Source organism: Lampetra fluviatilis, chromosome 79 (assembly GCF_964198595.1).
Source record: "Lampetra fluviatilis chromosome 79, kcLamFluv1.1, whole genome shotgun sequence".
Classification (NCBI taxonomy): Eukaryota; Metazoa; Chordata; class Hyperoartia; order Petromyzontiformes; family Petromyzontidae; genus Lampetra; species Lampetra fluviatilis.
The window spans coordinates 1,426,386-1,570,564 of record NC_136353.1 but is presented as its reverse complement, the minus strand read 5'-3'; the positions used below and the strand labels follow the sequence as shown (position 1 = coordinate 1,570,564).

At 49.1% G+C, this 144,179-nt stretch overlaps 3 protein-coding genes and 1 long non-coding RNA gene across 5 annotated transcripts; 2 read left to right on the top strand and 2 right to left on the bottom strand.

Moving 5' to 3' along the window:
* Positions 1–25,400: 25,400 nt before the first annotated feature.
* LOC144953599 (uncharacterized) lies at positions 25,401–44,130 on the top strand. Its single transcript, XR_013640846.1, has 4 exons — positions 25,401–25,468; positions 25,864–25,953; positions 27,300–27,383; positions 42,667–44,130. It is a non-coding gene; the product is annotated as an uncharacterized LOC144953599 (long non-coding RNA).
* A 684-nt stretch (positions 44,131–44,814) lies between these two features.
* Positions 44,815–92,809, bottom strand: LOC144953629 (sialate O-acetylesterase-like). The gene is made up of 14 exons (XM_078884217.1): positions 92,761–92,809; positions 92,270–92,398; positions 89,840–89,946; positions 89,328–89,519; positions 87,749–87,945; positions 67,814–67,952; positions 66,830–67,016; positions 65,816–65,901; positions 62,751–62,884; positions 62,172–62,326; positions 61,359–61,554; positions 60,667–60,968; positions 60,339–60,396; positions 44,815–44,916 (listed from the first exon to the last, which is right to left on the bottom strand). The coding sequence occupies exons 1-14, from the start codon at positions 92,766–92,768 to the stop codon at positions 44,815–44,817; spliced, it is 1,992 nt and encodes a 663-aa protein (XP_078740343.1). The 5' UTR covers positions 92,769–92,809.
* Positions 92,810–104,648: 11,839 nt separating this feature from the next.
* On the bottom strand, positions 104,649–114,698 carry LOC144953601 (cytochrome b-c1 complex subunit 6, mitochondrial-like). The gene is made up of 4 exons (XM_078884166.1): positions 114,599–114,698; positions 112,675–112,713; positions 106,569–106,724; positions 104,649–104,796 (listed from the first exon to the last, which is right to left on the bottom strand). The coding sequence occupies exons 1-4, from the start codon at positions 114,629–114,631 to the stop codon at positions 104,764–104,766; spliced, it is 261 nt and encodes an 86-aa protein (XP_078740292.1). The 5' UTR covers positions 114,632–114,698; the 3' UTR covers positions 104,649–104,763.
* A 515-nt stretch (positions 114,699–115,213) lies between these two features.
* Positions 115,214–142,567, top strand: LOC144953637 (ras-related protein Rab-3D-like). 2 transcript variants are annotated; one of them, XM_078884226.1, is made up of 6 exons: positions 115,214–115,564; positions 118,173–118,644; positions 137,104–137,412; positions 137,975–138,093; positions 140,569–140,693; positions 142,052–142,567. In XM_078884226.1, exons 3-6 carry the CDS (start codon positions 137,104–137,106, stop codon positions 142,228–142,230), a joined length of 732 nt encoding a protein of 243 aa, XP_078740352.1. In that variant the 5' UTR covers positions 115,214–115,564; positions 118,173–118,644; the 3' UTR covers positions 142,231–142,567. The 2 variants fall into 2 exon arrangements, 1 of the variants encoding a protein (XP_078740352.1); XR_013640864.1 differs by lacking the exons at positions 115,214–115,564; positions 137,104–137,412; positions 137,975–138,093; positions 140,569–140,693; positions 142,052–142,567 and adding an exon at positions 121,150–122,255 and having other exon boundaries at positions 117,904–118,644.
* Positions 142,568–144,179: the final 1,612 nt, after the last annotated feature.

Genomic DNA, 144,179 nt, shown 5'->3' with positions numbered 1-144,179 from the left:
CTTCCCCCACCTCTGGGAAGGTCCGGGTCCCTCCACCACGTGACCCCCCAGGCACCCCCTTGGGGCCCCCAGCCCTCGTACGGGCCGACACAGTAGTGACCGTTGTATGTCACTACACTTGCGTGCTTGCTTGCTTGCTTACGACCATGCAAATCTTTCGGTCGTTTTTTAACCCACTTCCCGTGATCCAATCGAGCTGACATTTTGCACAGACTCGTTGTGCGTGACAATTAATTTTCGTGAAAAAAAATTCCTAAATTTTACACTGTTTAGGGAATTTTTTTAAATATTTCATTACCAATTGCTTAATGGTGGCAGACAATCATCTGGCAGCCATCTCAAGCCAGAGGACGAGAGGACTCTAGTCGCCCGTTTCATGATGACGCAAATGTTGACTAACCACATGGCATAAAATCCCTGCCCCCACGCTGTACAATGGAGACTATATAGAGCAGTTAAATTGAAGCCGCCAGGTTCTTGAAAGTGGTAAAACGGGTCAACGCTAGTGCCCTCGGGAATATACGGGGCATGTCAAGAGGTGATCTTTCATTTTTAAATCATTTATATTAACTTCACTTGCTTGCTTGCTTACTCAAGAAAAACAGAAATGAATAATAAAATGAAACCGATGCCACGCATATAAAGGATTTATAGTGAAAAACTTTGTTTTTACGGGTTAATTTTTTTCCGAGTTAATTTCCCCCTGCATCTCCAGCTTTCTCGGCCTCCCACTTCCAGCCCCGCCCACTCCCCCCCGCCCAGCCTCACGTCCCCTCTCCTAGCGCTCACGCAGCTCTCTCCTCCCCCTCCTCTCTCTCTCTCTCCCCCCATTGCTCCTCCCCTCTTCTTACCTATATAACCTCTTGCCACAGCAGCTCTCTCTCCTGCTTAAGCAAAACATTGTTTTCTTGCTGTGGTTTTCACACCTGATGATAATTGCTTGTGTTTCAATGGAAACGTCGTGATTTGATTTATTTTAGTTTATTTCTAACTACGTGACTTTAACGAAAGAACCAAAGAGTATGGGTTCCTGCAGTCACGAAAGCTTCAAATCAAGACTGGGGTCTCAAGTTTATAGAATTTATGGTCTCACCATGCTCACAAAAATACTGCCACGTGATGAATATTTCTCAATAGCAGCTCCTGTTGTGTGGTAAGAGGTAATTACAGGGATCTCAGAATTAGTTGTGTGAAACTCCATGTGCTTCGTTCTTTAATTTATTACTCGCCCTTTGAATACATTTTCTGTTTTCTGTAGCCCGGGAGTTGTGGCGCCAGTCGACCACGTGGGGAGACATTATGGATAAAGTGGACTCTTTCCCAGGACAAAGTTACGAGAATTGCTCCCCAGGGGTCTATGGGGGTCAAACACACCACATTATCTCCATACCATCACACCAAACTATCACTACACCTCACATCACCACACTATCTCTCCACATCACCTTTCCCATCACACCACACTACCACCAACTCAAAACACCATCATAGAGCCTCATCATGCCTCCACATCAGGGGTCCTCAAACTTTTTAAACAGGGGGCCAGTTCACTGTCCCTCAGACCGTTGGAGGGCCGGACTATAGTTTAAAAAAACTATGAACAAATTCCTATGCACACTGCATATATCTTATTTTGAAGTGAAGAAACAAAACGGGAACAAATACAATATTTAAAATGAAGAACAAGTAAAGTTAAATCAACAAACTTGCCAGCATTTCAATGGGAACTATGGGCCTGCTTTTGGCTAATGAGATGGTCAATGTCCGGTTCCATATTTGTCACTGCTAGTCGTAACAAGTGATGCAAGTGTGCATCCGTTAGTCTAGATCTGGTTGGAGATTTCAAATCTTCTTGGTTCTTTCGGTAAAGTCACGTAGAAGGGAAGTAATAAAATAATAAAAATAAACAATAAAATAATTCTCACGACGTTTCGGCCACAACGCAAGCAGCCGTCCTCAGGTGAAGAACATGTCTGTCGATAAGACAGAGTCTAAATGACACGTCTTAGGCTTGGAGTGTCTATTTAAGCTGTGAGGGAGGAGGAAGAGAGCCTTGACAAAAGAATTTGCATTTGAAGAGGAATTTAGCATATTTATGGGAAATGCAGGAATGCGACTAGTGCTAGTTGTGAAATGTGTAGGAGGTGGGCGGGGGGTTTTCAAAGTCATATTATGCCCATGCATTATGCAGGATTAGCAGCATCAAAGGGAGGGGGCAGGGGCAGCACCAACAAAGGGAAGGAATGTGAATAGTATGCAGCTGCAGCAACTAAACAACCACGTAAAAAACTAAAGTATAAACTTCATAGTATCATCAGTATACTAAATCTTTCTGACAGAGCGTCTTTCTGACAGACCTGTTCTTCACCTGAAGACGGCTGCTTGTGGCCGAAATGTCGTGAGAATTATTTTATGTTTTATTTTTATTATTTTTTATTTTTTTATTTCCCTTCTACGTGACTTTACCGAAAGAACCAAGAAGAGTAAATGTAGATGTTTGCATCCGTACGTAGATTTGTGAGTATGCATTTGTGTTTGGGTTTATGAGCACGTCTATGTTTACATGCCTGTGGGTATGAATTTTTGCTTGCATGTGCATGTCTGAATGTTTATTTGCTTATCTTTGCTCGAACAGAGGAGCATTGGGGAGTTGAAGCACTTAAGCGGGATGAAGCGTCTCCAGGAGAAACACCTTGTGAAGGAGAAATGCACCATGGAAAAGGAGCGCCTCATTGAGGTGCAGCGCCTTGCCAGGGTGAAGTACCACACAGAGGAGAAGTGCCTCAGAGACAATCTACTCAAGAACTACCTCATTGAAAAGCACCTCATTGAAGTGAAGTGCTTCAGGGATGAGAAGCGTCTTTGCAAGGTGAAGTGTCTCGAGGAGAAGCATCAGGAGAAGCGTCTTGCCAGGGTGAAGTACCTTGGAGAGGTGAAGCGTCTCCAGGAGGAGAAGTGTCTCAAGGAGGTGGAGCGCATCACTGAAGAGAAGTGCCTCGTTGAAGTGAAGCACCTCGCCAGGGTGAAACACCTCACACAGCAGAAGTGCCTCAGAGACAATCTCCTCAATAATGTGAAACGCCTCATGGAAAAGCGCCTCATTGAGGAGACCAGCTTCATGGAGGAGAAACGCCTTCGTGAGGTGAAGCGTCTCAAGGAGAAGCGTCTGGAGGAGAAGCGTTTCACCAGGGTAAATTACCTCACCGAGGTGAAGCGCTTTGCCAACATGAAGTGGGTCAAGGAGGAGAAGCGCCTCATGGAGAAGACGTGCCTTGTTGAGGTGAAACTTCAAGAGGAGGAGCCCTTCATGGAAGAAAAGCACATTGTAGAGGAAAAGCATCTTGTGGATGAGCAGTGCCTCGCCAAGATGAAGCAACAGTGGCTCCGGACAGCTACCACCAACAGCAGCACCGCCAGCAGCCCCACCACCACCGCCGCCACCGTCGCCTCTGCCACTCTTGTGCAGGGCCCGATTGCTCCGAGCTTTGGAGAAGAGGACTTCCAAGAAGAGAATGCAAACTCTGGGGCCGCTGAGCCACGGTAAACCACTCTGCATGTGTCCTATGTGTGTTTATTTCTGTATTATTATGCTTCATAATCAAAGTTTTTGGGTTTAGATCGCGTTATTTATAAATGTGTCGTAACCCTCCACCACCCGACACGGCCAATCAGTAAAAACGTGTCGCGAAAGCCTACGTGTTAAACATTATTATGCTTGTTTTACTCAGGACGAGCCTTACGAAGTCTCAAGACTTTTTTTCAGGAGGGTCCTGCCAAGTTTGCTCGCAGTAGGGAATGAAGTTGCTATTGTTTTTGATCCAAATTAGGCAATTTGCATTGCTTGTGTGGATCAGTTACAGGGAGAAAGCTGCAGCACCCTTCCAGAATAGGGGGCAACACACTCCAGAGAGAGAATATGGCCAAACATGGAAATCAAACCCAGGTCTCTCTTGCTGTGAGGCACAGATGCTCCAGCCCTGCCACATTTACAAATACACAGACACAGCAAGCCCAACGCGTACATTCGGCTAAACTACGGACAGATATATTTTCCATAATTAGTGTCTGGGTTAGACCACATAATGATGCGGCCATATCTTCACCATGTAACCCTCCATCCATCGTGATATTTTGGCAGTCTAAGGCCTGTCTCCAGGCCAGCTTCCAAGTTGCCTTGTAATGTACAGAGACAGCTACCACTGGGAGGGGTGTCCAATTTCAAATGTATTGAAACGAGAGATGCAAGATGTGAGTGGCTCATCGCGTGTAATGCACTCTGAGATGCCTTCGATGTTAAGGGAGGCGGCTCTTTCGACCACAAATCACTGTCAGATATCTTTCCGAAATCGTGGATGGGTTGACGCGGCCAAAACGTAGCGCACTCAACGTTCACCACTTACAGTTCAGATATTGCTTCTCGCCCTTGCTATTACTGCCACCGCATTAACCACAAAGATACACATCCAATCCATCACAGCGGACTTTCAAAAACTCCACCGATATCATTTTAAATGTGTAGGCCATTATGTTCAAGGGAATAATTAGAATATTCATATAAACAATAATTTCACGACAAATTATTCAGCTAAATTTACACAGCAACGCCACCCAGTACTTTGAAACTACAGCAGTCTGTGTGAGACAGCTGCACCTACCTCAAGGATAGCCTTGAGCTATGAGAATGACAGCGCCAATACCAAGCACTCACTGGTCATGTCGTTATTGCTGTTTATATTAAGCTCAGATTAATCCGCCACACATTCCACACACGGACGATGGAGAGATGGCGATGTCTGCCATAGCAGGAAGTTGGAACGGTGCCGTGTTTTGTCTCTTCACAGATTTGAACCAGCGCAGCCCTCCTCCTCACTCATCCAGGCCTTTGAAGCAAAGACAGAGGTTATGGTGGAGACAAAGAAGGAGGTGAAGGAGGTGGTGAAGGAAGAGATGATGGAGGATGAGGTAGAGGCAGAGAAATCGGAGGAAGAGAAGACAAAGGAGGACGAGATTGTGATGGAGACAATGGAGAACACGGAGGGAGAGGATAAAGACAATATGGAGGTGGAGGACCAGGACAAAACAAAAGATGAACAGATGGTCGTGGTGGGGGACATGGGGGAGATGGACAAAGGGGAAACAATGGTGGTGGAGGAGGAAGAGAAGATGGTGGTGGAGATGGTGCTGCAGGAAGGTGAGGAGATTATGAAGGAAGAGATGGTGGTCGGGAAGGGGGAGAAGATGGAAACGAAGACAAATGTGGAGCAGGAAGAGAAGGTAGAGGAGGAGATGGTGGTGGAGGATGAAGAGAAGGAGATGGAGGATGAGACAGAGGAGGAGAAGATGGAGGAGGTGCAGGAGGTGGTGATGCACGAAAAGAAGAGGAAGCGAGGAGGCTTTGTTCACATGGCGAGAGCAATCACCTCACTCCTCCGCCACGTGCTGCTTTGTGGCGGCAGGTTCACCGCCCAGTAGGGGTGGTCGTGGATTGGTGCCAACCATGACCGCTATCACCACACTACCCACCCACCCCATGATACACGCCACACACACACCACACAGTTCCCCAGATAGACGGTGCCACTGCGACCACAGCTGGGGAATGAAGCTGAGCAGCAGATGCCAGGACTACAGGGGAGAATGACTGCTACCAGGACACCTCACACACACACACACACGGGACTATCCCAATAGCATAGCCAACCCCACACTGGGCCCCTTCCATGCTGGTTTTCATCCAGGCAGTCCTCATGGGATGACCTTGCCATGGTTTCCAGGACATGGAAGGGGCAGCTGACCCAGGGTGAGAGAGCGGGAGCGGTCAGGTGCAGACAATGAACAAAACCTGCACGTGCCAAGTTTCAAGGCTACCCTGTTAATAATGAATATAAATACTATTGTTGTTACCATAAACTTTGTGAAATCAACCTTTGAGGACACAGCATAACGTTGCATTGCTTGTGCTTCCTGGGTTGGTTAAATGTGCTTTCGCTTGTGCGTGCGGTGTCCCGGCTGTGTGTGCGGCGGTACAAGGACACAATGAGACGTTTTGGGAAATGGTCCTTCTTCAGAGCACATACAAACGGTGGTGGGAAAACATTCAGGCGATTTGCCTTCTTAACGACAAATCCGCCCCTCCTCTCCCCCATGAATCCCCTGTTCCACTGTGCCACTGCTCCACTGCCCCATTGCTCCACTGTCCCATTGCCCCACGGCCCCTGTGCTCCACTGCCCCACTGCTCCACCATCTGGCACAGCAGTTGAAACTAATTATTGAGTATCTTAAATCCTCCTGCCTCTGTCCACCAAGCAGTGAAATCGGGTGCGCCACAATCGTGCGATAAGATGTGTGGTGGATTAAAGATAAAACAATTGCAGGACTGTGCCACTGCTCCACAATCCCATTTCCTTTGGCAAAATATTCAAAGAATGCGGCTGCTCACTAAACAGGTTGCTGCTAATGTATATAACGTGGGGGGGGGGCATGTTTAGACGCGGCCCAGTGACCTCGTGGTAATAGCACTAAACTGGCACCACGGAGTACCTCGGTTTAAATCCAGGCAGCCGCCTGTAATCAAAGCGGATTCTCAAGTCTAGCGAGTTAATGGTCTCAGCCTGGTCGTCATGGACTGCACAAAATAAACCATCACTTGGCTGTAATGTGGTTCTCCATGTAATTGATCAATTCCAGCTGTAAGATGTAACAACATTATTATAGATCATTGTCTCTGACATACACTCATCCCAGAAGCATGTCTGTACACATACAAAAAAACCCTTATATAGCCTTCACGAGACTTTTAGGGAAAGTGTTGTTAGCAAGCACGCTACGAAGCGGGTGGCAAGCACAACGTTCGACCACCTTTCAATCCCTAGTGGCGATGTTTACACAGCACGCAGCACGGCATGTACTCCTTTAAGGTTGAGTCGACCTAGGGGAGGCCCAAGACCAAATCAAATAATCGTCACTGCGATTAGCCATAGGTGGGATCCAAAATCGAGTTAACGGGTTCATAGCCCAGAGCAGTAACCGCTATGCCACCACTCCCCACATACAGACACCTACAAAAACAAAGATCCCCTTTACAGCTTTAATAAACTGTTGAGGCAAGTGCCTTTAGTGAGCAACACCTATGAAGGCTGAGACGGCGCACGAAGGGGTGGGTGGACAGCACCACGCCCCACCGCCGTTGTTGCCGGAGAGCTGATTGTTACACACCACACGTAGGAGAGGCCTAAGCCCAGTTCATATCAATCACCACCAAAATTTAACGTTAGCCGTGGCCAGCAATCAAACTTGGGCTCCCAGTTTGTAGCTCAGCGCCCTAATCACTGCACTACCGCTCTTCACGCAGACAACCAGGTTGGTGGGTCCAACCCGACTCGGAGTAAAACAAGTACCTGATGCTGTGTGTAAACATACGCACCTTCAAGACAAAGGAAATCTGGCGTGGTGCTGGCCACAGCCCTGATGCACCGTGCCGGCCTTCATGGTGCTCGCTAACAGCACTTGCCAACACAGGACTGCTGCTTGCATGTTCACCATGCAAGCGGCTCTTCCGCCCGGCCTATCCAGCGCCCTGTGGGGCCGAGACTCGCGGCGCCGGCGTCACGCGATGCTCCGCCACCACCACCACCACCAGCTTTGCCAATGTGCGATTTGCGATGGAGTGGCAGAGGACCTAGGGCTTTGTTACAAACACACAGGGGGTTAATGTTCAGTAGCTTGTAAAATAAGTCAACTTTGCCATCATCATCTTCATCGACAATCATCTGCTGAATAAAGGCATCTGAGTCATCGCCATCTCTCATTGGTCCTGTGATGCAACACAGGACCATTGAGCTCATGTACAGCGGTTAGCACGCCATCTTGATAACCCAGCAAATCGACGTTGGATTCTTGGCCAAGGTCAACATCAGAGATGAGCGATGTCTAAACTGGTCCCGAGGCTGCAGCTTCCCTCCCCATCCCGCACGGAGCGACATGGCAACATTCAGTCAACTAACCTCCTCGACCTGCACGGCGTGGGGAGGTCCACGTCAAACCATGAGTTTACCAGGAGGTCTGCAATGTGTACGCGAGCATTGGGGGGGCCTGCACTTCGATGTCATGGAGTCAGATGTAATACTTCCAGTTGAGTTTGAAGGCATCGGGGGGGGCCGCACTGTGATTTGCCCCCGGCCTCACACCCTGTATTTTTTACAGTTTGCCACAAGCCTTTGCCACACATAATATGGATAATGAAAATAAGACGCATCACAGGACTGTGTAGGGCCTGGGGTTTGAGCCGTGTAGCTTACTGAAGTGCTTTCGGGTTGAACCGCGTGTTGTTCGGCAATACTTCAGTGTTGATGATGGGAGGATGAGCAGCAACAGTGAGACAGACCCGGATGAGTGTGGGTAGAGAGGAGAGTGTGACAGTAAGACAGACCAAGGTGAGCGTGGGAAGAGGTGAGTGTGACAGAGACAGATCCAGATGAGTGTGGGTAGAGACAAGAGTGTAAGTAGAGGTGAGTGTGACAAGGAGACAAGCCCAGGTGAGTGTGACAGATAGAGCCAAGTGAGTGAGTGTGGGTAGAGGTGAGGGTGACAAGGAGACAGACCCATCACAACAGCAACATTAATCAGTCACCACCAACCACCACCGCCATTGCATCATCACTATTATACATCATCACCATCATGCTCATCATCATTATAAAAAAAAAATCCCCCGTATATACTTAACTAACAGACTGTTGAGGAAAGTGCTGTTAGTGATCACTTATTAATGCCGGCACGGTACACGACGTTGGATGGCCAGCAACACGCCTGGCCACATTTTCTCCCCAGTGGAAATGTTTACACACCACACCACGTACTCATTGGAGGCTGAGTCGACATCCGGGAGGCCCAGGAACAGTTCAGATAATTGGCACTGTTGTTGGGCCTCCCGGATCGAAACATTTGTAGCACAGCGTGTTAACCTCTATACTACCGCTAGCACCACCATCAGCCAACACCATCAATAGTAACCATCAGTCACCACGAAGTCACTATCACCACCAGTCACCCTCACTACTAATCACCCCCATCAGTCACCACCAATAAGAGTAACCAGCACCACCAGTCATCACCATCACCACCAGTCAGCGGCACCACCGGATGGCAACCAGGCTGATATGCATTAGCACTGAACTACTCGGAGAAGCACGTCTTCCTGCGCCGCCTGTGGGGGAGGTGGGCATCCTGCACTCGATCTTGCGGGGGATCGGTGGAGGAGGTGCAATGGGTTGGACCCCCCGCCCCACGAGTCACCACTGTCGGACCTCGCGCCCGCATGGCACAGCCTGTCGCACCACTGCAACGACATCCTGGCGGGGAGGGCGGCGAGTCGGGACCCGTGGCAGCTGCGTGCCCCCTGGGAGAGACTCAAGCTCGGGACCAGGATGAGGAGCTGGGAGAGAGCAAGCGAGGGAGTACCAAAATATAATAATAGGGTTGTTCTCCCTTTTTTTTCTGGCAACAAATCTGAAACCTTTTTACAAGGATTCATGTCTGCATTAACCACAATACTTGCAGTCAAAATGCAAACAAAAACACGCTGATAATATATGCATTGTCCTTGAAACTGATTGGCAAAGGAGGTCTAATGATGTAGATGCTTACCACGAGCCCTCATTACTATGATAGTGCATTGTCTTTGAGCTGTACGCCTTTTGGCGTCATCTGGTCTAGCACCAATTGAGACGAGGCTCAAAAGAAAGCTGTCTCTGGTGTGGAACAATCAATTTCAAGGACAATGCATATAGTATCAGTGTTTTTGGTTTGCATTTTGACTGCAAGCACTGTGGTTAATGCAGACATGAATCCTTGTAAAAAGGTTTTAGTTTTGTTGCCAGAAAAAAGGGGAACAACCCTATTATTATATCAGCAAAATTATATCACTTGAGAGAGAAGGCTGCAGATTTGTGTGTCGTTGAGTGAACACTTGGGTATGACGTGGTGCATTTTATTATTCTCGTGACAGACTGCAAAGACTGAAGTGGAATTTCCTCACACATCCACAGGTTCCTGCTGATTAAAATTTGGAGCGACGCAATATACGCACAGATACACGTAAACATTACCTCCTATATTTCCAATATTCCTATAACCGTGCTCGATTCAAGACACGTATTAACTCTTATCAGTGACACATTCAATAGTCATGTTTTTTTGCTGGCTGTTTTGTATGTTTGGGTCTTTGGGACTGTGTGATAAAAAACAATTAGTTTCTTGAGTGTTATCCCCTCCATATGCGTAGGCTTTGTTCGGGCACTCCAGTTTATTGCCACACACGACGACCAATTCAGCTCCTGCCCTCAGGACCCTCTTGGAAATGCAGCTCGAGACCACCAATCACTGCACCGCCTCCCCAGGTATCGGGTAAAGGGACCAATATACCCTTTGTGTTAGGGACCTTGTAAAAAAAACAATAAATATTGTGTTGCCTCATAAGACGTTTATTCGTCAATTTCTACCCACTACACATTCACAAAAATAAAAAGGATTAAAAACTTAACGTTTACATTTGAAGATATTAACATCATTTGAGCATTTCGATTTACAGCTTTCGTGTGTTGTATGTGTTGGAGTTATGAAATTTTGATGAAAATAATAAAAATTAATAATTTTCCGAAAAATGCGCAAATCGCATTAATTATGTTAATGTGTGTATTAATATGCATAAATTATGATGATGCGTGTAATTATATGCATAAATTATGGTAATCGCTGAGATAATCGTAGTAATTTATGCGGATGCTTGCGATGATGTCAATGTGTGCAGTTGTGATAATTAGGCTCAGCTTCGTTTATCCAGAGTTGTCAATCAGGATAACACGATTATCATCGATTAAACGTTTACCGATTATCCTAGTGTGTGTTATGATATTTAAGGTCACCAGTTCAGATCTCATCACAGGATACAGCTCTTATGAATAAGACAGTTTTGCATGGACTTGGAAAGAAGCACTCGAACAGTTGGTGTTAAGCAATTTTATTCTAACAAGCATGTGACATTCTATCATGCAGGTCAAACATGCGTCAATAATTCATGAATAACCAAACTCTTATGCATTTGCGATACTGTGCATTCGATTAATATGAATAACTAAAATTCTTATGCAATTACGAGGTTATGCAATTACCTAATATGAATGACTAAACATTTTTTTTATTCATGTAACTCGACGGCAGCACTGCTTTGCACGATCAGTTGATATTGAACGCACCACCTCGAAATGGCAACCCTTTTTGAAACACAAAGATAACTTTTGAAAGTCTTATTCGTGTGCGTGTTGTGTGTGCGTTGTCCCCTCGTAATATTAATTGTGTCGTTAGCTTGTGTGGTGTGGGAGGATACAGACAGCGGCCAGAAGTTTTCTCTTGTGTTGGCCGTGGCCGCCGCGAGCGCCTGCTGCTCCCTCGCTCGGCGTGTCGCTCGGCTTGTGCGCTCTCTCTCTCTCTCTCCACCGCTGGATGACGAGTTGGCACGATGCTGTCCTTGAAGATGCTCGGTCGCTCGTGTCGCTCGGTGGCGCTGGGTGTCGCTCGTTGGCGCACAGTGGCGCACGGTGGCGCACAGTGGCGTACAGTGGCGCACGGTGGCCCACGGCGGCGCACGGTGGCGCTCGGTGGCGCAGCTCTTTTGGCGCTGGGTGGCGCTCGGTGTCGCTTGCTTGGCGATCTCCGCCTTTCCTGCGGGTTGTTCGCTGGTCGTCACTCTGACGAGGAGCGATGCTTCGTTCGTGGCAGGGTGGACGTTGGCGTCTTTGTTGGCTTCACTCGCAGCTCGGCGACTCAGGGTAGCGATTCTTCTCAGGTGGTGCAGACCTCGGCTTGTAGCGGCACGTCGCTATCCCGCGAACCTCGTCATTCTGGATGACGAAAACTTCTTGACGATCTGTGGTGGAGTCGAAGCCCTGGCGACCTGTGGTGGGGCCAGGGCCCCTGACGATCTGTGGTGGGGGCCAGGGCCCCTGACGATCTGTGGTGGGGCCAGAGGCCCTGACGATCTGTGTTGGAATGAATTTTTCCCCGGCTTATATTGAGAAAATCCACTCAATCTTCCCGAGTTGTTTGAAGGCCGTCATATATCTTTCTGTGGGTTGAACACATCTCGTCCGTGTGTTTCGTGTGTTTATTAGTGAAGACAAAGCTGTGTAACCCTTCTGGGAGGAGGGGTGTGGAATATTATTTGCTTGCGTGTGCAAATCTTGCTGTTTGTGCTCAAAACGTGATCACCCTCTTCTCTCTTTTGCGAGAGAAAACAAACTAAAACAGAGCGAGAATAAGCAGACACCCTCGCAATCCCTCCTCGCGACCTTCCTAACCCTCCAAGCATTCATGGGCCATCTGTTTGTGCTGCGGGGAGACAAAGGCGGCCGTGCTTAACTCAAACACGCGAGCACCCTCTCCTCTCTCCGCGTCTCTTGCGAGAGAAAACAAACCATGTCAGCACAAACCCCCCCCCCCCCGCCCCTTGTGACCTTTTTACTCCCTCTTTGCTTGTCAGGCCCTGCTGGAAGACAAGGGTGGCTGAGGAGATGTTTGCAATACATTTATGTGGTCCTGTGTGTTACATTTATTCTTGAATTATATTTTATGAGTTCCTTCGGTCTTGGTATCGGGGTTATCATTCGTCTATGTTTAATGAATATTCGTCATGATCCTCGTCACATTATTATTTTGGGCTTTGCCAAGTTTAGTTCTCCAGAGATTGGTGTTTTATTCTGAGTTAGTTTTTTTTATGTCCTGAGGTTAAGTGTACTATGCACTTAAGCTTTCTGGAATTCGTACTCTTTAGTTTTTCGGAAGGTCGTGTAGATAGGAAACATATACTTCTAAATAATATGTATGCGGTGAATATAAGGGAATTACTAATAATACAATTATTGTTTGTTGGTTAATTATCTATGTTAAGTTTCTACTTTTCGGTAAGGAAAACGTTAAGAAAACGCGAGTTTCAACCGTTGTTTGCTCTGCACCTTATCTGTACATCTCCAGATGTCTTTGGGAGGTTAGTCCATACATCTTTTGTCCATCTGGATGTCTATGACCTCTCTGTCACCGACTTCTTACCAGTTTAATGGTCGTTTCACAGATTCCTGGTGTGTTTGTAGTGGGTTGTTTTCATTATTTAATTGAAAGGTATATATAGATATAATAAAAAGAGCAATAGTTTTTTTTTCTTAATTATTCTTAATATTAATAACGGAAAACAGGGCATAGATCCAACAATCCGACCTTTTAAACATTTTCAGTGGTCGATTCGGCCACTGGCGAATTTTTAAACAAAGTAAATGCCCTGTTTTTTCGTTATAAATCCATCAGCCGCCCTCACTCTCGGCGGTTATTTCTTACGACGTGCGTGCACGTATTACAGTCTTGATATGGTTACATTTGAATTGAGCAAAGAAAATTAAACAAACGTTAATCATCGATATTGCGTTACATCGGTTCTCATACATCATAACTCCGACGAATATTCATTTTTGTTTTTGCTTAACATGGTTACATTTGAATTGAGCAAAGAAAATTAAACAAACGTTAAACATCGATATTGTGTTACATCGGTTCTCATACATCATAACTCCGACGAATATTCATTTTTGTTTTTGCTTAACATGGTTACATTTGAATTGAGCAAAGAAAATTAAACAAACGTTAAACATCGATATTGCGTTACATCGGTTCTCATACGTCATAACTCCGACGAATATTCATTTTTGTTTTTGCTCAACATGGTTACATTTGAAATAAGCAAAGAAAATAACAACACGTTAAACATCGATATTGCGTTACATCGGTTCTCATACATCATAACTCCGGCGGATATTAATTTTTTTGTTTTTGTTAAATCCTGGGAAACGCTAGGTAGCGGTTTCGAACGCATTTTTGCGTTATTTTCCTCCTGTTACATCCTTGCAATCTTTTTACCAAGTTCTGAGTGTCTGGTTTACCACTTATCACTTTGATCATTCGATCACGGTTTTCCGGTTCGTTTTTGTAATTTCCCCTCTCACTCTCTCGCGTTGTGGGAATGTGTGGTGTAAAATTGTGCTGCACATAATCAGAATTCGCGCACACAACCAACTTCTGTACTCCGTCATCAATGGCATTCGCTCCCTCTGCGATTACATGCACATTTGCCGAGTCAGTGTGTCGATTTAATTCTGTCCCTCGTAATGTTGCCCTCTTTGTTTTTACGAGTGTGTTGGATTTCAACACCATTCCCGATACGTCATGGACATTCGTCTCCATTTTAGCACTCCGATCCACGTACATTTTGGTTTCCCTTGGATATTTTCCATTCAAAGGCTCACGCCTGCGCTCCTCAGGGCGTGTCCCTGCTGTCTGTTTTTGTACTGTCCGATCACGTTTCAATGCAACCCTGTCCTTGTATTCGATCCGCGCGTCATTTACGGGAGCACTGTCCACGTTTTTGCCCACCCTGTCACTTGCAGCCTGCCTGTATTTCCCATTGAGCTCCGGGTTTAACACCTCGGCGGGTGGGGCGCGTGTTGGTCGCTCGCTCGCGGTCACTGTGGATAGTTCATCATGTATTTGGACCGCATTCTGTGTTATTCCTCTATTCCCTCCTGGTATAGCCGGTGGAGGAATTGGTCGGAATTGGATCGATTGTGTTTGACCTCCCATCCTGCGATTCTCCTGAATGTTCGCATCCATACCTCCGCGGTCTGTGTAACACCTTCCCGCTAGGTGGTTATCTTGCCATCTCTGTGCGTAATTTGAACCTTGCGTGTGTCGTGGGATGGGGTGTTGATATGGTTCTGCTCTGAACCTCTCCCTCCTGCGATTCTCGTACATTTTTGGCCCAGTGTTTCTCCCATTTGGGTGCCAAATTTTTCCTGGATTGTTACCTTGCCATTTTTGTGGGTAATTTTGACCTTGCGTGTGTCGTGGCATGGGGTGTTGATATGGTTCTGTTCTGAACCTCCCCCTCCTGCGATTCCTCTGAATGTTCGGCTTTGTGCCGCTCTCATTCTCGTGCCAACCTCTCTCTGGGTTATTTTGCCATGTGTGCGTGCGTTTTTGCTCCGTCCTGCATTGTGGGACTGCTCGGTGATTTGTATTCCTCTCTGAGAGGCTGGGTTCTTTATCCCTCTCCCTGTGTTCTGGATCCGAATTATGATTCTTAGCTCTGTATAACCATGCCATGTACGCCTTGCTCTCTATGCGGCGTAAGGATGCGGTTTCTGGATTCAAAACCATTCTCACCCTTTCTGTAATCTCTGGGCTCAAGGATTCAAAAAACATAATTTTGAACATTTGATCTCCTTCGTGGTATTGATTCACATCGCCTGCGTAATACGCTCTTTTAAATTGTACGAGGTAATCACGTGGATCTTGGTCCATGCCCTGGGTCATCGATTTTACAGCATAAAACCCTTCAGTGAGTGTCGAATATTCTCCAAACTTCCGAATCACTGCCAGGCTCAGTTGTTTAAAATCATTTCTAACCTTGTGTGGTAGTGACTTTACCCATGGGATAGAATCTTTATGTAAGCTTCGTTTCAACAAACTCGCTTTTTCATCCCGTCTCATCAGCCCTCTAATTATTGCCTCCTCTTCCACTGTCGCGATATGTGTATGTATATCCATGGACTTATTGTGGGGGTCAAAATCGGGAATTCTGACTAGAGCCTTGTCCATCAATTTAAGGGTTTTACTGGTGAATAGGTATTCCGAAAGTTGATTGCCGTCAGCGTCATCATAAAACAAGTTATCATCAGGCAATCTGTCACTTTGGTCTGTGCTGTGTCGCTTGTGTTTAAGTGGCGTGCATTTTTTGTGTGATCGCTCAGTGCTGTGTCGCTCGTGTTGCCATTTCCCTTCAGTTTTTGCCTCTGCCCTTAGGGAAGGATGTCCTGTCGACTTTACTTTAACATTTTGCCTCGCTCTATCTGTGAAGTTGTCAATCTCACATGTTTTTGTTTGCATATGTATCTCTCCATCCCTTCTCTCGAATTGTGAGGGTTTCCCTTTGTCAAGGATTTTTTGTTCGATATTCATAATTTTTTTTCGATCAGTCCCTTGACTCTGTCCCCGTACCCAAGAGTGTGATTTACTGTTACTTTCATATTTATTCTGTGGATCAACGTCTGTGAGTTTCGCTGGTGTCGCGAGCACTGATTTCTCCTCCCTCTCGAGGGTGTGAGGACATTTCTCCTCGTTTATTAGAGACGATTTCTCTCCCGTTTCCTTTCCAAATTTTTCCTCATTCCACAATCCCTGTCTGTATGCTTGTGTGAGAAGGCATGAGTCCTGTCCTGCCTTCTCTGCAGTTTTTGCATCGTGTTCGCCTTTGTTACATTTTATCCAGTCACTTAGTTTCCCTCGAGATGTGTTCGTGTTATCGATACAGCTCCCTTCCCATATGTCTCTCTGACTGTACTGCTTTATAACAGATTGGTCGGTACGTTTTAATACGAGCTCGCAGTATCCCGTAACCCATTCAAAAATTGTTCTTAATCCTAGCATCTTAGGTATGGCAAGAGTTACTTTGACATTTCCTTTTTAGAGTGCATATAAAACAATTATCTCACAGAGGGTAGTCAGTTTGACTCGAGTTATTCTGTTATTTTCCGATTCAGTGTGCGTACCTCTAACACCATTTATCACAGGATGTAATTGGTTCGATACGATATTATCTTAATTCCACTCTTTGTTTCAACCTGCTATTCTGGGTTTTAACCTCAGAGGGCGTTTTTTTTTTCGCCCGTTTACAATCACAATGCAATGTTTAGTCACGATATTCTGGTTAACAGTAGTGATTCATTCCATCATCCATGCAAAACACTGTCTGTGAGAGATCCCGGGCGAGCCACCCATTATGTTGTATGTGTCGGAGTTATGAAATTTTGATGAAAATAATAAAAATTAATAATTTTCCGAAAAATGCGCAAATCGCATTAATTATGTTAATGTGTGTATTAATATGCATAAATTATGATGATGCGTGTAATTATATGCATAAATTATGGTAATCGCTGAGATAATCGTAGTAATTTATGCGGATGCTTGCGATGATGTCAATGTGTGCAGTTGTGATAATTAGGCTCAGCTTCGTTTATCCAGAGTTGTCAATCAGGATAACACGATTATCATCGATTAAACGTTTACCGATTATCCTAGTGTGTGTTATGATATTTAAGGTCACCAGTTCAGATCTCATTACAGGATACAGCTCTTATGAATAAGACAGTTTTGCATGGACTTGGAAAGAAGCACTCGAACAGTTGGTGTTAAGCAATTTTATTCTAACAAGCATGTGACATTCTATCATGCAGGTCAAACATGCGTCAATAATTCATGAATAACCAAACTCTTATGCATTTGCGATACTGTGCATTCGATTAATATGAATAACTAAAATTCTTATGCAATTACGAGGTTATGCAATTACCTAATATGAATGACTAAACATTTATTTTATTCATGTAACTCGACGGCAGCACTGCTTTGCACGATCAGTTGATATTGAACGCACCACCTCGAAATGGCAACCCTTTTTGAAACACAAAGATAACTTTTGAAAGTCTTATTCGTGTGCGTGTTGTGTGTGCGTTGTCCCCTCGTAATATTAATTGTGTCGTTAGCTTGTGTGGTGTGAGAGGATACAGACAGCGGCCAGAAGTTTTCTCTTGTGTTGGCCGTGGCCGCCGCGAGCGCCTGCTGCTCCCTCGCTCGGCGTGTCGCTCGGCTTGTGCGCTCTCTCTCTCTCGGCTTGTGCGCTCTCTCTCTCTCTCTCCACCGCTGGATGACGAGTTGGCACGATGCTGTCCTTGAAGATGCTCGGTCGCTCGTGTCGCTCGGTGGCGCTGGGTGTCGCTCGTTGGCGCACAGTGGCGCACGGTGGCGCACAGTGGCGCACGGTGGCGCACGGTGGCGCACGGCGGCGCACGGTGGCGCTCGGTGGCGCAGCTCTGCTGGCGCTGGGTGGCGCTCGGTGGCGCTCGCTTGGCGATCTCCGCCTTTCCTGCGGGTTGTTCGCTGGTCGTCACTCTGACGAGGAGCGATGCTTCGTTCGTGGCAGGGTGGACGTTGGCGTCTTTGTTGGCTTCACTCGCAGCTCGGCGACTCAGGGTAGCGATTCTTCTCAGGTGGTGCAGACCTCGGCTTGTAGCGGCACGTCGCTATCCCGCGAACCTCGTCATTCTGGATGACGAAAACTTCTTGACGATCTGTGGTGGAGTCGAAGCCCTGGCGACCTGTGGTGGGGTCAGGGCCCCTGACGATCTGTGGTGGGGGCCAGGGCCCCTGACGATCTGTGGTGGGGCCAGAGGCCCTGACGATCTGTGTTGGAATGAATTTTTCCCCGGCTTATATTGAGAAAATCCACTCAATCTTCCCGAGTTGTTTGAAGGCCGTCATATATCTTTCTGTGGGTTGAACACATCTCGTCCGTGTGTTTCATGTGTTTATTAGTGAAGACACAGCTGTGTAACCCTTCTGGGAGGAGGGGTGTGGAATATTATTTGCTTGCGTGTGCAAATCTTGCTGTTTGTGCTCAAAACGTGATCACCCTCTTCTCTTTTTTGCGAGAGAAAACAAACTAAAACAGAGCGAGAATAAGCAGACACCCTCGCAATCCCTCCTCGCGACCTTCCTAACCCTCCAAGCATTCATGGGCCATCTGTTTGTGCTGCGGGGAGACAAAGGCGGCCGTGCTTAACTCAAACACGCGAGCACCCTCTACTCTCTCCGCGTCTCTTGCGAAAGAAAACAAACCATATCAGCACAAACCCCCCCCCCCCCGCCCCTTGTGACCTTTTTACTCCCTCTTTGCTTGTCAGGCCCTGCTGGAAGACAAAGGTGGCTGAGGAGATGTTTGCAATACATTTATGTGGTCCTGTGTGTTACATTTATTCTTGAATTATATTTTATGAGTTCCTTCGGTCTTGGTATCGGGGTTATCATTCGTCTATGTTTAATGAATATTCGTCATGATCCTCGTCACATTATTATTTTGGGCTTTGCCAAGTTTAGTTCTCCAGAGATTGGTGTTTTATTCTGAGTTAGTTTTTTTATGTCCTGAGGTTAAGTGTACTATGCACTTAAGCTTTCTGGAATTCGTACTCTTTAGTTTTTCGGAAGGTCGTGTAGATAGGAAACATATACTTCTAAATAATATGTATGCGGTGAATATAAGGGAATTACTAATAATAAAATTATTGTTTGTTGGTTAATTATCTATGTTAAGTTTCTACTTTTCGGTAAGGAAAAAGTTAAGAAAACGCGAGTTTCAACCGTTGTTTGCTCTGCACCTTATCTGTACATCTCCAGATGTCTTTGGGAGGTGAGTCCATACATCTTTTGTCCATCTGGATGTCTATGACCTCTCTGTCACCGACTTCTTACCAGTTTAATGGTCGTTTCACAGATTCCTGGTGTGTTTGTAGTGGGTTGTTTTCATTATTTAATTAAAAGGTATATATAGATATAATAAAAAGAGAAATAGTTTTTTTTTCTTAATTATTCTTAATATTAATAACGGAAAACAGGGCATAGATCCAACACGTGACTGCAGGGATTCATCTTCTTGGTTCTTTCGGTAAAGTCACGTAGAAGGGAAGTAATAAAATAATAAAAATAAAACATAATAAAATCAAATAATTCTCACGACGTTTCGGCTACAACGCAAGCAGCCGTCTTCAGGTGAAGAATGAGACACTGCCAAGCTAGGAGCTTATATATAAGCTGAGTTGGAGGTGGAAGAAGAAGAGAGCCTTAAGAAAAGAATGTGCATATCAAGAGGAATTTAGCATATTCATGGGAATGCGTAGGAGGTGGGCGGGGGGGTTTCAAAGTCATATTATGCCCATGCATTATGCAGGATCAGCAGCACCAAAGGGAGGGGGGTAGCATTAACAAAGGGAGGGCATGTTAATAGTATGTAGAAGCAATGAAACATGTGAATGGGAAAACGGTGGCAGGAGATCCACAGCGGAGCAAATAATGCATTCCCTGTGGAGAACACAAGATACACAGTTAATGCCAGTGAGTGGACTGCGGTCTGAAAGTCAACATAAACGTGAACAACAATCAGTTAAGATCCGAAGTGGTTTATTACGTCCTTCCAATGATTACTGAGCCAGAATCCATCTTCTCGGTTGAAATTGTCTCTGTGTTTGTATATGTGGATCGCCTCATGAACGAATCTCTCATGGTAGCCAGATGGCTTGCAGAGAACCTCTGTCTTGGAGAAGTCAATGTCATGTGAGCCCACTGAATTGTAACAGTGATCTGCCACGGCTGAGGTGTTTGTCCTACCGTGTTTCAGGTCTGCTTTATGTTCACGGATGCGGTCCGAGACATGTCGTTTGGTTTCTCCAATGTAACTGCTACCACAGAGGCAACTTAGTTTGTAGACGCCAGGGTACTGTATGTCTGGAACCACGTCTTTTACAGACGGAACCAGATCACGGATTTTATGTACTGTGTTGAATCGTACCTGGATCTTGTGTTTAATCAGGATTTTGGAGATCTTTTTTGTGACCCCAGCAATGTAGGGTAAGGTGATGGTTTTGAAAGGCTCCTCAGCAGGATCCTTCTTGACGGTTGGAGTGATGGCCTTGCGGATTGTGTAGTCGGAGTAACCATTAGCCTTAAGAGCTTGGCGTACGTGTTTGAGTTCACTGGCAATGTGTTCCTGGTCGGAGATGCATTGGGCTCTATGGTATAGAGTCTTGATGAGCGAGTTCTTCTGGGATGGATGGTGGTGGGAATCCGGTTTTAGGTAGGCATCCGTATGGGTGGCTTTCCTGTAGACAGAATGGCTCATTGAACCATCAGGTCTCCTTTTAATTAGGACATCCAAAAAGGGTAGCTTGCCATCTTTTTCGACTTCCATGGTGAATCTGATGGCTGGGTGTATGGAATTGATGTGGTCGAGAAATTGGTCTAGAGCAGGCCGGCCATGTGGCCAGATGACAAAAGTGTCATCTACGTACCTCTTCCATAAGGTCGGGTGTAGAGTGGCAGTCTGGATGGCGTCAGTCTCAAATTTCTCCATGAAAATGTTGGCTACAACCGGAGATAGGGGGGAGCCCATTGGGGTGCCCTCAGTTTGCTTGTAGAAGGTTCCATTCCAGGTGAAGTATGTATTGGTTAAGCAGTGTCTCACCAGGGGGGGTACCCCAGTATTCAGTCCTTGATGAACCAAGTCTTCAATGATTGCGATGGTGTCAGGCACAGGAACCTTGGTGAACAAGGAAACCGCATCAAAACTGACAAGCAGGTCGTCTGGGGACAGGGAAATCCCCTTGATTGTCTACTGACCTGGTATCGACAATCAAGGGGATTTCCCTGTCCCCAGACGACCTGCTTGTCAGTTCTGATGTGGTTTCCTTGTTCACCAAGGTTCCTGTGCCTGACACCATCGCAATCATTGAAGACTTGGTTCATCAAGGACTGAATACTGGGGTACCCCCCCTGGTGAGACACTGCTTAACCAATACATACTTCACCTGGAATGGAACCTTCTACAAGCAAACTGAGGGCACCCCAATGGGCTCCCCCCTATCTCCGGTTGTAGCCAACATTTTCATGGAGAAATTTGAGACTGACGCCATCCAGACTGCCACTCTACACCCGACCTTATGGAAGAGGTACGTAGATGACACTTTTGTCATCTGGCCACATGGCCGGCCTGCTCTAGACCAATTTCTCGACCACATCAATTCCATACACCCAGCCATCAGATTCACCATGGAAGTCGAAAAAGATGGCAAGCTACCCTTTTTGGATGTCCTAATTAAAAGGAGACCTGATGGTTCAATGAGCCATTCTGTCTACAGGAAAGCCACCCATACGGATGCCTACCTAAAACCGGATTCCCACCACCATCCATCCCAGAAGAACTCGCTCATCAAGACTCTATACCATAGAGCCCAATGCATCTCCGACCAGGAACACATTGCCAGTGAACTCAAACACGTACGCCAAGCTCTTAAGGCTAATGGTTACTCCGACTACACAATCCGCAAGGCCATCACTCCAACCATCAAGAAGGATCCTGCTGAGGAGCCTTTCAAAACCATCACCTTACCCTACATTGCTGGGGTCACAAAAAAGATCTCCAAAATCCTGATTAAACACAAGATTCAGGTACGATTCAACACAGTACATAAAATCCGTGATCTGGTTCCGTCTGTAAAAGACGTGGTTCCAGATATACAGTACCCTGGCGTCTACAAACTAAGTTGCCTCTGTGGTAGCAGTTACATTGGAGAAACCAAACGACATGTCTCGGACCGCATCCGTGAACATAAAGCAGACCTGAAACACGGTAGGACAAACACCTCAGCCGTGGCAGATCACTGTTACAATTCAGTGGGCTCACATGACATTGACTTCTCCAAGACAGAGGTTCTCTGCAAGCCATCTGGCTACCATGAGAGATTCGTTCATGAGGCGATCCACATATACAAACACAGAGACAATTTCAACCGAGAAGATGGATTCTGGCTCAGTAATCATTGGAAGGACGTAATAAACCACTTCGGATCTTAACTGATTGTTGTTCACGTTTATGTTGACTTTCAGACCGCAGTCCACTCACTGGCATTAACTGTGTATCTTGTGTTCTCCACAGGGAATGCATTATTTGCTCCGCTGTGGATCTCCTGCCACCGTTTTCCCATTCACATGTTTCATTGCTTCTACATACTATTAACATGCCCTCCCTTTGTTAATGCTACCCCCCTCCCTTTGGTGCTGCTGATCCTGCATAATGCATGGGCATAATATGACTTTGAAACCCCCCCGCCCACCTCCTACGCATTTCCCATGAATATGCTAAATTCCTCTTGATATGCACATTCTTTTCTTAAGGCTCTCTTCTTCTTCCACCTCCAACTCAGCTTATATATAAGCTCCTAGCTTGGCAGTGTGTCATTCTTCACCTGAAGACGGCTGCTTGCGTTGTAGCCGAAACGTCGTGAGAATTATTTGATTTTATTATGTTTTATTTTTATTATTTTATTACTTCCCTTCTACGTGACTTTACCGAAAGAACCAAGAAGATCATTTGAGCACTTACTTTCATTGTCAATGCAGACATATTTTACACAAATAAACGGCATCAAAACCTTACTTTTCAATGACAACATATTAAGAACATATGAGCAGTTACTTTCCATTGTCAATGCACACATATTGACAAACATAAACGGCTTAAAAACGTACACGTTTACATTACAACATATGACCAACATATCACCAGTTACTTGCCATTTTCAATCGAGACATATTCACAAACATCAACACATGAAAACTGTACGTTACAATAATAAGATATGCACTACATATGAACACTTACTTCCCATTGTGAATACAGACATATTTGCTCAAAAATAGTACGCGCGTTCGACGCTTTTATTTAGAGTCGGTTACAGCAAGAGTATATGAAACAAAATAATGCAAAGTACTTGAACAGAAAATATTTATTTTAAACTTTTTAGTACATTTCATAAAAGCGTGTTTAAAAAAAAAGTTTTGAAAATATTTTTTATTTCACTCATAACCACGATGGAAGCACCCAAATACAGCTAGTCCCTGCTTAACAAGGGGACTGTGTTCACGAAAATTGTCACGTAAAGTGAATTCCCGTTAAGCGGGGGGAGTAATTTTCCCCAAATAACGGTAAAGGTGGGTGTGGCGTTTCAAACCGGGATTTTATTATTGGTTTTATTTGACATGTTTCTTTTCAAATGTGTTGTGTTTATGTAGTATTTATATAAATGTGCTATGTGTTATTTATTTCAATATAAAGTATGTGAGAGAGATATGGCGAGTGAAAATGTTAGGGAGTGAGAGGACACTACGCACACAGAGATGTCGGAACAAAGAGTGAGGAGGAAGGCACGCCATGTACCACAGTACTACAGTACCAGCACTACATTACCATTACTGCAGTACTACAGTACCAGTGTCGTGGGTTCAATTGAGGCGCACACTCAACTTGGAGGCAACAATATTAACGCATAACAACCAACGTGGACATTATATACAGGGTGGTGACCACCGTTCCTAATCTCAATAACACTCGGGGAATACTACACTATTTTCATTGTATGTGTGGTCATTCATGCTAATTACATCCCATAGTTCTTTATATGTTTATACCTGAGGACCAAATCCTATACAGTACATGGCTATTCCCAATCAAATAATAACCCTTCTTCCAAGCTAAATAAAAAATGAATGCGCAAATAAAGACATGGAGCAAAAACAAAAGGCACATCATAACAGAGAAATTAGGCCGGTCTCGCATCGCAGACCACAATTCCAACTCGAAACTGTCGGTCAGTGGGCTGGAAGGGAGGAAGGAGCGGGTGGCTGGGAGGGGTGGCTGGGAGGGGAGGGGTGGTGGGAGGGGAGGGGTGGCATGGAGGGGAGGGGTGGCTGGGAGGGGAGGGGTGGTGGGAGGGGAGAGGTGGCTGGGAGGGGTGGCTGGGAGGGGAGGGGTGGTGGGAGGGGTGGCTGGGAGGGGAGGGGTGGTGGGAGGGGAGAGGTGGCTGGGAGGGGTGGCTGGGAGGGGAGGGGTGGTGGGAGGGGTGGCTGGGAGGGGAGGGGTGGTGGGAGGGGAGAGGTGGCTGGGAGGGGTGGCTGGGAGGGGAGGGGTGGTGGGAGGGGTGGCTGGGAGGGGAGGGGTGGTGGGAGGGGAAGGGTGGCTGGGAGGGGAGGGGTGGCTGGTAGGGGAGGGTGGTGGGAGGGGAGGGGTGGCTGGGAGGGGAGGGGTGGTGGGAGGGGAGGGGTGGTGGGAGGGGAGGGGTGGCTGGGAGGGGAGGGGGTGGCTGGGAGGGGAGGGGTGGCTGGGAGGGGAGGGGTGGCTGGGAGGGGAGGGGTGGTGGGAGGGGAGGGGTGGCTGGGAGGGGAGGGGTGGTGGGAGGGGAGGGGTGGCTGGGAGGGGAGGGGGTGGCTGGGAGGGGTGGCTGGGAGGGGAGGGGTGGTGGGAGAGCAGGGGGCGGGGAAAAGGTGGGATAGGTGGGGAGGGGTAGGAGAGGGGGGGATCAGTTGGGAGAGGAGTGTGGTTGGACAGAAAGGGGCAGAAATCTTGACTTAAAGCTTTCGTGACTGCAGGAATTCTTCTTTGGTTCTTTCGGTAAAGTCACGAAGATAGAAAAAGAATCATGAAAAAATTAAGTGAATAAAAATAAAACCACTAAAGTAGACTGTAGCCTGGTTCTATTTTTATTCACTTAGTTTTTTAAATAATAATTTTTCTATCTACGTGATTTAACCGAAAGACCCAAGAGAATAGGAAGGGGGAGAGAAGAGATGGGTGAGAGGTGGGGGTAGGAGATAAGAGGAGAGGGCGGGGGGCAGGTTAGAGAGGAGTGGGGGGTGTGGGAGACAACGGCGGTCGTCCGTGCGTGGTGCCCATCCACCTTTTTGTGTGCCGTGTTGTGACCGTCATAGGTGCATACTCACTCACAACTACCACTGCCTCACTCATCATACGCCTTTGTCTTCCCAGTGGCGATGTTCACACCACACAAGTTACTCGTTTGAGGCTGATTCGACCTAGGGGAGGCCCAGGACAGGTTCAAATAATCGTGACCGGTGGTGGCCGTGAGCGGGAATCGAAGTAGGGTCGCCGGGTTCGTAGCGCAGCACGCAAACCACTACACTACAAGTAACTGGTGTGGTGTGAACATCGCCACTGGGGGAGACAAAGGCGGCCGGGTGTGGTGGATCCAAGTCCCGGGCGAAGCCAAGTCCCGGGCGAAGCCGGGGACTTACCGCGAGTATCTAGTACATGACATTTGAAATGAAACTTGTCTTTGTCCCCCCCCCGCTCCCGACGTCACCAGGGACCCCCTGCGTCACCGCGTGACGTCACGAGAAGACCCCGGAAGTGAAGTCGTCAACGCCGCGGCTCTGCTCGCCACATGCGATCCCAGGTGCGATGTTTACACGGCGCCGCTTGTGATTATTATTGTTGTTATTATTAAGTTTGTTTATTGGGAAAAGCCTCGCTTCTGGCTTCTTTCGTAGGCATATCAATTTAGAAGCAACAGTCTGGGTTAGCGTGAACACGCTACAACGCTGGGCCTAGTCGTGTAGGGCTGGCCTGCTGCTCTTCACTGATTTAAAAAAATCTAGATCTTAATCTTAAGTTTTCGTAACTGCAATGATCCATACTCTCTGATTTTTTTTCCGTCTAATTTATCCACAGCCTGACTGATAGCTTTAAGTCGCCGAGGAGAGCCTTGATACGTCTCTTTTTCATCAGGGCATTGCCTGGTTTTTTGCAAGAGGGGGGGTTGATCTTGCAGCTGTGTTCTTAAGTTAGAAAGTGTGTTTCCCGAGTGAAGTTGATTCAGCTAAGAATCTAATTTAAAATTTCGATTTAAAGCTTTCGTGAATGCAGGGATTCATCTTCTTGGTTCTTTCGGTAAAGTCACGTAGAAGGGAAATAATAAAATAATAAAAATAAAACATTAAATAATTCTCACGACGTTTCGGCCACAACGCACGCAGCCGTCCTCAGGTGAAGAACATGTCTGTCGGAAAGACAGCATCTGTTTCAGACGAAATAAATAACACATAGCACATTTATATAAATACTACATAAACACAATACATTTGAAAAGAAACATGTCAAATAAAACCAATAATAAAATCCCGGGTTGAAACGCCACACCCACCTTTACCGTTATTTGGGGAAAATTACTCCCCCCGCTTAACATGAATTCACTTTACGTGGCAATTTTCATGAACACGGTCCCCTTGTTAAGCAGGGGCTTGCTGTGTTTGGGTGCTTCCATCGTGGTTATGAGTGAAATAAAATATATTTTAAAGTGGCTCTATTGGGCACTTGTCCTCCAACAACAGCGGAGCAGAGAAAGTGACGCTCACAACAATGAGCGGAGCGCCGAGTGGATGAAATGCAGAAAGTTGACAGAGTAGGGGAAACAGTAGGTGCATTTGCCAGTCATCTCACTCATCAATCAACCCATGTGGCCTCAAGGTGCACCTAGCCTGCCATAGGCTCTGTGGTGACTTCATCGCCGCCTGGTGGCGAGCAGTTCTTATCTTTTACGTTTGTTGTATGTATGTTGAACTTCTTTCGCACCGTACGTAGCCAAGCGTGCTAATCGGAGGTGTATAAATAATATCTTATCCCTAGGTACTTGACAGAGGAGATGTCAAAGGTGAAACCTTTTGAGTTTAGAAATTTCGTTTTCTTTAAAAGTAAAACTTTTACGTTATTTTCCTGAGTTATTTATTTGTGTGTTGCGTGCAGAGTTTTCCAGCTGCGTTTTCACAGGAACAGCAGCAACAGCACATCCCGCTATATCAGAGGCCATCGTCACAAAATCCCCGCGAGGTGAGTGATCGCCGACTCTTAACTCATATTTCAAATGCTAGCACACAACAGTTATTTCATGTGTAACACATTCAATCACGATCTCTATTTAGCAACTGAAGGAGAAGGAATCCAATGAGCTATGGAGTTCTTCACAGATGTCCAGTAAGGGACTGAGGGGTCAGCAAGTTACATGAACAACAAACAATACAAGCAACACAAGGAGGGCAAAGTATAGAAAAGGAGTTAAGTCACTAAAATAAATAAAAGTAAATCAAGTATACAAGTACAAATTGCATAATTACTTAAATTCCTGCCGATTTTCAACACCAAATGCAAGATTATGTTTAACAGATGAATTTGAAAAGCTAAACTATTATGGTTGTATAAAAAAACGAGAATAATTAAGAAATATATGCAGAATAGAAGCTATAGAGGTTCAGAATAATTAATCCAAGTAAAGCTCATTGAGCGTCTTCGTATGGCTGGGGAAGCAGTTTTATTTTGTTGAGGTTTTCAATACATTCAGCAGCTTCTGGTGAGGCAGAGTGAATTCTTCTGATGCCACCGGGAATGAATCTTTCAGGGCTGGAGTTAAAGGAGTTGAATACGTGGGCAATTATCTGACTTGGGTGGCCAGCCACAATTTGGGATGCTCCTCGTGTTCCACTTGTGGAGCAAGTGGCCACATCTCCCCTGGCCTGTCTTCAAGTGGTTGAGGGTTGTCCAAATTTTCTGTGGTAGGTTGAACCCTGAGACTTCACTAATTGGGTCAGTTACCAGGTTGCAATTGGTCACATTTTCAGTCACCCAGGATGTGCCCTATTGAGAGGAAGGGCTGTCATCAGTTTGTAGGGGTTGGAGTGTATTCCAATAGGGGCTGCGAGATTTCACACGTGCGTAGGTGGGTTTTCAGCTCTTTCGTCAGTGGACTTAGTTGGCTGACAGCCGGTATTCTTTTCGGAATGCACCAATACATTGTTGCTGCATTGGCATTGTTGCTTCATTGGCATTGTTGCTGCATTGGCATTGTTGCCGCATTGGCACTCATGCACCGCCCGTGCTTCTGGTGCTGTTGGTACACTTGGGCTACGCCGATCCCCAAACCCTTATAAACAGTTTGCCTTTAGAGGCTGACTCCTTTGCCTGATGACGACCGCTTCTGTTGCGATTGAAACATTGTGTTTTATTTAATTTCTAACTACGTGACTTTACCGAAAGAACCAAAGAGTATGGATTCCTGCAGTCACGAAAGCTTCAAATTAAGATTTGTTTTATCCTACTAGGACAGGCCTACTGAGCGATTAGCTTTTTCAGAAGTAATCTGGCCATAAATGATAACTAAATGAAGTGGCTTATCATGTGGAAATCCACAGCAGCAAAATATAACAAATGATCTACCGTATTTCCCGCATATAGCCCGCATACGCATATAACCCGCAGACGCATATACCCCGCAAAAATAGCGTTTTGTGTAAAAAAAATTCAGCTCGCACCTCCATATGCATTCATATATTTAACGTCGTTACCGCAGCTTAATTCCATCTCTCTCTCCCCCACCTCTCTCTCCCGCAGCTGCCCCACCCCTCAACCCCCACCTCTCCGTCCCCCCAGCTACCCCACCCCTCAACCCCCACCTCTATCTCCCCCAGCTGCCCCACCCCTCAACCCCCACCTCTCTCTCCCCCAGCTACCCCACCCCTCAACCCCCACCTCTATCTCCCCCCAGCTGCCCCACCCCTCAACCCCCACCTCTCTCTCCCCCAGCTACCCCACCCCTCAACCCCCACCTCTATCTCCCCCCAGCTGCCCCACCCCTCAACCCCCCACCTCTCTCTCCCCCAGCTACCCCACCCCCCAACCCCCACCTCTCTCTCCCCCAGCTACCCCACCCCCCAACCCCCCACCTCTCAACCCCCCACCTCTCTCTCCCCCAGCTGCCCCACCCCTCAACCCCCCACCTCTCTCTCCCCCAGCTGCCCCACCCCCCAACCCCCCACCTCTATCTCCCCCCAGCTGCCCCACCCCTCAACCCCCCACCTCTCTCTCCCCCAGCTGCCCCACCCCCCAACCCCCCACCTCTCTCTCCCCCAGCTGCCCCACCCCCCAACCCCCCACCTCTATCTCCCCCCAGCTGCCCCACCCCTCAACCCCCCACCTCTCTCTCCCCCAGCTACCCCACCCCCCAACCCCCACCTCTCTCTCCCCCAGCTACCCCAACCCCCCACCTCTCAACCCCCCACCTCTCTCTCCCCCAGCTACCCCACCCCCCAACCCCCCACCTCTATCTCCCCCCAGCTGCCCCACCCCTCAACCCCCCACCTCTCTCTCCCCCAGCTGCCCCACCCCTCAACCCCCCACCTCTCTCTCCCCCAGCTGCCCCACCCCCCAACCCCCCACCTCTATCTCCCCCCAGCTGCCCCACCCCTCAACCCCCCACCTCTCTCTCCCCCAGCTGCCCCACCCCCCAACCCCCCACCTCTCTCTCCCCCAGCTGCCCCACCCCCCAACCCCCCACCTCTATCTCCCCCCAGCTGCCCCACCCCCCAACCCCCATCTCTCTCTCCCCCAGCTGCCCCACCCCCCAACCCCCACCTCTCTCTCCCCCAGCTGCCCCACCCCCCAACCCCCACCTCTCTCTCCCCCAGCTGCCCCACCCCCCAACCCCCACCTCTCTCTCCCCCAGCTGCCCCACCCCCCAACCCCCACCTCTCTCTCCCCCAGCTACCCCACCCCTCAACCCCCACCTCTCTCTCCCCCAGCTGCCCCACCCCCCAACCCCCACCTCTCTCTCCCCCAGCTGCCCCACCCCCCAACCCCCCAACCCCCCACCTCTCTCCCCCCAGCTGCCCCAACCCCCACCTCTATCTCCCCCCAGCTGCCCCACCCCCCAACCCCCACCTCTCTCTCCCCCAGCTGCCCCACCCCCCAACCCCCACCTCTCTCTCCCCCAGCTGCCCCACCCCCCAACCCCCACCTCTCTCTCCCCCAGCTACCCCACCCCTCAACCCCCACCTCTCTCTCCCCCAGCTGCCCCACCCCCCAACCCCCACCTCTCTCTCCCCCAGCTGCCCCACCCCCCAACCCCCCAACCCCCCACCTCTCTCCCCCCAGCTGCCCCAACCCCCACCTCTATCTCCCCCCAGCTGCCCCACCCCCCAACCCCCACCTCTCTCTCCCTCCAACTCTCCCGTCGCCGGTAAATAGTGCCGCGCACTTCAAACAGTGTCGTTTAATTGTATAAACAATTAATTAAAAACGCCATAACATGTGCAATTTTAGCGTGAGTAGTTTATTCAGCAGTGCTTTAGTCAAAGGTAAGTGTTGCATAGTGGATAGTCCTACCATGAAAAAATTAACCGAGTCATGACATGTCACACGTGCAAAATATTTGTGGGATAGCCCGCACCTCCATATACCCCGCAGGGTCTTGTTTTGTTTGTAAAAGTGGTATACCCCGTGGGTTATATGCGGGAAAATACGCTAGGGAAAAATAGATGAACCCGGAGAAAAACTACACGCCTCCACGGGGGGGAATAGGCAAACTCCAAATATACAGGTGGCAGGGTCGGGATCGAACCCCGAACGTCCTGCATACCAGGAGAGGAAGTTAACATCCACAGTTCTTGCGTGCTTTTTGCACGAGGTGGCGTCGCCAACTATAAGCATGGCAGTTACATGGTGAATGAGTGGAAGAGTCAGTGTTCATCTTCTGTCTTCTCTCTGTTCACGGTTTGTCTGCGCTTCGGCTTGATCTGCAGCTTGAGCCACAATCCAAGCCTCTTCACACCTCATACAATGTCAGTCAGGTTGACTGGACAACAAGCGAACTCTTCCAGCCTATAGCTTGTACAATGTTTCCATGCCCACTCAATATTGGTGTGTACCTCAAATATATGCTCAGGGAAGTTGCTTCATACCACAACAGTCGTTTTTCCAACAATTTTCTTTCACTTGTTACCTGAGTACAGTATTATATAGAACACTAGCGGTTAGTTCCCGGCATTGCCCGGGCGAAAAAGGCAGACACATGTAGTTGCACACACAAATCGTCTGACACACACACATAGAGTTACACACACATATCGACTCACACATACATACATAGACTGAACAACAACAACCGCCATTCGCCAGTAAGTGGCGGTGACGTCACCACAACGCTTGTGCCAGGCTATGTGCACCTTGAGGCCATGTAAAGTGTCGAATGCTCGCTGGCAGGAGGTCACGGGGCAGACCCAGATGGCACATGTCGACTGACTGAGACAACTGGCTGATGCACCACCTGTGCCCCCTACTGTGGCAACTTGCTGTGCTTTAGCCACCCGGCGCTCCGCTCGTTGTTGTGAGCGTCGCTCCTCCGCCCTCCGTTTTTGTTGGAGGGCGACTGCCTCCAACTGCCCAATAGCGTCCTTCAGGAGGCTCCTCCACAGAGGCCGATCTTGACACCGCTGGTACCCGTCATCGGCAAGTCGACTCAGCTCCACGTCCTCCTGTACCACATCACTCCATCTCTTCTCTAGCCTGTGCCAGGCCGTTTAGCCCTCTAGATCCGGCTGAACAAAAGATGTTTAGGCATGCGGTGTCTGGCCATGCGGGCTACATGACTCAGGCAACGCAGCCTTACCTGGCGGAGGAGCTTACCGATGGGACTTTGTCCACATCTTTCAAGGATTTGTGAGCTCCTCACACAATGCAGCCTGGTTAAATCCAGGATGGATCGTAGGCAGGCCATCCTAGATGTTTCTAACCGGCGAAGATGTTCCATTAGGGGGGCGCAAGCGTAGAGAAGGGAGGGCATGACCGTGGCTGAGAAGACCTGAAGCTTCGTGCGGAGTGATAGACCAGGTAGCTTCCACACAGTTTTACGCAACCAATAAAAAGATAATGTGGCTCGACTGATTCGGAGTGAGACCTCTGCTGTTAAACCGGAGCCGGTCATTAGCACACTGGCAAGGTATGGAAAACTCTCCACTATCTCCACAACTGCCCCATCACCAATTGGGAGTTGTGGGGGTGGAGTGTTCGATGGTAGAAAATACCCAGGCAGGTGCTTAGTTTTGGTGGGGCTGATGGTAAGGCCCCACCTCTTGGTGGCAAGCTCCAGGTTCAGCAGCAGCACCTCGAACTCCTCCTCCGAGTGAGCAGCAATTAGCAGATCATCGGCATACATAACGTGTTTAAGCAATAGGGAGCCATCCCTTGAGCGCACCCGTGCATCGATCAGCCTCCCATTGTATCTGTACCAGATGGAAATTCTAGCGGTACAGCCATTGAAGGCTTCACGAACTATGTGGTCCAAATATATGTAAAATAATGTGGGATCCAGAGGACATCCCTGTTGCACCCCAAGGTGTACAGGGAATGGCTCTGGCTCACGGCCACGTAGTTTGACGCGAGGCCGCTCACCATCATGAAGGTCCTTAAGGATGGTGAGCAGTGGGTGAGGGACTCGGAAAGCACGAAGAACATCCCAGAGGCCAAAGCTACTGATGGTATCATAGGCCTTGAGCAGGTCAATAAAGCACACACATGGACTAAGACGTACACATGGGCCTACAGACACGCAAAGAAATGGACTTACACTGACTAACATGGAGGCATGCACACACAGCAACTAACACACACGCACATGGACTCAGACACACACACATATGGAGTCACACACACATAGACATCCACTTGAGATACACACACATGGAGTTACACACACATATGGACGTACACACATACAGCGACTCACACACATACATACATAGAGTGACACACACATTGCCGTACACACACATACAGACTGTCACACATAGACATCCACTTGAGATATACACACATGGAGTTACACACATATATCGACGTACACACATACAGCGACTCACACACAGATATATGTGGACTCACACACACATTGACGTAAACACACATATGTACTTACTCACAGACATATGGACTAAGACACACACACATGGACTTAGACACATATAGATAGACTGACACACACACAGCCCTACACACATACACATGTGACACACAGACATCTACTTGAGATACACAGACATGGATGAACACACACATATGGACTCACACAAACGCATTGACTTACACACATCGAGTGACACACACGTGTATAGACTTACATACACATGTGGACTAACACATACACATGGACGTACATGGCCAGATGACAGACTGGCAGACCGTCGCAGCGTGATAAAAGCGCAGCAAAAAAAGGGAACATTTAGCAACCTAAAAATAAAGAGTTTTGTGCACACAAACATTATTATTGTAATGTTTGTCAACTAATGTGTTTAATAATAGGAAACATTGGACTTGATTTGTTAGTGTAAGAAGCTTGGAAATGTGTACTTACCATAGGCGTGTTGAGGCCTTGTGCCATGCGTAGCCCCCCTCCTGGCCTACATTGGCGAGGCGGCGGAGTTGGCACGTTGCCAGGCTAGGGGCTGGGCCGCTACCCCCCCCCCCAGCATCCCACGCCCATGCAAGAATAATGGTATGTAAGCAGTAGCATATTATAATCTAGGGAGTCTGTAGTATAAACTGGACACATCGTGTTGGGGGGGGGGGGCGAAGAGGACATGACACTGTGAAGAAATATCCGCAGCATCATGTGTGTACGTGTTGGCTGTAAAACGCGTAAAAGGAAATGTCCCCCGTGAGCTTGAGCGAACGCGCATGACTTGGCAGGGTCCGCCCCCCCCCGCCACGCAATTGGCGTCAGTTGGTACGGTCGATGTCGAGCAATAAGTAAATAATTAATAATAGAAACGGCACAAATGTGTTCATTAAACTACTTTAAAGTTTAGGGATGGAAAATGAAATAGGCTATTCCCACCGTGGGGCTTAGGGCGTGCCGCCCGGCAATTTTTTCTACATATAGCCCACCGTCCGAGAGCCAAATCACCCGCAAGCGCGCGGAGACTTTTATATATAAGATTCCTTTTCTCAGCGAATAGTTTTCTACTCAGAATTTCTGAATGAGGCAAAACTGTATAAGGCCACTAGGAGTGCATATCAAGAATTTTCCTTGAATACACGTAACTTATATCGCAAAACAACTCTGCAAGAAACTAAAAATGTAAAGAAATTATTTTTAAATGTTGCCTACTTCCAGGAACACTTTGGAGTATTCTTTAGCTAGTTTGAAGGGTTACCCGGAGCTATTGCTATTGCAAGACTGATTTTTTTGTCGTCAAGAAGCATAAACCATCAAGTGGACTCCGGTGATCCTCACAGCGGCTTTTGGCTTACCATCGAACAAAGACGGTTACCACATCGCGCGCTTTCAGATGCGCTTCTTTGGCCGTCTGGAGCGATCTTCCTTCCGATATTTTTTTTCGAACTAGATTGAAAACTTACTTCTTTATAACTGCTTTCTGTGTTTAGTTTGTTGCCCTTTCACCGCACCTCCGATTAGCATGGTTGTCTACATACAGTGCGAAATAAGTTCAACATTAATATATATATGTAAGATTCTGTATGTTGTTTTTATTGGAATTTTTACCTTATTTCATCAATTCATAGGCCACATCAAAACCCGAAATTCCTCCCACTTTCACACCTGTGGTGCATCCATCGGGTCAGCTTCAGTTCATCTCTGGTTCTTGCTCTCCAGACATCCTGGTGCCTGATGTAAATTCTGCCATACTTCCTCTTTTTGGAGGGAATCTCAAAATTATTTTTGTGAACATAGCCTTGGTGGTGAGATGTTAACTACCTCACCTGGTATACAGGAGGTCGGGGGTTCGATCCCGACCCTGACACCTGTATATTTGGAGTTTGCATGGTCTCCCTGTGGTCATTTGGATTTTCTCCAGGTCCTCCGTTTTTTTCCTCCACATTTAGAAACATGCATTTTCAGTATTTGGCTGCTATACATTATCACATGATGAGCCACTTTGTTAAACTATCAATTGTAGCTAGGTCACTTCTGAAAAGAGCTATATAGCTCAGTGGGCCTTGTCTGGTAAAATAAAAATAGTTATGGTTAGTTGATTACCCTTGTGAAGTCTATAAACTCATAAAAGCTAGCTTATCCCACTGTTTGTTTTTATTGTATATGTGTTTAGGTGTGAAAACAGCCTCCCTTCCTCTATGGGTGTTCATGTTTTATCCTCTCTCCTCGTTTGCCTGCTTTTCTGAGTTCGATTCCCACTCATGATCAATACAGTGGTGGTTATCTAAACTCATTCTGGTTCTCCCCCAGGTTGATCCAGCCTTAAAATTATTACCTGGTGTGTCATGTAAAGATCGCCACTTGGGAGACAAAGGTTGTTGGGCGTGGTTCTGGTTATACACCCTTGAAGGCATTGTTTTTGGTCGTGGAGAATTAGCATAATTAAAATATATACAGCAATCTCTTGCCAAGCGAGGACTTGCCAACCACAGAGTCAAGCATACATGGTTAATTATTTTTGTACTAATTTACCAACTGCGGCTTGGAAATGTGAGTATCCGCAGGTAGACATGGGTCTGCAACACCCATTTACAAATGTTGCATGGCCACAGTTTTCCTCCATTCACCAGTGCTATCCGTGGCCATCCATGGCGCTGCGTAGCTTATCAGCTGTCCGTACTGTAATTCTGGCAGCACATACATAGCCCGCGTCGCATCGCAACTGCACTCCCTTAACCCATTCCAAGTTGCAGAGTAGGTCCCGTTCACCGCTGAATCTCGTAACGCGCAAGCGGTTAGCGTTATATATTTTTATTGGCATAGCACCGTTGTTTGTAAATACATTGTACTCACCGCACAGAACTGTAGCAACACGACCGCACTCTATGATAGCTGCTGCCAAACTCTGACACGCCTTGTGGGAGTCTCTTCAGGTCGGAAGACGTACAGATAATTATTTTATTTCAGTTTTTCTTCTGATTCCGTTCAGGTGATGTACACGTACCCCTGTCCACTGATCTGTCATTGATGAACCGGAAGAAGATAGTGGGCTGAACCCCTCCTAACCACTCCTTCCCCCATCATCTCATTGTCATAATCGTTAATATTAAAGGTATGTAAATTTAATGTAATGTTTATATTTTATTATGTTATTGTGTAATGTGCTGTATTTTATTTGGTGTTTAGTTAATAAACAGACAAGTTAGTTGAGATATGACGAGTCTGACCGCGGTCGTGGTTCCCTTACCCCCTATTTCCCATAGGCCCTGTACTTTACCAACCGCGGATTTGCCTACTGCGGCATTTTCTTTGAACCTAACCCCCGCGGTTGGCGAGGGCTTGCTGTTTATATTTTGTTCTGAAAGATTCTTATGCACTTCAACATGAGCTGTCATAATTCCATTATCATCAAGGTTCACATGCTTAACCCAGATCTTGACATATTTTGTGATGATAGTGATTGTTAATAGATCATGAAAAATAATAATATTAAAACCTTTTGACCCTGGGCTGCATTGTCATGTAGTGGTATATCCTGTCATCAAATTTATAATTTAATACAATTATGTTTACAATATTAATATACAGTGGTCATTCTGAACGTTTCAACTCAGCTAATCGTTGAAATGTCAAGGAATATTATTGTCCCTTTGCCTTGTATCTGCTTGGTGGGGCAGCGGGTTTATTGTATGTTGCTATGTGTCATCCCTGAGTTCACATAGGTGATTGTCAGGTGTTCCCACGTATGTGTGACAACTTAATAATTATGAACTAGGTTTTCTAGAATCGGAGGTGAGTTTTAAAATTTGATCAAAAAAGTGTAAAATTCTCAGATGCTACTATTCTTGGACAATCCACTGACAGGAATGCTACCACTCAGCCACGCAGCCCAAGAAAGTAGTTTGTTGGGAACTGCTCAAAGACCGCATTATAACGGTGTGTGTTATATTTCGATTTAAAGCTTTCGTGACTGCAGGGATTCATCTTCTTGGTTCTTTCGGTAAAGTCACGTAGGAGGGAAGTAATAAAATAATAAAAATAAAACATAATAAAACAATTCTCACGACGTTTCGGCCACAACGCAAGCAGCCGTCCTCAGGCGAAGAATGAAGCACCTCCAAGCTTGGAGCGTATATTTAAGCTGGGTTAGAGGGGGGGAGGTGGGAAGAAGAGCGCCTAAACAAAATAATTTGCATATCAAGAGGAATTCAGCATATGGAAAATGCGTAGGAGGTGGGCGGGGGGGGTTCCAAATCAATACTATGCCCGTGCATTATGCAGGATTAGCAACATCAAAGGGGGGGGGGGAGGGGGGTAGCATTAACAAAGGAAAGGAATGTTAATAGTATGTAGCTGCAGTTACTAAACAACCAAGTAAAAAACTAAAGTAAAAGCTGCATAACAAACTAAAGTATAAACTACATAGCATCATCAGTATATTTACTATACTCTACAATAAGCTGAGTTACTAACAGTAAGTAATACATAAAAAATTCTACGTTGTAAAAAATTATATAATATGCTTCCATCTAAACTTTATTCTCTTACATCACACGCGTCTATACTGTACTATATACTGCCATAGGCAAATCCAACATTAAATTACATACTGTATTGCTATAAACCACCCGATACACATTAGGGTGGGTAGAATAATACATAGTGTTATATTAAAATGTATAAGGTATAGGGTGGTTTATAGCAATACAGTATGTAATTTAATGTTGGATTTGCCTATGGCAGTATATAGTACGGTATAGACGCGTGTGATGTAAGAGAATAAAGTTTAGATGGAAGCATATTATATAATTTTTTACAACGTAGAATTTTTTATGTATTACTTACTGTTAGTAACTCAGCTTATTGTAGAGTATAGTAAGTATACTGATGATGCTATGTAGTTTATACTTTAGTTTGTTATGCAGTTTTTACTTTAGTTTTTTTACTTGGTTGTTTAGTAACTGCAGCTACATACTATTAACATTCCTTTCCTTTGTTAATGCTACCCCCCTCCCCCCCCCCTTTGATGCTGCTAATCCTGCATAATGCACGGGCATAGTATTGATTTGGAACCCCCCCCCCGCCCACCTCCTACGCATTTTCCATATGCTGAATTCCTCTTGATATGCAAATTATTTTGTTTAGGCGCTCTTCTTCCCACCTCCCCCCCTCTAACCCAGCTTAAATATACGCTCCAAGCTTGGAGGTGCTTCATTCTTCGCCTGAGGACGGCTGCTTGCGTTGTGGCCGAAACGTCGTGAGAATTGTTTTATTATGTTTTATTTTTATTATTTTATTACTTCCCTTCTACGTGACTTTACCGAAAGAACCAAGAAGGTGTGTGTTATATTTCGATTTAAAGCTTTCGTGACTGCAGGGATTCATCTTCTTGGTTCTTTTGGTAAAGTCACGTAGAAGGGAAATAATAAATAATAAAAATAAAACATAATAAAATACAAATTCTCACGACGTTTCGGCCACAACACAAGCAGCCGTCCTCAGGCGAAGAAACAGAGCTGTCGGAAAGGCAGCATCCCAATGAACACCGTCAAGCTTTGCAGCGTATATTTAAGCTGGGTCGGGGGCAGGAGAGCGCCTTGACAAAGGAGTTTACATATCAACACCGGAATTAAGCAAATTGATGGAAAATGCAGATATGGGATTAGCCACTCCTTGTGGAATGTGTAGGTGGTGGGGGGGGGTCTCAAAGTCATATTATGCTCGTGTATTATGTAAGATTGACAGTGATAAAGGGAGGAAGTAGGATTAGCAGTAATAAAAGGGAGGGACATTTTAATTGTAAGGAGCTGCAGCAGCCAAACCACCGCGTATCAAGCCCGTGCCTTGTGTGGGCATAAAAGGAGGAGTTTCTAAAGAACTGCAAATGCCCTACTACCATCTAATACACCTATGTGAAAACACTATATATAAACTATATCAATATAATCAATGTGCTCAATATACTCTCCAATAAGCTGAGCTATTAACATTAAGTAATTGGGTATACGCTACACTATGACTACCATATAGTGAACCGATAAAAAAATAAAATATAACATACATCAATGTAATCAATATACTCAATATACTCTCCAATAAGCTGAGCTACTAACAGTAAGTCATACATTACACTTCTATGTTCGAAAAAATAATAATAATATGCCTCCAGCCAAACTTTGTTCTTACATCACACGGATATACCCCGTATTATACACTGCCATAGACAAACCCAACATTGAAATATACACTGAGTTACTATACCTTAGACTATACATTGTAATATTGCACTATGTATTATTCTATACACCCTACTGTATACCACACTGCTGTATATTCACTGTACAATTACGATACTATATATTACCTTATACATTATATTAGACATTACACTGTTATTCATAATCAACGTTTTTGGGTTTAGATCGCGTTATTTATAAATGTGTCGTAACCCTCCACCACCCGACACGGCCAATCAGTAAAAAAGTGTCACGTTGACAAAAGACAAATAGTTCACTGCTTTAGCCCACCGGTGTGTTGAAGTGTGAAACCACAACATTTACAATTTGAGTACGACGTATCGCTGGTAATTGCATCCAGCATCATCGGGCAATTCGCCAGAATGGTGAGGCTCTGCTGTGTCTCCCGTTCTTATATAGAGCAGCAGCAGGGTGACGTCATCATTAACTCATCAGGTGCAAAGATTCGAGGGGGGAGTTATTGTAATCATATACTAGATTAGTAATCAGGCTATTGTTACGATGCGAGTTGTAGATTAGTAATCATTTGGAATGTGTTTTATTATGATTATGCTACATTAGTAATCAGTTAGTATTTGTTTCCCTTATAAGGAATTGTAATGTATCTTATTTAATAATACGCTTCCAGGCCGCACTAAGCCTGTAGCTGTCTGAGCGATTAAAGTTATTTCTGTTTCTCTCAATTTCAATCGATTCTCTAATTAGTCTTTGCCAGTAGTAACTAGTTTTACACAACACTTCAACGTTGTCAAAATCAATTGAGTGTCCCTGTTGGCATGCATGTTCTGCCACTGCCGACAGTTGTGTTTGTGATAGTTTAATATTTCTCTGGTGTTCTTTTAGTCTTACACTAACGTTACACCCTGTCTGTCCAATATAGCATCTGCCACATACACAATTAATCCGATATACACCTTCTGTTGATAATTTAGGTAATTCGTCTTTAGTGCACGTTACTAGTTGTTGAATTTTGTGTACTGTACCAAATCTTACTGTAATGTTTTGCTTTTGCAAAACACGGGCTAATTTGTCAGTTACTCCTGAGATAAATGGTATTTTTATTGTTTTAATAATCTGATCGCTTTCAGCAGTGTTGCTTCGCGATCGTGATTTGGCATTTAGTGCTCTGTTAATTTGAGCATTATTGTAGCCATTCTGTCTTAGTGTTTCTTTAACATGTTTAATCTCTCTCACTAGACTTTCACCATCTGACACTGTTTTAGCCCGATGTATGAGCGTCTTGATAAGAGAGGATTTCTGAGCTGGGTGATGATGCGAATCTGCATTCAGATAGGCATCAGTGTGCGTTTGCTTTCTGTAAACGCTGTGTGTTATTTTACCATTTAGGCCATGCCCAAGTAAAATATCCAGGAACGGGAGTGTGTTATTCACCTCCATTTCCATGGTGAACTGAATGGCCGGGTTTTGTACATTGAGATGATTTAGAAAATCGTTAAGTGTATCTTTACCATGTGGCCAGACAACCAAAGTGTCATCCACATATCTAAACCAAAAGGATGGTTTTAATGTGCTCGAGGCAAGTGCTCTGGTTTCAAAGTTTTCCATGTACAAATTTGCTGAGCAATTCCTAATTAAGCCAAGGGCTTCAAACACACCTGTGGGCTAAAGCAGTGAACTATTTGTCTTTTGTCAACGTGACACTTTTTTACTGATTGGCCGTGTCGGGTGGTCGAGGGTTACGACACATTTATAAATAACGCGATCTAAACCCAAAAACGTTGGTTATTAATAATATTGGTCGCGAAAGCCTACGTGTTAAATTACACTGTTATACTATTTATTATTATACAATCTGCGAAACACCATCTCATTGACCTTCGCGTGACAGGTACTAAGAGGAAGCAACGAAATATGTCAATGGGAGAGTGGTAGCAGGAGACTTGCAGCCGAGCATAGAATCCATTTCGTGAGGAGAAAACGTGAACAAAATCAGTCAAGACCCGAAATGGTTTATCACGTCCTTCCAATGATTGCTGAGCCAGAGTCCATCTTCTCGGTTGAAATTGTCTCTGTGTTTGTATATGTGGATGGCCTCATGAACGAATCTCTCATGGTAGCCAGATGGCTTGCAGAGAACCTCCGTCTTGGAGAAGTCAATGTCATGTGAGCCCACTGAATTATAACAATGGTCTGCCACGGCTGAGGTGTTCGTTCTACCGTATTTCAAGTCTGCTTTATGTTCACGGATGCAGTCCGAGACATGTCGTTTCGTTGCCAAGCTTGGCGGTGTTCATTAGGACGCTGTCTTTCCGACAGCTCTGTTTCTTCATCTGAGGACGGCTGCTTGTGTTGTGGCCAAAACGTTGTGAGAATTTTTATTTTATTATGTTTTATTTTTATTATTTTATTATTTCCCTTCTACGTGACTTTACCGAAAGAACCAAGAAGGTGTGTGTTATTACGGTGCACGATCCACGTTAAAATGGTGAGCGTTATAACGGTGCACATTCCTCGTTGTGAAAAAATGTATTCCTAATGGAAGAACCGAAAACGCTTTGTGTGAATGCCACGCGTTAAGCCAGAACTTGCCGTTTTTCTCAATTGATTTTGGGAAGAGGTAGGTTTTCACGACCAATATTCATAATAAAGGTTTCGGGTTAGATTGTGTAAATATAAATGTGTTGTTAACCCACCACCCCCCGACACAGCCAATTAGTAAGGTTTGCCACGTGAACAAAATGTGCCAATTGGCTACTACGTGCTAATTATACCGGTATGATGGGTAATGAATAGGCTTTACCCTTTCTGGAAATAACACAGGAGGTGTTAAAATGTTCAAACATCAAATACACTCATTATTGGAAAGCATCAAGTCTGCATTAAGCATACATCATGAGTGTGGTAAAACATGAAAATCATGTTTTGATATTAATGTATGCATTGTCTGTGAAACTGATTGACCTGCACAAGAAACAGCCTCATTCATGGCCTTGTCTCATCACCAGTGTTAGACCAGAGAACAACACCAAAAGGTGACTGGCGCAAAGGGTAAAGCCTATTCTTTTTCATCATCTTGATACTCACAAAAAGGGTCCCGTATAAATTAACAGTATTTTTGTAAACAGTATTTTTGTAAACAATACATATAAATTGTGTGTAATATGTATATCTGCAGAATCGGATGGAGTCGAGAAACGTGACACAGCCCGGTACCAAGAGGTACCAATGCGGCCAGTGTCCGTACAGCACGGATCGAACTGGTAACATGAAGAATCACAAAAGAACACACACTGGAGAGAAGCCCTTCAAGTGCACTCTGTGCGGAGAGGCATTTACACAGTCGGGAACGCTTCAGATTCATCAGAGGGCGCACACGGGCGAGAAGCCCTTCAAGTGCCTGGTGTGTTGGAAGGCATTTGCGCATTCGCCACATCTTCACAGACACCGGAAAACACACACGGGAGAGAAGCCCTTCAAATGCACTGCATGCGGGCATTCGTTCATACGGTCGTCACATCTTAAAGAGCATCAGAGAATACACACGGGAACAAAGCCCTTCAAGTGTACTGTGTGTGGGAAAGCATTTACCTGGTCAGGAGCCCGAAGCAGGCATGAGAAGATACACAAGAAGGGGAATGTGAAGTCAATAAGTGAAAGTCAAAGTTTTGCAATGAACCTGTCTATTATTAAACAAGAACCAGGAGATACTCCCAGCTTTGATATGTGGCCAGGAGTGAAGGTGGAATATGTAGAAGTGAAGGTGAAATGTGAGGAATTGGAGGTTAACTGTGAAGAAGTGAACGTGAAATGTGAAGGCGAAGATTCGATTCCAAAACCTGTCTTTCACATCGATGGAGGCAGCGTGAAGGAAGAGCAGAATTTGTAGAGTGAGGCAACCCCAAGCAGTTGATGGATCTGGAGGTGTGGGTGGACTTCTGAGCAAAGCAGAGTTGGAGCGACCAGCAGGTATGAAGTGGAGAACCCGGCTAGATGTGTAACCAGCAACTTTGGACAAAGAAGCTGCTACTTTGTCCCAAGTTGTACAATAAAGTCCTAATTTAATGCACTCGTAGTAGATGCATTCCTGAAAATTGCCACATGAATTGAAAAATGCATGCGAAAACAATTTCCCCATTAATAATGTAACCATAACATTTGGCGAGATACGATGTACTACGCACCCAACACAGGGAGATGGTGGGACAAATAAGTGAGGGTATGCCATCACTGCATTACTGTATCGTTCCACGCTGTACCGCTCAGCTCAAGAAAGTAGTTTGTCATCGACCACTGAGAAAATTCGTTCAGTGCGCATTCTGCATTATAACTACTACATTATAACTACGCATTCCGCGTCATAACGGTGCGGGTTCCGCGTTGTAACGTTCAGCATATAAAACGGTGCGTGTTGCGCGTTGTGCGAAAAGTGTTCCTGTATGGAGGAACCGCGTTACAGCGAGACACGCGTTGTGTGAATACCGTACGTTTTGCGACGGCCTGCATATTTTGTAACTGAAGTGGAGTATTGTCGATTTGCAAAATAGTATACGGGTGTCTTTTTTATAACATGTTATGACATTTTGTTGATTACATGTTCAGTGACTGAGTCTATACATTCAATGTTAGAGTGTACAAATAAAGTCCCTACCATCTATTTTGTGCTTTAACTGCGTTTTCCTAAATGTTATTGTGAAATGTTTACTTTTCAGCATTTTTATAACATTTATATTAGGTGTTCTTTTAAGAAATAATAATATTGCTCTAAGAATATTAGGGACTTTCAAATGTTGTCGAAGCACATTTTATTTCCAGAAAATCGCAGTGACGATTATCTGAACCGGTCCTGGGCCTCCCCTAGGTCGACTCAGCCTCAAATGAGTACCTGGTGCGGTGTGCTGGAAACATCGCCACTGGGGAGACAAAGGTGACCAAGTATGGTGCTGGCCATCGAGTCCTTAGTGTACCTTGCTGGCCTTTAATAGGTGCTGCAACTCGCTAACAGCACTTTCCGCAGCAGTATGTTAAGGCTACATGGGGGATCTTTGTCTTGTAATTATGGCATGCTGTTATGTGTGCCGGCCGAGTGGCCCTTGAACAAAAGCTTAGCTTAATGGGTTTTACGCAAGAAATACACTTCAACCTCTGGAGTCTTTTCCAGGTAGATTCCAGTATGAAGGATATTTTTAGTCATATTCTGTGTTTATTTTTTTTTAGCTAACAGAAAAAACCCAAGAACTTGGAAAAATTCAATGCAAAACATCAGACTTTGTCTTTCCTCGTCCATCCTACCCCAAACTCTACTACTACCTCGTCACTACCCCTGTCACTGGACACAGTCCCCATCATCAATGATCTCTGGCAGCCAAGGCTGCATTGGCTGGGACATGTTGCCCGCATGCCAAGCCACCTCATGGCTAAGCAGCTTCTGTTTGGCCAAATAGAGGGGGACAAAACGGGAGCGGCACGGGTTGGATAAGAGATGGAGCTTATGGGTGAATGTGTGAAAGTGTGGTTGAGTGCGTGAGGGGGTGTGTGGTACAGGCAAGAAAAGAGATGGACTTATGCGGTACAGGAGGATGTGGATCTGAGGGCACTTACTAATAACCGGTACCAGCAGTGTCAAAATCGGCTTCTGTGGAGGAGGTTCATGAATAACGCTATTGGGCAGTTGGAGGCAGACGACCTCCAACAACAGCTGACGGCAGAGGAGTGATGCTCCGAACAAGGATAGGAGAGCTGCGTGGCTAAATTTCAGAAAGTTGGCACGGTGGGGGGCATAGCTGGTGCATCTACCAGTCATCTCAGTCGGTCAACCCATGGCACCTGGGTCCGTCCCTTGACTTACTGCCAGCCAGTCTTCGATACTCCACGTGGCCTCAAAAGTCCACCTAGCATGGCACAAGCGCTATTGTGACACCGCCACTTAGTGGTGAACGGCGGCTGTTGTGATTTGAGGAGTGGTGGCACAGTGGTTAGCGCACTGGACTACAAACCTGGCAACTCGAGTTTGATTCCCACTCATGGCCACCACCAGTGACGAGTATCTGAATCGGTTCTGGGTCTCCCCTAGGTCGACTCAGTCTCAAATTAGTAACTTGTGCAGTATTTGAAAATCAGCATTGGGAAGACAAAGGCGGCCAGGGGTGCACCCCGTCGTGTGTCATGCCCACCTTAATAGGTGCTCACTAACAGTACTCAAGTGTGTTAAAGGCTATATGGGGATTCTATATATTTGTGAGTGTAATTGTGTGATTGAGATTGTAAGCTGTGAGAAAAACCAAGCCTACTACTGCCTACGCACCCAGTCACTCAAGCGTTCTACCATGTACCTCGTAGCTGTACTCACGGAGTCACACGGACGCTGTGAGAGGCGGAGGGAAGAGTACGAGAAAGCCTTGCCTAACACTGCCTCGTAGCAACACTCACTGGCGTCACACAGACGCTGTGAGCGGCTGAAGAAGGCAGGACGGCAGAAGGGTCTTGACAGCCAAGATGGATCATCATGTGACCACCTTTGGCAGTACCAAAATATGAAAATAGGTTTTCCCCTTTTTTTATGGCAACAAAACAGGTGTTAAGGTGTTTAAACACCAAACTGAAACCTTTTTTTACAAGGAATCATGTCGGTATTAACCACAATACTTGTGGTCAGAATGCAAAAAAAAAACATACTCTGATAATGTATGTGTAATAAACGACTTCCACGACACGTTGAGACTTGCGTCCTTTCTTTATTAGTTATGACTGCTCGGCTCCGCACTCTCTTTAGATGGTCACCCTCTCTCTCCTGCCGCATGCACGAGCTCTCTGCTCCTCCGTTCCTGCGCGGCTTCCCTCGCTCTCGCTTCCCCGCGCACCGCTGGTCGATGGCGCACCGGGAATCGGGAGAGCTTCGCCCGCAGCTGCCACGTGGTCGGTGGCTGACGAGATGGCGGAGATGCAGTCCGGACCCAGGCTTCCACACCGAACCCGGAGTCCTCCTCCTGCCTCTCCTTATATCCTCCTTGACGGAGCAAAGCCCTGCCTCTAACCACGCCCCCTTCAGAACCTTCTGGATGGTTCCCGCATGTACCCCTGAGCTCCGCCCATGAACTTTGGACCAGATCGAACCCGTAACCCTGATTAGCTATGACCGATGCGGCAATGCCTATGCAGCCCTCCGTATGTCGGTGTGTTCTCTCATTACATATGCATTGTCGTTGAAACTGATTGGTCCACACCAGAGACAGCTTTCTTTTGAGCCTAGTCTCAAAATGGTGTTAGACCAGAGGACGCCAAAAGGCGTACAGCAAAAATACAAGTACTATCAGAGTAATGAGAGCTCGGGGTGAGCAGCTACATCATGGGGACTATTTTGCTAGTCTAGCGTCGAAAATACGTATGCACACACCGCCTATGGGCACTTACATGCAGTTACGGCCAGGGGTCCGTAGGGGGTGCCAGCCTATACAAGGGGATAGGCTGGGTTCCCCTCCCCTACCCCAGGTGAGGGGCTGGGGGAGCCTTTCCAGGATCCCCTGGAAGATTCCATACAGAGGGCGGTACCGGGGGTGGAGAGTCCCCGGGACGTGTATAAAAGGCGGCTCTCAGGTCGGCTTGAGGCAGTGCTACGAAGACGAAGACTGAAGACCAGCGAGGCTAGGAACCTGGGGCCCCGGGACCCGACGTCCTTGTAAGGGCCAGAGCCGAGCGTGGACCAGTGGTCAGGACCCGTACCTTGGCTGGGTCGGGTCGGTCAGTCTCCCCTAGGTCACCCCTAGCCAGAGGGCTCTAGTTTACCCCGAGTGATAGGGCACGTTAGCCCAGAGGCTGTACCTCCTTAGTGAGTGGGGTAAAAAGGGTACCGTGTTACGTTGTTATAAATAAAAGTGTTGCTTCCAAGCTACGTCGCAAGTCTCCTGGAACCCACTACACCAGTGTGGTGGTGGTATTGGGGTACGCACACGCCAAACCGGCTGACTTGTAATATTTACCGGTGCGGGTGGTTGTGTTATCCCTGGCCAGGCCTCCTGAGGGGAGGGGGGGCTGTGGGGCGCGTTCGGTCCCGCAGAACCCCGCCCTATGGGAGAAGCGGTACAAACCTGTTCTGGGCGGTTGTGTGTTGTGTGATGTACGCCCAATGCCTCCTGAGGGGAGGGGGATGGGGGGCTCGTGTGATCCCACAGAGCCCCGCCCCTCAATCGTATTAAAGGTGGGACCCGGAGAGCAGAAAAGCAGACATACAATAGAGTCAGTAGCATCTAGTCCAGACATGGGCAAAGTACGGCCCGCGGGCCGTATACGGCCGGTTGGGCTTTTTAATCCGGCCCGCCGAACTTGTCAAAATATTATAAAATTAAATTTTACCTTCCTGTAATGCCCCCATTTCCCCATTAGATGGCGCACTTTGAGCAGAAGAGAGAGGGAATATTCGTATGAGCAATTCATGTTCCTGTAGTGGTGATAACTACTTGCTGTTCGCAAGCTGTGAGAGCGGATCGTAAACAAGGTTTTCCCGCTCAATCAAAGATCAGGGTCAAATGGGGTGAGGTAGGATCCAAACGCCAGATTGGGAAGGACCAATCGGAGGGTTCCACAAGGTGGCCGTGGATTGGACAACCCGGTCACGAACAGGTATAAAAGCCAGAGCGCTGAGAGCTCTTGGCCAGTTCTGCTACACGAAGACCCAAGTCGGCCGAAGACATCTCGGACCCTGGACCAAGCCCTCCAGCCCTTATCAGGGCTAGGGTTCAGTGTAACCAGTGGTCGGGGAGAGATCTCCTAGGTCCAGCCAGAGGACGCTGGGATAGCAGGGAGATTAGATAGACAGCAGGTCCGGAGGCTGTACCTCCTTAGAATAGGAGCTAAGCGTGAGTGTGGAGCTGTACAAGGTCCGGAGGCTGTACCTCCTCAGGGTAACGGGTGAGGGGACCATATACCCCTTTGTGTGATAGGGACTGTGTATTTAGACAATAAACTGTGTGCCATAAAGAAGTTTAGAAGTCAGTCCTTTACAACACTACATTTCTATTGAAAGTTAGTTAACAGTAATATTTGGGTACAGTATTGTTTTGGAAGCATTCACTGTAATATCGTATGAACGTTTACTTCACCGCATTATCGTATGAATGATGCGAGAAGAGATTAACGGGTTCTTATGTTAGCGATTTACGTACTTGGCGCTTTCGCTCTCTAAATTACGGCTTGAATGAGGGGGAGGGGTATGACTACACTCACAAAATTAATATCTTACTAGGAATTTTATATAACAAAAGTTATATACATAAATGTTACGCTTTGTGTAATTCAACAAAACAAACAAAACTTATCTCCGAGTTCTCTCCGAATTTCGTCCGTTCTAGACCCCACCGTTTTTTTAAAGATTTTTAAGCACAAAAAACATAATTAAAGTTTGAAAAATCATTAATTATACAAACTTTTCAATAATTTCCTTCTTCACTTCGATTTAAATTTCTTTAAAAACTTCTTCTCACCAACATTACCACTCATTACCACTTTCTCCAAAGGCAAGTTTGTAAAAAAATACATGGTACAGACAGCAGACATCTTGTGTCCGGAGATCAAAAGCAAATTTGAAAAAGTCATATTCTCAGGTTTTTTCGGTAAAGTCACGTAGGCAAAACATTAAAAGTAATGAAAGTAAAATAAAACAAAACAAAAATAAAAATAAAATTCACGACGTTTCGGAGGCAACACAAGTCTCCGTCATCAGGTGGGACCGTCACAGCCAGATTAGCTGCATCAAGTGAAGCAATGATTCAAGATGTAATCCCTTATAAGCAAGTTGAAGTGGGGGGGAGGAGAGGGGGGGGGAGTTCATCAGAATGTGGTAGCCAATGAATGGAACGTATCGGGAGGGAGGGAGGGGGGTGGGAGGGGGAGGGAGCCAACAAAAAATTTGGCGACGGCTTGGACGCGGCTGCTGCGCACGCCAACACAATGGACAGAGAGGGGGGAGGGGAGGTCTGATACACATGATAGAACAAAGGAACGAAAATGCCCATGTTTATACCAATGCAGGCTGAAAAATGGAGAGAGTACTGTTAAAAATAACTGGGGATGTTAACACTCGGTGAAGTAAATTAAAATAGTGCCTGTCAGATAAGATGGTCCAAAAAGTGTAATTAAGTCTTTTTTGCGTGGTTAATAACATCTTTCCAGTGATTACTGAGTTTGTACCCATCATCACGGTTAAAATTATGTCTGTGTTTGTATATTTGTATGGCTTCGTGTACAAACCTTTGATGGTAGCCAGGAGGCTTGCAGAGAACCTTGGTCTCGGAAAAGACAATTTCATGAGAGCCCGCCGAGTTGTAGCAATGATCGGCAACGGCCGAAGAATCAGTTCTGCCGTGTTTCAGATCTGACTTGTGCTCGCGGACACGATCAGCAACATGACGTTTTGTTTCTCCAATGTAGCAATCACCACAAATGCAACTCAATTTGTAGACTCCAGGATACTGTAAGTCAGGAACGACATCCTTCACAGATGGAATCAGATCACGGATTTTATGCACTGTGCTGAATCGGACTTGGATCTTATGTTTGTTTAGAATTTTGGAGATCTTTTTTGGTCACGCCTGCTATGTATGGTAACGTGATAGTTTTGGTCGGAGTTTCATGTGGTTGTTTCTGTGTGGTGGGAGAGACAGCTTGGCGGATAGTACGGTCAGAGTATCCGTTCATCCTGAGGGCCCGATGTACATGTCTTAATTAATCAGTCAGGTGGTGTTGGTCAGAAATGCCATGGGCTCTGTGGTATAGCGTTTTGATGAGAGAATTCTTTTGAGATGGGTGGTGGTGGGAATCCGGTTTCAGGTAGGAATCTGTGTGGGTGGCTTTCCTGTAGACAGAATGTCCCAAGGATCCGTCAAGCCTCCTCTTAAACAGAATATCCAAGAATGGTAGTTTACCGTCTTTCTCCACTTCCATGGTGAATCTGATAGATGGGTGTCTAGAATTGATGTGGTCCAAGAAGTGGTTCAATGCTGGGAGGCCATGTGGCCAGATGACGAAAGTGTCATCCACATATCTCTTCCACAGGGAAGGACGCAGGGTGGATGTCTGGATGGCGTCTGATTCAAACTTTTCCATGAAAATGTTGGCTATAACTGGTGACAAGGGGGAGCCCATAGGGGTACCCTCATTCTGTTTGTAGAAGGTGCCATTCCAGGTAAAATAGGTGTTGGTGAGGCAATGCCTAACCAGCGCAGGTACATCAGAATTCAATCCCTGTTGGACTAAGTCCTCAATTATTGTTAGGGTGTCCGGTACTGGGACTTTGGTAAACAAAGATACTACATCAAAGCTGACGAGAATGTCATCAGGAGATAGTACCATGTCCTTAACCATAGAGACTAATTGGGTTGAGTTGAGTACTGCCGAAGAGGTCTTGCCTGTGAAGGGGAGCAGAGTATCTGATAGAAAACGGGCTAGTTTGTACGTCGGAGAGTTTATCGTCGACACGATGGGTCGTAGCGGGGTGCCTTCTTTATGGATTTTAGGAAGACCATAGAGTCTGGGAGGTCTTGCCGCCGATGGTTTTAGAGAGGGACGTTTGCTTGGTTCGATTAGGGAAGTCGAACTCATGATGATACTGTTGGTTTTTGTCGTTAGGCTTTTAGTGGGATCGTTTTTAATTTTGGAGTAACTCCCATCATTAAGAAGGTCCAGGATTTTGTTGTTGTATGAATCTTTATCCATGATGACCGTGGCATTGCCCTTGTCTGCCGAGAGGATGACTATATCATCTCTCTTTTTTAAATTCGCGAGTTCAGAGCGTTCGTTTTTGCTGATGTTACTAGTGGGTTTCTTAGCATTCTTGAGAATAGTAGCTATTTCAGCTCTTGCTACATCAGCATGGATGTGTCCTATGCCTCTGAGGGCTACATCAATCTGAGAAATCATATCCTCCACTGGTATATATTTAGGGGTGACGGCGAAATTTAGTCCTTTGGCCAGTACCGTTTTTAGATTGTCAGAGATTGGAATGTTACTCTGATTAATCACGGTCTTGTTAACATCCAGCTTTGCGATGTGTGGCTCTGGTTTCTTTTTAGATAGGAGGTTGAATTTAGAAATCAGGTTAGCTTTGCATTTGGCTGACATTGAGTCAGCAGAAGCAGAAGTCATGTTATCAACGTGGTTCCAATCAGAAGGTGACATTTTTTGTGTTAACATTAGATGTGTTTGTAAGAGAGTCTTGTCTAAATTATCGAGTTCAGATCGGAGTAACCTTATTCTCTCCGAGATTAGTGATAGGCTAGCTTTAAATAAGATCTGTTGTCATCATGGATAAAGATTCATACAACAACAAAATCCTGGACCTTCTTAATGATGGGAGTTACTCCAAAATTAAAAACGATCCCACTAAAAGCCTAACGACAAAAACCAACAGTATCATCATGAGTTCGACTTCCCTAATCGAACCAAGCAAACGTCCCTCTCTAAAACCATCGGCGGCAAGACCTCCCAGACTCTATGGTCTTCCTAAAATCCATAAAGAAGGCACCCCGCTACGACCCATCGTGTCGACGATAAACTCTCCGACGTACAAACTAGCCCGTTTTCTATCAGATACTCTGCTCCCCTTCACAGGCAAGACCTCTTCGGCAGTACTCAACTCAACCCAATTAGTCTCTATGGTTAAGGACATGGTACTATCTCCTGATGACATTCTCGTCAGCTTTGATGTAGTATCTTTGTTTACCAAAGTCCCAGTACCGGACACCCTAACAATAATTGAGGACTTAGTCCAACAGGGATTGAATTCTGATGTACCTGCGCTGGTTAGGCATTGCCTCACCAACACCTATTTTACCTGGAATGGCACCTTCTACAAACAGAATGAGGGTACCCCTATGGGCTCCCCCTTGTCACCAGTTATAGCCAACATTTTCATGGAAAAGTTTGAATCAGACGCCATCCAGACATCCACCCTGTGTCCTTCCCTGTGGAAGAGATATGTGGATGACACTTTCGTCATCTGGCCACATGGCCTCCCAGCATTGAACCACTTCTTGGACCACATCAATTCTAGACACCCATCTATCAGATTCACCATGGAAGTGGAGAAAGACGGTAAACTACCATTCTTGAATATTCTGTTTAAGAGGAGGCTTGACGGATCCTTGGGACATTCTGTCTACAGGAAAGCCACCCACACAGATTCCTACCTGAAACCGGATTCCCACCACCACCCATCTCAAAAGAATTCTCTCATCAAAACGCTATACCACAGAGCCCATGGCATTTCTGACCAACACCACCTGACTGATGAATTAAGACATGTACATCGGGCCCTCAGGATGAACGGATACTCTGACCGTACTATCCGCCAAGCTGTCTCTCCCACCACACAGAAACAACCACATGAAACTCCGACCAAAACTATCACGTTACCATACATAGCAGGCGTGACCAAAAAGATCTCCAAAATTCTAAACAAACATAAGATCCAAGTCCGATTCAGCACAGTGCATAAAATCCGTGATCTGATTCCATCTGTGAAGGATGTCGTTCCTGACTTACAGTATCCTGGAGTCTACAAATTGAGTTGCATTTGTGGTGATTGCTACATTGGAGAAACAAAACGTCATGTTGCTGATCGTGTCCGCGAGCACAAGTCAGATCTGAAACACGGCAGAACTGATTCTTCGGCCGTTGCCGATCATTGCTACAACTCGGCGGGCTCTCATGAAATTGTCTTTTCCGAGACCAAGGTTCTCTGCAAGCCTCCTGGCTACCATCAAAGGTTTGTACACGAAGCCATACAAATATACAAACACAGACATAATTTCAACCGTGATGATGGGTACAAACTCAGTAATCACTGGAAAGATGTTATTAACCACGCAAAAAAGACTTAATTACACTTTTTGGACCATCTTATCTGACAGGCACTATTTTAATTTACTTCACCGAGTGTTAACATCCCCAGTTATTTTTAACAGTACTCTCTTCATTTTTCAGCCTGCATTGGTATAAACATGGGCATTTTCGTTCCTTTGTTCTATCATGTGTATCAGACCTCCCCTCCCCCCTCTCTGTCCATTGTGTTGGCGTGCGCAGCAGCCGCGTCCAAGCCGTCGCCAAATTTTTTGTTGGCTCCCTCCCCCTCCCACCCCCCTCCCTCCCGATACGTTCCATTCATTGGCTACCACATTCTGATGAACTCCCCCCCCCCCCTCTCCTCCCCCCCTTCAACTTGCTTATAAGGGATTACATCTTGAATCATTGCTTCACTTGATGCAGCTAATCTGGCTGTGACGGTCCCACCTGATGACGGAGACTTGTGTTGCCTCCGAAACGTCGTGAATTTTATTTTTATTTTTGTTTTGTTTTATTTTACTTTCATTACTTTTAATGTTTTGCCTACGTGACTTTACCGAAAAAACCTGAGAACATGAATCATTGCAGTCACGAAAGCTTCAAATCTAGAATTGAAAAAGTCAGTTTATCACGCAGGACTGTGACTCGCCGTGTGGAACTGATTGATACAAATATAGCCAGTCAATTAAACAAAAAGTCTGATTCCTTTGAATTATATTCACTAGCATTGGATGAAAGTACGGACGTAAAAGACACTGCTCAGCTCCTCATTTTTTTCCGAGGCATTGACAGTTTTGCGATAACAGAGGAGTTTTTGACCATGGAGTCCCTGAAAGGAACAACGCGGGGAGAGGACTTGTATAACCAGGTATCTGCTGTCATCGAAAGAATGACGCTACCTTGGAGTAAACTTGTCAATGTCACAACGGATGGATCGCCAAATTTAACTGGAAAAAATGTTGGGCTGCTGAAAAGAATCCAGGATAAAGTGAAAGAGGAAAACCCTGTCCAGGATCTTATTTTTCTTCACTGCATCATCCATCAGGAATCCCTGTGTAAGTCTGTATTGCAGCTTAATCATGTCGTGAATCCAGTCGTAAAACTTGTGAACTTTATACGAGCAAGGGGACTTCAGCACCGTCAGTTTATTACATTCCTGGAGGAAACTGATGCGGATCATCAGGACTTGCTGTACCACTCTCGTGTCCGCTGGTTAAGTTTGGGGAAAGTGTTACAACGAGTGTGGGAGCTGAAAGAAGATATCATCGCATTTTTGGAGTTGATGGGGAAATCTGACGAATTCCGTGAGCTAAGTGACAAGAACTGGCTTAGTGACTTTGCGTTTGCTGTGGACATATTTTCACATATGAATAAGCTGAATGTGAAACTGCAGGGGAAAGATCAGTTTGTTCACGACATGTACAAACATGTGAAAGCCTTCAAATCCAAGCTCACTTTGTTCTCCGGACAAATTGCGAACAAATCTTTTGCTCATTTCCCCACACTTGCCATGCAGGAAGAGGCACCGCGAAACGCAAAAAAATACAGCAAATCACTTGAGGACCTGCACGGAGAATTCTGCCATAGGTTCTCTGATTTCGAAAACATTGAACAGTCATTTCAGCTGGTGTCTTGTCCCCTGTCACAAGACCCTGAAACAGCACCACAGGAGCTGCAGTTGGAACTGATAGATCTTCAGTCTGACTCCGTCCTAAAGGAGAAGTTCAACTCTGTTAAACTGAATGACTTTTATGCTTCACTTAACAGAGCCACATTTCCAAACCTCCGGAGGACTGCACAGAAGATACTGACTTTGTTTGGCTCGACTTATGTGTGTGAGCAGACATTTAGCGTCATGAACGCCAACAAAGCCCGTCACAGATCAAAGTTAACGGATCAGCACCTCAGATCTATCCTGAGAATTGCCACAACCAAAATAACTCCAGACTTGGATGCACTGGCAAAAATGGGAGATCAACAACACTGTTCCCACTGAAACTGAAAGCGATTATGTGTTGCTGCAGCGAGGTTGGAGCCAAATCTCCATCACACAGCCTGCGTGGCTGCTCTAGCCTGTTAATGTAGATAATAAAGCAGTTCAAGTCAGGGAATTGGTTTGGGCGCAGGCCTCAGATGTTTTCATGATGTTTGATCAGTCACATTACGATATGTTTTTGTATTGTTCATGTTCGTGCAATTTGTTAAATTGCCTTGCAAATAAATGCTTTGCTACCTGTTAAAGGCCAAATCCTTTCATGTAATGATTTTTACATGTCATTTATATTAGTTCACACAAACACTCCATCCATCTGTTCCTGGCCCGGCCCCTCTGTCACATTTTTAAACCCATTGTGGCCCGTAAGTGAAAACGTTTGCCCACTCCTGATCTAGTCGCTCTATAGTAGTATATATTGACTCTATAGTTTTATCCACAGACTATAGTAGTAACTACTAACTCTATAGCAGTATCTGCTGACTCTATAGCAGTATCTGCTGAGTTTATAGCAGTAGCTACTGACTCTATAGTATCTACTGACTGCAGCAGTATATACTGACTGTAGTGGTATCTACTGACTGTAGAACTATGTACTGACTCTATAGTAGTAACGACTGACTCAATAGTAGTACCTACCGACTCTATATTCGTATCTATCGACTAAACAGTAGTATCTACCGACTCTATAGTCGTAACTACCGACTCTATAGTAGTACCTACTAATTATATAGTAGTATCTGCACACATTTGGGTGGAGGGGGGAGAAGAGGACATCACACTGTTCAGGATTTACCTCAGCGCGAAAGAGAAGCTCCCTCACGTTGCTGCTGAGCGAGCTCGTGTGCGTTGCTAGAGGCAACCGTGAGTCAGCATTTCCGCACATGTGCAGATGCGTGGTTTGACGCCTCGATCAGCGTAATAAAATAAATTGTTATAAAGTGTTATTTCATTACTCTTTGGTTCTTTCAGTAAAGTCATGTAGGTATAAAATAAAATAAATTAAATCACGACGTTTCGATTGCAACAAAAGCAATCATCATCAGGTGGGAAAACCACAGCAAGAAAGTTTTTTTGCTGAAGTGAGAGAGAGAGTTTCCCGTGGTATGAGGTTATATAGGTGTAGGGGTGTTACGGGAGGACAAACAAACACACAAGGGGTGGTTGCGCCCGCACGCGTAAGGGTGCCTACATCCACGTCCGCATCGGTTAGCCTGGGGGGCTGTAACGGCGCTGTGATCCCCCACGGCCCCACCCCTCGGGGGGGAGTTGCTATATAAGGCGGAGAGCCGGTGGGCTCAGGGTTCAGTATTTCAGCTTAACCAGTGAAGAGTGAAGACCGGCTAGATAGGCCCTGGGACTCCCCTGGCTCGCTGTCCTTCTAAGGACCGACCAGGGCAAGCCAGCGGCGCGGCCCTGAGAGCCCAGAGCCGATGCTCTTGTAAGAGCCGGTCTGGTTGGCTAAGGGTGCCGTGATCCTAGTGTAGAGGTGTAATTGTGTATGGGAGCGGATGGCAAACAAACACAAGGGGCGTGGTTAGGGCCGTACACATAGGAGGTGGCCACACCGACGTCCGCACCTGCATCCCCCACGGGCCCCTCCCGGGGGGGCCGCGGACTATAAGAGGGGGTGAGCCGGAGGGCTCGAGGTCGAGGTATCAGCTTTAACCAGCGAAGACGGAAGACCAGCTAGAATAGGCCCCGGAGCTCCCCTGGCTCGCTGTCCTTATAAGGGCCGACCAGGGCAAGCCGGTGGCGTGGCCCCGAGAGCCCAGACTGACGAGCAGGTCTGGGAACTCAGGGGGTCGGATCCCAGCTTGACCAGGGCTGGGACAGGTAGCCTCCCCTAGCTCCCTAGTGGAGGACTTGGGCTTAGGTTAGCGGGGCTTAGATGTTGTGTCTCCCTGTTAGCCGAGTAAGGGGACGTTACCCCTTAGGTCCTGTGTATACTCGCTAACTGTATACAAGTTGTGTTAATAAATAAGTGTGCCTCCGATCCCGTCGTCAAGCCTCCTGAGTAATTACTACACTAGCTTGGCCAGAGCTGGATCAGCTAGCCTCCCCTAGCTCTCGAGTGGAGGACCTGGGAGCAGGCTAGCCGGGCTAGTGCTAGTGGGGTCTCCCTGTTAGACGGGTGAAGGGGCCGTTACCCCTTCAAGTGTTGTATACATTGGCCTGTGTTGAGTGTAAAGTTATAATAAATAAGTGCCTCCGACTACGCCGTCTACGTCTCCTTGAACTCACTACATAAGTAAGAAAGGGGGAGGAGCAAGGGGGGAGAGGGAGGGGTGGGGGTGGGGTAGGGGGAGGGCGAGCGCTGTGTGGTGTAGTAGTACCTGGCAGATATGATAGACAACAACCAATACAAAGCAGTTACGGTTTTACCTGGTTAATAACATCCTTCCAATGATTGCTCAATTTGTATCCATCTTCTCGGTTGAAGTTATGTCTATGTTTATATATCTCGATGGCTTCATTAACAAACCTTTGATAGTAGCCCGAAGGTTTGCAGAGTACCTTGGTCTCGGAAAAAACAATATAATGCGAGCCCACAGCGTTATAACAATGGTCAACCACGGCAGAGGTATTGGTTCTGCCATGTTTCAGATCTGCCTTGTGTTCACGAACACGGTCCGAGACATGTCGTTTCGTTTCCCCAATGTAACAGCCACCACAGGTGCAACTTAGTTTGTAGACTCCAGGATATTGCATGTCAGGAATGACATCCTTCACAGATGGGATTAAATTTCGATTTAAAGTTTTCGTGACTGCAGGGATCCATCTTCTTGGTTCTTTCGGTAAAGTCACGTAGAAGGGAAGTAATAAAATAATAAAAATAAAACATAATAAAATAAAATAATTCTCACGACGTTTCGGCTACAACGCAAGCAGCCGTCTTCAGGTGAAGAATGAGACACTACCAAGCTAGGAGCTTATATATACGCTGTGTTGGAGGTGCAAGAGCGCCTTAACAAAAAGAATGTGCATATGAAGAGGAATTTATGAATATGCTAAATTCCTCTTCATATGCACATTCTTTTTGTTAAGGCGCTCTTGCACCTCCAACGCAGCGTATATATAAGCTCCTAGCTTGGTAGTGTCTCATTCTTCACCTGAAGACGGCTGCTTGCGTTGTAGCCGAAACGTAGTGAGAATTATTTTATTTTATTATGTTTTATTTGTATTATTTTATTACTTCCCTTCTACGTGACTCTACCGAAAGAACCAAGAAGATGGGATTAGATCACGGATTTTGTGTACTGTTTTGAATCGGACCTGGATCTTGTGTTTGTTTAAGATTTTGGAAATCTTTTTGGTAACACCTGCTATGTTTGGTAACGTTGTTTCTCCATGGTTGGAGAAACAGCTTTGCGAATAATGCGGTCCGAGTACTCATTCATCTTGAGGGCCTGGTGTACGTGTTCCAGTTCACTGGCTAGGTGGTGTTGGTCAGAAATGCAGTGGGTCCTATGGTGTAGTGTTTTGATAAGGGAATTCTTCTGTGCCGGGTGGTGGTGGGAATCAGGTTTCAGATAGGAATCTGTGTGGGTGGATTTCCTGTCGACAGAGTGTCTTAACGACCCGTCAGGTCTCTTCTCAAACAAAACATCCAGGAATGGTAGCTTACCATCCTTCTCCACTTCCATAGTGAATTTGATGGATGGGGGTATTAAATTAATGTAGTTGAGAAATTGGTTCAATGCTGTCAGGCCATGTTGCCAAATGATGAAAGTGTCATCTCCATATATCTTCTACAAGGAAGGACGTAGGGTGGATGTCTAGATGGCATCTGTTTCAAATTTCTCCATGAAAACATTCGCTATCACTGGTGATAACGGGAAATCCATGGGGGTAGATTCATTTTGTTTGTAGAAAATACCATTCCAGGTGAAGTAAGTGTTGGTAAGGCAGTGCCTAACCAGAGTAAGAACATCAGGATTCAGTCCATGTTGGACCAAATCTTCAATTATTGCTAAGGTGTCAGGTACAGGAATCTTGGTGAACAGAGAAACTACATCAAAGCTGACGAAAAAATAATCTGGGGACAGTGAAATGCCCTTCATTAGAGAGACCAAGTGAGCTGAGTTACGTACTGCTGAGGTAGTCTTGCCAGTAAATGGAAGCAAGGTATCAGACAGAAAACGGGCCAGTTTGTAGGTAGGTGAGTTGATAGTGGAAATGATGGGCCGAAGTGGAGAACCTTCGCTCGCCCTTCCCCTACCCCACACCCCCACCCCTCCCTCTCCCCCCTTGCTCCCCCCCCTTTCTTACCTATATAACTTCTTACCACGGCAACTCTCTATCCCACTTCAGCAAAAAACTTTTTTGCTGTGGTTTTCCCACCTGATGATTGCTTGTGTTGCAATCGAAACGTCGTGATTTAATTTATTTAATTTTTTAACTACGTCACTTTACCGAAGGAACCAAAGAGTATGGATCCCTGCAGTCACGAAAACTTAAAATCTAGATTGTGATTTCATTAGTTTACATTTGACGGAGGGGAAAAACAAATACCGCTCTTTCGTCCGGGGGCTTAGTGTGTTGTATCTGTGTACTTTGTTGAAACATACACCCAACAGTTTGTCACTTAAAAGCATTGCAAGGCATGCGCAGACACACAGACAAAAATGTACTTTCAATAGGTAAGAGACAGTATTTTTTTACGTTGTCACTTTTAAATGTACAGTATTTCTTCTTAATTATGAGTAAAAATTCTTCCATTTTTGTTGAATCGTAACACATTTCATAACACTCACCATATGAGCATTTAAATACAGTGCATTATTGTGTTCCGATTTAGAAACCACTCGACTTACGAACGGGTCTCAGGAATGAATAAATTAAGCCGAGTACTGCCCATACTGGTATTGTGGGAAATTTTATTGCGGTATATCATGCAGTGTCGACCAAGCAATATGTATTATGGTCTTTGTCTGTGGGCAAGGGGGAGACCCCAGCCGGGGTCCCGTGGACTCCACCGGAGAAGGAATGACAGCTTACCAGCCATGGTATTATAAAGCTACTGACACAGTCATTGTGAACCCCACCAACATGACCATTATGAACCACCCAACATGACCAAAAAGGGCCCCATCAACACTGCTGTTAGGAACCCCCCCGACACTGCCATTAGGAACACCCCCAATACTGCCGTTATAAGTCCCCCCGACACTGCCGTTATGAACACCCCCGACACTGCCATTAGGAACACCCCCAATACTGCCGTTATAAGTCCCCCCGACACTGCCGTTAGGAACACCCCCAATACTGCCGTTATAAGCTCCCCCAACACTGCCGTTATAAACCTCGCTGACACTGCTGTTGCCGTTAGGAACCCCCCCAACACTGCTGTTATAAACCCCGCCGACACTGCCGTTAGGAACCCCCCCGACACTGCCGTTATAAACTACCTCCAATGGCACGTCCTTAATGAAGGGGGGTGCTGGTAGTGCGGTGGGCCCCTCTCCATAGAGGGCACAAGCGTGGAGTTCACATGGCCAGTTGGACCAAGCGTAGCGGACGGACGTCACAGCCCTGCTGGTGCTGATGCAGGTGGAGATATTGAGGAAGACACTCTGGGCTTGTACAGAGAGGATTGGAGCTGGGTGCCAGTCGTTATTGAGACACTGACCGCGCACTTGGGAACAGCAGATCTGCGATGGAGAAAAGGAGATGGGAGCGGGAGAGCAGCGGAGGGGAGAAGAGAGGAGAGCAGAGTAGGGCAGAGAAGAATGAGGGGACAGGTGGGGAGAGGAGGGAAGTTTAGGGGGAAAGTTAAGAGGTTCAGAGAGGAGGGAGTGGAGGAGAGGGGAGGGGGGACAGGTAGAGGAGAGATAGGAGAGATTATGATTTCCAATTATGAGAAAACTTGTAGCAGAATAATATGGCGTGAACTGCAGTTGAATAAACAATCTATATTCATACTTGAAGTAGAGCAAAGCATACAAACAATACAATAGAAAAAATAGTCATACAAAATAACAAAGGTATCAGAAACTGATAACGCAATAATTGTTGTCATATCATGTAACACGATCTCTGACCTGAAAATCGCCCCGTCCCCCATTGTGATGGATTAGCTCCTGTCCATATTTAATGACGAGCATTTGGGTTGTGAGGTTCACAATGGCCAACTCTGGGAAGGGGCCCTGGAATATGGAGGAACTGTCATTGTATGCAACAGCCATCGCACCCAGCAGTAGACGGGTGGCAACCTCCTGCTTGTAGCGTGGGTGGATCCTACACAGAGAGACACATCATATATTACAATACTGTTTATTACACTACATTATATATACTAAACTATTCTACAATACATTATATACTACACTGAAATACACTACATTACATACTAAACTACACTATTTTCTACACTATATTATATACTGCACTATATATATTATACACAGTAGAACTCTTTCAATTTACACTCCAACAATCTGAAGATTCCTGTAAGTCATGGTACTCCCGCACTTTGAGGAAACTTTTGTTGTCCATGGGGCAGACATCAACACATTTGCGGCAAAGTGACTTTACCGAAAAAAACAAAGAGTATGAATCCTTGCAGTCACGAAATCTTCAAATCTAGAATTTGCGGCAAAATCACAAATTTTAGGATAGTTTCTGAAAGCGGCTAATTCCTCTCGTAATCTGCTATGCACCGCTCGCTCCTTGGATTGTTATACTTTTGCTGAAGGCCTGATGGATTCTATGAAGTCTGCCCTTTGGAGGACAGACTTGAAGTGCACTATAAAGTCTGCATTTCGTACAGGACTGCTGGTCGGCTGGCTGGATAGGAGGGGAGTGATGGGAGAGGAGGTGAGAAAGGGACCATTACTTTGAAGTGAGCCACTCACCACCCATAGCTGGAGGTGCGGTCACACAAGTCAATGGTGACGGCCATGAAGGTTTTGGGCATTCGCGAGTTGGGGGAGAAACCGTAGTCTGCAGACTGGTGCCAGCGAATGCGTGGATATGAATCCGTGTTGTCATTTGGGTCACTGGTGGAGATCTATAGACAACGGGAGAGAGACATCGGGAGAGAGGTATGAATAAAGAGATACGGGGAAAGAGAAATGAAGAGAGAGATATGTTGGGAGATACAGGAAGAGTGATATGGAGAGGGAGAAGTAACACAGGAAGAGACAGGGAGAGATATGAGGATAGAGACATGGGGAGAAAGACATAGGGAGAGATAATTCTGATCAAAGAGGTCGAATATGAAAAAAAAGTTTACTTTTGTACTGCTATTAGGGACTCACCTGAGAGATAGCCGGCCACCTTGATCAAAGGGTTTCCAAAAAGTCGTTGACAAAGAAAAGCACGACAACAATCAGCCGTTTCGGGCATGGTGATGAAGTCAAGTATGGCAATCATTATGATATTTTTACGTACCAGCCATGATAAATCCACTGCTGGATGGTTTAACTTCTCACCTGTGCAAATCCAAAGGGCAGAAGCGGGTCTGTGTTGCCATTGGTGGCTGTGTAGAATTCCCGACGCCAGTCGTTAATCATGGCCGGGAAGCTGCAGTTGTACAGGTCAGTGTTGTACCCAGTGTTTCTCTCACCTGCTCAAGGAACAAGGATAAGAGAAGTGCATGTACGGTGGTACTTGCTTAAAAAACCCCAGCATCTCAAAGAGCCTTACATCAACATCTCAACCATCCCATTGCCCCGTAGCAGTCAAGACTTGGGGACCATACAGTGGCAGTTGTCCCTGTGTGGCTCAAGGTGAAAGCAGCACTGGTCTGCAAATATACAAAGACTCATGCAGAAGCCCGTAGACTCACGCGGAAACCCACAGACTCACACAGATACACAGGCAGACCTCAGTGCTCAAGATGCTTTCCTGGATAAGTAAAAACAAATCAAATCAGCACTAGAATTGGTCATTATACATTGTATACATGTGAATGCGTTATTGAGAGCATTGTTTCTTTCATATCAGCGATATATGAGGGCTTCATTTGGGTATTGGTAATAGCGCTTATAATAATTTAGATACTATACATTTAAAGATGTTTTTATCATAACATCAATAAGTCTTATGTATTGTACTTAGGAGTAAATTCTACTGTGCTCCTGATACATGGCAGTGGTGGGAAACGAGGTTGGTGGTGTTGCTGCGCTCCCAATCCGAATTATTCTCAGGAGAGTTCCAAGGACCTCCGTGATCTTAGCGATACCCTCAGTCTAAATCTCTGGTGAGGCCTCTTTGAGGTGGAGCCTAATACTCTATTCTAGTCTGTTAAGTCCTCGCCTGGCTAAACAAATGTATTTTTTAAATGTAAAATATAATCGTGAATACTAATCGAGATAATCGAATTGCAAGGGGTGGGATCTGGTTGGCCTCCACAATTCGCTGAGCAAATGATGGGCGCGGGTACAATTCCCCGGCCACTAATGCTGCGTGTTCTCACACTCAAGCGCTGTTTAGATATTTTGATTATATTTTTTGCAAAAATATTTTCTCCAGGACAAAGAATGCTGGTGATCTACAGGGTTGCGCTCAACGAGGTCTGCCTGTACATACTCGCATGGAGACTCGTAGATTCACACAGATATATTTATACTCACTTGAATACCCATAGACTCACACTGAGATTCATAGACTAGTGCAGAGATGCAGACTCAGTACTTGGGAATAGCAGGTGTATGGCTGGGGCTGACTTTGAGCTGGCAAGAGATGATTCTTGGATCTATATGTGCACAGCTTTGAGTGTCACCCTGGACTCATTGAGGTTTTACTGACATAGAGACCCATTGTAGCACCCATACAATCACAAACTCATACGTGGCTCTTCTGAGCAAAAAAATGAAGAGTGGGTAATTAGATGCGGGAAGCCGTGAGTCCTGGGCAATTGTGAGCCGTGAGTTCAGGGAATGGTGGTGGCAGCTTACGCCTCGACCAAAGATAAATACAAATATGTGATGACATCTGTGTCAGCAGCTGGGCAACGCTGATGAGTCAGATGCCTTCGTTGACCTCCTGTCCCAGGTACTGGCTAAAGTGCAACCTTGGGATAAAAACAACTTATTTGGTAACTTTAATGCCCCAGTGGGTTAAGATGCTCGTACTTGGGTCAAAGTGATTGGGAGACATAGGCCAGATCACTTCAAAATCCATGGCAAGATAATGCGAGACTTCTGTGTAGCCACCAACATGCTGTTCCAGCAACGGCGCATTCACATATCATGGATGCACGACAGGTTTAACCAATAAAGTCTGGTGGACTATATAGTGACGTAACAGCGAATGCAGGACGATGTGCTTGATATCAGGATCATCTCTGGAGCTGAGCTGTCAACTGACACATAACTCTTTAATTAAAACGTAAGCTGCAGCACCCATTTCGGGAAAGCGAGTAATTTTCAATCCCAAATATTGGGTTTGCAGATTATCTGAGAATTCCTCTAAGGTCCTTTGGGAGGGGAAACTCATACGCTGAAATAACATCATGGGGCAAGGTGAGCTTAATCCTGCTGGGGCTGCTGTGCCTCAAATATTTGAGGAAATATACATCCGCTGTGAGTTGCACTGACGTGCCATCTGTTGAGGAATTGCAAAGATAGATCCAAAGCTTGAGGCCAGGTAAAGCGCCAGGCGGAGATGACTTCTCAAGTGAACTGCTGAGGGAGATTGGTGATTGTGTGCAGGCTGCCCTATATGACACCATTACAACTGCTAAGATCACAGGATTTGTTTCACAGAATTGAAAGAATGTCCCTTATCCACTTCTCACAGTTATTAAGCACTTTTATGATGGTGGGCAGAGCCATCTCTATTTACCTCGGGTGCAACAGGGATGTCTTCTGGTCCCTACACGATTTAACATGTTCTTTGATGACAGTTTGGGAATCGTTCCATGGCTGTAGAGATGGATTTTCATCTGTTATAGATACAATGGGAGGCTGATCAATGTCCAGTTGCAGTAGAGAGATGGTTCCCTATTGGTGATGTGTTTATGAATGTGTAATAATATTATAACTGCTGTACAGCGCGTGTCTCTCGCTCCGTCTCCGCGGCTGGCTTTGCTCTGTCGACGGACGTGGCGCACGCTCTCCCTGCTCACCGCCGCGGCACTCTCTCTCCCCACGCTCGCCGCTGGCTGACGGCGCGCTGGAGAGAGGGGAGGTTCCGCTGGCAGAGCCCGCAATGTGGCTGGTGATGAGTAGAGGTAGGCGATGATGTTGCTCGGATTCCAGGCTTCCCAAACCGACCCAGAGTCCTCCCCTGCCTCTCCTTATATTCCTCTCCTTATATTCCTCTCCACGGGGCTAAGCCCCGCCTCTAGCCACGCCACTCAAGAAACCTTCTAGAGTATTCCCGTGCTTTCCCGATAGCTCCGCCCGTTTACCTTTCACTCAGATTGGATCCCCCTATTGGTTGGATGTTAGTCAACCTAGCGGTGTCCATGGAGTTACCCTCAGTCGTCCTGTAGGTGGCGCACTCTCATTACAAATGTATGTACACATGTTTATGTGTGTATGTCACTGACCTTGGTACCAGATTACCCCTTTGAGGGTCATATTCAGCAGAGGGTGTATCATTGCGTTCCACAGCACTGTCGGTTCCTGTTGACCACTGCACTCAAAGAAAAAGACAATGGTCCCTGGTGAAACCGACATAGACTATTGGGACAGGTGCTGTTAGCGAGCCCCCTTTGAATGCTGGTATGGCACATGATGAGGTTGCGTGGCCAGCACCACGCTCTTCATCTTACAAATATTAGAGAGATTGTGAAAGGCTTATATTGAGTTTCCTCTTAAAATTTTCAATTATAATTTTTGGGATTGAATGTGGGCAATAGATCTAAAGTCTTAGAATAGTCAACTTGTCTTGAGTCATTCAGTTGCCTCTGATACCTCTTTTTCCCACTGTAAAAAAATGCCATGTTGCTGACATCACAAACAATGAACGAGTGGTAACGCTCGTAGATGACATGGTGATGCCGCGTCCTCACGACGTACTGATGCCACATGCAATGAATCAGTGGAGATGCCTGTAAATGACGCTTGGTCCTGAGCCAGACACAGATGGCTGTGCGGTGGTGATATTTAACTCCCTCGCCTGGTATGCAGAATATAATGGCTTCGAACCCGACCATGACACCTACTGCATATTTGGAGTTTACACATTCTCTCTGTGATCATGTGGGTTTTCCTTCGGATCCTCCGATTTGACCTCCACATTCAGAAACATGCGTTTAGAGTATTTAGCTACTCTATAAATTTACACGTGATAAGCCACTTCATTTAACTGTCATTTGTGGACAAGTCGCTTCTGAAAAATAGCTATATAGCTCAGTGGGCCTTACCTGGAGAAATTAAAATATTTTAAAATATATTTTTTATGCGTTTTGAGGGAAGTGTATTATGGTTTGGCTCCAGTGCAACATGGCAAATAGAATTTAAACAGTCAACAATAGACTCTGTGTGGTTATTATATGATGCCTCTACGAAAGTCAAAGGGTCTCCTTGTGGGTCTATGGGAGTTTCCTCATCACACGTACCTGCTCTGAGGCTGTGAATTGAGTCCACAGCGCGCCAGGGCTCGGGGCGAGGACCAGGATTCAATGGGGGTTCCCCCCCAGCAGGACTGCACCAACCCGACGGGGACTCCCAGAGTGCGGTGTAGGTTCCGGCCAAAGAACCAACAGACGGCCGAGAAGACGGTGTAGTCTCCCATGCCTAGGCGGTCTAGACGCACAGGGAAGCGTAGATTATGCATAGGTATAGATAAATGATTCCTCGTGTAACCTCTAATAAATTGGTTAAGCAATTTCAATTAGTGAGCACCTATTAGGGCTGACATGGCACATGAGGAGGTGGTTGGCTAGCAGCACGCCAAACTACGCCTTTGTCTGCTCTATGCTGATATTGAATACACCACACCAGGTCCTCATTTGAGGGCTAGTCTACCTAGGAGATGCCCAGAACCAGTTCAGATATTCACCACTACATTTTTGGAAATCAAATTGGTTGGCAAATTGATGACCTGAGTATGGATGTGTCTTCAATTATTCCCCTAGTGGTGGGTCTCATTACAAATACAATGCTTCACCCTTTACGGCAATAAACACATGTGTTCAAATGTTCAAACACCAAGTAAAAAAAAAGTTTTACCGTTTTTCGCAACTACACATACTTTCTGATATTTGTGTTTAATGTGGACTTGATGCCTTGTAATCGGTGTCTATTTGTTCTTTGAATATCTGCATATATTGTCAGAATGGGTAAAGCCTTTTTTTAAATAATATTTATACTGGCAAAATGGTCCATTCATATTATGAACAAGTTCACCACCTGTTCCACTGAGTGAACGCAGGTCACGTTTCTCAGTCAGCTGAAGCATTTAATCAATGCGGTTTCTTGTGATAGGTTTGAACACAATTCTGTTACCAGAGCTCAATATAAATACATTCCTACCACACAGGATGTCAATTCCTGGACTGCCCATGTCAAACTCTGAGAGGTGATTAATTATGAATACTTACCAGCTGTGGGGAGACTCCAGGGGAGTGCAACTGATGCAAAGTCATCTAGAGGCTGGAGTGATGTCTTCAAGGAGACAGCGAACAGACGGACGAGAGAGAAGTTGGCGGCTTGATTCAGCTCCCAACTCGCATTCACTACCTAGATACGGGGACACGCAGATATGGGAAAAGAACAGACACAGACACCCAGAGTTAGACCCCAGCTCGTGTTAACTACCTAGTGACACGGAGACATAGGGACATGTAGACACAGTGGAACAAGGACACGGGATACGTGAAGAATATACAAAGGGACTAAAGGACATGGAGGCACAGGGACATGGACACATGAAGACCCAGAGTCGTGGGAAAATGGAGACACAAATATACGGGGACACTGGGTCACAGATGCATTGAGACATATATACACATAGACACAGGGAGGCTGATACACGGAACACAAAAACACGGGGACACAGAGGCATGATTACACGGGAACAATACACATAGGACAATTGAACATGGAAATATTGGGACACAGACACATGCAGGGGATGGCAGTGGCCATCTGGGGATTCAACAGCCTACGTACGGCGTGAACAACAACAGCAGTGACCATGGCAGACCCACGGAGGAACCCGGGATCGTGCGGAGATCTACTGCAACCACTGGGGGAGGCCGGGACACATCGCAAGAAGATGCTGAGGAGAAGTCGACCTGAGAAAACCAAGCCAGCTCTGGGAAACACCGTAGGACTTCCCAACAATCAGGCTAGTAGTGACACCATGGAAACCCGGCCAGACCACACACACAACCTCGTCATCAAACACCTCATCACCATTATCACCTGCACACCACTCGATCGTGGCAACTCAGGGCAACACAACACGGAAAATTTGAGCAACATCAAAAACATAATGGAAGAAACTCGTCAGACAGGTTGTAGCAGCGGCTACGGGGACACCGGTTTTATCAGGAGCGATAGGGGAAAATTTTGTTAGGGTGTTATTTTTGACTTGTGGTTAGCAGGAAGGGTATGGATGCAGCGTCGTTGCCTGGTTGTACCCATCCCCTACAACAACAGTTATTAGAAGTGGACGCTGAAAGACGTATGCACTTTGGACACCGTAAATTATTTCTCATGCTCCAATCTCAATATTTTTGAGCAGGAATGTCGAAGGATGTGCGCGAGTGGGTCAATCGTTGTCAAGATTGTGCAAAAAGGAAATCACCTTTCCACCCGATACAACCCCCCCCCCCCTGCAGTCGATCGAGTGTCAAGGGTAAACGAGCAGGTGGCGTTGGATATCCTGGGTCTATTCCCTAAAACATCAAGGGGAAGTAAATATGTGCTTATTGGGACAGAGTATTGCACTCGTTAGCCCATCGCATGGCCACTACCAGACCAAATAGCTGCGACTATAGCAGAGGCCTTTCTTCACGGGTATGTATTTAGCAAAGGCCCCCCTGAGAAACTGCTCACAGACCAGGATCTATTTTTTTTGCTAAACTGTTGCACAATGTCTGTGATATCATGGGCACTAAAACATTTCGATCTTCACCCTCAGTGCGACGCACAAGTAGAGAGGCTAAACTGCACGCTGTCCGCAATGTTGTGCCATGTTGTTACGGATGATCAGACAGACTGGGACTTACACATCCTAGGGGCATACCGTAGAGTGCCACATGCATCGACTAGGTTCTCCCCTTTCTTTTTGATGCTGACTATTGAAGACCAACTGGTAGCCCTCCCTGCTAAATCGGTTTGGTGTCTGGCCTCCCTCAGGCTGCCACTAGAAAGGTTGCAAGAAGCTTGCGAAGCCACGACAGCGAAGTCTGGCAGATCGCGATCAGTGAACAAACACGTGCGAAAAAGGCCGGCTATATTTTTCGGGGGTGGGGGGGGTGTTATGTAGGGGACTGTACAAGATGGTTGGAAACAGGTGGCCATTCGGCACTGTAATCATTATTTAATTAAGGACACGTGTTACAGTAAAGTGGGAGGGCCACTGTCCAATAGGGGCAGGGCTGAGCGAGTATATAAGGGGGAGAGAGGCCTGCGGGGGTGCTTGCTCGGGGACTAATTGACGACCAGAAGTGGACGACTTCAGGGCTGACTGTTTGAGATCAACTAATTGGAAATCATTGGGGCTGACTGTTCGAGAACCCACTTGGTGGAAACCATCGGGGCTGAAGATAGCCATAGCAATTATGAGTGTGGCAGTCGTTACACTCGGACTGTATATACTTTCAGAGAAATAAAGCTCTACTACCCTGAAAATGGATGTCTGCAAGGAGCTTTCTTACATATGTATGTTGAAGTTCTTTGGAACAGTACGTAGCCGACCATGCTAATCGGAGGTATCTGGAAGGACAACAAACTAAACTGAACACAAAAAGCCTTCCACTGTATGTTTATTCACTGTGACTAACCCAACAGGTAATAGATACGGCATATTGTAGTTTATATGACAACATTAACTCCACTCTGGCTTTAGCACCTGATAGCTCACAGTGATGACATCCCCTTTACTCTATTTAAAACCGAAACAGGAATATGTCTTCACAATTGTGGCAAATCGCCTGATGAAACTGGTTGTAATTTCCAGCAAAATGTCTTACTCAAATTGTAGATGTCATGGGTTTACTCTCCAACAGACCGGTGTGCTGAAGTATTAACTAATTGGCACGTTTTGTTGACGTGGAAACCCTTACTTATTGGCTCTGTCGGATAGTGGGTAAATTACACATTAAAATTTATGCGATATAACCCAAAAAAACGTTTATGATGTATATTTATTTATTTTAGCGATAGCAAACATTTTAGTTCGCCGAAACTCTGAGGAATGTATGGTAATATGCGTGCGAGTGTTACAAGTAAATTGTTTACCCCGCACTTATAGCACTGGACGAATGCTCGGCACCATGTGTGAAAATGCAGTCAAACGATCGTCTATTTATTTCTTTATGCCGCGCGGCAAACACATTTTCTTTTCGTATGAAGAAACCATGTAGATGTAGTGACATAGAACGGTCACTACTGTGTCGGCCCGTACGAGGGCTAGGGGCCCAAGGGGGTGCCTGGGGGGTCACGTGGTGGAGGGATCCGGACCTTCCCAGAGGTGGAGGAAGGGAGGTGTGGCCTGGGAAGGGAGGTGTGGCCTGGACAGAGCCAGCCATGCCTGGGCGGAGCCGGCCACGCCAAAGCAGATATAAGCGTGGTGTGAACGCAGAGCGAGGCTGTTGTACTGTACTCCGAAGTAAAGACATCATCGGTCGTCAAGTCCCGAGTCGTCGTCCTGGGCCAGGCAGGCCATGGCCTACCTGGCCCAGTCTGTGTCGCGTTCCAGAGTGTTAGTGAGTTGAGGAAGGTGGTCACCACCTCATGTACAGTGTTATATTACTTACCGTTTAATAAATAAGTGTTGCCTCCAAGCTGCGTGTGTGTGCACTTAATTCGAACCCACTACATTTGGCGTCAGAAGTTGTGGAAATATAAATATTGCTAGGTGTTATCCTAGGGAAGTAAAATGGGCACACGAAAAACAAATACAAAACTCATCTGGACGCCTTCGTACGACGGGGATGGTGTGACGACCATCCTTCGGACAGCCCCGGGGATGGCAGCCCCGGTGACAGAGAGAGAGAGAGATGGCGCTGCACGCGGAGCGGTGGGACTGGCATCGCACCGCTGCTTCGCCGCCATCGGGAACGGAGCGATGGAGCCGCGGGGAGAGGACACCGTCGTCTCTGCGGGGGCTGGCGGGGGGAGGCCCGGGCATGCGGGCCACGCGGTGGGGCCGCCAACTTGGCGGCTGATCGTGGCGCTGTTCCCGCCAACTCGGTGGCTGGTCAGGGCGCGGTTCCCGCCAAAACGCCGCTCCTGCCAACTCGGCGGCTAGTCGGGGCACGGTTCCCGCCAAAACGCCTCTCCCGCAAACTCGGCGGCTGGTCGGGTTGCGGTTCCCGCCAAAACGCCGCTCCCGCCAACTCGGCGGCTGGTCGGTTCGCGGTTCCCGCCAAAACGCCGCTCCCGCCAACTCGGCGGCTGGTCGGGTCGCGGTTCCCGCCAAAACACCGCTCCTGCTGCCGAAATGCCGCTCCCGCCGACATCAACGCCTGCAGAGGGGGAGTTCCAGTCTTTTGCTCGAGCGCGAGAGGTGGATGGGTTCGCAAGAGCAGGCCGTGTTCACCATGAAAGATTCTTCGGGCCGTCCCAGTGCTCCACCTTGCCACCCTCCGTTATTCACAGTCGCCAGGCGAGTCGTGACATGACAAGCACCCAAGAAAAATAATAATAACTTCACCCATCTTGCGTGTGCCGGGTTGCGATCGCAGGTGTTTTTTTTAACTCGCTGGTTTGCGGAGCGTGTTCGTCCGGTTGTGTGCGTGATAAATTGACGCGGCTTCCATGCGGGTGTCTGCTTGTAACAGTGTTGTTAATCACGACGTCGAGATCGGTATCTTCTGGGTGTAGTTAATGATTAATTCGTTGTTTGGTGTCCCGAGCTCCGTTGATATCCTGTAGGTTGCCGTGTTAATGACTCGTGTTGTTACGTCGTTTTGTTGCGAAATCGCCATTGTTATTATGTATACTGTATGGAGTTTCGCTCGTGATTGTCATGTGTAACTGTCAGAAACTTTGATCGTCATTGTTGCCAATGTACAGACCGTATGGAGCATTGCGCCAAATGATTGACTGTACGAACTTCGTATACTGCATATACTGTATTAATCAATTCGGCGATTCTCGGGGTTTGTGTCTAGTTTTTTTGCTCTCAAAATTCGAATGCCCTGAGTCCCATGGTTAATGTTGAAGGGGATTTTGAAATGACAGGTTCGGTTTGTTTCAAACTCACTGGTTGGTTCCTGTCCGTTGTTGCACAGATGATGTCTTTTGTGCGGGAATGCCCCTTGTGTTCTACATTGATCGGGGGTGCGTTTCCGTTAATTGCCGTCAAATTGCGTTGCTCTCTCCACTCGGTTGGTACAGCTGCATGCTGCAATGCGAGTCTCAGAGATGATGTGTACGGATACGGGATGTGAGGTGTATTGTTGTGACCATTGAATATTCGGGATCGTCACAAATTGTGCGTACCTGTTCGGCATTGGATCAGTTCTGTGGGGGATCATAATTCAAATTCTATGTGTTGTGATGGTGTTAAATTGCGATGGTGACATGCTGCCAGGGATTTGGAATTGTGGTGCTGGCTGTCACTTATCTTGGGGCGCAGATCCTGACCAGGATGGCCCAGTGAGAGTTGCGTGTCTAAAACGAACATTGAGGTCCCGTCATGCTGTGTCTGACGGCTTGACCTGACAGCCCGGAGATCGAGACACTCCGTGGCTTGTCTAGCCTAGTGGGCTGTGCGCTCACATGGCTCAGAAGAGTGTGGTCCCGTCATGCTGTGTCTGACGGCTTGACCTGACAGCCCAGAGATTGAGACACTCCGTGGTTTGTCTAGCCTAGTGGGCTGTGCGCTCACATGGCTCAGAGAGTGTGGTCCCGTCATGCTGTGTCTGATGGCTTGACCTGACGGCCCGGAGAGTGAGACACTCCGAGGCGCGTTGAAAAAGTGGGCTGGAGATTCGTAGTGTTCAGGTGGAGTTGTCCCGTTACGTTGGGACTGTATCCCTCAGTTGTTAGCGTGCATGTTGTGCAGTAAGTGAACGATGGGTCGTCTCAGCTCGGTCGGTACAGCTATATGCTGCGATGCGAGTCTTGGAGAAAGACTGGGTTAAAATCCCCCCCGATATGGCCGATGCGTGCTACTGGTTGTGACGCCGCGTCGGAAAGGCGGTGGGGTTGTAACATGGAAATTCTCCCCCGATATGGCCGACGCGTGCTACTGGTTGTGACGCCGCGTCGGAAAGGCGGTGGGGTGGTAACATGGAAATTCCCCCCGATATGGCCGACGCATGCTACTGGTTGTGACGCCGCATCGGAAAGGCGGTGGGGTGGTAACATGGAAATTCCCCCCCGATATGGCCGACGCGTCCTACTGGTTGTGATGCCACGTCGGAAAGGCGGTGGGGTGCTAACATGGAAATTCCCCCCCGATATGGCCGATGCGTGGTACTGGTTGTGACGCCGCGTTGGAAAGGCGGTGGGGTTGTAACATGGAAATTCCCCCCCCGATATGGCCGACGCGTGCTACTGGTTGCGATGCCGCGTCGGAAAGGCGGTGGGGTGGTAACATGGAAATTCCCCCCCCCCCCCCCCGATATGGCCGACGTGCGCGGGTTTTAGGATGGAGACGCCATATCGGAAAGGCGGGGGGGGGGGGGGGGTGCTATTGGGTGACTGTCATGTCCGAAGAGCGGAGGCGAGTGTTCGTTGAGTGATGCCTCAGGAGGGTTTGTTTCTCGTCACAGGAGGCAGTATCTACCTGGCACCTTGGAGTCGCCGGTTATGCCGACCGGCTACGGACTGGGGGGGGAGGGAGTGGAGCATGCGTCAGCTACTCCTGCTCCTCCTGTTCTTGACTCCTGCGGGGAGGGGCCGTGCCCTTTGGGCCGCTTCTGGTTCCCCAGGCCCGGCCACATGGACTCGTTGAAGACTGGCTGCTCTACATGCCTCTCAGACTCCTTGCTCTTTGCCTACGCCGTCGTTCCAATGGCCACACTCACATGTCGGTGCATGAGTGATTCTCACGGGGAGGCTGTGCTGGAGCGTAAGTGGGTTAGCCAGTTTTCATGTATATTTGTTGTTAATTCCCCATTTTCTATGCGGTTTCCTTCCTTTCACCCTCGTCGATTCTGTGTATATTACGTGATTGTATTTCTTATCGGTCGCCGGTTATTTATTGATGTTGCTGGTTCGGAGGCACACCTTTTCGATGTTTCACAGTTGTGTTACAGCCGGGGACGGCTGTGTGTTTATACAGGGGGGGGGGGGGTGATGTAGTGACATAGAACGGTCACTACTGTGTCGGCCCGTACGAGGGCTGGGGGCCCAAGGGGGTGCTTGGGGGGTCACGTGGTGGAGGGATCCGGACCTTCCCAGAGGTGGGGGAAGGGAGGTGTGGCCTGGGAAGGGAGGCGTGGCCTGGACAGAGCCAGCCACGCCTGGGCGGAGCCGGCCACGCCAAAGCAGATATAAGCGTGGTGTGAACGCAGAGCGAGGCTGTTGTACTGTACTCCGAAGTGAAGACATCATCGGTCGTCAAGTCCCGAGTCGTCGTCCTGGGCCAGGCAGGCCATTGCCTGCCTGGTCCAGTCTGTGTCGCGTTCCAGAGTGTTAGTGAGTTGAGGAAGGTGGTCACCACCTCATGTAGTGTTATATTACTTACCGTTTAATATATAAGTGTTGCCTCCAAGCTGCGTGTGTGTGCACCTAATTCGAACCCACTACATAGATACTAACCATGTAATATTACATGCGAGTGAATCTGATTTATTTTACGCAAGATTTCTCTCCTGCATATATGATGCCAGCACAAACGCGAGGGCGCCTTGCAGGCAATGCAGAACAAATTACCGCATATTTACTTTCATTCATTTAATGGTCTTATCACACTATATCTTGCTTGTCTCATTTCTTTCTCGGTTCCATCCCGCCCTCCTCACTCCAAGTCTCTCGAGCCCCTCTCTGTTACTCCCTCGCCCTGTGCCTAGTCTCGTTCTCGTTCCATTTCCCTTCTAGTTCCTCTTCACTGGAACAACTCTCGCTGCACATAAAACAACATGTTCACTATAACAACCTGCAGATTCTGCTCCTCCTTTAAAACAGCCACCATCTCTTCTGCCCTAGCCCATCCTACTGCTACTCCCTGCCCCACCTCAAAGCTACGACTAGGGCTACCCGAACTCCTACCACTACTACTACTACCTCTATCACTATCACTACCCCTATCAATAATATCACTACCTCTATCACTGTATCTATCACTGTCCCTATTACCACCCCTATCACTACTCTTATCACTACCCCTACCTTTATTACCAGTCCTATCACTACCCCTATCACTGCCCTTATCATCACCCCATCACTACTCTTATCACTACCACTATCACTACTTATATCACTACCCCTACAACTAACCCTATCACTTCCCATATCACTACTGTTATCATTACCCCTACCACTACCCCTATCACTAATCCTATCGCTACCCCTACCACTACCCCGACCACTACTCGACCACTACACCTATCACTTATTTTATCACTACCCATACCACTACCTCTATTACTACTCCCATTACTCCTCTTATCATTACCCCTATCACAACCCCTACCCCTTCTTAACCACTCCCATTAAAACAAGAATTGCACAGAATTAGTTTTTGTTGTCAAGAAGCCACGCAGCGACTTCAAGGCATGTAAAACAACATGCAAGAGAGTCGGTACTCAATACCTCTAAGCGAGCTCTTAGGAGCCATGCGGAAATTATGTTTAAACAATATTATTTAGCTATGCCGCGTGGTAAATCTATATATATACAATCGTGAATCTGTCTGTCTGTCTGTGTGTGTGTGTGTCGCCGGACCATACGCACTTTCATTGGACGGCGGTTGCCCCTGGCAACGGGTAGCGACGCCTTCGCCGCTTTCATTGGACGGCGGTTGCCCCTGGCAACGAGTAGCAACTTTTCGCCGCGGGGTGGACGCCATTTTTAATAGCGCGGGGGGGGGGGGGGGGGACCGGCACCCGTACCCAGTGTCAGCCGGGTGGGAAAATCAGGCGAGGCGGGAGGCTCTGCACGGTGCTAGGCCTCGACACCCACCACGCCACTCTGAGGTAAATTCATACAAATTTCACGTCCTCTACAGAGTGGTGAGGGAGGCAGAGTGGCGAGGGAGGGAGAGTGGCGAGGGAGGGACTCAGCCTCAAAACGAGTAACTGGTGTGGCGTATTAACATCGCCACTGGGGAGACAAAGGCGGCCGGGCGTGGTGGATCCAAGTCCCGGGCAAAGCCGGGTCATGTCTATGTGTGTATGTGTTTATGTGTATGTCTGTGTGTCTGTATGTATGTGTGTATGTATCTGTGTGTATGTGTTTGTGTGTATGTATGTGTGTGTATGTGTAGTGGTGGTATTGACGTGCGCCGACTGTGACAGTGATGGATCACGGGGCGGCGCGGGGTGCGGGGTTGGGCACGCGTTGTGGGCGTGGTGTGGACGCGCGCGCCGGGAGTGACAGATGACGGGGCGGCGCGGAGTGAGTGGTGAGGCACGATGAGATGTGGGAAAAGAGGATCGTAGCCAGCGCCCGGCGATTGGTCGAATAAGTGGGTGCTCGCAGCGACGTCCGCAGGTGGGGTATAAAGGGGGACGCGCGAGAGCACTCGGGGAGAGTTACCCAGTTGAAGACCCGAAGACGGAGCTGAAGACTTAGTCGCCGAGTAGCTAAGTGGATGTTGGTCATCCGAGTAGCTCAGTGGCGTTAGTCGCCGAGTAGCTAAGTGGATGTTGGTCATCCGAGTAGCTCAGTGGCGTTAGTCGCCGAGTAGCTAAGTGGATGTTGGTCATCCGAGTAGCTCAGTGGCGTTAGTCGCCGAGTAGCTAAGTGGATGTTGGTCATCCGAGTAGCTCAGTGGGCGTTAGTCGCCAAGTAGCTAAGTGGGTGGTTGTCACCCGAGTACTAAGTGGATGTTGGTCATCCGAGTAGCCCAGTGGCGTTAGTCGCCGAGTAGCTAAGTGGATGTTGGTCATCCGAGTAGCTCAGTGGGCGTTAGTCGCCAAGTAGCTAAGTGGGTGTTTGTCACCCGAGTACTAAGTGGATGTGGGTCATCCGAGTAGCTCAGTGGGCGTTAGTCGCCAAGTAGCTAAGTGGGTGTTTGTCACCCGAGATATAAAGTAGGTGTTAGTCACCTGTAACCAAGTTTGATAAAATAAAGAGTGTGTTACCCGTGAAGTCGTCTCCCGCCGAGTTACTACATTACAACTGGCGTCAGAAGTAAACCTGTCTTCAAGAAGTATGGACACAAGGAAGACTACCCGTACCCACGAGCGAGGTCGGGATGACGACGGCGTACCGGGGACACCGACCTCGGGAGTAGAGGACGAGGAGTTGCCGCCGATGCAGCACTTCGCGGTGATGGCCGACGCTCCGCTTGCCTCCGACACCAGCCTCCAGGACGCGCACTCCCGGTTGGCGGAGTTGCTACTCGCCGCCGCCGCTGTCTTGGCCGACATCTCCGTTCCGGCGAGCGGAAAAACGGCTGCGGGGGTCGTGGAGGAAGCGACGTTGGAGGATTCCCGCCAAAAGGCGCTTCGCGCCAAAAGTCTGGAAGTTGCCGCCGTTTTTGGGGGGCCGCCACCGATTGGCGGGAAAGGCGGACGCCACGTGGCCGGACACCTCCGCGCAGCGCAGCCCACGTCATCGGCGCGCGCCGGAGCCCTCCATTTTGCGCCTGACAACCGAGCCGACATTTTACACAACTCCAGCGGAGCGCGGGAAAATCTCTCCGACGTCGACGACGATCGGGTCCTCCAGCAAAGATTGCCCGCGCTGTCGGCGTTCAAGGCGGATGGGGGCGACTGGGGAGCCTTCCAACGAAGGTTCCTCGCTCATCAGGAGATGTCGGGGTGGTCCGACACCACTGCCCTGCGTGCGTTGCCAGCGATGCTTGACGACGACGCGCTTGCAGCCTTCACATCTGCTGCAAGGTCGTCCCGCTCTACGCTCCAGGCCGCACTACACCTGATGGCGAAGGTGTTCGGGCCGCCCTCCACGTGTCGCCACCAGTTCTACGATCGGCGGAAGGTGGCTGGGGAAACGACGCTAGCCTACCGCACGGCACTACTCGCCTTGGCGGACGCAGCTTTTCCCCTCCGTGACGCTTTGGTGCAGGCTCCCCCCTTGTGTTACCCCGATTTCACACAACCGTTTTTGCTTGACACGGACGCCAGCAATACGGGTATCGGGGGGGTGCTCTCACAGGTGGTCGGGGGGGTTGAACGGGTGGTCGCCTACGGTAGTAGGGTTCTTTCCCCCGCAGAACAACGCTATTGCGTAACTCGTCGTGAATTGTTAGCCATTGTGTTTTTTACACAGCAATTCAGGCCGTATCTTTACGGCCGTCATTTTACGGTCCGGACGGACCATGCGGCTCTACAATACGTGGCACAGCCATCGGGCCAATTGTCCCGATGGTTGGAGGTCCTTCAAGACTACCAATTCACGACGATTTACCGCAAGGGGTTGCGGCACTCAAACGCGGACGCCTTGTCGCGGTTGCCGCCGTGCACGGACTGCACATGTTTGTTGGGATCAGCGCGGTGCAAACCCCCGGTCGCCGGCACCCCGGGAGTTGCGCTCGCCGCCACTGACACCCCGGGAGAGGACGCCCCCACGGGGAGGGATTCGCTGTTGTCGTTGCCCCTCATTGAGTGGGGCCGCCTCCAGATGTCCGACAGCTCCCTACTTACGCTGCGTCGGAAAGTTGGCGCTCCCGAAGAAGGGGAGGCGCGGGTCGGTTCCTGGGTGTGCAGACAGGGCCTTTTGATGAGGTGGGACAACATGTCCCGGCGTCACGTGCTCGTTGTGCCTGTTGCTATGCGGGGTAGGGTTGTTCTGGCAGCTCATGAACGGCTCATGCATCTGGGTTTTCACAAAACGCTCGCCCTAATCCAGCGAGACTATTATTGGCCGGGGATGGGTAACGACGTGGCGAATATTCTTAAGGGATGCGTAGGGTGCGCCAAAAGGAAACCGCCACCATTGGCAGCTAATCCACCGCTGCAATCCATTCAGGTTTCGCGTATAAACGAATTGGTAGCGTTGGACATCTTGGGGCCCTTTCCGGTTACACCAAGGGGAAATAGGTTCCTGCTGGTTGGCGTGGAATACTTCACCCGATGGCCTATGGCATGGCCGCTCGCCAACCAGTCGGCTGCGGCGGTGGCGGACGCCTTTGTCCAGGGTTATGTGTTGGACAAGGGCGCCCCCGAACGCTTGCTGACGGATCAAGGGAAGAATTTTTCGAGCGTTTTGTTGCGCGAGGTGTGCGACCTGTTGGGTACAAAGAAAGTGCGTACTTCCCCCTACCACCCGCAGACTGACGGGATGGTTGAGCGTCTGAACAGGACGATTACGTCTATGTTGTGCCAACAGGTCTGCGACGATCAGGTTGATTGGGACTTACAGGTGCCGGGGGTACTCGCGGCCTATCGAATGGCCCCTCATGCGGCGACGGGGTTTTCCCCATTTTGTCTTATGTACGGGCGGGAGGCCGATCCGGCCGTGGACGTCCAACTGGGGATTTCCCAGCCACGGGCAAAATCTAAATTGGCAGACCACATCAAATTTAATATCGCCAAATTGACTGAAGCGCGGGAGGCGGCAAGGTTGAATTCGCGGTCGCGGCAAATTGCAAACGAGAAATTGCATGAGCGGAGGGTGCATACGCATGATTGGAAACCAGGCGATAAGGCCTGGCTGCATTGTCCACATGCACCGTTGGCTACGTCCCCCAAGTTGTTGAGACCTTGGAGGGGACCGGTGGAAATTGTGCGGGTTGCACGACCCCAGAGTATACAGATTAAATGGGGGAAACGCCGTTGGTATGTGCACCCCTCCCGACTGAAGCCCTATGCGGCACCGTGTGACCCCGTTCTGTGCCGTGACGACCGGGCGTGTGATGTGACCGTCGACTCGGGGAGGGAGGTGTCGCAGGCTGATCCTCACGTGTCTCCACCTGACCCACCCCCAGGTGCCTCGGGCTTGACGGCTGCTGACCGTCGAGAGCCTGAACCCCGGGGCACGCACGAGTCCTCGATGCCTGGCCGATGTCTTCCTGAACCGCCGGCACCACCGGACGTTCAACCGCGTCTGGTGCCGTACGACGGACCGGCAAGGCGGACTCGGGCTAGGTCTCAACAATTTTCATGAAGACGTTTTTTGCTCTACACCGAGCTCGCCCGGTGTTCCCCTCTGCCGGGGTAATGTCCCGTTGTAGGGACGCTCGGAAGAAAAGGGGACACTGCACGAGTCGAAAGAAAAAAAAAAAATTTTCCATTTATTTTCTTTTTTTTGCATACACATTGCTATTGTCACTCGCCGGTTTGTATATATTGTTCTATTGTCGCGGTGGCATTGGTTGAGGGTTGCGGATGGTAGTGTTCGCGTCGTGTTGTGTTGTTAGCTTAGTTGTTGTTCTTGTTGTTGTGTTGTGTTACGGGGCACACAGGGGGGGTTTGTATATTTTTATAGCAGCCGGGGCGGCTGCGAGCTATGTGGTAGGGGGTGATGTAGTGGTGGTATTGACGTGCGCCGACTGTGACAGTGATGGATCACGGGGCGGCGCGGGGTGCGGGGTTGGGCACGCGTTGTGGGCGTGGTGTGGACGCGCGCGCCGGGAGTGACAGATGACGGGGCGGCGCGGAGTGAGTGGTGAGGCACGATGAGATGTGGGAAAAGAGGATCGTAGCCAGCGCCCGGCGATTGGTCGAATAAGTGGGTGCTCGCAGCGACGTCCGCAGGTGGGGTATAAATGGGGACGCGCGAGAGCACTCGGGGAGAGTTACCCAGTTGAAGACCCGAAGACGGAGCTGAAGACTTAGTCGCCGAGTAACTAAGTGGATGTTGGTCATCCGAGTAGCTCAGTGGCGTTAGTCGCCGAGTAGCTAAGTGGATGTTGGTCATCCGAGTAGCTCAGTGGCGTTAGTCGCCGAGTAGCTAAGTGGATGTTGGTCATCCGAGTAGCTCAGTGGCGTTAGTCGCCGAGTAGCTAAGTGGATGTTGGTCATCCGAGTAGCTCAGTGGGCGTTAGTCGCCAAGTAGCTAAGTGGGTGGTTGTCACCCGAGTACTAAGTGGATGTTGGTCATCCGAGTAGCCCAGTGGCGTTAGTCGCCGAGTAGCTAAGTGGATGTTGGTCATCCGAGTAGCTCAGTGGGCGTTAGTCGCCAAGTAGCTAAGTGGGTGTTTGTCACCCGAGTACTAAGTGGATGTGGGTCATCCGAGTAGCTCAGTGGGCGTTAGTCGCCAAGTAGCTAAGTGGGTGTTTGTCACCCGAGATATAAAGTAGGTGTTAGTCACCTGTAACCAAGTTTGATAAAATAAAGAGTGTGTTACCCGTGAAGTCGTCTCCCGCCGAGTTACTACATTACATATGTATGTGCGTTTTTTTGTATGTGTTTATGTGTATGTCTGTATGTCTGTATGTATGTGTGTATGTATGTGTGTGTATGTCTTTCTGTGTATGTATGTGTGTGTATGTGTGTCTGTGTATGTATGTGTGTGTATGTATGTGTGTTATGTGTGTGTGTCTGTGTGTCTGCATGTATGTGTGTGTGTATTGTGTTTGTGTTTGTGTGTATGTATGTGTGTGCATGTGTTTCTATGTGTTTGTGTGTTTACGCTCGCATTACACAAATGTGTTGCAGGTCTAAGGCGTTCCTCGCGCAGCATTGCCGTTTTATTATTGCAGTCGTCTACTGCCGTACGCACCCTGAAAGTCGTGTCTGTCTGCAGCAAGCGCGTGTATGTGTACCTATGGACGCGCGCGTGTGTGTTGTGTAGGGGGAACGATAGTGTAGTGCTTCGCGTGCTGTCTGTGTGTGTGTGTCTGTGTTTTGTGTGTGCTTTGTCTGGCAAAACAACCTCCTACCTCCTCGCGGTGCCGGACGGGCAACACTGTCGTGGGCAGTGCTGTGGGGGGAGGTCCAATGCCCATTGGCCTCTCCCCTCATGGCGTCTGTGACCACCACAGTGGCTAAACGGGGGCTCTGGACGGGTGCGAGGGGCTGGTAACCCCTCCACCTTCAATTAACCACCACTAAACTACGAATTAAACATAAACCTGTAATTAATAAGCTTGTGCCGGAGGCCCCGGGGGGTCAGGCTTTTATGACGTCTCCTGGCCAAACCCCATTTGGCGGAGCCAGGAGATTGAATTTTCACCCTCGGGGCTCCTCCAGAAACAACGAAAAACCATTGCGGATGGCCACGTGGAATGTTCGAACGCTCACTGCGGAGGAGAGGCTGCCACTCCTCTGTCGGGAGCTGGACCGGTACCGCCTGGATCTCTGTGGCATTCAGGAGGTCCGGTGGACCGGTTCTGGCTCCTGCCACCATGAGGGGTGGACAGTCCTCTACTCGGGGCAGGAGACTGCCAAACAACAGGGTGTGGCTCTTCTTCTGAACAAAAGAATGAAGGGGGCGTGGGAGCGTGGCGGTGAGGTGTGGGAAGCTGTAAGCCCCAGGATACTTTGGGCTCGCCTTCCCATCAATCAGAGGCGAGGAGTGGTGGTCGTGGTTACTTATGCCCCCACCGAAGACGAACATTCGTGGAGGGATGCAGGCAAAGCCGATGAGTCAGACGCTTTCTATGACCTCCTGTCACAGGTGCTGGCTAAAGTGGCCACTCGGGACAGAGTCATCTTGTTGGGTGACTTCAATGCCCGAGTTGGTCATGATGCTGGCACCTGGTCTGGAGTGATTGGAAGGCATGGGCCAGATCAGCTCAATAATAACGGTAGGAGGCTGCTAGATTTTTGTGCAGCCCATGGGCTTGTAATTACCAACACGCTCTTCCGGCATCGGCGCATCCACACAACATCATGGATACATGCCGGGTCCAAGCAAGAACATCTGCTGGACTACATAGTGACGGACCAGCGGATGCGAGCCCATGTCCTTGACACCAGGACCTACCGTGGAGCTGATCTGCCCTCTGACCATCGACTAGTCATCTGTAAGATGCGCCTGCCATTCTTCCACTCCGGTGGTGGGTGTACACCCAGGATCCCATTCCAACCAAAAGTGGCCTGGTCTCAGTTAGCTGATGAAAGTTGCAAGCGAGAATTTCATCATCGCTTGCAGCTGGGGTTGGCATCGTCCCCCACTCCACCTGATGTCGAGGGTAAATGGGCGAGGTTTAAGACTGTGACTCATGCAGCTGCAATGGCTGCTTTGGGTACGCGGTCCAGACCTCCCCAGAAACCCTGGCTGACAGAGGAGGTGTTCAGGTTAATTGAGAAAAAGTGACAGGCCCACTTTCATCGCCTACAGCATCCCACGTCAGAGAATGAGGAGGTTTACCGCAGCCTTCGCTCGGAGGTTCGGAGAGCCGTAAGGCGCTGTAAGGATGGGTGGTGGTCGCGGGTTGCTGAGGAGATGGAGTCTGCCTCAGTGGCCCGCGATCACAAATCACTATTTAACTCCATCAAAAAAGTAACCTGCAGCGCCACACCTATTACCATCATTAGAGGAAAAAACGGTGATCCAATCTCTGACCCCCAGGAACAGGTTTGCAGATTTGCTGAGCATTTCTGTGAGGTTCTGGGGGAGGGAAAATCTCTCAGCCAGGAAAACATCATGGCACAAAGTGGAGATAACCCTGCTGAGGCTGCGGTGCCTCAAATATTGGAAGAGGTCACCCCCTGTGAGTGGCTGGCTGAGGTGCCAGCTGTTGAGGAAGTACTGAGGGCGATCCGGAGTCTGAGACCAGGGAAGGCACCGGGCAGAGATGATCTCCCAAGCGAAATGCTGAGGGAGGGTGGCGTTTGTGCACAGACTGCCCTATATGACATCATAACAACAGTCTGGACCACTGGACGAGTTCCACAGGACTGGAAGGATGCCCTGGTGGTCCCCCTCTTTAAGAAGGGGGACCGTACCGACTGTAACAACTACAGGGGCATCTCACTCCTCAGTGTGCCGGGTAAGGTCCTGGCAAGGATTATTCAACATCGCCTTGCTAGGCACGCTGAGGAGAGGCTTGCGGAGCCCCAATGCGGTTTCAGGAAAGGGCGGTCCTGCACAGATGCCATATTTTCTGTCCGTCTGCTACAGCAGAGGTGTAGGGAATTCCAAAAAGACCTACATCTCTGCTTTATTGACCTGGTCAAGGCCTATGATACCATCAGTAGGACTGGGCTCTGGGTTGTTCTTCGTGCTTTCGGAGTCCCTGACCCTCTGCTCACGATCATTAAGGACCTTCATGATGGTGAGCGGGCCCGGGTAAAACTACGTGGCCGGGAGTCGGAGCCTTTCCCTGTACACCTTGGGGTGCGACAGGGATGTCCTCTGGCTCCCACATTATTTAACATCTATTTCGACTGCGTAGTTCGTGAAGCCTTCAATAGCTGTACCGGGAGAATTTCCATTTGGTACAGATATAATGGGAGGCTGATCGACGCCCGGGTGCGATCAAGGGATGGCTCCCTATTGGTCAACCACGTTATGTATGCCGATGATTTGGTAATAGCTGCTCATTCAGAAGAGGAGTTGGATACGCTGCTGCTGAGACTGGAGCGTGCCACTAAGAGGTGGGGCCTTACCATCAGCCCCACCAAAACTAAGCACCTGCCTGGGTATTTTGTACCATCGGACACTCCACCCCCACAACTCCCAATTGGTGATGGGGCAGTTGTGGAGAGAGTGGAGAGTTTCCCATACCTGGGCAGTGTGCTTATGACCGGCTCCAGTTTATCAGCAGAGGTCTCACTCAGAATCAGTCGAGCGGCAATATCTTTTCATCGGTTGCGTAACGCTGTGTGGAAGCTACCTGGTCTGTCGCTCCGCACGAAGCTTCAGGTCTTCTCGGCCACGGTCATTCCCTCCCTTCTCTACGCTTGTGAAACGTGGACCCCCCTAGTGGAGCATCTTCGCCGGTTGGAAACATTTAGGCTGGCCTGCCTACCATCCATCCTGGGTTTAACCAGGCTGGATTGTGTGAGGAGCTCACAAGTCCTTGAAAGATCTGGGCAAAGTCCCATCAGTGAGCTCCTCCGGCAGGCAAGGCTGCGTTGGCTGGGTCATGTAGCCCGCATGCCCAGCCACCGCATGCCTAAACAGCTTTTGTTCGGCCGGATCGAGGGGGCTAAACGGGCGCGGCACGGGCTAGAGAAGAGATGGAGTGATGTGGTACAGGAGGACGTGGAGCTGAGTGGACTTGCCGATGACTGGTACCAGCGGTGTCAAGATCGGCCTCTGTGGAGGAGGCTCGTGAAGGACGCTACTGGGCAGTTGGAGGCAGTCGCCCTCCAACAACAACGGAGGGCGGAGGAGCGACGCTCACAACAACGAGCGGAGCGCCGGGTGGCTAAAGCACAGCAAGTTGGTACAGTAGGGGGCACAGGTGGTGCATCAGCCAGTCATCTCGGTCATCTCGGTCAGTCGACCCGTGGCACCTGGGTCTGCCCCGTGACCTCCTGCCAGCGGGCGTTCGACACTTCACGTGGCCTCAAGGTGCACATGGCCTGGCACAAGCGTCGTGGTGACGTCACCGCCACTTAGTGGCGAATGGCGGTTGTTGTTGTTGTTGTGTCTGTGTGTGTGCGTGTGTGGTGTGTGGGGAGCGGTAGTGTAGTGCTTAGCGTGCTGTCTGTGTGTGTGTGTCTGTCTGTGTGTGTCTGCGTGTGTCTGTGTGTGTGTCTGTGTGTGTGTCTGTGCGTGTGTGGTGTGTGAGGAGCGGTGGGTGTAGTGGTTAACGCTACGCTGCGCTACCAACCCGGCGAACCGAGTTCGATTCCCGCTCACGGCCACCACCGGTGAAGATTATTTTAACCTCCCCTAGGTCGACTCAGCCTCAAACGAGTAACTGGTGTGGCGTATTAACATCGCCACTGGGGAGACAAAGGCGGCCGGGCGGGGTGGATCCAAGTCCCGGGCGAAGCCGGGTCATGTGTATGTGTGTATGTGTTTATGTGTATGTCTGTGTGTCTGTATGTATGTGTGTATGTATGTGTGTGTATGTGTTTGTGTGTATGTATGTGTGTGTATGTATGTGCGTTTTTTTGTATGTGTTTATGTGTATGTCTGTGTGTCTGTATGTATGTGTCTATGTACGTGTGTGTATGTGTTTGTGTGTATGTATGTGTGTGTGTATGTATGTGTGTGTATGTCTTTCTGTGTATGTATGTGTGTGTATGTGTTTCTGTGTATGTATGTGTGTGTATGTATGTGTGTTATGTGTGTGTCTGTGTGTCTGCATGTATGTGTGTGTGTATTGTGTATGTGTTTGTGTGTATGTATGTGTGTGTATGTGTTTCTATGTGTTTGTATGTTTACGCTCGCATTACACAAATGTGTTGCAGGTCTAAGGCCTTCCTCGCGCAGCATTGCCGCTTTATTATTGCAGTCGTTTACTGCCGTACGCACCCTGAAAGTAGTGTCTGTCTGCAGCAAGCGCGTGTATGTGTACCTATGGACGCGCGCGCGTGTGTTGTGTAGGGGGAACGGTAGTGTAGTGCTTAGCGTGCTGTCTGTGTCTGTGTGTGTGTGTCTGTGTGTGTGTGTCTGTGTGTGTGTCTGTGTGTGTGCGTGTGTGGTGTGTGGGGAGCGGTAGTGTAGTGCTTAGCATGCTGTCTGTGTGTCTGTGTGTGTGTGTGTCTGTCTGTGTCTGTCTGTGTGTGTCTGCGTGTGTCTATGTGTGTGTGTCTGTGTGTGTGTCTGTGCGTGTGTCGTGTGTGAGGAGCGGTGGGTGTAGTGGTTAACGCTACGCTGCGCTACCAACCCGGCGAACCGAGTTCGATTCCCGCTCATGGCCACCACCGGTCAAGATTATTTGAACCTCCCCTAGGTCGACTCAGCCTCAAACGAGTAACTGGTGTGGCGTATTAACATCGCCACTGGGAAGACAAAGGCGGCCGGCCGTGAGTGGTGAGGGAGGGACAGTGGTGAGGGAGGGAGAGTGGTGAGGGAGGGAGAGTGCTGAGGGAGGGAGAGTGGTGAGGGAGGGACTCAGCCTCAAAACGAGTAACTGGTGTGGCGTATTAACATCGCCACTGGGGAGACAAAGGCGGCCGGCCGTGGTGGATACAAGTCCCGGGCGAAGCCGGGTAGTAGAGCTAGTTATTATATATTTACAAACATCTGCGCAGACACGGCGGGAGCCGATCGACGTGGTGGAGGAGGGCGTGGAGGAGGCAGACGTCGCGCCCCATCTGCCCAGCGAGGGCGTCAGCCTCCACAAAGAATGAGCCTAATGAGTAGGGGATGGGGAAGGGTGACGGTGGTCGGGATTTGCTGACTGGCAGTGGCGGACGAAGAGAAACCTGCTCACCTGCTTCACAGTCATCTGCATGTTGCTCTGCCCCCCGCAAAGCCAAACTTCTCCGAACCAGACGTCGCTGATCACAACTTCCGCCCATGCCACTCCCCCCCCAGGGCCGCTCTCCACAGGGCTCCACTGGGTGGCATTGAGAGAGAACGGCCCCCCAGCATCCATGGGGTCCAGGGTCACGGACCACGTCCGTGACTCTAGACAAAGACAAAGACGTCCCGCATAAGCTTTAACAGACTGTTGGGGCAAGTGCTGTTAGCGAGCCCCTACGAAGGCACACGAGGGGGTGGGTGGCCAGCACCACGCCCGACCGCCTTTGTCTCCCCAGTGGCGATGTTTTTACACACCGGACCAGGTACTCATTTGAGGCTGAGTGAACCTAGGGAAGGCCCAAACCGGTTCAGATAATCGTCAATGGTGGTGGCGGTCGTGAGTGGGAATAGAATTCGGGCCGCTAGGTTCATAGTGCAGCGCTAACCGCGACACTGTCGTTCCCATTCACCAATCTTCTACAGTGTTAGATTACAGGCATGCATAGCCACCACCGCACGGTAAACCAGTAGGCCTTAAGCGACTGTTTGGGCAAGTGTTGTTAGTGAGCACTGACACGGCACAAGAGGGGGTCGCTGGCCAGAACCACGCCCAGTTGCCAGTGCTGCTGTTTACTCACTGCACCAGATACTCTTTGAGGCCGAGTCCACCTCGGAAAGGCCCAGCACCGGTTCAGATAATAATCATCATTGGTATTGACCATGAGTGGGAATCGAACTCGGGTCGCTGGGTTTGGAGTGCGGTGTGCTGCAACAAAATATTTGATCACGCACGGGGCCTTGATTAATAATTGAGCTTTTTAAACTTAAGCTTTCGCTTGCCTTCGCTTCGTGACCCAGTTCACTTGCAATTAATAACCCAGGTCGCTCTTGCGAAAGAGGCATATATATATCATGTATCACATTGGGGTTATTTATTTTATGGTTGCCTAAAGGGCACTGAATAAATGAGCACTATACTATTGCGTTCGTATCATGTGTCCAGCTGCCTTGGCGCTTTGTGAACAGGGTGTGCCCTTTGGTGAACTGAAAGGTTAAATATAACAACGCCTGTGTGAAAGGACTGGCTATGAGGGAGCTGGTTATGTAGTACATTGGTAAGCACATTTGCCTCTTGACAGCATTTTTTTTATCATCATCATCATCATCAGCCATGGGCACACCACTACTGGATGAAGGATTTCCCAAGCCACCACCGCCTCTTATGATTTTGTGATGAAAACATCCATCTAGCACCTGCGCATTAAATTAAATAGTCACTCCATTTCATCCTCTTGGACATTATTTTGTCTACCACGCCGTGATTATTCTTTAACATTGTCCAACTAGCCATGCGTCCTACCCAATCCCACTTAATTTTCTTGACACCTTTAGTACTCAGACCCCAGGATAAGGGCACTCCAGCGGGGCAGGAAGAACAATGATAAATTAGCTCCGGGCCTCACACCAACAAGGGTGCCGCAAATAATCGTTTTTACGTCGCTCATGAATAAGGAGGCTCGAGGTAGCAGCGTGGTGGAAAGAGAGACCTGCCGACACGTTGCTCCTGTGCTCTTGTAGCAAGTCCCTGCTCCTATTGTAGAGTCTCACGACCACCTCGGCTCCTGCCTTCCCGAACCCCCACACGAAGGCGCCACGTGGTCCCCTCTGCAGGACCATGTGGTCCCCGTAATAGGAGGCCAAATGGAATGTTTGAGCCAAGCGCGTGGAGGTAGATGTGGCTGGGGAGACACAAAGCGCCAATGGTTAGTTATGACAGTAGTGATCGTGCTTGTAATGGTGCTGATGCTGGGTGATGGTAGTGCTGGTAATCATGCCGATCATGATGCTGGGTGTGGATCATTTTGATGGTGGTATTGATGGTTGTGGAAATGACGGTGGTGACGGTGGTGGTGAAGGTGGGCATGGTAGCGGTGGCGTTAGTGATCGATGGTGGTGGTCGTATTGATTTAAGTAGTGAACGTGGTGATGAAGATGATGATGATAATGATCATGGTGGTGGTAGAGGGGTTGGGGGGAGGGCGGGGTGTCAAGCACTCACTGGTGTTGTTAGGAGCCTCATGTGTGCGATTCACCACCAGTGCTACCAAGCACGCCACCGTCGCGACTCCAATCAGCACCACCAGCACAGGCACATAAAATATCGTCCTGCTGACGTCAATGCAGGTGGGGTGAAGGAGGAGGCATAGATAAACAGAGACTCGAGACCGTGTTCCAGTTCGTCGTTAACGCCGCTAGAAATCAAGGTATCAGCTTCCACGTGATTGCATTTACACATGGGGAGTATCAGACCAATGGATTTTACAGACTCTCCTTCTATGATGTATGTCGCTTTTTCTGGTTGACATGTGGCAGCTACAACCTTGGAAGCCAGTAACAGAAAAGCTCACGCTTGTTCAGTAGGTCGCAAAGAAAGTCCATCCAATGTTGTATCACGTGACACTTTCCTGAGCACACCTATTTCCCTTTATTCCGAGGGGACTATTTTAAACTGCCAAAAATGTAACTGTCCCACACGATTTCCACCCTCTTGTCCTGCTTAAATTAATTGTACACAATGGGCAGACAATGAACAAGGACTGCACCACTCTAGATTCAAAGGTTGTAGGTGGCTCAGGTGTTTATACATTTAAAAAACATATTTTTTATTGAACCCGCAACTCAAACAGAACAGAGGTTATACAGATTCGTACGCAGGAATTATTGAGCAGAGGTCGCGCCCTCTTAGTAATTCTCTCCATAATGGGGTCCGTTTAAAGTACCCATAGTTAATTTCCCTACAACACTCCGGACAATGGTCGGGGTTAATGAAGGGAGGGGAGGGGGGAAGGAGACGGGAGAAGGGAGGGTGTATGACCAAATAAAGGATAAGGATATAAAAAAACAACTACCTTTTTTATTTCCTGGGAAGAACAGTCACTCAAACTGTGACAAAGTAATTTGGTGTCTGTGGTCCAGTCATCTCTATACAGCCCCCTGCTCACCCGTCATCGTTCAGGTATTGTGTGTTATGCGGGGTTCTCAAGAAGTGGGGTCTATATTGCTTCGTATTGCAGTTATTTTTCCTTCAACGCTGCCAAGGCGTATACACATCTGTGCTGCGGTCTCCAGGTGAGGATGTTCATGGTATTTTCAGTTTTCCAGGATAGTTTTCCTTGCTGTTCCACACATTGTAGTAGTTCAAAACTCATGATTGGCCAACTGAGCTTGCCAGAGTCGGAAATAAAACGTGGGAAACACTGTATCTCATGAGCAAAGAATTCCATGAAATCCGCGTCTCAGTTCTGCTTGGAAATGTAAAGCTGGCCAAATTAGGCAACACAAATCTGAAGCACTTTCATCCTTTGACTCAGCTTTGACTTTTTCTTGACTTTTGGGTTCCTACAAAGAGTGAGAGAGTTCTTCCTGATAGTACCATGCATTGTTTTCGTGCGATTTTCAATGGCATTCTCCTGGAAACCCTGTTCCTGTGTTTTGCTGAGTGATGCCTGGTTTGTACATTTGATTCAGATGGCTTTATATTGTAGATAATCGTCTGACCAACGGTGAGGTAGTTCTGGGATGCTCGTATGTCTTGTTATTTTAATCTGAGGCCATTGGGAGTCATTGAAAGGATGTACTTGAGGATTGAGGGCAGGGAGTCCTCTTAGCGAAGTCATCAGAGCATCTGAAGCATTCAAGTTCAAATATGCATTACTTTATTATTAACATTAACACAGCTTTAGTGAGAGAAACGGCATCTTCAGTCAAGTCTCGCTTTCTTAGAGATACTCTCCGCATAGTTTTAATTACTTTTTAAAAAATGGTAAGAGTGTTTCTGCCATCATACTGTTGCTAAGCTTCTGTAAAGCATCGAATCAGTTGTCTTTTCAGTCTGGGCTTGTTGGCGACTTTGAAGCCCAGATCTTGGAGCCGATCCACAGAGTGATGGTTAGTGAACTTAAAGAGGCGCTGGTGAGCTCTGCACATGCTCTAGACTCGTTAATTTTCCATCTGTTCTTGATAGTCTTTGATTTTGCTCCTAATTAGACTGCGATACATATTTATAAATTTTACAAGCCATTTCAAATGGTATTTTTCCTATATCTCCTCCAATTTTAGTTAAAGGCTCAGTGTATTGTATTTTAGTGGCTAAGTCTCTCACATTTTTTTCAGCATCACATGTAGATAACTTATGATGATCACCTTTATAATGTCCTTGTTGACAGAAGGAACACTTTTGAATGTTCAATACCTGACAATGACTGGGCATCAGTGGCCCAGAACTTTGCTGCATTTCTCAGAAATGACGTGGAGGCATCATTCTTGTCATCATTATTTCTACGGGCGTTTAAAGGGCATTTAAAAACTTCAGCAGTATCTTAATAGCAAATGAATCAACGATTCCAGTTCAACTGTACAATTATACAAATATATAATAACACACACAGTACAGCAACATATAATAAAGAAATCTCTAAGTTTTATTTACCTTGGATGATGATGGGGGTGTGATGATGGTGATGGTGTTGTTCGAAATGAAGTAAAAGTTATTACATCTTGAGGTAAACTCTTGAGCTCACTTCCCCCACTCACTTGACCCTTCGACACCATGGTGGAGCTAAAAACACCAAAAATTAGGCAAGAAAATGCCACAAGAAACAAAGAGACTTGATCAGTATGTGGTTCTCGGCACAACTGATAAATAGCTTGGATGCAGGCATACGGAGTCACAATCCGCGACTGCAATTTAAATTTAAACTTGTATACAAACGTAGCATCGCGAACAATCGACTTGCGCAAAGGAAAAATCAGCAAATGAAGAGGTTTTACTGTACTGCCAAATACAAAGTATTGTGGTTCTGGTTCACTTTTTATGAATACGGCAATTTCCATTCAGGATAATGAATTATAGAACTTTGCCACGTGTATCTACGTTTCAATAAAATAGTATATGTCTCGTGTTTAGAAATTAAAAAATACCTTTGCATGCGCACAACAGAGCAGTCGAACAAGCTTGGCCGCTTCTCCACTCGCGAAACTGTCAGTCGCCAGGATCCTCTGAGCTGCCCGTGAAGTCACGACTCTGTGTACGCACATTCCAGAGAACTGGAAGAGCGGCTTCGTGGTCACAGCGGGAGCACGTAGCACCTCTGGCACGTATGGCCTTCACTTGACTCTTGGGGCATGCTGCGTTCGCGATCACCTTTTAAGGCTGAGACAGCACGCGAAGGGGTGGGTGTGGCAAGCACCAAAGCTGACCGCCTTTTGTGTCGCCAGTGATGGTTATTTACTGTACACAGGGCCGGATCATGGTCCCGTGAGGCCCCTGGGCACATGTCTCTTCGAGGCACCCCCCCCCCCTTTCCTATATTGGTGTCTTTCTTGCCTTCCTCCTCGAAAAATAATCCACTAGATCGTCAAAATCCAGCTGTCTGACAAGGTCTAACTCTATTGACATAAGTGACAATGAGCTGCGACGTGTTTGGCACATGCTACTCCGCAGCAAAATGTTTTAGTCTGCCTAAAAGGGATAATGTCCGCTCACCCTGGCAGTTTGTCGCTGGCAAAGTTAGAAAAATCCGAAGTGCCACGAAAACATTGGGGAACACTGACTGCAGATTAAGTGTCTGCAACGTCTCAAGCAATTTAGTTGGCCACTTGTCACCCTCAGAGTCAGACATGAAAGACTTGAATTGGATGAGTTTGTTGGCAAAGTTCATATCCAGGTCTAATGGATATGCAGTGGTGAGTGCATTTACCTTTTCCACTATGACATCACTGTTAGACACCTGATCTGACATAAACAGAACTCCAAAGAGACTGGTCAAATGCTTGTAAGCGTCCAAGCATTGTTCAAGGCATGCCACTAGCTTATCAATGACCAAATACAAATGTTATTTTTTGAACTTCTCCCTCCCCTCATGTGTCAGACCTGGCTCTGAGCTCTCATATGCAAATATTTTGCGTTTCCTCTTTCGCTGAAGATCGTGCTTACGTGACTGAGAGACACCTGTCACATTTAAGGCTGCCCTTTCAATTTGGCACATAGGCCTCAATTCGAGTATCTCTTTTCTCATTATCATCATTGCACATACCACTGAAGGCCTCTCTAATGTGGGTGTCATTTTTCCACGGTGCCTTGGTTGACTCTGCCCGAGCACTCCACCTGGTACTGGATAGTGATGTTAATGTCAGTCTGACATCTGTCTTCCGAAATACTTTCCCCCATATGTGTGTGGATGAACAGCAACATGTGTACAATGATTGCAACATGTAAAAAACACTCGTTAGCCTCTGGGCTACTGCCGTCTAAGGTGTTAACACCAACAAGTTAAGTGAATGCGCTGCGCAAGGCACATGTTGTATCAGATGTGTTTTTTGTTTCAGGTGGGCCTGTAGCCCATTGTATTTTCCTGACATGTTTCTTGCATTATCATATGACTGACCTCTACAGTTTGAGAGGTCCAACCCAAGGCCCTCCACCATCAAAATCACACAATCTGCTAAACTCTTACCAGTGTGGTTCTCAATAGGCTCAAAGCCCAGGAATCGCTCCACCACATTCCCGCGAACCCCAATCACTATTGCAGCAGCTTTTCACTCGCCATCGAACAAAGACGGTCACTGCATCGCGCGATTTTAGATGCGCTTCTGCGGCCATCTGAAAAGCTCTTCCATCAGATATTAGGAAGCCACTGGGAGCTATGCACTTTTAAATCAAAATTGAACTCTATTTTCTTTAGAACTGGTTTTTGTGTTTAGTTTGTTGTCCTTACCCCGCACCTCCGATTATCACGGTTGGCTGCATACGGTGCAAAAGAAGTTCAACATATTTACATAAATACTCACGAACTGAACTTTCCATAATATCCTGTTCAAGCTATACTGGCTATCTTTGTCTTTCGTGAATGTTTGCGTGTCTGCAAATGAGTGAAGCGAGTGGGCACTTACACCACTGAGTTATGCTTTTCGCATTATTAATCACAACCCCTGCCGGCAGATTTCCACGAGACCCACAAACAGAAACTTTCGCATTAACCGTCACTAAACGTCACGGTCATAGTGAGCAATCTTGATTTGAAGCTTGACTGCAGTAATCCATACTCTTTGGTTCTTTCGGTAATGTCACGTAGTTAGAAATAAAATAAAATAAAACAAATCACGACGTTTTGATCGCAACACAAGCGGTCGTCATCAGGCAAAGGAGTCAGCCTCTAAAGGCAAACTGTTTATAAAGGTTTGGGGATGGGCGTAGCACAAGTTTATCAACAGCACCAGGAGCATGGGTGGTGCACGAGTGCCAATGAAGCAACAATGCCAATGCAGCAACAATGTCAATGCAGCAACAATGCCAATGCAGCAACAATGCCAATGCAGCAACAATGCCAATGTAGCAGCAATGCCAATGCAGCAACAATGCCAATGCAGTGGGCGAGAGAGCTGCCGTGGCAAGAGGTTATATAGGTAAGAAAGGGGGGGGGGAGCAAAAGGAGAGAGGGGGGGGGGGGTGTAGGGAGATGGGGGGCACTGCGTGAGCGCTAGGGGGAGAGAGGACGTGAAGCGGGGGGGGGGGGGGGGGGAGTGGGCGGGGCTGGAAGTGGGAGGCTGGGAACGCTGTGGATGCGGGGGGAAATTAAATCAGAAAAATAGACTCGTACCCAACAGATATGATGGAACAACCATAAACAGTTATGGTTTTACCTGGTTAATAACATCCTTCCAATGATTGCTCAATATATATGCATCTTCTCGGTTGATGGTATGTCTATGTTTATATGGCTTCATGAACAAACCATTGATAGTAGCCCGAAGGTTTGCAGAGTACCTTGGTCTCGGAAAAAACAACATCATGCGAGCCCACAGAATTATAACAATGGTCAGCCACGGCAGAGGTATTGGTTCTGCCGTGTTTCAGATCTGCCTTGTGTTCGCGAACACGGTCCGAGACATGTCGTTTCCCAAATTTAACTGCTGCCGCAGGTTCAACTCAGTTTATAGACTCCAGGATATTGCATGTCAGGAATGCCATCCTTCACAGATGGGATTAGATCACGGATTTTGTGTACTGTATTGAATCGAACCTGGATCTGGTGTTTGTTTAAGGTTTTGGAAAAAAATTTGGTAACACCTGCTATGTATGGCAACGTGACGGTTTCGATCAAATTCTCAGGGGGTTGTTTCTCCATGGTTGTAGAAACAGCTTTGCGAACAATGCGGTCCGAGTATCCATCCATCTTGAGGGCCTGGTGTACGTGTTCCAGTTCACTGGCTAAGTGGTGTTGGTCGTAAATGCAGTGGGCCCTATGGTGTAGTGTTTTGATGAGGGAATTCTTCTGTGCCGGATGGTGGTAAGAATCAGGTTTCAGATAGGAATCTGTGTGGGTGGCTTTCCTATAGACAGAGTGTTCTCAAACAAAACATTAAGGAATGGTAGCTTACCATCCTTCTCCACTTCCATGGTGAATTTGATGGATGGGTGTATGGAATTCATGTGGTTGAGAAATTGGTTCAATGCTGGCAGGCCATGTGGCCAAATGACGAATGTGTCATCCACATATCTCTTCCACAAGAACGGACGTAGGGTGGATGTCTGGATGACATCTGTTTCAAATTTCTCCATGAAAATATTCGCTTTCACTGGTGATAGGGGAACCCATGGGGTACCTACATATTGTTTGTAGAAAGTACCATTCCAGGTGAAGTAAGTGTTGGTAAGGCAGTGCCTAACCAGAGTAGGAACATCAGGATTCAGTCCATGTTGGACTAAATCTTAAATTATTGCTAAGGTGTCAGGTACAGGAACGTTGGTGAACAGAGAAACTGCATCAACGCTGACGAGCAAATAATCTGAGGACAGTGAAATGCCTTTGATTAGAGAGACCAAGTGAGCTGAGTTACGTACTGCTGAGGCAGTCTTGCCCATAAATGGAAGCAAGGTATCAGACAGAAAACGGCCAGTTTGTAGGTAGGTGAGTTGATAGTGGAAACGATGGTCATAGTGAGCGTTGTGAAAAACAGAGTTTTAAATAGCAATGCATGTGATGTAACTTGGGGTAAAAATGTATTGTAACCGTTACACAGGGAGTGGTTTTGCACTGGAATCGTGAGCGGTGCACGTGGAGGGAATTTATAACCACGCACGTGTAGGACACATACACACCTACACGTATAACACAGTACACACACGCATACAGTGTGAGGGGGATTTATAACCACGCACGTGTCGGACGCATACACACCTACACGTATAACAGTTCACACACTCACACAGTGTGGGGGTGAGACTACTTCATAGCCAAAAACAAATCGGCATTTTGTCTTAAATCGCGGTTGCCGAGGGCAGGCACAAAGGCCAATAACGCAAAGCGGCCAGCAACAAACAGCACAATTCAAGTTGTAATAGATGAGCGTTAACACTTTCTAGACATTGACCCATGATGTATCAAAGAACTTGGGACAAGAACGATGGGAGGGAATTTCCGAGTGGAGCAGTGCGAGGGAAGACCTGGACTATGGTGAGGCCACGTTGGTCTGATGCAGACGATATCAGCCGGGATACAAGCTCTGTTTTGTGGAGGCACAACAGGCTCAGATATTCCACATTTAATATGTAGCGTGATTTTAAATATGATAATAATAATAATTATATGTTAAGTAACTGGCCTGGTATCTCAGTAGTAGAGTAAGCGTCAGTGCATCGCGCGGTTTGCGTGAAAGGTGAGCTGATCACATTGGTGGTTATCGTGAGGTGAGCTCACTGACCAATGACAAGTCACCTGGTGAGTAACTCAATCAACCAACATTATCTTGGTACAATGTAACAGGCGTGTCTCGCTTCACGAGTGAGATACGTTCCGTGGAAAATGTTCGATAAGCGAAAACTCGTCGAACACTCATCATTACCCCATTAAGTCCCATGTTAAAACTAAGCGACGTTTCAGACCCATAATGTTCCACTCTTGAGCAACTTTATTACCGTGAGAGATACAAATGAAAATTGTAAAATAATTTAATAAAACATCAAATGTAACACCACACAGTGCTTGCAGGTACCCCCCCACCCACCCTTCCTTCCCCACCCACCCTTCCTTCCCCACCCACCCTTCCCCACCCACCCTTGCTTCCCCCACCCACCCTTCCATTTGGCTCACTCCACTTGCTTCTCTTGCATGTCAATCATTCTAACTTCTCGCATTGACTACGTGCTGAAGAATACAAACTCGGTGTAACTCACAAGAGGAGTCTCCTGGTTACTCATATAAATGTTTCAATATTATTGAATAGTTTAGATATTATACCCAATGCTATCGACCTACTAATGTTTGGATATCTCACGGTGCAGTGCATTTTAGAAAGTAGCCCACGAAAGTGGATATCACAGTGATACCAGTCGAAATACTGACACTCGGTTTCACACAAACCCATAAACTCACGGAGATTTGCAGACTCACATTGAGATATACAGACTCATATGGACACAAAAGACAAACACAGATAAATGTACAACACTGAACTAGAGACTTACAGGGATGCATAGACTCACACAGACACACAGTCTCGCTTCGACAAACACATTCACAAAGAGACTCGTATATTAACTCAAAGCTACAGGGTCACGAAAAACGTCCAGACTCATACAGAGAGCCACTCCTCCATTAGCCTAACCCACTTCACCACTACCCTGCCCACTCCTCTACTAACTCATCCCACTTCACCACTAGCCCTGCCCACTCTCATCCTCTTCATTTCCAATCTTCTCTGTCTCTCTCTGTCCCTCCATCTCCCTGCACACAATCCTTCTCCCTCCCTGCACACCTCCACTGGAATAACCGTACATTAAGCAGCCCCCCTCCTTAACCTCCTTCTTTTCCTCTCTTAAAGCCTCACCGCTTCTCCATTTCTCATTCTCTACCTGTCCCTCCCCTGCCATTTTGTCTTCTTTTTTCGTATGGCTGATATAGGTGCAGAGTAACAACTACAATTTTACATTCAGGTGGTCAAGCCAGATAACCGCATCAAAAGTAGCGCAGTGTGTTATGTGGTTCCACGTGACTCCGCAGCACACACACGTAGTGTCCTGGCGGGGGATCGCCTGGTACAACGGGTTTTCATCCGAAGGGCCTCTAGGGGGGAAGTCCCGCGGTTTCCCGGTGCAAGGAGATTGGCCGACCCCCACAGGGCAAGTCCCATTGTGGTGCCCCTAAATTCACTTAAAATTGTATGGGCGCACAGGTTCACCGGGCCAGCCACAATGAGTCATGCACGACATCGGGGAGGGGAGCTGGAGTGATATATTAAGCGAGCAGAGCAGACAATGAGGTCAGGGGATCCCAGCGCCACAGACCGAATGCACACGGGCAGGGTGTGTATACGCCAGCCGGACATCCTTCCATATTAAACAGGCTGAGTCAGAAATTAATGAGTACGGGTACACAGACAATAGATTGAAACGTAACCGTCGCAACACTCCATGTGTAATAAAGGACTCTTTCTCAGTGTCGATCTCCGTTGTCCTTTATTTGGGTTCGTATAAATCTCGCTCACACGGCGTCCTCGCTCAGGCCCGCGTCTCCTCCGACGATCACTCCACAGCCACCCTGCTGCTCCGTTCTGCAGCCTCACTGCTGCTCCGCCCTGCAGCCACACTACTGCTCCGCTCTGCAGCCACCCTGCTGCTCCGCTCTGCAGCCACACTGCTGCTCCGCTCTGCAGCTAGCCTTCCACAGCCCGCTAGCCCTCTGCGTCCTGACACCGATGGCTGACGGTGCCGACGTCTCCCAACACGTGGCGATCGCGCCACCCTCCCCGTACCGCCCAGCGTGGCCTCCTCCTGTTTCACTCCATTTCAACTCCCCGATCCCCTTCCGGTTCTCCCCCTAAATCCTCTCCCCCACGTGACCTTAACTCCTCCCTCTCCTCACGTGACCCAGACTCCGCCCCCCTCAATCCTTGCTCGCATTACACATGTAAGGCAAGAAAAACGCTTGAAAATCACAGGTAGGCGTACGATTGGCTGTGCTGGATGACGTAACCCTGTATGTTCAAAGTCAAGGGGCATAAAAAAGGGAGCCAAAAAAACGGTTCAGGACAGTTATCATCTTCAACAGCTTGGTCGCCAAGACCCCCCCCCTGCCGTCCTGCCTCCTCGAGCTGCTCGCATCATCCGTGTGATGCCAGCGAGTGCTGCTACGAGGCAGTGATAGGCAATGTTTTTTACAGGTAGGAACAATGTTCCACACTGCCCACCAGGGATTTTTTGTCTGTCTGTCTGACTGTCGTGCATATATAAAGGGACCTAAGGGAAGGGAGGTCAGGGGAGGGGCCTAAAGATATGGGGGGGGGGGGTCAGGGGAGGGGCCTAAGGGAGGGGGGTCAGTGGAGGGGCCTGAGGGAGGGGGGTAAGGGGAGGTGCCTAAGCAAGGGGGAGGGGCCGATAGTTAAGGGGGCTGAGGATGTCGGGGAGGGTGGGGGGAAAGTAAACACGCCCACTCATCCAATTGCCCCCCCCCACTGAACGCCGCGCTGAGTGTGTGTGTGAGTCTGACAGTGTGAGAGTGTGTGTGTGAGTCTGAGAGAGTGTGTATGTGAGTCTGAAAGTGTGAGAGTGAGTGTTTGTGTGTGTGAGAGTGAGTGTATGTGTGAGTCTGAGAGTGTGAGTGTATGTATGTGTGAGTATGAGAGTGTGAGTGTGTGAGTCTGAGAGTGTTTGAGTGTGAGAGTGTGTGTGTGTGTGAGTCTGAGAGTGTGAGAGTGAGTGTATGTGTGTGTGAGTCTGAGAGTGTGAGTGGTGAGTGTGTGTGTGAGTCTGAGAGTGTGAGAGTGAGTATGTGTGTGAGAGTGTGGGCGTGAGTGTGTGTGTCTGAGAGTGTGAGAGTGAGTGTGTGTGTGAGTCTGAGAGTGTGACATTGAGTGGGTGTGTGTGAGTCTGAGAGTGTGAGAGTGTGTGTGTGAGTCTGAGAGTGAGTGTATGTGTGTGAGTCTGAGAGTGTGAGAGGGAGTGTGTGTGTGAGTCTGAGAGTGTGAGTGTATGTGTGTGTGAGTCTGAGAGTGTGTGAGTGAGTGTATTTGTGTGTGAGTCAGAGTGTGAGAGTGAGTGTATGTGTGTGTGAGTCTGAGAGTGTGAGATGTGAGTGTGTGTGTGAGTCTGAGAGTGAGTGTGTGTGTGTCTGAGAGTGTGAGAGTGAGTGTGTGTGTGAGTCTTAGTTACCTAGAGTGTTATACAGGTAGGAACAACAGGTTCCACACTGCCCACCAGGGATTATGTGTCTGTCTGTCTGTCGTGCATATCCGGAATTCCGCCCACCCATGCACCTCCTCACCGAACACCAAGCTACGCCGCGATTGGTTGACGATGTCGGGGAGGGTGGGGGAGAAGGGTCAACATGCCCACTCATCCAACTGCCCCCCCCCCAACGCTGCGCTGTCCAACCAAGTTCCTACCTGCCCACTCCGAAGGAACGTGTTCGTCATCCTCCCTCCAACTCTCATAGCCGTGAGTACAGCTGTGAGGTACGTTATAGGGCATGTGAGTGTTTGGGGACTTAGATAGCAGTAGGCTAGGCTCTGCTCGCAGAAAATTCTCTCCGGGCAGTGCAGGGTTTGCGCCGTGAATAAACGTTAACACAGAGCATCGGTGCAGTGTCTGTGATGTGTGAAGTGGCTGCGTGGGCGGACGCGTGGTGAGAGTGAGGGTAGAGCTGCAGCACGAGCGCTCGTTGATATAATCGCCTGCAGGTGTGCGTTCGCACGATCGCGTTAGCATTAGCGGTGGGGGCGTGCTTGTGTTAGAATATAATCGCCCGCAGGAGCACGCACGTTTGCACTTCCATGTAAGCCGGGGTGTGAGCACTCGTTGATATAATCGCCTGCAGGTGTCCACCCGTTAGCGCAGTCGCGCTCGCGTTAGCCGTGGTGTGTGCGCGTGTTAGGTTTGTGCACATGTTAGGATATAATCGCCTGCAGGGGCACGCGCATTCGCGCCGTGCGTTAGCATTAGTGGTGGTGTACGCGGGCGTGTGTGGAATATCTCCGTGCGATGGTGAGCCAGCAATTTAGCCATGTCCCTCAGAGAGGGCGCTAGCACGGGGGGCCGATCATCCGGTCGGCGGGGGCCCGGCGGGAGCCGATCGACATGGTGGAGGAGGGAGTAGAGGGGGCGGACGTTGCGGCCCCACCTGCCCGGCAAGGGCGGTGGGGTGGACGCCGGCCCCCACAGTTGCTGTCATGTTTCCTTCATATTTGTTGATCAGACATGTTGTCATTATATGTCGAGTTTTAAATTTTCATTTGTGTCTTCGGTACCGCATCTGAGTTATCAAGTTTTACTAACCATTTTATAAATGCTCTATGTGCCCTCCACCTGCTGTATGGACAACATCGAGACGATAGTTGAATTCGTCCCAAATGCCTCTCAAAGTGTCTTCTTCCACTGAAGTCACCGCTGCCGTGATTCTGTTTTTGAGGTCATCCAGATTAGTAGCTAATGGTGACACAAAAACACGGTCTTTGATGTATCCCCACAAGAAAAAGTCGCAGGGTGTGATGTCTGAGGATCTTGGGTGCCAAGAGTGTAGCGCCAAGTCTTGGGGTTCCATGCGACCTATCCAACGTCGAGGCAGTGTGTCATTTAGAAAACGTCGAACCAGCAGGTGCCAATGTGGCGGTGCTCCGTCATTTGAAACTCTATGCCCCGCCCTTTCAAGTGGTAAGAGTTTCATTCATGGACAGTTCGTGGTTGCAGAGATATAGCAATTTTAAATCGGGTCCATTCTTTTAAAACACCCTATATTTTTTATTCCATAAAAAATTTAATCTGGAAACTCTATTTCGATTGAATATCTTACGTGCAACGGTGCACAAGCATATCGGGTGGAGCAGTTGCAGTGCTTAGAGCACCGCACGACACACCCATGGCCTGAAATCAGAGTCGAGAGATGAAAGAATCAGTCCTGCCCCCTTCGCTTCACCAACGCATACTGGGCGTAATGGTGAAGTATAGCAAAAAAGCATTACTGCAGATAATACATAGGAATGCCTTTATCTAGCAGTACAGCAAGTGGGTCTGTGAATTCCATCTGGTTGCAGAACTGCGAGTGTTATTCTCTCATGTGCAAGGTGGGCGTTTCTCCCGGTACTCCGGTTCATTCCCACACAAAGCCAAACACCTGTTTCATGGAACTGGTCAGCCGTTCCAGGGCATGCATCTCTTAAAAAGGAGTCTTGAGACGCAGTGATGTTTTCATAGAGAGATAACATTGTTATTATCATTATATTTGTAATTCTCTATATGCTAAGAGCACTCTTTCCCTGTCCCCTACACAGCAAGCAAAGACAAATATCTCCTAATAACAAAACAGGCTCTAGAGGCAAGTGCTCTTTGAGACAATGGCTCAACCTCACAATTTCTTATTCTGTAATACCCATGTCGCCATAATTCAACTCTCCCCTGAGCGCCGTCTTCAGCAAGTCCATCAGCTCCACATTTCCCTTGACTGCATCAGTCCATCCCTTTTCCAGCCCGTGTGGTGTCCATTTCGACCCCTCTGGCCCAACAGAAGTTGCTTGGACATGTGGTGGCTGGGTATGTTGGATATATGACCCAGCCAACGCAAGCATTGCCCGTCAGAGGAGCTCACTTGATGGGAATGTCCAAAATCCTTCAAGGATTTGTGAGCTTCTCACAATCCAGCCTGGTTAAACCCAAGATGGATGGGCATCAGGAGGAAAGGGGGGTGATGCCAACCCCAGCTGAAAGCGATGATGGAATTCTTGCTTGCAACTTTCATCAGCTGGCTGAAACCAGGCCACTGTGGGTTTGAATGAGGTCCTAGATCAGGAGTGGGAACCTTTTATCTGCCAAGGGCCACTTAGATATTTATAACATAATTCGCGGGCCGTACAAAATTATCAACTTAAAATTTGCCTGTTATATTTGATCAAACATTTAATTAACTCACCCCTAATGTGATGGCTGGTGGAACTGCTTCTCTTTGGTGAGGCATGTGATGTTAGCTGGTATTGATGATGTTGCTACAAGCAACTGCTTTTCCAGATTTGCTCCTAGATTTATTGAATTTCGAGTCCCGCCTGCGGTTGCCTTGGCAGGGCCAGACCAAATGATTTTGCGGGCCTTGTACGGCCCGCGGGCTGGACATTCCCCACCCCTGTTCTAGATGGACACCCACCACTGGAGTGGAAGACTCACAAGCACATATTTCTGTGACCAAGCCGATGGTCAGTGGGAAGATCAGCTGCACGGTAGGTCCTCGTGTCAAGGCCATGGGCCCACATTCGCTCTTGTCACTATGTATTTCAGCAGATCTTTTTGCTTGGACCCAGATTATAGAACAGCATGTTGGGGATTAATAGCCCATGGGCTGCATAGAAGTATAGTAGCCTCTAAATATTGTAATTTAGCTGATCTGCACCCAAGAGCCTGTATCATAACCCACTCAGGCATTAATGTCACCTAATAGGACTCTAAACCGAGCCACTTTAGCCAGCACCCATCACAAGCCATAGAAGGCATCGGACTCATTGTTCTTGCCTGTTTCCATTCACAGATGTTCATTTTCGGTGGGGGAGTAAACCACCACCCAATATTCGCAACTTCCCACGCCCCATTCATTGTTTTGTTCAAAAAAAGAGCCACTCCCTTTTTTGCAGTTATCAGGACCGTGTTAAGGACTGTCCATGCCTCAGTGGTTGGAACTATGCAACCTATGACTACAACTAAAACGTATTCCCAGAACATGGAGGCACTCGAGAACAAGGAGACGAAGTATGAAGAGGAAATATTGAGCAGAATCAGGGGGGCAAAAAATCAAACACCTTAGTGTAGCAGGGAGAGAGATTGTGGAGACAGGGACTTTGGAGACAACTCAGTATTTATTATTGGCGCTTATAGCACGCACAGCATCGACAGGCAACTGGGGGTTAGGATGGGGGGGGGGGTCGGTGGGGTGAGGTTGAGATGGTGTTTCTTCATTTGAGTTTAGAAAAAAGATGTTTTGCGACCTGCAACAACAGTAACATCATCATCGTCAACGTCATCATCACTACTCATTCCTGTGGTTCCTGTAATGGTGGTTGCTACGGCGATGGTGGTTGCTGCTACAGTGAATGTGATTTCTATGGTGTGGTTGCAGCTATGGTGATGTTGGTTGCTGTGTTGTGATTGCGGTGATGATGGTGGTGGTGGCTGCTACAGCAGAGATGTAGGAAATTCCAACAGGACCTACATCTCTGCTTTATTGACCTGGTGAAGGCCTATGATACCATCAACAGGCCAGGGCTGTGGATAGTTCTTGGTGCTTTTGGAGTGCATACATTTTTCTTCACAATCATTTAGGGCCTTCATGATGGTGAACAGGCCCGGGTAAAGCTACGTGGCCAGGAGTCAGAGCCATTCCCTGTTCACCTTGGGGTGCTCGCACATTATTTAACAACATCTATGACCTCATAGTTCGAGAAGATTTCCATGGCTGTACCGGATGAATTTCCATCTGGAACAGATACAACGGGAGGCTGATCGATGCATGCATGCTGTTGAGGGATGGCACCTTATTGGTCAACCATGTTAGGCATGCTGATGATCTACTGATTGTTGCTCACTTAGAGGAGTTGGAGGTGCTGCTGCTGAACCTGGAGTGTGCCACTAATAGGTTGGATTTTACCATCAGCCCCACCAAAACTAAGCACCTGCCTGGGTATTTTGTGGCACCAAACACTCAACCCCCTCAGCTCCTCATTGGTGATGGAGCAGTTGTGGCGAGAGTGGAGAGTTTCCCATACCTGGGCAGTGTGCATATGACCAGCTCCGGTTTAACAGAGGAAGTCTCACTCCGAATCAGTTGGGTGGCATTATCTTTTCATCGGCTGCGCAAAGCTGTGTGAAAGCTACCTGGTTTGTTGGTCCGCACGAAGCTTCAGGTCTTCTTGGCACAGTCATGCCTTCCCTTCTCTATGCTTATGAAACGTGGACCCCTCTAATGGAACATCTGCGCCAGGTTAGAAACATTCAGGCTGGCATGCCTACTATCCATCCTGGGTTTAAACAGGCTGAATTGTGTGAGGAGCTCACAAATGCTTGAAAGATCTGGACACATTCTGGTCAGTGAGCTCCTCCAGCAGGCAAGGCTGCCTTGGCTGGGTCATGTAGCCTGCATGTCCAGCCATGGCATGCCCAAGCAGCTTCTGTTTGGCTGCATAGAAGGGGCTAAACGTGAACAACATGGGCTGGAGAAGGGATGGACTGATGTGGTAGGGGAAGATGTGGAGCTGAGTGGACTTGCCGACGACTGGTACCAGTGGTGTCAAGATCGGCCTCTATGGAGGAGGCTCGTGAAGGATGCTACTGGGCAGTTGGAGGAAGTCGCCCTCCAGCAACAATGGAGGGCAGAGGAGTGACGCTCACAACAATGAGCAGAGCGCCAGGTAGCTAAAAGGAAGCAAGTATAGCTTGTGCATCTACCGGTCATCTCAGTCAACCAATCTATGGCAGCTCGGTCTGTCCCGAGACCTCCTGTAAGCGAGGCTTCGACACTTCACATGGCCTCAAAGTGCACCTGGCCTGACACAGGCGCCGTCGTGATGTCACTGTCACTTAATGGCGAATGGCGGGTATTGGTTGTTTTTCCTACAGTGATTGTGGTTACTACAGTGATTGCTGTGGTGATGGTAGTTGCTGCTATGACGATGGTAGTTGCTACGATCATGGGAGTCTCTACAGTGATGCCGCAGTGATGTTGGTTGCCGCAGTTGCTACGGCGGTAGCCGTGGAGACGTACACAGTGGTCCTGGCAGTGGATCAGGTCCAGCAGCTCCTGGGCACAGGTCTCCTGGGTGCGAGTCCGGGACGAGACGCGAGCCTCGCAGCTGGAGAGCTCCGCCTTGAGAGACTCACAGCCTCGTGTGCAGCGCTCTATCACCGCATCCCTGGGGTCCTGGGAGAGACGTGGAGTCAGACTCACATGGAGACTCACGCAGAGACACACACAGAAACTCACACGGAGACTCTCAGGGACTCACACAGAGACTCATGGACTCGCATGGAGACTCGCGGACTGACAGACTCACACGGAAGCTTACACGGAAACACAAAGTCACACAGAGACGAATATAGACACTCACAGCTTCGCGAACAGTGCTGCCTCAACGGGGAGGGCTCTACGTTTCGCAAGCATAGAGAATTGAGGGCATGACTGTGGCTGAGAAGACCCGAAGGTCTGTGTGGAATGATAGACCAGGTAGCTTCCACACAGCATTATGCAGCCAATGAAAGGTAATGCCACTCGACTGATTCAGAGTGAGACCTATGCTGTCAAACCGGAGCTGGTCATAAGCACACTACCCCGGTATGGGAAACTCTCCACTTTCTCTCCATCACCAATGGGGAGTTGAAGAGGTGGAGTGGTTGATGACACAAAATACCCAGGCAGGTGCTTAGTTTTGGTAGGGCGCCACAGTGGCGAGATGTTGACTACCTCGCCTGGTGTACAGCAGGTCGTGGGTTCGATCCAGACACTGACACCTGTATATTTGGAGTTTACATATTCTCCCCGTGGTCATGTGAATTTTTCTCCAGGTAAATTTTTTTCCTCCACATTTAGAAACATGCGTTTGAGTATTCGACTGCTATAAATTTCCACATGAGCCACTTTTTTGAGCTATCATTTGGGGCCAGGTTGCTTCTGAAAAAGAGCTAATAGCTCAGCGGGCCTTACCTGATAAATAAAAAATGGTTTGTAGGTTTAAGGCCGCATCTCTTAGTGACACGTTCCAGGTTCAGAAGCAGAACCTTAAAGTCCTCTTGAGTGAGCAGCAATCAACAGATCATCAGCGTACATAACACGGTTGACCAATAGGGAGCCATCCCTCAACCGCACCCGGGCATCAATCAGTACAAGATAGAAATTCCTCCGGTACACGCATGGGAAGTTTCTCTAACTACGTGGTCAAAGATGGTATTAAATAATGTAGGCACCAGAGGACATCCGTGTCACACCCCAAGGTGAACAGGGAATGGCTCTGACTCCCTGCCACGTAGCCTTGTCCGGGCCTGCCCACCAAAAAACTTAAGACTCACAGAGACAGACACACACAGAGAGGGGGACACGGGAAGACAAAGACTAAGAGACTCACAGAGACAGAGACACAGTCTAACAAAAACTCAGACAGAGGGGACAAGAGGAGACACAGAATCACAGATACACAAAGAGACTCAAGAGACTCACAGATGGGACAAGAGGAGACACACAGAGAAACACTCACAGAGACTCACCGACTCAGATACACAAGACACACAGACACACACACAGACAGAGATCCAAAAATACTTACAGAGGGGACAAGGGGAGACACACAAAGACTCACAGAGACACAGAGACTCAGAGGGGACAAAGGGAGACACACAGAGACACAACAACAACTGCAATTTGACCCTAAGTGGCAGTGACGTCACCATGGTGCTTGTGCCAGACTATGTGCACGTTAAGGCCACATGTAGTGTCGAATGCCCGCCGGCAGGAGGTCACGGGGCAGACCCAGGTGCCATGAGTCTACTGACTGACATGACTGGTCGATGCACCACCTGTGCCCCCTAATGTGCCAACTTGCTGTGTTTTAGCCACCCGGCTTTCCGCTCATTGTTTTGAGCATCTCTCCTCTGCCCTCCGTTGTTGCTGGAGGGCGACTGCCTCTAACTGCCCAAGTAGCAGCGTCCTTCACGAGCCTCCCCCACAGAGGCCGATCTTGACACTGTTGGTACCAGTCATCGACAAGTCCACTCAGCTCCACATCCTCCTGTACCACATCACTACATCTCTTCTCTAGCCCGTGCCGCGCCCGTTTAGACCCCTCTCCCCGGCTGAACAAAAAAGCTGTTTAAGCATGTGGTGGCTGGGCACGCAGGATACATGAACCAGCCAACGCAGCCTTGCCTGGTTAAACCCAGGATGGATCGTAGGCAGGCCAGCCTAAATGTTTCTAACCGGTGAAGATGTTCCACGTTTTGGAAGCATAGAGAATGGAGGGCATGACCATGGCCGGGAAGACCCGAAGTGTTGTGTGGAGCCACAGACCTCGACAGAGGCATTGTTTCTTTTGTGTGCCTATGTGTGTGTCTCTCTCTGTGTGTCTCTGTGTTATCTCTCTCTACTTATGTGTCTGTCTATGTGTCTCCGTGTCTGTGTTTTATCTCTCTCTCAAATGTAGAAATATTTGGAAGAACGTAATCAACCAGGTAGGGTGTTGACTTTTATGTTAGCCGATTCTCTGTGTTGTATTGCATTATATTTTAGTTTACTAGGTTTGTTTTCTCTTTCATTCGTACCTGATGATGATTGCTTGTGTTGCAATTGAAACGTCATATGCTATTATGTAATTTATTTTTCTTTCTACGTGACTTTACCGAAAGAACCAAAGAGTGTTATGCAATCGATGAAAAGATAAATCCGCTTGACTGATTCAGAGTGAGACCTCTGCTGTCAAACCGGAGCCGGTCATGAGCATACTGCCCAGGTATGGAAAACTCTCCACTATCTCTCCACAACTGCCCCATCACCAATTGGGAGTTGTGGAGGTGGAGTGTCTGATGGTACAAAATACCCAGGCAGGTGCTTCGTTTTGGTGGGGCTGATGGCAAGGTCCCACTGCTTAGTGGCACGCTCCAGGTTCAGCAGCAGTGCCTCCAACTCCTCCTCTGAGTGAGCAGCAATCACCAGATCATCAGCATACATAACATGGTTGACCAATAGAGAGCCATCCCTTGACCGCAACCGGGCATCGATTAGCCTCGCATTGTATCTGTACCAGATGGAAATTCCTCCGGTACAGCCATCGAAGGCTTCACCAACTCCGTGGTCAAAATAAATGTTAAATAATGTGGGAGCCAGAGGACATCCCTGTCGCACCCCAAGGTGAACAGGGAATGGCTCCAACTCCCAACTAGGGACCGATCGAAACTGAATTTCTGGTTTCGGCCGAAACCCAAACCAGACCAAAAGTTACAAATTGACTTTCGGCCGAAACCAAAAGTTCAACTACACTTTCAGCCGAAACCGAAAGTTTAACTACACTTTCGGCCGAAACCGAAGCTGAAAGTTTAACTACACTTTCGACCGAGACAGAAAGGTATATAACCGAAGTTACCAAACACAGGATTTATGAAATATGTCATGATGCAATGCTACTTTAATTAAAAATAAATCTAGAACTAATCATTCAGAGCCTGCAGTAAGAGTCGCTAAATATCAAATCTTTAGATACTCTTTGGTTCTTTCGGTAAAGTCACGTAGGTAGAAATAAAACAAATCACGACGTTTCGATAGCAACACAAGCCATCATTTTCAGGTGAAAATCGCGATAGCCGCAATGTCTGCTGCAAGCAGCACAATGTCCTGATGCCTTGTGAAGAGAAGCTGTCACCAGCAAGAGTGTATATAAGTTTTTGAGAACAAAGGTAGCCGAAGTAGTGTTAATGGGATATTATAGTGTAAAGGTAATAAATAGCGTGGCATGTTAAAGGAAATGAACTTAGATTAGCATGCTGGATTATAGTGCAAAGTTAATGAGCTTCCGTAGCGCATAAGAGCTCAGATTAGCATGTAGGATTAGCATATGTATTTTGATGAAAGAAGCATGTAAAAGTTAATGAAAAAATTAGCAAGTCAATGTCAGTTTATGTGTAACCAAGAATAGCATGTTAAAGTTGATGAGAAAAGCATGTCAAAGTCAATGAGTGAAGTCAATGAGAACATCATGTTAAAGGCAATGAGAGATGAGTAAGTCGATGCAGTCATGCCGGTGGTTATTACACAGACTGACGCTATTTATTACCTTGACACTACAATACCCCATTAACACTACTTCGGCTACCTTTGTTCTCCAAAACTTATATAAACTTGCTGGTAACAGCTTCTCTTCACAAGGCAGCAGACATCGTGCTGCTCGCAGCAGACATCGCGGCTATCGCGATTTTCACCTGAAGACGATGACTTGTGTTGCTATCGAAACATCGTGATGTATTTTGTTTTATTTCTACCTACGTGACTTTACCGAAAGAACCAAAGAGTATGGATTCCTGCAGTCACGAAAGCTTCAAATCAATATTAAATCTTTAGGTGTTACTTACTTGGTAATTATATCCAAACAAACGAATGTTGTAGTTAAGAAACAACAGTTTTTCCGCATTCAGCCAGACATGCAGCCGTCTGTTGACCGGTCGTAAAAACATTAGCAGACCATGGTTGTGGCTGGAACCTCGCTCCCAAGCTGCTGCTGCTGACGTGTGTGTGTTTGCAGCCTATCGCATAGGATTGCCTAGCGCCGACTGACCGGCCGATAAGTAGAGTGATAGACGTAGCACTAGCATTATATTCTAAAAATAGATCTTCGGTTGACGAATGACGACCAAAAGTCAATATCAGTTTCGGCCGAAACTGAAACCAGACCGAAAGTTCAAAATTGACTTTCGGCCGAAACCAAAAGTAAACCGAAAGTAGAAAATTGACTTTCGGCCGACACCGAAAGTATGCCGAAAGAGGCCAACTTTCGGCACCAAAACCGAATTTCGGTCGGCCTCTACTCCCAACCACGTAGTTTTACAGGGGCCTGCTCACCATCATGAAGGTTCTTAATAATTGGGAGCAGAGAATGTCAGCGACTCTGAAAGCACGAAGAACCTAGATCCCATGCCTACTGATGGTATCATAGGCCTTGACCAGGTCAATAATGCAAAATGTAGGTCCGGTTGGAATTCCCAACACCTCTGCTGTAGCAGACGGACAGATAAAATGGCATCTGTGCATGACCGCCCTTTACTGAAACCACATTGGGGCGCCACATGCCTCTTCTCAAGAGTGCCTGGCAAGGCGATGTTAAATTATCCTTGCCAGGACCTTTCCTGGCACACTGAAGGAGATGCCCCTGTAGTTGTTACAGTCTGTGCGGTCCCCTTCTTAAAAAGTGGGACCACTAGGGCATCCTTCCAATCCTGTGGAACCAGTCCAGTGGTCCAGATTGTTATTATGATGTCATGTATGGCAGTCTGCACACATATGCCACCCTCCCTCAGCATTTAGCCCAGCAGATGTTCTTGCTTGAACCCGGCATGCATCCATGATGTTGTGTGGATGCGCAGATGTCGGAACAGCGTGTTGGTAATTCCAAGCCCATGGGCTGCACAAAAGTCTAGCAGCCTCCTACCGTTGTTATTGAGCTGATCTGGCCCATGCCTTCCAATCACTCCAGACCAGATGCCAGCATCATGGCCAAATCAGACATTAAAGTCACCCACCAGGATAACTCTATCCTGAGGGGTGCCACTTTAGCTATTACCTGTGACAAGGTCATATAAGTTATGAGACTCATTGGCCTTGCCTGCATCCCTCCACTGATGTTCATCTTCGGGGGGGCATAAGCAAGGTAGAGGGGTTACCAGCCCCTCGCACCCATCTAGAGCCCCCAATTTGGCCACTGTAGTAGCTACAAACACCATGAGGGGAATGGCCGATTGAAATTGGCCCTCCCCCCATGGCACTGCTCACTACAGCATTAACATCCAGTACCAACGAGGAGGTAGGGGGTTGTTTTGCCGGAGACGCACAGACTCACAAAAACAGACTCACAGACACACACAGGGACACAGAGACAATTACACAGAAACTGTGCAAGACAAACAGAGACTCATAGAGACACAGAGAGGGGGCCAGAGGAAACAGAGACTCACAGAAACTCACAGACACACGGAGACAGAGAGGGGGCAAGGGGAAACTCACAAGAGACTCGCAAAGACAGACACACAGAGACCCACAGACTCACAAACACCCACAGACACAAAGAGACTCACAGACACAAAGAGGGTACAAGCGAAGCCACGTTGGAAAGGATTCTCACCACCACATCCTCCTCTTCCTCCTCCTTCTCAACTGGCTCCTGAAACAGAAAATCAAATGACAGGGTCACCACGAGCTCACCACTCACCCGCCCACCCACTCACTCATCCACCCACCCACTCACTCATCCACCCACCCATCAACCCACCCACCCATTAACCACTCGCTCACTCATCTACCCAACCACTCATCCACTCACGATCCATCCACATACTCACCATCCACTCGCTCACCACTCACTCACCTTGTCACCCACCTCCTCATCCGCCCACTCAACTGCTCACCCACCCGCTCACCCACCAACCACTCACCCATCCTCTCATCACCCAGCCACTCACCACCTGCTCACTCACCCACTCACTCGATCACCCCCCCCCGCGCTCACCCACCAACCACTCACCCATCCTCTCATCGCCCAGCCACTCACCACGTGCTCACTCACCAATCATTCACCCACTCAAAGACAAAAATCTCCCGTATAACCTTAACAGACTGTTGGGGCAAGTGCTTTTAGCAAGCAACTATGAAGACCGGCACTGAGGGGGTGGGTGGCCAACACCACGCCCGGTCGCCTTTGGGTATTCATTTGAGGCCGAGTTGACCTAGGGGAGGCCAAGGACCGGTTCAGATAATTGTCACTGGTGTTGGCCGTGAGCGGGAATCGAACCCGGGTTGCCAGGTTCGTAGAGCAACACTCTCAACACCCAACCGTACACCCACGTGTTCCTATATCACCTTCACGCGTTCCTATATCACCTTCACGCGTTCCTATATCACCTTCACGCGTTCCTATATCACCTTCACGCGTTCCTATATCACCTTCACGTGTTCCTATATCACCTTCACGTGTTCCTATATCACCTTCACGTGTTCCTATATCACCTTCACGTGTTCCTATATCACCTTCACGTGTTCCTATATCACCTTCACGTGTTCCTATATCACCTTCACGTGTTCCTATATCACCTTCACGTGTTCCTATATCACCTTCACGTGTTCCTATATCACCTTCACGTGTTCCTATATCACCTTCACGCGTTCCTATATCACCTTCACGCGTTCCTATATCACCTTCACGTGTTCCTATATCACCTTCACGTGTTCCTATATCACCTTCACGCGTTCCTATATCACCTTCACGTGTTCCTATATCACCTTCACGTGTTCCTATATCACTTTCACGTGTTCCTATATCACCTTCACGTGTTCCTATATCACCTTCACGTGTTCCTATATCACCTTCACGTGTTCCTATATCACCTTCACGTGTCTCTGTCCCCGTGTCTCTCTCTCCCCGTGTCTCTCTCTCCCCGTGTCTCTCTCTCTCTCCCCGTGTCTCGTGTGTGCACAAGCCAAAATGGCTATTTACAAAACCCGAAAGAAAAAACAGGCTGGCGCGTCGGATGCCGGCTGCTCGGCGGTGGCGACGACGCGCGGACTTGTCAAAGCGTGGCTCCGACTGGAACACGCGTACCATGCGCACGTGGGCGACGACCACGCCGTTTTCTGCGAGAGGTGGGGGGCCGGTCAGGCCCTTTGCACCGTGGCAGACGGAAAACTGACTTTTACTCTCTGACGGGTTGGCCTCGGAAGACGGCGGAAAACGGCGACGCGATACTGACGCTGCGCGTCAAAATGTGGCGCACTGTGCCGTTGTTCGCTGTCTCCAGCCGCTAGGGCTAACAAAATACCAAAATGACTCCGGCGCAATTGCGCAGGAGGGAATAAAGTTGCCCTAAAAGTCAAGTCTCCCCGTGTCTCTCTCTCTCTCCCCGTGTCTCTCTCTCTCTCCCCGTGTCTCTCTCTCTCTCCCCGTGTCTCTCTCTCTCTCCCCGTGTCTCTCTCTCTCTCCCCGTGTCTCTCTCTCTCTCCCCGTGTCTCTCTCTCTCTCTCCCCGTGTCTCTCTCGCCCCGTGTCTCTGTTACCGGTTCGGGACTTGCGGCCTTGACGGTCTCCATTGCGAGGCGGCGAGGACGGACAAGGGCGAGCTGTGCGTGATGACGTCAGCGCGCACGGTGCGTGATGACATCAGCGCGCACGGTGCGTGATGACGTCAGCGCGCACGGTGCGTGATGACGCAGGAGCGCACGGCGCGTGATGACGCAAGCAGCGCACGGCACCGCCCCTCTTCATTGAACACGCAAAAGCAAACGAAGCGCGGTGACATCATGCGTTCGCTGAATCACCGTGTGACGTCATCGCGCTCTGTGTTGTGCGGTCTGAGTATGACGTCAGCGCGCTCTACGTCGGGTGGTCTGCGTGTGACGTCATCGCGCTCTACGTCGGGTTTTAATTTTATTTTCATTTCATTTATTCACGTCGGGTGGTCTGCGTGTGACGTCATCGCGCTCTACGTCAGGTGGTCTGAGTGTGACGTCATCGCGCTCTACGTCGGGTGGTCAGCGTGTGACGTCATCGCGCTTCATGTAGGGGGTATGCGTGACGTCATCGCGCTCTACGTCGGGTGGTGTGTATGACGTCATCGCGCTCTACGTTCTGTGGTCTGCGTGTGACGTCATCGCGATCTACGTCGCGTGGTCTGCGTTGGTGGAGAGCGGTGGTGCAGTAGTTAGCACACCACCCGCTGCTCAACGAACCCGAGGTCGATTCCCGCTCACGGCCACCATCACCAGTGACAGCGATTATCTGAGCCGGTCCCGGGGCCTCCTCTAGGTCGACTCAGCCTTAAGCGAGTACCCGGTGCGGTGTGGTAAACATCGCCACTGGGGGAGACAAAGGCGACCGGGCTAGGGTGGTGCTGACCACCCACCCCCTCGCGCGCTCCAGTGACGGCCTTCATAGGCGCTGCGACTGGCGAAGAGGGAAACGTGAACTCCCTCGCCTGGTCTGCAGGAGGTCGTGGCTTCGATCCCGTGACCCTGAGTGGGTCGGTGAGTGGGTGTGTGGGCAGGTGAGTGAGTGGGTGGGCAGGTGAGTGAGTGGGTGAGCAGCTGAGTGAGTGGGTGGGCAGGTCAGTGGGCAGGTAAGTGGGTAAGTGAGTGAGTGGGTGGGCAGGTGAGTGAGTGGATAGATGAGTGAGTGGGTGTGCATGTGAGTGGGTAGGTGAGTTAGTGGATGGGCAGGTGAGTGGATGGGCAGGTGAGTGGGTATGTGGGCAGGTGAGTGGGTAGGTTAGTGAGTGTATAGGTGAGTGAGTGGGTAGGTGAGGGGGTGGGCAGGTAAGTGGGTAGGATGAGTGAGTTAGGTGGGCAGGTGAGTGGGTAGGTGAGTGGGTGGGTGGCAGATGAGTGGGTCAGTGAGTGGGTGGGTAGGTGAGTGAGTGGTCAGGTGATTGGGTAGGTGAGTGAGTGAGTGGGCATGTGTGTGGGTAGGTGAGTTAGTGGATGGGCAGGTGAGTGGATGGGCAGGTGAGTGGGTATGTGGGCAGGTGAGTGGGTAGGTTAGTGAGTGGATAGGTGAGTGAGTGGGTAGGTGAGGGGGTGGGCAGGTGAGTGAGTGGGTGGGCAGGTGAGTGGGTAGGTGAGTGGGTGGGTGGCAGGTAAGTGGGTCAGTGAGTGGGTAGGCAGGTGAGTGGGTAGGTGAGTGAGTGGGTGGGCAGGTGAGTGGGTAGGTGAGTGGGTGGGTGGGCAGGTGAGTGAGTGGGTGGGCAGGTGAGTGGGCCTTGGGTGAGTTGATGGGCAAGGTGAGTGGGTAGATGAGTGAGTGGGTGGGCAGGTGAGTGAGTGGATAGATGAGTGAGTGGGTGGGCATGTGAGTGGGTAGGTGAGTTAGTGGATAGGCAGGTGAAGTGGATGGGCAGGTGAGTGGGTATGTGGGCAGGTGAGTGGGTAGGTTAGTGAATGGATAGGTGAGGGGGTGGGCAGGTGAGTGGGTAGGTGAGTGAGTGGGTGGGCAGGTGAGTGGGTGGGCAGGTGAGTGGGTAGGTGAGTGAGTGGGTGAGCAGGTGAGTGGGTAGGTGAGTGAGTGGGTGGGCATGTGAGTGGGTAGGTGAGTTAGTAGAATGGCAGGTGAGTGGATGGGCAGGTGAGTGGGTATGTGGGCAGGTGAGGGTGTAGGTTAGTGAATAGGTGGGCAGGTGAGTGGGTAGGTGAGTGGGTGCGTGGCAGGTAAGTGCGTCAGTGAGTGGGTAGGCAGGTGAGTGGGTAGGTGAGTGAGTGGGTGGGCAGGTGAGTGAGTAGGTGAATTAGTGGATGGGCAGGTGCGTGGATGGGCAGGTGAGTGGGTAGGTGAGTGGGTGGGTGGCAGGTGAGTGGGTCAGTGAGTGGGTGGGCATGTGAGTGGGTAGGTGAGTTAGTGGAATGGCAGGTGAGTGGATGGGCAGGTGAGTGGGTATGTGGGCAGGTGAGAGGGTAGGTTAGTGAATGGGTGGGCATGTGAGTGGGTAGGTGAGTGGGTGGGTGGCAGGTAAGTGGGTCAGTGAGTGGGTAGGTGAGTGAGTGTGTGGGCAGGTGAGTGGGTAGATGAGTGGGTGGGTGGGCAGGTGAGTAAGTGGGTGGGCAGGTGAGTGGGTGAGTGAGTGGGTGGGCAGCTGAGTGGATGGGCAGGTGAGTGGATAGTTGAGTGGGTGGGTGGGCAGGTGAGTGGGCCTTAGGTGAGTGGGTGGGCATGTGAGTGGGTAGGTGAGTTAGTGGATGGGCAGGTGAGTGGATAGGCAGGTGAGTGGGTATGTGGGCAGGTGAGGGAGTGGGTAGGTGAGGGGTGGGCAGGTGAGTGAGTAGGTGAGTGGGTGGGCAGGTGAGTGGGTAGGTGAATGAGTGGATGGGCATGTGAGTGGGTAGGTGAGTTAGTGGAATGGCAGGTGAGTGGATGGGCAGGTGAGTGGGTATGTGGGCAGGTGAGGGGGTAGGTTAGTGAGTGGATAGGTGAGTGAGTGGGTAGGTGAGGGGGTGGGCAGGTGAGTGGGTAGGTTAGTGAATGGGTGGGCAGGTGAGTGGGTAGGTGAGTGGGTGGGTGGCAGGTAAGTGGGTCAGTGAGTGGGTAGGCAGGTGAGTGGGTAGGTGAGTGAGTGGGTGGGCAGGTGAGTGGGTAGATGTGTGGGTGGGTGGGCAGGTGAGTGGGTGAGTGAGTGGGTGGGCAGCTGAGTGGGTGGGCAGGTGAGTGGATAGTTGAGTGGGTGGGTGGGCAGGTGATTGGGCCTTGGGTGAGTGGGTGGGCAGGTGAGTGGGTTGGTGAGTTAGTGGGTGGGCATGTGAGTGGGTAGGTGAGTGAGTAGATGGGCAGGTGAGTGGGCTAGTGAGTGGGTAGGTGAGTGAGTGGAAAGGTGAGTGAGTGGGTAGGTGAGGGGGTGGGCATGTGAGTGGGTAAGGAATTGGGTGGGCAGGTGAGTGGGTGGGTAGGTGAGTAAGTGAGTGAGCAGATGAGTGGGTCGGTGAGTTGGTGGGTGGGCAGGTGAGTGAGTGGGTGGGCAGGTGAGTGGGTCGGATGAGTGAGTGGGTGGGCAGGTGAGTGGCAGGGGAGGACCGAGCAGACCAGCGAGTAATGGCCATTGCCGCCACCGCTTCTACAATTCCCGCCCACAATTTTGAATCTCCCGCTAAGATTGGGGGAGCTTCCGCCGGGAGCCAGGAGCATCACGGGACTGGCGTCACTTCTGGCCGTAGCCCGCACCAATCAGTGGTTGCCGCGTCATCGGCGGTGCGACTGCTGCAAGGGGCCGCCATTTTGTTGGCTGACGGTGGCGCGGTTCCCGCCAAAAGTGACGGGGAACATCTGCCTGTGGGACGCGTGCCAGCCATCCACCCGTGACTGCTCGTCCTTAAAGAATTTTTGGCGGCGGGCGGCGACTGGGCGGCCTTTCAACACCGCTTCTTCTCGCACCGTGAAATGGCGGGATGGACAGAGGAAGAGGCGCTGCGGGCACTCCCGGCCGCTCTGGACGACGACGCCCTAGTCACCCTCAACACAATTCCACGAGAGGAGCGGTCTACATTTCAGCGGGCGTTGCAACACTTGGCCGACATCTACGGCCCACCATCGGATACTCGACACTGGTTCACCGCTTGGAGGAAGGGTGAGTCAGCGACTCCCCTTGCCTTCCGCAGCGCGCTGCATGCCCTGGCGAAGGCCGACGCATACCCGCTTCCCCTTATGGACGAATCCCTAGATGCCTTAGCGGGGGCACATTACTTTTCGACACTGGACCTCGTCTGGTTTTTGGCAATTGCCCCTTGACGCGGCATCAAAACCACTTTCTGCATACCGCAGGGCCTTCACTCGGCCCCAGCAACATTCTAGCGGTTGATGAAGCTGGTTCTTGCTGGGATCCAGTGGGTCTCATGCTTGATCTGTTTAGACGACGTCATTGTCTTCAGCCGCACTTTCGATGAACACCTCGAACGGTTGAAGGCTGTTTTTATTCAAATGCGGGCGGCAAACCTTTAATTTAAATCGCAGAAGTGCCACCTCTTGCGGGAATCGGTGTGCTACCTTGGCGACATTGTCAGCCGTTCGGGCATTGCCACCGATCCAGAAAAAACTGATTGTGTTCGCACATGGCCGACCCCCACATTGGTGGGGGAAGTGCGGAGTTTTATGGGCTTTGCGTCTTATTACCAACACTTCGTGGTGGGCTTTGCTTCCATTGCTAAGCCCCTTCATGCACTGATGGCAAAAGGCATTATGTTTCACTGAGGTGAGGTGGAGGAGGCCGCATTTAACTTGCTGCGTGATGGCTTGGTAAATGCCCCTCTCCTGAGCTACCCCAACTTTTAGTTGCCCTTCATCCTTGACACGGATGCAAGTAATACCGGTATGGGAGGAGTTTTGTCACAGGTTGTTGACGGGGTCGAACGTGTGATTGCATATGGCAGCCGGGCGGAGCAACGTTATTGTGTAACTCGCCGTGAGCTGTTGGCAATTGTGTTCTTCATTCAGCACTTCACTATTCGTTCCGACCATGCAGCCCTACAATACGCGCTGCGAGTTGACCAGCCATCCAGTCAACTCTCTCGCTGGTTAGAAATCCTCCAGGATTATGCATTTACGGTTAAATATTGCAAGGGCACCCAACACTGTAATGCCGACGCCTTGTTGCGTCTGCCGACGGCCGACAGATGTGCGTGTTTTCTGGGTTCAGGACGCTGCAAGCAGCCAGTCGATAGCTTGCCCTAGCACCTCGCTGCAGTGGCCGAGACGGGTCTCTGTGGGGATTCTGAGGGTATGCTCGCTCAGGATGTGTTGCTCGGCCTAACCCATGGTGATTGGGGCCGCCTCCAGATGGAGGATATTTCTCTCTTCAAACTTCGTCGTCAGGCCGGACAGTCTAAGGAGAGCGGGGGCCATGATGGTTTGGCGACATATTTCCTGCGCGATGGCCTCTTAATGTCATGGGACGGCAGCCTGCGATGATACAAAATTGTTCTGCCCACCGCCCTGCAGGGTAAAGCTGTTTGGGCTGCACACGAGCGACTCTTTCATTTAGGGGTGCATAAAACCCTTGTCATGCTCCAACTTCACTTTTTTTGGCCAGGCATGGCTAAAGATGTGGCTGATTTACTGCAGGGCTGCACTCACTGCGCAGGGCGAAAGCCGCCAGCCCGACCATCTTGCCCACCTCTGCAGTCCATTCAAGTGACCCATATCAATGGGCTTGTCGCCTTGGACGTCCTTGGACCTTTTCCTGCCACTCCCCGAGGTAACAAGTACCTACTGGTTGGAGTGGAGTACTTCATGCGCTGGCCTATGGCTTGGCCGCTCCCCAACCAGTCGGCAGCAGCCATCGTCGATGCCTTTGTCCAGGGCTATGTTCTGGACAAAGGCTCCCGAACGGCTGCTGACCGACCAGGGAAGGAATTACTAATCCACTTTGCTGCAGGACGTTTGTAACATGTTGGGCACACAGAAAATGCGTACCTCCCCGTACCACCCACAGACTGACGGCATTATCGAGCGTTTGCACAGAATGCTCACCTCCATACTGTGTCACCAGGTGAGCCAATCGCAGCTTGATTGGGATCTGCAGATCCCCAGGGTCCTGGCCGCATACAGAATGGCGCCTCATGCGGCCACTGGTTACTCACCTTTCTACTTGATGTACGGCAGAGATGTTGACCCACCCGTGGAGGTACAACTGCACGTTAAACCGGCCCCCTAAAAATCTAAATTGACTGACCACATACGATTGTCTGAGGCTAGGGAAGCCGCGAGGGAAAATTCTGGCGGACGGCAACGGGCCAACAAACGGTTGCGGGGTCTTCATGCATCCACACATGTACGGGTAAAAGGAGACAAGGCCTGGCTCCATTGCCCCCAGGTGCCATTGGCAACGTTACCAAAGTTACTCAGGCCCTGGCGGCGCCCTGTCGACATTGTCCAGGTTGTGCGTCCCCAGTGTGTTAAAGTTCAGTCGGGCCGGCGGTGTTGGTATGTCCACCCGTCGCACCTGAAACCCTTCCTCGCGCCGCGCTCCTCTATTTCACCTACACATTGCGGGGCCGAGTGCATGATGTGTCCGACGAGCCGGGTCGCGTGTCCACGGAGCATAACCCTCAGCACAGCCGTGGTGTTGCACCCCCAGATGCCGAGGGAGTGAGTTCTCAACGGCCGTCATCACCGGCCGCTCCCGTCGACAAGTGGTCAACCGCTGAGTCAGATGTTCCCCAGGCTGGGCCATTCTCCTCCGACCCTCTCACAAAACCCCCTGACCCGTACGATGGTCCTGCATCGCTGACCCACTGTAAGGCCCCAAGATTTTCATGACCCTTACCGCCTACCTTCGCGTCTGCCGGGTTGCCACTGTCGGTGGCCTTCCTTACCTTTGCCTTGCGCTCGGTCGGATGTGCCGTCATTGCCGTGATTTGCACGTATCTTGCAGGGGGCGCTGCGGGGGATCGCGCGGATATTTTATTTGCTTGTGTGGGAGTGTATGTTAATTTGTACATAGTGTAATATTTGTACAGGTGGGCTGGGGTATTTATATTCGGGTTGTTCCTGCTTCTGTTGTCGTTGATTTTGAGGCACACGTACTTGTTCCGATTTTGCACGCTCTTATGGGGATAGTTGGCAGCCAGGACGGCTGGATGCTACGAGGGGGGGGGGGGGGTTAAATGTCGTGGCATGGTTGATCGTGATCGCCAATACTCGTAGCCGGCAGTACTAGCCCTGTATCAATAGGGGGCGGAAGGGAGGCTGACCCAGCTTGTCACGAAACCTTTAAATTGAAATTTGACCCAGCTAGATTCACGATGTTAGGCCGTTGGCCCTAGGCAATCCTTGGGGAGCATCGTGACCAAGGGTGCGGACCGCATGCCCCAGGGAGGGGTCCGGGGGGATGACGTGACTCTCCAGAGCCCTGGAGAAGATTCTAAAAGGAAGGTGTGGCTAGGGGCTGAGTGAGCCAGGACTGTGTATATAAGCCGGGTTCTTGAACGGTCCCGGCAGTTTTCATCCGCCTGAAGACTGAAGAGCCTCCTGAAGGCTTGAAGAGAAGAGCCCAAAGGGCAGAGCCCAAATCCCTGGCTAGGGTCGGGCTCGAGCTTTAACCAGTGAAGACTCAAGCCTCACCAGGGTAGGCATAGAACATAGCCAGCGAGAGGCATGCTAGCCCGGGAGATACCTCCCTAGAGTATGGGGTGGAACGGGCCGTTACCCCTTTGTGTTGTAGTGTTTAATGTTATAATAAACGTGTTGCCTCCAAGAAAGTTTCCTCCCATTTTTATCCACTACAATAGTATGTATGCATGTTGAACTTCTTTTGCACCATACCTCACCAACCACGCTAATCAGAGGTGCGTCGGAAGGACAACAAACAACTGTATCATTGGTGACCCCCGGCAGGTGAGGAGGCTGCGTTGGCTGGGTCATGTAGCCCGCATGCCCAGGCACTACATGCCCCAAAAGATTTTGTTCAACCGGATAGAGGGGGGCTAAATGGGCGCGGCACGAGCTGGAGAGGAGATGATGGGTGAGTGGGGGAGAGAGTGAGTGGGAGGGTGAGTGAGTGGGTGAGTCAATGGCACGAGCTAGAGAAGAGATGGAATGATTTAGCATAAGACGATGTGGAGCTGAGTGGACTTGCCGATGACTGGTACCAGCGGTGTCAAGATCTGCCTCTGTGGAAGAGGCTCATGAAGGAGTGGGGGCCGACGTCCACCCCACTGCCCTCGCCGGGCAGGTGGGGCGCGACATCAGCCCCCTCCACTCCCTCCTCCACTGCGTCGATCAGCCCCCGCCAGGCCCCCGCAAACCAGGTGATCGGCCCCCCCGCGTTAGCGCCCCCTCTGAGAGACATTGCTAGATCGCTGGCTCACCGCCACGCGGGGTTATTCCACACATGCACACACACCAACACTAATGCTACAGCAGCTGCGTGAACGCGCGCGCTCCTGCGGGCGGTTTATATCCTAACCCGCGCACGTACTATGACCAACACTATAGCGGCGGCGTGAACACGCGCGCCCCTGCTGATGATTATACCCTAATACGCGCACGTACCACAGTTAACACTACAGCAGCGGTGCAAACACGCGCGCACCTGCAGGCATTGCTTTTAACGAGCACCCGTGCTGCGGCTTTGCCTTCACTCTCGCCGCTCGTCCGCCCATGCAGCTGCTCCACACACACAAATCACACTGCACAAATGCTCTGTGCTAACGTTTATTCACGGCGCAAAACCCTCTACTGCCCGGAGGAAATATTCTGCGAGCAGAGCCTATCCTATCATAACCCAATTCCCCTAAACACGCGCCCTGTTACGTACCTCGCAGCCGTTCTCACGGCGTCGCATGGACGCGGGGAGGAGCGGAGGGACAGAGATAGGAGAGAACCCTGCCTATCGCTGTCTCGTGGCGGCACTCGCTGGCGTCTCATGGAAGCTGCGAGCGGCTCGAAGAGGCAGGCTGGCCGAGAGTCGGTCTGGGTCACCAAGCGGCTGGAGATCAGAAGACTCCTGAACCGTTTCGGGTTCCCCTTTTTATGCCTTGGGATTTCGAAATTCCAGGGTTACATTACGTCATCCTGTGCAGCCAATCGTGGGGCTACCTTTTGTTTTTCAAACGTTGCTGCTGTTACCTAGGGAATTACGCTACGCTATCTCCCGGCCATTGTCTCAGTGCCCGCATTCCTTATCCCTGGCTCAAGCGGTTTAATCTGGGAGGCCGCTGGCTGCCGAATACACACCCGCGGTGTGCACAGGGATTTCCCTTCCACCTCCTCGTCTGCGCTGCTTGCGTAATATTTCACCCTGGCCCCTCCCCGGTGCTGTGAGCATATCTTTGCGGTTCGGCCGGTGAGTTTCTGTGCACTCCATACAATTGTAAGGCAATTTAGGGGGGGGCACAATGTCATTTGTTCTGAGGGGGGGGGCGGTCGGCCAACCTCCTGGCACCGGGAAACCGTGGGACTTCCCCTCTAGGGGCCCCTCGGATGAAAATCCGTGGTGCCAGGTGATCCCCCGCCGGGACACTACGTGGGTGCAAGTGCTGCGTGTGTGTGTGTGCTCAGGGTGGGGGGTAGTGGACAATCGCGGCGCTTGCGGAGTTGCTCCGCAGTCGTGGTACCACAGTACACATTAGGGGGCACAGGAGGCGCATCGGCTAGTCATCTCAGTCAACCCATGGCACCTGGGTCTGCCCCGTGACCTCCTGCCAGTGGACGTTCGACACTTCACGTGGCCCTAAAGTGCACTAAGCCTGGCACAAGCGCCATGGTGACGTCACCGCCACTTAGTGGCTAAGGTCGGTTGTTGTTGTACGTGAGTGAGTGTCTGAGTGTTTCTTTGTGTCTGTATGTATGTGTGTCTTTTTTTGTAACTGTGAGTGTCTGTATGAGTGTCTGTGTGAGTGTGTGTATGAGAGGGTCACGTGGCCACGTGAATCCGGGTGTTGAAGATTCCGTGGAGAGAGAGAGGGAGTGGGAGAGAGAGGTGAGTAACGTGTGGTTAGGAATATTGTGTGTAGCTCTGTGTGTGTGTGTACCCCTGTGTGTGTACCCCTGTGTGTGTATCCCCTGTGTGTGTACCCCTGTGTGTGTTTGTGTATCCTGTGTGTGTGTACCCCTGTGTGTGTGTGTACCCCTGTGTGTGTGTACCCCTGTGTGTGTGTGTGTACCCCTGTGTGTGTGTGTACCCCTGCGTGTGTGTGTACCCCTGTGTGTGTGTACCCTGTGTGTGTGTGTACCCCTGTGTGTGTGTACCTCTGTGTGTGTGTACCCCTGTGTGTGTGTGTATCCCTGTGTGTGTGTACCCATGTGTGTGTGTGTACCCCTGTGTGTGTACCCATGTGTGTGTGTGTGCCCCTGTGTGTGTGTGTACCCTTTGTGTGTGTGTACCCATGTGCGTGTATACCGCTGTGTGTGTGTACCCTGTGTGTGTGTGTGTGTACCGTGTGTGTACCCCTATGTGTGTGTGTACCTCTGTGTGAGTGTACCCCTGTGTGTGTGTGTACCCCTGTGTGTGTGTACCCCTGTGTGTGTGTGTACCCCTGTGTGTGTACCCCTGTGTGTGTGTACCCCTGTGTGTGTGTGTACCCCTGTGTGTGTACCCCTGTGTGTGTGTACCCCTGTGTGTGTGTGTGTGTACCCCTGTGTGTGTACCCCTGTGTGTGTGTACCCCTGTGTGTGTGTGTGCCCCTGTGTGTGTGTACCCTTGTGTGTGTGTGTGTACCCCTGTGCGTGTGTACCCTGCGTGTGTGTACCCCTGTGTGTGTATACCGCTGTGTGTGTGTACCCCTATGTGTGTGTGTGTACCCTGTGTGTGTGTACCCCTGTGTGTGTATACCGCTGTGTGTGTGTACCCTGTGTGTGTGTGTACCCTGTGTGTGTACCCCTGTGTGTGTGTGTGTACCCTGTGTGTGTGTACCCCTGTGTGTGTGAGTGTACCCTTGTGTGTGTGTGTACCCCTGTGTGTGTGTGTGTACCCCTGTGTGTGTGTGTACCCCTGTGTGTGTGTACCCCTGTGTGTGTGCCCCTGTGTGTGTACCCCTGTGTGTACCCCTGTGTGTGTGTACCCCTGTGTGTGAATGTGTACCCTGTGTGCGAGTGTGTGCCCCTGTGTGTGTGTACCCCTGTGTGTGTGTACCCCTGTGTGTGTGTGAAGGTAGGTGCTCATTGTCTGTTGTGGTCTCTACAGGGTGATCTTTATCTGTGGGTGGATGTATCTAGATGCACCTTTCGTCTGTGTGTGTGCGAGACAACGTGTGCTTCTTTCTGTCGAGTATCTGTGTATTGTATTTGTGTCCTCGTGTCTGTGGGTTTGCGTATTTTTGTGCATGTGTTCATGTCTGTTTATATTTATGTGCACATTGTTTAGTTTTAATGTACTGAATAGAGAAGTGTGTGCGATACAGCCTCATACCTGTCGAACCCTTATCAGCGCCCTACCTTATTACAGACCAATTCAGACCTCATTGGTCACCCCGTGCCCCTTATAAATTTCAACGTTCATCCTATACAATACACAACACTATACACAACACTATACACAACACTATGCACTACACTATACACTACACTATGCACTACACTATACACTACACTGCTACATACCTCTTCACTTAAAGCTTTCGTGAATGCAGGAATTTATTTTCTTTGGGTCTTTCGGTAAAGTCACGTAGATAGGTTCAAAGGAAATAACATGAAACTACGACGTTTCGATCGCAACTCAAGCGTTCGTCATCAGGAAGAAGGGGTTAGCTTCTAAAGGCAAACTGTTTATAAAGGTTTGAGATGGGCATAGCCCAAATGTCACCAGCCAATGTTAATGTAAGTGGTGGGCAGCGACCGCGACGGTGGTGGGGTTTACATCAATCAAAGGGCTGCCAAGTAAAAATTAGCATGTTAATACGTTTGCATTCTTTCGGTAAAGTCACGTAGGTAAAAAAAAAAATCACGACGTTTCGATTGCAACACAAGCGGTCGTCCTCAGGCAAAAATATCCAGCAGCAGAACTGCTGAACCAGGAAGAACACAGCGAGAGAGCTGCTACAACAAGGGGTTATATATGTTTGAAGTTGGTGCAGCCCAAGGGCAAGCAAGCAGAGCTGGAAAGAAGTCCCATCCCCGCATGCAAGAACGAACAGTTGTGTTAATAGGGAAGATTATGGAGAGAGAGAATTAGGGGCACAGATTAGCATGTCAAAGTTAATGAGCTTCCTTCGCCACATATGAACACCATCGCCGCACATGCGCTACAGCAGCAGTGTTAATGGAAGATTAGCACTATGTTAATGGGAGATTAGAGAGAGAATGTAGGGAGATTAGTAAGTTAAATGATACGTCTATTTTTAACACAAGCTGTGGCGCTGGCCACTGCGCTGTGAGAGGCAAGCGTGTCAACGCAAGAGAACCACCGCAGTGGTGGCCATGCCAGTGAGAGACACAGCCCATAAAACAGCAAGAACCATCGATACATCGAATTAAGGGAGCCATGTTAGTGAGACCCCAGCCCGTTAATGCAAAGGCATCCTTCCTGCCAAACGGCAGAAGGATGGAAGCATCACAGCAAGTTATGACTTAACCTGGTTAATAACGTCCTTCCAATGATTGCTCAGCTTATACCCTACTTCTCGGTTGAAATTGTCTCTATTTATATATCTGGATGGCTTCATGAACAAATATTTGATGGTTGCCCGAAGGTTTGCAAAGTACCTTGATCTCGGGAAAAAAATATTGTGCGAGCCCAAAGTGTTATCACAGTGATCAGCCACGGCAGAGGTATTGGTTCTGCCTTGTGTTCGCGAACACGGTCCAAGACATGTCGTTTCATTTCCCCAATATAACTGCTGCCGTAGACACAACTTAGTTTGTAGACACCAGGGTATTGCATGTCAGGAATGACATCCTTCACAGATCGGATCAAATCATGGATTTTGTGTACTGTATTGAATCGGACCTGGATCTTGTGTTTGCTTAAGATTTTGGAAATATTTTTGGTAACACCTGCTATGTATGGCAAGGTGATGGTTTTTATTGGGTCCTCAGGTGGTTGTCTCCCCATGGTTGCAGATACAGCTTTGCGGATTGTGCGATCTGAGTATCCATTCATCTTGAGGGCTTGGTGGTGCTGGTCGGAGATGCAGTGGGCCCTATGGTGTAATGTTTTGATAAGGGAATTATTCTGTGCCGGGTGGTGGTGGGAATTGGGTTTCAGATAGGAATCTGTGTGGGTGGATTTCCTGTCGACAGAGTGTCCCAACGAGCCATCAGGCCTCTTCTCGATCAAAACATCAAGGAATGCTAGCTTGCCATCATTTTCCACATCCATGGGTAATTTGATGGATAGGTGTATGGAATTTGATGTGGTTGAAACATTGGTTCAGTGCTGGCTGGCCATGTGGCCAGATGACGAAAGTGTCATCAACGTTTCTCTTCCACAGGGAAGGACGTAGAGTGGATATCAGGATGGCATCTGTTTCAAATTTCTCCATGAAAACATTCGCTACCACTGGTGATAAGGAGAACCTTCATTTTGTTTGTAGAATGTAACATTCCAGGTGAAGTAAGTGTTGGTAAGGCAGTGCCTCGCCAAAGTTGGTACATCAGGATTCAGTCCATGTTGGACCAAGTTTTCAATGATTGCTATGGTGTCAGGTACAGGTACCTTGGTGAACAGAGAGACTACATCGAAACTGACAAGCAAATAATCTTCCGGAGACAGGGAAATGTCCTTGATTAGAGAAACCAAGTGAGCTGAGTGATATACTGCCGAGGTGGACTTGCCCGTGAATGGAAGCAGGGTCTCAGACAGAATTCGGGCCAGTTTGTAGGTAGGTGAGTTGATGGTGGATGCGATAGGGCGGAGTGGAGTTACTTCTTTATGGATTTTTGGAAGGCCATAAAATTTGGGTGGTCTAGCAGCCGACGGTTTTATGGAGAGCTGCTTGGTCGGTTCGATTAGAAAAGTCGAATTAGTGATGATGTTATTGGTTTTTGTGGCCAGGCGGTTGGTAGGATCTTTGTTGATTTTGGTATAACTGCCATCATTAAGAAGGTCCTGGATTTTGTTGTTGTATGTGGTTTTATCCATGCTGACAGTGGCATTGCCCTTGTCGGCTGAGAGGATGACAATGTTATCTCTTTTTTTTTACGTAAGATGTTAATGTAAGATTGTTGAGTGGCCTCGACGGCCAGCGCCCCGAGGTGGCTATGTTAATGTGAGAGATTAGCATGTTAATGGAGACTGCAGAGCAGCAACCTCGAGCTCAGTGAGCGAGGTGGCTGTGTTAGTGTGAAAAATTTAACCTGTTAATGTAAAATCAGAGAGCCGAATCAGCGAGCCGTTTTTCAGCTCTCTGATTTTATATTTTATTTGAACCTATCTATGTGACTTTACCGAAATACCCAAATAATATGAATACTACATACCTTATTACAGACCAATTCAGAACTTATTGGTCACCCCGTACCCCTTATAAATCTCAACGTTCATCCTATAAAGTCCCATCACAAGGGAGAAACATAAACAGACAATTTTTTGGTTTCCCGTATTGAAACGGCTGCACACCGTATGGACCTGAAAACTCAGTTTCTATGTACAAGGATACGGAGCAAACCATATGGGTTGCCAGGTATGCAGCCTCGTGTGGATTACTGTCTACTGTTCACTAGCATGGTATACTGTAGTATAGTGTACTGTAGCATGTGGTGTACTGCATTGTGTATACTGTAGAGTGTGGCGTACTGGTGTCTGGCAAAATCAACCCCCTACCTCCTCGTGGTGCCGGGCGGCAAGGCTGTGGTGGGCAGTGCCGTGGGGGGAGGGCCAATTTAAATTGGCCATTCCCCTCATGGCGTTTGTAACCACCACAGCGGCCAAATGGGGGCTCCGGATGACCGCGAGGGGCTGGTAACCCTTCCACCTGGCAATTAATTACCACTAAACCACGACGGAAAATTTTAATGAATTAGCTTGTGCCGGAGGCCCCGGGGGGACAGGTGTCTATGACGTCTCCTGGCCAAACCCCATTTGGCAGAGCCCGGAGACTGAATCCTTACCCTCGGGGCTCCTACAGAAACAACAAAAAAACACTACATGTGGTCAAGTGGAATGTTCGAACGCTCACTGCGGAGGAGAGGCTGCCACTCCTCTGTCAGGAGCTGGACCGGTACCGCTTGGACCTCTGTGGTATTCAGGAGGTCCGGTGGACCGGCTCTGGTTCCTTCCACCATGAAGGGTGGACAGTCCTCTTTTCGGGGCAGGAGACTGCCAAACAACAGGGAGTGGCTCTTCTTATGAACAACAGAATGAAGGGGGCGTGGTAGCGTGGCGGTGAGGTGTGGGATGCTGAAAGCCCCAGACTACTTTGGGCTCACCTTTCCATCAACCAGAGGCGAGGAGTCGTGGTTACTTATGCCCCCACCGAAGGCGAACATCCGTGGAGGGATGCAGGCAAGGCCGATGAGTCAGATGCCTTCTATGACCTCCTGTCACAGGTGCTAGCTAAAGTGGCCCCATGGGATAGAGTCATCTTGCTGGGTGAATTCAATGCCCGAGTTGGTCATGATGCTGGCACGTGGTCTGGAGTGATTGGAAGGCATGGGCCAGATAAGCTCAATAACAACGGCAGGAGGCTGCTCGATTTTTCTGCAGCCTATGGGTTTGTAATTACCAACACACTCTTCCGGCATCGGCGCATCCACACAACATCATGGATGCATGCCGGGTCAAAGCAAGAACATCTGCTGGACTACATAGCGACGGAACAGCGGATGCGGGCCCATGTCCTTGACACCAGGACCTACCGTGGAGCTGATCTGCCCACTGACCATCAACTGTAAGATGCGCCTGCCATTCCTACACTCCAGTGGTGGGTGTACACCCAAGACCCCATTCAAACCCTCAGTGGCATGGTCTTAGCTAGCTGATGAAAGTTGCAAGTGAGAATTTCATCATCCCTTCTGGCTAGGGTTGGCATCGTCCCTACTCGTCCTGATGTCGAGGGAAAATGGGCGAGATTTAGGACTGTGGCTCATGCAGCTTCAATGGCTGCTTTGGTGACACGGTCCAGACCTCACCAGAAACCCTGGCTGACAGAGGAGGTGTTCAAGCTGGCTGAGAAAAAGCGACAGGCCCACTCTCATTGGCTACAGCATCCCACGTCGGAGAATGAGGAGGCTTACCGTAACCTTTGCTTGGAGGTTCAGAGAGCCATGAGGCACTGCAAGGATGAGTGGAGGTTGCAGGTTGCTGAGGAGATGGAGTCTACCTCAATGGCCCGTGATCACAAATTGCTCTTTAATTCCATAAAAAAGTAACCTGTAGCGCCACACATATTACCATCATTAGGGGAAAGAACGGTGATCCAATTTCCGACCCCCAGGAACAGGTTTGCAGATTTGCTGATCATTTCTGAGGTCCTGTGGGAGGGGAAATCCCTCAGCCTGGAAAACAGCATGGAACAAAGTGGGGATGACCCTGCCGAGGCTGCGGTGCCTCAAATATTGGAAGAAGAAGTCACCCCCTGTGAGTGGCTGGCTGAGGTGCCATCTGTTGAGGAAGTACCAGAGTCTGAGACCAGGAAAGACATCGGGCAGATATGATCTCCCAAGCAAAATGCTGAGGGAGGGTGGCGTTTGTGCACTGACTGCCCTAAATGACATCATAACATTAACAGGCTAAATGTTTCACTAACACAGCCACTATTGCGGTGGTTTTCTTACATTGACATGCTAATCTCTCACAATACAATGGCCACCTCCACAGGATTATTCAAAATCGCCTTGCTAGTGTAGTAGGTTCGAATTAGGTGCACACACACGCAGCTTGGAGGCAACACTATTTATTAAACGGTACGTAACATAACACGGTACATAAGGTGGTGACCACCTTCCTCAACTCACTAACACTCTGGAACACGACACAGACTGGACCAGGCAGGCAACGGCCTGCCTGGCCCAGGACGACGACTCGGGACTTGACGACCGATGATGTCTTCACTTTGGAGTACAGTACAACAGCCTCGCTCTGCGTTCACACCATGCTTATATCTGGTTTGGCGTGACTGGCTCCGCCCCGGCGTGGCTGGCTCTCTTCAGGCCACGCCTCCCTTCCCAGGACACGCCTCACTTCCCCCACCTCTGGGAAGGTCCGGATCCCTCCAGCACGTGACCCCCCAGGCACCCCCTTGGGGCCCCCAGCCCTCGTACAGGCCGACACAGTAGTGACCATTCTATGTCACTACATCACCCCCCCCTGTATAAACACACAGCCGTCCCCGGCTGTAACACAACTGTGAAAAATTGAAAAGGTGTGCCTCCGAACCAGCAACATCAATAAATGACCGGCGACCGATAAGAAATACAATCACGTAATATATACAGAATCGACGAGGGTAAAAGGGAACCGCATAGAAAACGGGGAATTAACAACAAATATACATGAAAACTGGCTAACCCACTTACGCTCCAGCACAGCCCCCCCCCCCCCCGTTAGAATCACGCATGCAATGACAGTCACCCGTTAGCACCCCCCCGCCTTTCCGACGTGGCGTCACAACCAGTAGCACGCGTCGGTCATATCGGGGGGGGAATTTCCATGTTACCACCCCACCGCCTTTCCGACACGGCGTCACAACCAGTAGCACGCGTCGGCCATATCGGGGGGGGGGAATTTCCATGTTACCACCCCACCGCCTTTCCGACGCGGCGTCACAACCAGCAGCACGCGTCGGCCATATCGGTGGGATTTTAACCCAGTCTCTCTCCAAGACTCGCATCGCAGCATATAGCTGTACCGACCAAGCTGAGACGACCCATCGTTCACTCACTGCACAACATGCACCCTAACAACTGAGGGATACAGTCTCAGCGTAACAGGACAACTCCACCTGAACCTTACGAATCTCCAGCCCACTGTTTCAACGCGCCTCGGAGGGTCTCAACCTCCGAGCCGTCAGGTCAAGCTGTCAGCCACAGCATGACGGGACCACACTCCCCGAGCCATGTGAGCGCACAGCCCACAAGGCTAGACAAGCCACGGAGTGTTTCAATCTCCGGGCTGTCAGGTCAAGCCGTCAGCCATTGCATGACAGGACCACACTCTCCGAGCCCTGTGAGCGCACAGCCCACTAGGCTAGACATACCACGGAGTGTTTCAATCTCCGGGCTGTCAGGTCAAGCCGTCAGCCATAGCATGACGGGACCACACTCTCCGAGCCATGTGAGCGCACAGCCCACTAGGCTAGACATGCCACGGAGTGTTTCAATCTCCGGGCTGTCAGGTCAAGCCGTCAGCCATTGCATGACGGGACCACACTCTCCGAGCCCTGTGAGCGCACAGCCCACTAGGCTAGACATACCACGGAGTGTTTCAATCTCCGGGCTGTCAGGTCAAGCCGTCAGCCATAGCATGACGGGACCACACTCTCCGAGCCATGTGAGCGCACAGCCCACTAGGCTAGACATGCCACGGAGTGTTTCAATCTCCGGGCTGTCAGGTCAAGCCGTCAGCCATTGCATGACGGGACCACACTCTCCGAGCCCTGTGAGCGCACAGCCCACTAGGCTAGACATACCACGGAGTGTTTCAATCTCCGGGCTGTCAGGTCAAGCCGTCAGCCATAGCATGACGGGACCACAACGTTCATGTTAGACACGCAACACTCACTGGGCCATCCTGGTCAGGACCTGCGCCCCAAGATAGGTGACAGCCAGCAGCACAATTCCAAATCCCTGGCAGCATGTCACCATCGCAATTTAACACCATCACAACACATACAATTTGAATTATGATCCCCCACAGAACTGATCCAATGCCGAACAGGTACGCACAATTTGTGACGATCCCGAATATTCAATGGTCACAACAATACACCTCACATCCCGTATCCGTACACATCATCTCCGAGACTCGCATGGCAGCATGCAGCTGTACCAACCGAGTGGAGAGAGCAACGCAATTTGACGGCAATTAACGGAAACGCACCCCCGATCCATGTAGAACACAAGGAGCATTCCCGCACAAAAGACATCATCTGTGCAACAACGGACAGGAACCAACCAGTGAGTTTGAAACAAACCGAACCTGTCATTTCAAAATCCCCTTCAACATTAACCATGGGACTCAGGGCATTCGAATTTTGAGAGCAAAAAAAAAACTAGACACAAACGTCAAAAATCGCCGAATTCATTCATACAGTATATGCAGTATACGAAGTTCGTACAGTCAATCATTTGGCGCAATGCTCCATCCAGTCCCCACATGGCAACACACACAATCAATACTCCAGACAATCCGTACATAGTAAATAATCACAAGCAAGTACCCAACAGTCCCTACACTGTTAACAATTTCAAGCAAAGCTCCATACGGTCTGTACATTGGCAACAATGACGATCAAAGTTTCTGACAGTTACAAGTGACAATCACGAGCGAAACTCCATACAGTATACACAATAACAATGGCGATTTCGCAACACAACGATGTAACAACACGAGTCATTAACACGGCGACATACAGGATATCAACGGAACTTGGGACACCAACAACGAATTAATCATTAACTACACCAGAAGATACCGATCTCGACGCCGTAATTAACAACAACACTGTTACAAGCAGAAACCCGCATGGTCGCCGCGTCATTTAATCACGCACACAACCGGACGAACACGCTCCGCAAACCAGCGAGTAAAAAAAAAAACCCGCGATCGCAACCCGGCACACGCAAGATCGGTGAAGTTATTATTATTTTTCTCGTGTCATGTCACGACTCGCCTGGCAAACTGTGAATATCAGAGGGCGTCAAGGTGGAGCACTGGGACGGCCCGAAGAATCTTGCATGGTGAACACGGCCTGCTCTTGCGAACCCCCATCCACAAGACGGGGGCGCCACCTGCACGTGTGGAACTCCCCCTCCGCAGGCGTTGATGTCGGCGGGAGCGGCGCTTTGGCGGGAACAGCGCCCCGACCCGCCGCTGAAATGGCGGGAGCGGCGCTTTGGCGGGAACCGCACCCCAACCAGTCCTCGAGTTTGGCGGGAACCGCGCCCCGACCAGCCCTCGAGTTGGCGGGAGCAGCGTTTTGGCGGGAACCGCGCCACGATCAGCCGCCGAGTTGGCGGCCCCACCGCGTGGCCCGCATGCCTGGGCCTCCCCCCGCCAGCCCCCGCAGAGACGAAGGTGTCCTCTCCCCGCGGCTCCATCGCTCCGTTCCCGATGGCGGCGAAGCAGCGGTGCGATGCCAGTCCCGCCGCTCCGCGTGCAGCGCCATCTCTCTCTCTCTGTCACCGGGGCTGCCATCCCCGGGGCTGTCCGAAGGATGGTCGTCACACCTTCCCCGTCGTACGAAGGCGTCCAGGTGAGTTTTATCTTTGTTTTTCGTGTGCCCATTTTACTTCCCTAGGATAACACCTAGCAATATTTATTTTTCCACAACTTCTGACGCCAAATGTAGTAGGTTCGAATTAGGTGCACACACACGCAGCTTGGAGGCAACACTATTTATTAAACGGTACGTAACATAACACGGTACATAAGGTGGTGACCACCTTCCTCAACTCACTAACACTCTGGAACACGACACAGACTGGACCAGGCAGGCAACGGCCTGCCTGGCCCAGGACGACGACTCGGGACTTGACGACCGATGATGTCTTCACTTTGGAGTACAGTACAACAGCCTCGCTCTGCGTTCACACCACGCTTATATCTGGTTTGGCGTGGCTGGCTCCGCCCCGGCGTGGCTGGCTCTCTTCAGGCCACGCCTCCCTTCCCAGGACACGCCTCACTTCCCCCACCTCTGGGAAGGTCCGGATCCCTCCAGCACGTGACCCCCCAGGCACCCCTTGGGGCCCCCAGCCCTCGTACAGGCCGACACAGTAGTGACCATTCTATGTCACTACACTAGGTACACTGAGGAAAGGCTTGCAGAGCCCCAATGCGGTTTCAGGAAAGGGCGGTCCTGCACAGATACCATATTTTCTGTCCGTCTCCTACAGCAGAGATGTAGGGAATTTCATCAAGATCTATATCTCTGCTTTATTGACCTGGTCAAGGCCTATGATACCATCAGTAGGCCTGGGCTCTGGGTTGTTCTTCGTGCTTTCGAAGTATCTGACCCTCAGCTCATGATCATTAAGGACCTTCATGATGGTGAGCGGGCCCGGATAAAACTACGTGGCCGGGAGTCAGAGCCATTCCCTGTACACCTTGGGGTGCAACAGGGATGTCCTCTGGCTCCCACATTATTTAACATCTATTTCGACCACGTAGTTCGTGAAGCCTTCAATAGCTGTACCGGAGGAATTTCTATTTGGTACAGATACAATGGGAAGCTGATCGATACCCGGGTGCGGTCAAGGGATGTCTCCCTATTGCTCAACCATGTTATGTATGCCAATGATCTGGTAATTGGTGCTCACTCAGAGGAGGAGTAGGAGGCGCTGCTGCTGAATCTGGAGCTTGCCACTAGGAGGTGGGGCTTTACCATTAGCCCCACCAAAACTAAGCACCTGCCTTGGTATTTTGTACCATCGGACACTCCACCCCACAACTCCCAATTGGTGATAGGGCAGTTGTGGAGAGAGTGGAGAGTTTCCCATACCTGGGCAGGGTGATCATGACAGGCTCGGGTTTAACAGCAGAGGTCTCACTCTGAATTAGTCGAGCGGCAATATCTTTTCATTGGTTGCATAATGCTGTGTGGAAGCAACCTGTCTGTCACTCCGCACGAAGCTTCCGGTCTTTTCGGCCACGGTCATGCCCTCCCTTCTCTATGCTTGTGAAACGTGGACCCCCCCCCCACTCCCCTGGAACATCTTGGCCGGTTAGAAACATTCAGGCTGGCTTGTCTATGATCCATCCTAGGGTTTAACCCAGCTGGATTGCGTGAGAAGCTCACAAATCTTCGAAAGATCTAGACTATGTCCCATTTGTGAGCTCCTACAGCAGGCAAGGCTGCGTTGGGTAGATCATGTAGCCCGCATGCCCAGCCACCGCATGCCTTAACAGATTTTTTGGCCAGTTAAAGGGGGCTAAACGGGCATGGCACGGGCTAGAGAAGAGACTGAACGATGTCATACAAGTGGATGTGGAGCTGAGTGGACTTGCCGTTGATTGGTACCAACTGTGTCAAGATTGGCCTCTGTGGAGGAGGCTGATGAAGGAAGCTACTAGGCAGTTGGAGGCAGTCGCCCTCCACCAACAATGGAAGGCAGAGGAGCGATGCTCACAACAATGAGCGGAGCGCCGGGTGGATAAAACACAGCAAAAGGTCACATAGTAGGGGAGCACAGGTGGTGATTCTGCCAGTCATCTCAGTCGGTAAACCCATGGCGCCTGCATGTGGCCTGGCACAGGCACCATGGTAACGTCACCACCACCTAGTGACGATCGGCGGCTGTTGTTTTTGGTGAGTACTGTGTATGAGTGAGAGCGTGTGAGTGAGTGTGAGTTTGTTAGTGTGTGAGTGGGTGTGTTTGACCCCCCCCCCCCCAATTCACCCCCTCCTTCCATTCTCTCCCCCTGTCCCCTCCTCCCTCCGTCCCCCCCTCCTATCCCCCCTCCCTCCCCTCCCTCCCTCCCTCCCTCCCTCATTAGATGGCCTCAGCTACTGACCCCAAGCAGCAAGCTCGAGGAGGAGGAGGTGGTGGTGGAGGTGGTGGTGGAGGAGGTGCTGGTGAACTAATAGCTGTAGGCGAAGCTGGAGGTGGAGCTGGAGGGGTGGAGCAGCCCTTCGACCTGATGTTCAAGCTGCTGATCATAGGCAACAGCGGGGTGGGGAAAACGTCTCTGCTCTTCCGCTATGCGGAGGACTCTTTCACGGCCGCTTTCGTCTCCACAGTGGGCATCGACTTTAAGGTTAAGACGCTGAGACGCGGCGGCAAGACCATAAAACTCCAGATCTGGGTGAGTAGCTGGGTGGGACGGTGGGTGGGTGGGAGGGATGGTGGGTGAGTGGATGGGTGAGTGGATGGGTGAGTGGGTGGGTGAGTGGGTGGGTGAATGGCTGAGTGAATGGGTAAGTGGGTGGGTGGGTGAGTGGGTGGGTGGGACGGTGGGTGAGTGGGTGGATCGGTGAGTGGGTGGGTGGATCGGTGGGACTGTGGGTGAGTGGATGGGTGGGTGAGTGGGTGGGTGAATGGCGAGGTGGGTGGGTGGGTGAGTGAGTGAATGGGTGCGTGTGGGTCAGTGAGTGGGTGGGTGGGTGAGTAGGTGAGTGGGTAGGTGAGTCAAAGGGTTGGTGGGTGAGTGAAAGGGTTGGTGAGTGGGTAGGGGAGTGAGTGGGTGAGTGGGTTGGAGGGTGTGTGGGTGGGTGAGTGGGTTGGAGGGTGAGAGGACGGGTGGGTGGGTGAGTGGGCGAATGGCTGGGTAGGCCAGTGGGTAATTGGTTAAGTGGGTGAGTGGGTGGCTGTATGAGTGAGTGAGAGAGTGGGTGCACCGAGCATGGCACCGACTGTGCGCGTGTCAGGATACCGCGGGTCAAGAGCGTTACCGCACCATCACCACCGCCTACTACCGTGGCGCCATGGGGTTCCTGCTGGTGTACGACATCACCAGCCAGGAGTCCTTCACAGCCATCACCGACTGGTACCACCATCACGACTACCATCACCATCACTACCGTCACCACTACCACCACCACTACCACCATCACCACTACCATCACCATTACTACCATCACCTCCATCACTGCCATCCAATACCATCATCACTACCATCACCACCACTACTATAATCACTACCATGACCACTACCATTACTACCATCACCACTACCACCATCATCACCATCACTGCCGTCACTACCATCATCACTATTATCATCACTACCATCATCACTACCATCACCACCATCACTATTATCTCCATCAGCAATACCATCTCTACCACCATCACGACCACCATCACTCCCAGCACCACTACCACCATCAACTCTACCATCATCATCACCGAAATCACCACCATCACTACCATCACCACTACTATCACCACCACTACTATCATCACTACCATAACCACTACCACCATCACCATCATTATCACCACCACTACCATCATCACTATTATCACCACTACCACCATAAACTACCATCACCACTATCATCATCATCATTACCATCACCGCCATCATCACCAGCATCACCACTACCATCACCACCACTATTATCATCACTACCATGTCCACTACCACCATCACCATCACTACCACCACCATCATCACCAGCATCACCACTACCATCACCACCACTATTATCATCACTACCATGTCCACTACCACCATCACCATCACTACCACCACCACCACTACCATCACCACCACCACTACCATCACTTTGATCACTAGCATCACCACCACCATCACTGCCATTACCGTTACGACCACCACTACCATCAGCACACTTCCTCCGCCTTCACCAATACACCACCATCATCTTCGCCCCCTATTTGTAGACTAACCCACAGAGACAGATGCCACTACCTTGCCTGGTACACAGGAGGTTGTGGGTTCGATCCCGACCCTCACGATGCCTGCTGCTGGATATTTGGAGTCTGCATGTAGCTCTCACCCCGTGGAAATGTTAACTACCTCGCCTGGTATTCAGGAGGTCGTGGATTTGATTCCGTGACCCTGACGATGCCTGCTAATTTTTCTCCGGACCCTTCGCTTTGATCCTCCACATTTATAATCAACGTCATGAGTTTAGAGTAGTTGGCTGCCGCTATGAATTTCCACAGGATGATGATATAGTTATTTGGTTGATCTATCATTCATGATCGTCAGGTGTCTTCTGTAAAAAGGGATAGCTACATAGCTAAGTGGGGCCTTACCTAGTACAATAAAAATAGTTGATCACAAATTATAGCTCAACTAAATGTGGCATATCATCGTGTAGAAATGTATAGCAGCAGCCCAATACTGTAAACACACAGAGATGCATAGATATCCATAGAGACCCATAGAGATATATATCGACCCTTAGAGACACATAGAAATACATAGAGACCCTGAGAAACACAGAGACCAATAAACTAAACAATTTTTTTTTATTTTACCAAGTAAGGCCCACTGAGCTGTATAGTTATTTTTCAAAAGTGACCTGGCGATCAAATGATAGCTCAACAAAGTCGATTATCGTCACGTGGAAATTCATAGCAGCAGCCAAATTCTCAAAACGCGTGGTGATGTTGATTCTAAATGTGGAGGGGAAAAGTGGAGTGCCCGGAGAAAAATCCACACGACCACGGGGAAAGAAAGAGATGCAGACTCCAAATATACATCATCAGGCATCTATAGGGTCACGAGATCGAACCCACGAACTCCTGCATACCAGGTGAAGTAGTTAAAATCTCCACGGGGAGAGAGAGACTCAGACTCCAAAAATACAGCAGCAGGCATCGTCAAGGTCACGGGATCGAACCCACGAACCTTCTGCATACCAGGCGAGGTAGTTAACATCTGGCAGGGTCGGAGATCGAACCAACAACCTCCTGCATACCAGGCGAGGTAGTCAACATCTCCACTGGGAGAGATAGACACACAAGGAGTCCAAGTATACAGCAGGCATCGTCAGGGTCACGGGATCGAACCCACGAAACCTCTTGCACCTCAGGCGAGCTAGCATGGCGTATGGCTCAGAGAGGCCTTCATCCAACAGGAGTTTGATCAAGGGCTGAGGGCAAACTAAACTCTGTCTAACTTAAGACATGGGTGTTCTCGTAATGATCTGGCTTAATGTTATGTCGTAATTAGCCACACAATGCACGTTGATTCTAAATGTGGAGGAAAATATTCGAGCGACCACCACAGGGATTGAGAGAGACGAAGACTCCAAATATACAGCAGCAGGCATCGTCAGTTACGGGATCGAACTCACGAACCTCCTGCATACCGGGCGAGGTAGTCAACGTCTCCACTGTGAGAGAGAGACATACACACAGTCTCCACGTATACGGCAGCAGGCATCGTCAGTCACGGAATTGAACCCACGAACCTCCTGCATACCAGTCGAGGTAGTCAACATCTCACCCCCCCCCTCCTCCCTCCCCTGGTGTCCTCCTCTAGGGCGACTCAGATCACCGCCTACTCCTGGGACAGCGCCCGGGTGATTGTTGTTGGCAACAAATGCGACCTGGAGCCGGAGCGAGTGGTGGCGACCGACACGGGCAAGCGACTGGCGGAGCAACTCGGTAAGAAAGACGCAGACGAAGACACACCTCACCCCTCTTCCACCACCACGACCATCATGCAGCCTTGACAGGGGCAAGGCTACACAACAGCAGTTATCACTACCCCTACTGGCACCAAACTAACACACAGGGACAGCTACCACTGCGTGTGCCCCTAGAGTAGACTACACAGCAGCAGTCATCGCTACCCCTACTGGCACCAAATTAACGCACAAGGACAGCTACCATTGGGTGTGCCCCTAGAGTAGGTTATACAATGGAAATCACTACCCTACTGGCACCAAACGAATGCACAGGGATAGATACCACTGGGTGTGCCCCTAGGATAGGCTACACAGCAGCAATCATTGCTACCATTACTGGCACCAAACTAACGCACAGGGATAGCTACCGCTGGGAGTGCCTCTAGGTTAGGCTACACAGCGGACCAATCAGTTTCAAGGACAATGCATATATTATCAGAGTTTGCATTTTGACCACAAGTATTGTGGTTAACGCACACATGATTCCTCATAAAAAGGTTTCAGTTTTGTTGCCAGAAAAAAGGGGAAAAACCCTATTATAATATTTTGGTACTGGCAAAGGAGGTCTAATGATGATTTTCTTTTCGTTGAGGTCTGAATTGAGGCCGCCATCTTGTTCCTTCTCAGTCGCTGCCCTCTTGACGTGTCTCACTCGTCCCTTGGTCCATCCCCCGAGGAGAGGGGGGGGGGGTGACGTTCCCATCTATGACGCAGCGGTTGAACTTACGGCTCTCGGTCCAAACAGGCAACTAGACATACAGACGGGGTTGTTCGTATCTCTGGAAGTTCGTAAATCGAATGCCCATAAGTAGAGGAGTCCCTGGATAAACTCAAATGGAGATGCTCGCGGCTGGTAAACAGGTATGCAGAAGTCAATCCGGGTGTGCTCACATCTCGCGGTTGGTAAATTCGCGGTTTGCAAGGGATCACTGTATGAACATGAGTTATCAAAAGGTATTTAAAGCAAATAACGTATCGTCGGGGAATACAATCCACACTAAAAAAGGCAAAAATAAAATCGCATATGAACAAATCTTGCAGAGGTGAATTCAGTAGTTTTGTGTATAGACAACTCTCTCTCTCTCACTCCCCCCATCCCCACTCTCCCCGATGCTCCTTCATTCTCTCCCCCCCCTCTCATCTGCTTTTCTTCCTCCGACTCATCCCCCCCCCCTCTCCCCACCTCTTCCTCCCGCTCGCTCTCCCTACTTTTCTCCCTTCCCCTAATCCCCCCTCTCCCTCGTCCCAACCCTCTCCCCGCTCTCCCCCTCATCCTCACTCTTCCCACCTCTCCCCCCCACACCCCCTTCTCCCCTCTCTCTGGGGGCCGTGGAGGCTTCGGCTTCCGTGAGACGAGCTCCAAGGAGAACCTCGGCGTGGCCGAGACCTTCGACGCGCTCGTGGACCTTGTCTGCGAGAGACTCCCCTCCGCCTCGTCGGACAACGCCGGCCGGGGGGACGCCCCGGTGATCCTGGCGGGAGGGGCCCACGCTCAGCAGGCCTGCTCCTGCTGAGATGCCGCTCTCGGCCTTGCCCACACCACCACATCGACAGAACTGCCATCGCGGCCTGTGTCGTGACTCACTGACTCACCAAGTCACTCGCACAGCCTTGCTCAGACCACCGGATCAACAGAACTGCCATCGCGTGCGGTGACTCGCTGACTTACCCACTTACAGCCAAAGTCACTCGCACAGCCTTGCCCACATCACCGCATCGACAGAACTGCCATCACGGCATGCATGTAGGGAATCACTAAGTCAGTCACTCACACAGCTTTGTCCACACAACCGAATCGACAGAACTGTCATGGTGTGTGGCCACTCATTGACTTATCCACTCACCCACTCAGCTTTGTCCAGACCACTGGCCTAGACAGAATTTCCATCACAGCATGTGTGTGGCAGCTCACTCACTAAGTCTCTAGCACAGCCTTGCCAACACCACCGCATCGACAGAACTGCCACGCCATGTAGTGACTTACAAACTCACACCCACTGACTCATTAAGTCACTCAGTCTTGCCCAAACCGCCAGCACTACAGAACTACCGTCGCGTGTGGCGACTCGCTGACTTACCCACTCACTCACGTGCACAGCCTTGCCCAAACCACCGGATTGACATAAATGCTATCGTGCGTGTGGCGACTCATTGACTCACACCCACTCACTCAGCCTTGCGCAGACCACCAGCTCCGAAGAACTTCTATCGTGTGTGGTGACTTACAAACTGGCACTGACTTGCTGACTCTTCCATAACACTGAGTCACTCGCACACATTTTTGTGTGTTAGTTGTCCATCCCCCGCACCTCTGATTATATTATCACGGTTGGCCACGTACGGTGCGAAAGAAGTTCAATGTACATACAAACTAATATACACTACACTAATATACACTTTACACAACACTACTACATTGAAAACTCTTCTCTTTAGAACTACTTGCTGTGTTTCATTTTTTGTCCTTCCCCCGCACCTCCGATTAGCACGATTGGCTATATACGGTGCGAAATAAGTTCAACATACACACATACTACTGTAGACTATACACTACACTATACACTACACATACTACACGTTACACTATGGGCAGTCCTCGGGTTACGAACCCAAGTCGTTCCTGAGACCCGTTCGTAAGTCAAACGGTTCGTAAGTCGGAATAAAATAATGCACTATTTTTAAATGCCCAGACGGTCAGTGTTATGAAATGTGTTACGGTTCAACAAAAAATGGAAGCATCGTTAAAATCATAGTTAGGAAGATATGTTATACATTTGCAGGCAACACCGGAAAACACATTACTGTATAGTAAGTAAAACATAACATTAAGTCACGTAAATGCATATATATATTTTATTTTCACTTACCTTGAGTCCTGATGCTAGCTTGTAGTCCGAAGGGGGGCAATGAGACACCACAATTGCGCACACACAGACAATGGGCACACACACACAGACAAGGGGCACACACACAGACAATGGGCACACACACAGACAATGGGCACACACACAGACAAGGGGCACACACAGAGACACACAGACACCCCAACGACAACGATCTCCCATGTTGCCTTAACAGGCTGTCGGGATGAGTGCTGTTAGCGATCAACGCCTATGAAGGCCGGCACTGTGGCACACGAGGTCAGTGGTCAGCGCCACGCCCGACTGCCTTTGTCTCCCCTGCGGCGATGTTTACACACCGCACCCGCTATTCCTTTGAGGCTGAGTCAACCGAGTGGAGGCCCAGGACTGGTTCAGATAATCGCCACAGGTATTGATCGTGAGTGAGAATTGTCTGATGCCACAGCATCGAAGCCACTCTGCCGGCGCCCCCCCCCGCACCCTCGACAACTGCACCCTGGCCCCAAAACATCCCCCCTCTACCCCACGATTGAATACGATCACTCACAAATAGTGTCCTCATTGGGGATCACCGGGGTCTATCAGTTGGGTTTTACTTCGAG

What these genes read in the sequence shown, in the direction of transcription:
- LOC144953629 (XM_078884217.1), bottom strand. An exon ending in CACCCCCATCATCATCCAAG is followed by an intron (nt 89,947 to 92,269) that starts GTAAATAAAACT and finishes TGACGTCAGCAG; the next exon opens with GACGATATTTTATGTGCCTG. An exon ending in GGTTCACAATGACTGTGTCA is followed by an intron (nt 44,917 to 60,338) that starts GTAGCTTTATAA and finishes TTGGCCAAACAG; the next exon opens with AAGCTGCTTAGCCATGAGGT.
- LOC144953601 (XM_078884166.1), bottom strand. Translation starts at nt 114,631, where the DNA reads ATGGAGACCGTCAAGGCCGCAAGTCCCGAACCG. An exon ending in AGGAAGAGGAGGATGTGGTG is followed by an intron (nt 106,725 to 112,674) that starts GTGAGAATCCTT and finishes CGTCTCTCCCAG; the next exon opens with GACCCCAGGGATGCGGTGAT. An exon ending in TCCACTGCCAGGACCACTGT is followed by an intron (nt 104,797 to 106,568) that starts GTACGTCTCCAC and finishes CTGTTGTTGCAG; the next exon opens with GTCGCAAAACATCTTTTTTC.
- LOC144953637 (XM_078884226.1), top strand. Translation starts at nt 137,104, where the DNA reads ATGGCCTCAGCTACTGACCCCAAGCAGCAAGCTCGAGGAGGAGGAGGT. An exon ending in CCATAAAACTCCAGATCTGG is followed by an intron (nt 137,413 to 137,974) that starts GTGAGTAGCTGG and finishes TGCGCGTGTCAG; the next exon opens with GATACCGCGGGTCAAGAGCG. An exon ending in TTCACAGCCATCACCGACTG is followed by an intron (nt 138,094 to 140,568) that starts GTACCACCATCA and finishes GTCCTCCTCTAG; the next exon opens with GGCGACTCAGATCACCGCCT.